At 47.4% G+C, this 143,317-nt stretch overlaps 1 protein-coding gene across 2 annotated transcripts; it reads left to right on the forward strand.

Annotated features, from left to right (window-relative positions):
- The first annotated feature begins 15,314 nt into the window (after nt 1–15,314).
- Nucleotides 15,315–119,143, forward strand: RBM19 (RNA binding motif protein 19). Of its 2 annotated transcripts, XM_080986223.1 has the most exons (25): nt 15,315–15,492; nt 16,780–16,962; nt 18,801–18,932; nt 19,102–19,143; nt 20,318–20,534; nt 24,313–24,611; nt 25,906–25,986; nt 26,502–26,580; nt 27,480–27,551; nt 27,845–28,045; nt 28,562–28,692; nt 29,181–29,302; nt 31,129–31,225; nt 32,161–32,271; nt 34,533–34,733; nt 36,500–36,617; nt 41,387–41,538; nt 41,838–41,898; nt 43,377–43,456; nt 43,936–43,991; nt 45,515–45,631; nt 84,744–84,849; nt 92,866–92,986; nt 106,512–106,627; nt 118,806–119,143. In XM_080986223.1, the coding sequence occupies exons 1-24, from the start codon at nt 15,457–15,459 to the stop codon at nt 106,601–106,603; spliced, it is 2,907 nt and encodes a 968-aa protein (XP_080842349.1). In that variant the 5' UTR covers nt 15,315–15,456; the 3' UTR covers nt 106,604–106,627; nt 118,806–119,143. The 2 variants fall into 2 exon arrangements, 1 of the variants encoding a protein (XP_080842349.1); XR_013980589.1 differs by lacking the exons at nt 45,515–45,631; nt 84,744–84,849; nt 92,866–92,986; nt 106,512–106,627; nt 118,806–119,143 and having other exon boundaries at nt 41,387–41,540; nt 41,839–41,898.
- The last annotated feature ends 24,174 nt before the right edge of the window (nt 119,144–143,317 follow it).

The following is a 143,317-nucleotide window of genomic DNA, read 5'->3' on the forward strand; positions in this document are numbered from 1 at the left end:
GGAGGGAAAAGGCATAGGCATGCACATTCAACTTCCTAAAGGTGTCTGCATCAACCAGGAGATTGCAGCCACAGAGATAAGAAAAGAAGAGTTGTTCTGTTGTCTGAGAAGAAGTCACTTCCTGGTTCGCACAGAGAAGCCAGTTTTCAACGGAGCCCAGCAATGCGTAGATGTATTGAGGGAGCACCGGGTGTGGAATTTTTGTGCCCCTGTGACACCCCTCCCCCCCGTTATGCCACTGAGCGATGGAGCTGTTGGGGCAGAACTTTGGGGTTGATGTCCCAGACTCATCAGGAAGCTGCCTTACACAAAGTCAGACCACTGGTCCATCCAGCCCAGTACTGTCTACACAGACAGGCAGCAGCTCGCTCGGGTTTCAGGCAGGGGTCGTTCCTAATTTACCAGGACAAGTCAGGGATTGAACGTTGAGCTTTCTGCATGCAAAGCTATTGCTCTGTTTCTGAGCTGTAGCCCTTCATTTAATGCAAAGGAACAGAGGGACCTGGGCCTGCCTTATAATGAGTCAGGCCATTGCCTCATCTAGCTCAATATTGTCAACACAGAGAGGCAGCAGCTGTCCGGGATTTCATGCGAAAAATATCCTACCTAGAGATGTTGGGAATTGATCCTGGGACCTTCTGCATGCAAAACAGAAGCTCTGTCACTGAGCTATGGCCCTCCCTGTAAGACATAGGAAATGGTCTTATCATTGGCCCACCTAGCTCAGTATTGTCAACACTGACTGGCAGCAGCTCTCCAAGATATCAGATAAAGCTCTTTCTACAGACTCAGGTTGGAAAGCTGAGAAGGTCATAAAAAAATGGTTGGTGCCGTGGGTTCCACTTTAAAGCATATTTTATACCACTTGAACATAGGCAGTGGCCGTCTACCATGTAAGTCCATTGGTCCATCTAGCTCAGCATTGTCTACACTGACTGGCAGCAACTCTCTGGGGTTTCAGAGAAGGGTCGCTCTTCACCTTACCTGGAAATGCTGGGGACTGAACCTGGGACCTTGTGCCTGTAAAGCAGATACTCTACCGCCAAGCTACAACCCTTTCCCAAGAGTCCTGGCTTTTCACAAAGAATCCTGGGAACTATAGTTGGCCCCACACAGAGCTACAATTCCCAGCACCCTCAACAAAATAACTGTTCCCAGGATTTTATGGTGGAAGCCATGTAAAAAACGTACAGGTGAAGGACCCCTGGGTGGTTAAGTCCAGTCAAAGGTGACTCTGAGGTTGCAGCACTCGTCTCACTTTCAGGCCGATGGAGCTGGCGTTTGTCCGCAGACAGTTTTTCCGGGTCATATGGCCAGCATGACTAAGCTGCTTCTGGTGAACCAGAGCAGCGCACAGAAACGCCGTTTACCTTCCCACCAGAGCGGTACCTATTTATCTACTTGCACTGGCTTGCTTTCAAACTGCTAGGTTGGCAGGAGCAGGGACCAAACAACGGGAGCTCACCCCGTCACGGGGACTCAAACTGCCAGCCTTCCAATCGGCAAGCCCAAGAGGCTCAGTGGTTTAGACCACAGCGCCACCTGCGTCCTGACAGAAGCCATGTACATTCAATGTATGACGTGTATGTGACCTTTATGGTCTCACTGCGGGGCTGTTTAGAGGGAAACTGAATTATGTTACTTACTTCCCATTGTGGTTAGTTAGCCTTTAGGTGTTATTGCTTCCTGCTTCTTCCTGGGGCCCTTGACCTCTGACCTAAAGTCTTGCCCTGATTCCGACACTGTTTTATTGCACCCAACTGCTCACAGATCTACAGTGGCACCTCGGGTTAAGTACTTAATTCGTACCGGAGGTCCGTTCTTAACCTGAAACTGTTCTTAACCTGAAGCACCACTTTAGCTAATGGGGCCTCCTGCTGCTGCCGCCACGCTGCCAGAGCACGATTTCTGTTCTCATCCTGAAGCAAAGTTCTTAACCTGAAGCACTATTTCTGGGTTAGCGGAGTCTGTAACCTGAAGCGTATGTAACCTGAAGTGTATGTAACCTGAGGTACCACTGTATTGGCTCAAGCCAGATCCTTAAAACGGGTTGGGAGTAGTGCCACACCCTCCAACATTTCTCTGATGAAAATAGAGATGCCCTAAATAATAATAATAATAATAATAATAATAATAATAATAATAATATCCCACCCATCTGACTGGGTTGCCCCAGCCACTCTGGGTGGCTTCTAGCATATATAAAAACATAATAAAACATTAAACATTACAAAACTTCCCTATACAGTGGTACCTTGGTTCTCGAACTTAATCCGTTCCGGTAGTCCGTTCGACTCCCGAAACCATTTGAAAACCAAGGCGCGGCTTCCAATTGGCTGCAAGAGCTTCCTGCACTCAAGTGGAAGCTGTGTCGGACGTTCAGCTTCCGAAAAACATTTGCAAGGTTTGCAGCATTCGAGAGCCGGTTTGTTCGGCAACTAAGCCGTTCTGGAACCAAGATTTGACTGTACAGGGCTTCCTTCAGATGTCTTCTAAAGACTGTATAGTTACGTATCTCCTTGAGTCGAAGGTCACATAACTCCAACAATTCTCCAATGGAAATAGGGACGTCCTAAGGAAAAGCGGATGGCGCTGTGGGTTAAATCACAGAGACTTGCCAATCATAAGGTTGGTGGTTCGAATCCCCACGATGGAGTGAGCTCCCGTTGCTCAGTCCCTGCTCCTGCCCACCGAGCAGTTTGAAAGCACGTCAAAGTGCAAGTAGATAAATAGATACCGCTCTGGCGGGAAGGTAAACAGCGTTTCAGTGTGCTGCTCTGGTTTGCCAGAAGAGGCTTAGTCATGCTGGCCACATGACCCGGAAGCTGTACACCAGCTCCCTCGGCCAATAAAGCGAGATGAGCGCCGCAACCCCAGAGTCAGCCACAACTGGACCCAATGGCCAGGGGTCCCTTAACTTTCACCTTTACTAAGGAAAAGTGGAGCATTCCGAGATCAAATCAGAAACCAGGCAGCTTCTGTAAATCCGGGACTGTCCCCGGAAAATAGGAACGTTTAGAGGGTTTGCAGTGCAGAGAAAGCAGAATGCTGCTGCAACATGGCTCAGGTGAAACAATTGTATGAATAACATTTAAGCCCCACGGAGTTTAAAGGAATCTGTTTCCAAATGCCTGAAGTTGTAGCTGAACACTCATCGGGGAAAACCTTTAATTAATGCACCCAGACTCTGGTTCGGAACCCTTTGCTTCATGCCACAGCCTAGTCCTGTTCGCATTTCTCTGCACCATCACTCAGGCTAACTTGAGCCACAATATATAATGCATGGAAGTTTGCCAACTCAGCTATCATTAAAGCTCAGGGCTCTGGCGAGAACATAAACTCCTCAGGCTTCACTCTTGTGGTTTACTGTGATGTCACTAGAAGCCACTCAAGGTATTTATTTAAGGGAAATATATTCTTGGGAACCCCGGACTACAAAGCCATAAATCCATCAGTGTGGTGGTATCCTAACAAATGAGATGAAAATTGGTCCTTGATGTCGTCACACTCCTGAAATACATTTGATGGTCCTAGGCAACAGTTTTCATCGTGTATAATGCCCTCTGGTTTTTGTTTCTTGAAAAACAAGATGCACTTATTCAGTTCATTCTACATTGTCCTGGGTTCGTCCTCTTCTGAAAGTTCAGTTTTTAATCAGGATAAGCAGAGAAGAAAGTTTTGGGTTGTTTTTTTAAAATATATAGAATTTATTAGAGGTGGGGGTTTTTTAAACGTATTAAGCAATACAATCCAAACTTTTATATAAAGATGATAAAAGGCAATGTGTCAAAAGAAAATAAATATATAGAAAAAGAAAATATAAAATGCAATATTCACGATCCTCATAAAACACAGTTATATATCTATGTATAGCTCTCTATATTTTATCTTCATCTTCTTGGGATAAACAGAGAAGAAAGTTTTGGAAGGAAGTGTGATGGCTCCATTTTGTCCCTCTGGAACAACAGAATGGAGCAGATTCAGCTATCCAGTGTGAGAAAGAGGCTGAGTATGAAGAGCCGGCCCTATCATTAGGCAGAGTGAGGTGGTCCATCTGAGCATGTGGGAAGAGGATGGGCATGGAAGGCCAGCTGTATCTATTGATTCCTTTACAAAGAGAGGGAGAGGGAGATCCTGCTCTACAGTGTGCTATGTGGAATTCTTTTATCACTGAACGGAAGCTGACTTTGGAAGAGAAGCCATTCTCCACCCCATTACCCAGAGGCATACACCCTCCATTCATGAAAATCAAGGACACTCCCAGGCAGCTAGTTCCAGAGGGTGGTAAACTTGGGGGCATTTGTCAGGGCCCCAACCCCATCGAAAGCCCTGCTGCTCTGAAACTGCCAGCAACTTTGAACCAAGTCTCTGGAAAGGCCAGATGCGGCCTAAGAGAATTTTCAGTTTGCATTGCATACCCTCCAACGTTTCTCTGATGAAAATAGGGACATCCTATTCCATAATCATCATCATAATTTTATTATTTATACCCCGCCCATCTGACTGGGTTGCCCCAGCCACTCTGGGCAGCTTCCAACATAGATGAAAACATCATAAAACATTAAATATATATTTTTAAACACCTTCCATATGTAGGGCTGCCTTCAGATGTCTTCTAAAGGTTGTATAATTCGTTATCTCCATTTCTCCCATGAAAATAGGGCCTGTCCTCAGGGAAAGCAGGACATTCCAGGATCAATCAGAAACAAGGATGGCTTCTGTAAATCTGGGACTGTCCCTGGAAAATAGAGACACTTGGAGGGTCTGGCGTCGCCCAACACTTCTAGGTTTTTTGTGGGGATGGGACCCCACTGAATTTGTTGTACTGGAGCTCCCACTGAATTCTGGAGCTGGCATGGACATTCCAGGAGGGTCATCAGTATGAATGGAGAGCTCAGTCAGTCAACCTTCAGTCTCTTTGCTTATCCACCCCGCCACTGCCACCCTCAAAAAGAGACTTCATTGCCACAGACGGTTTGCTGATCATCTCTGGACTTCTGGATAGATAGATAGATAGACAGACAGACAGACAGACAGACAGATAGATAGATAGATAAATAACCCACTGGCTGGGGGGCTGGTGGAATGGCTGGTAGCTCACTCACAATGAGCCAGAATGATAAAACACTTCAGGAGGAGATAAGCAACGGTGGTTATAATGCCATCCTCTCCATCCATCTTTAAATAACAAAAACCAGTTTGGGAGGATTAATAACAAAAAACCAAAAACCACAGCAGCATTGAGGTTAGAGGCAAATTCCTCAAAGGCGATGGCTCCGCAGAAGAGAGAAGAGACAGATTGTCTCGCGAGAGATATGGTCACAGCCTGGACCTTTGAACCCGCCTCCCCCCCCCTTTGTGCAGAACTTTGATCAGTGATTGAAAGTGGGTCTCCTTGTTTTGGTCCTCTGGATCAATTTATTAAAGCTACAGGCGAAACACAGGGGCAGGGACTGCGCTGACGGTTCTGGTCTCCAGGCAGCCAAAAGGAAAGCATGGAAACCAACACATTTGATGCAGATGGGCTCTGTTTGCGTAGACCAGGAGCCAGCAAACTTTTTCAGCAGGGGGCTGGTCCACTGTCCCTCAGACCTTGTGGGGAACCAGACTATATTGGTGTGGGGGGGGGGGATGAACGGATTCCTATGCCCCACAAATAACCCAGAGATGCATTTCAAATAAAAGCACACATTCTACTCATGTAAAAACACGCTGATTCCCGGACTGTCCGCGGGCCAGATTTAGAAGGCAATTGGGCCGGATCCGGCCCCCGGGCCTTAGTTTGCCTACCCATGGCGTAGACATTCCCAGTTTGCGCTGCTAGAAGAGATGCTGACAATCGTCACAGCCCTTCACGTGAGATTTCTCCTGCTCAAACTTCCTGTTTGAAAGCTTAGAAAGCTACTGTCAGTCACTGTGTGGGGGAAGCCTGAGGCCTGAGAGCCGAATGTGGCCTTCTGTCCCCCTCCATCTGGCCCTTAGGACTTTCCCCAAGCCAAACCCCCTTTCTGCCACACACCCTCACTCAATCTCCCCTGTGTGTTTTTGCCCAGCTGAAATGTGTCTTTGAATTCTGATCATAGCTGTGGATAAACCATATGTTTAATACTCACCCCCCTCCCTGAACAAATCCTGGGAATTGTAGTGCATTAAGGGTGCTGGGAATTGTCCTTCTGGGGGGGGGGAGGTAAACTACAGTTCCCAGGAATCTTTTAAAGGAGATGTGTGCTTTAAATGTATAGTGTGTATTTAGCCAACAACGGAATGGCAGAGAATGCGAGAGCATATCCAGAAACAAAGGTTAAACACATTTACATGTGTTGAGTTAGCAGGTCTAACAAGTACAGTAGTACCTCAGGTTACATACGCTTCAGGTTACAGACTCCGCTAACCCAGAAATATTACCTCAGGTTAAGAACTTTGCTTCAGGATGAGAACAGAAATCGTGCTCTGGCGGCGTGGCGGCAGCAGGAGGCCCCATTAGCTAAAGTGGTGCTTCAGGTTAAGAACAGTTTCAGGTTAAGAACGGACCTCCGGAACGAATTAAGTTCTTAACCTGAGGTACCACTGTAGTATAAAAGAGAAAGAAGAGCAGGTATTTAAAGAGGCATACCCTCCAACATTTCTCCGATGAAAATAGGGACGTCCCATTCCATAACGATAATTTTACTATTTATTCCCCACACATCTTTCTGGGGGGGCCCAGCCACTCTGGGCAGCTTCCAACATATATAAAAACATAATTAAACATTAAACATTTAAAAAACCCTTCCCTATACAGGATTGCCTTCAGACGGCTCGGGGGTCGGATTACTCCATACCCTCCAACATTTATTCAAATAAAATAGGGACATCTTAAGGAAAAGCGGGACATTCCGGGATAAAATCAGAAACTGGGACAGCTTCTTTAAATCAGGGATGTCCCTGGAAAATAGGGGCACTTGGAGGGTCTGCCCACCACTGGCACGTGGCCCTTGGCAGGTTTCCCAGAAGGGAGTGTGGCCCTCAGGCTGGAGAACACCCAGCATTGTTGGTGTAGACAATCCAGAGTTACGGTGTATGGACCAATGGTCCTGCTTAATATAAGCTTAGTTTTATGTTCCTAGAATGGGTACCAGTCTCCGAGGGAGACCAGCAGCAGAAATTCACTGCTCTCATGTTCTACTTATGGGATTCCCAGTGTGAAAAAAGGGATGCTCAAGGATTTTGTCCCACGGTTTGTGATTTTGTTTTCAATTCAGAAAAGCAGGAATAACAATGAAAAAAGACCCCAACTGAAATCCCCAGCCTGGCTACAATGAGGGTGATTAACATGGGAGAGTAATGTGAATTTCACCTTTGTACCGCCAGCTACCTTTCAGCTGTGCACAAGCCAGACGTTTCTGCGTGTGCAGACACACACACTTTTTACCTAGCAATAGGCAAATTTGTCAATTTTGTTTTCTCCCAATTTCTCTTTTCCCAAACTCAAGTTCAACTTTTCACATTTCTGCATCAGCTTATTTTTTTTTTTAAAAAAAGGTCCTCCAGAAAATTCACCAGCATTGTAGCATTTTCCCTAAGATAGGCATTTTTAAAACATGAAATATTCCATAAAACATTCCTTTTTGTACTGCAGTTTTCCTAACATAATGAATCTTTCTATGCTTTTTTCAGTATTATTATTATTTTGAAAAAATAATGTTCTCGTGAAAATTGATTTGCATTTTAGGGTGAATTTCTCCTAATATCCACAGTTCTCTATGCAATTATGCCTAACATTTTTCTATGTTATTTTCACTCAGAGATGCATTTTGTAGCCAACTTTTATCCTGGGCTTTGCATTCTTTGGTGTACATTCCTTGGCCAGAGAACCACATTGCAAAATGTGGAGAAGTGCAGATTTCAAAGGGTGTTTGTGTGTGTGTGTTGGTTCCCTCATTGTTTTGGAAAAAGAGAATATGGTAAGTTAAAGGCAAATGGGACTGAATTTATCTCCCTTCCGTACCTCTATCCTCCAACTGCAGTCGCAAGAGGCATTATTCAAGGACACTTTCCTTGCAGGCAAAGTCTACTTAATAGTAGGATTGTTTAAGTAAAAATGGGTTTTCTTTGGACATTATTTAGGTCTGCCATACATCTGGAATTTCCCAGACATAGATGGGATATGGCAGTCATCTGGGCGGAAATTGCTGAAATGTCCAGAAAAATCAGGGCGTATGGCAACCCATACTGGAAGTCTAGATTTTGGCAAATTTCCCTAAAAATAGCTCAGACTTATTTTGGGGGGATATTGCCAAAAGAAGCTCAACAACTTTTGTGTCTGGATTTTCACTTTTTGCAATCTGTCAACCCTAGGAAAATCAAGTCCCATTAACTAGCCAAATTCCACCACTCTTTCCTCCCCTTTTAAAATTGACCTGCCAGTTTACCTGTGAGATTGCCTACCCCAATATACCCTCTCCACAGCTTCAAACTGCAGAACTGTCAGAAACCCCAGGTGCTGCACGACATTCATTCTGCATTTGTTAGAAAATACACTTTGGAACTCCCTGCCTATTGACCTCAGACAGGTGCATTTGGTGTACTGTTTCTGACGCCTGCTAAAAACATGCAGGTCTACCCAGATATGAAGTATGTTGACAAGTGTTTTAATCTGCTTTTGGTTCATTGCTGATTTTGATCATTTTTTGAACATTTTAAATAGTGGGTTTAAACTATTTTTGGGATGTGAGTGGTGCTATGGTCTAAACCACCAAGCCTATCATCCTAAGGTTTGAATCCATGCGTCAGATTGAGCTCCTGTTGCTCTGTCCCAGCTCCTGCCATCCTAGCAGTTCAAAAGCATACCAGCGTGAGTAGATAAATAGGTACCGCTGTAGTGGGAAGGTAAACAGCATTTCCATGCGCTCTGGTTTCTGTCATGGTGTCCCATTGCGTCAGAAGCAGTTTAGTACTGCTGGCCACATGACCCGGAAAGCTGTCTGTGGACAAACGCCGGCTCCCTTGGCCTGAAAGTGGAAATGAGCTCCACACCCCAAAGTCAAATTTAACTGGACTTAACCATCCTAGGGTCCTTTACCTTTATGGTTCATTTTGTTGTTTTCTTCTTTTTGGAAACTGCTTTGAGGTTTCAAGCAGTATATACATTTCATGAAATGAATGAATGAATGAATGAATAAATAAATAAATAAATAAATAAAATCCCAGATTACAACAGTGCCGATAATTGATTTAAGGCTCAGGAAGGGAGGGGAAGATATAGATAGATAGATGATAGATAGATTATAGATATGGATATAGATATAGATATAGATATAGATATAGATATAGATATAGATATCAAACAAGGTCCTTCTCAGAGTAGGCCAATTGGAATTAACGCACATGAGTTGGTCATGGGATGCAACCCAATGTCTTTGCAGGCCAATTTGAGGTAAGGAAATAAACTTAACAATTTCCTCATTTCAGCTTTATTATTATTACAGTGGTACCTCGGGTTACATACGCTTCAGGTTACAGACTCCGCTAATCCAGAAATAGTACCTCAGGTTAAGAACTTTGCTTCAGGATGAGAACAGAAATTGTGCTCCGGCAGCGCGGTGGCAGTAGGAGGCCCCATTAGCTAAAGTGGTGCTTCAGGTTAAAAACAGTTTCAGGTTAAGAACGGACCTCCGGAATGAATTAAGTTCTTAACCCGAGGCACCACTGTATTATTATTAGTAGTAGTAGTAGTATTAATTGTATATATATAGAGAGAGAGACTAGCCATGAAAATGCTATACACCTGTTGACTCAGAAAGAAGTCCAAATGCATTCAGTAGCATTTACTCTCAAGTAAACATGCATAGGACGGCAGCCAAAAGGGATTGATAGGAAATGAATGAGAAATGATCATCCCATCACCATTTCCTTAACAATGCTGTCAACAACCACCTCATATCAGGGGGCATTGCTAAGGCTGAAATCCTATGCATGCTTACTTGAGAGTAAATTCTACCAAACTCTGTGGAACTTGGAGTTATGCGCGTGGGATCAGGCTGTTACAAACTCTGCCACAATACTCATATTCCCATTTCAAGGACTTTCACTGGGGCCCGACTCCTCAGCTTCCGAAAACATGATCTTGCCTCTGAATGTTATATATCCTTGGAAGGTCCCTTAAGATGGCTGCATCTCAGACTACACCATTGTTTCGAGAAAGTGGCCTCTGAACTTATGTCCTGACATTGTTTTGATTCCCGCCCCCCGCTTGCCAAAGAGTGGAATTCGCCGTAAAAAAAAAAAAGATGGAACCCAAATCTCAAGCTGGGTTTTGAAAGAGCCAGTTGTTTTGCTTCTCCTGGGCGCCGTGACCTGACCTGCTAATCTCTTTTTCTTCCCTTAAAGTTGTCTTCTAAATCTGAACATTAAAGGTGATTAGATACTGAAGGGACTTCTCATGCCATTAGTTAATGCTTCAAGAGTTTGCCTGGGTTCCAGGAAAGAAGCAGCCTAGTGGCAAGGTCAATACATCACCCTCCTTCGACTACGCCTGCACATTCTCTAGATGATATGAGCCACCGTGGTCTGCCTCGGACCGGCTCGGAGATCGGAGGGGGTCTGGAGACGAGCTTAATTTAAAGATGAGCCGCCCTTGGGCAGCCAAAGGAAATGGCGTGTCAGCTACGTCAAAAATAGATACTGTTGCGCAGATATATGGAGGGAGAGATGGACGCTGCCAGGGTCATTAATTACCCAGATTGCCTTTAAATGTCAGAGCAAATCCTCACCCATTCCTTCTTCAAAACTTAAATCACCGAGAGAGACAAGGTCAGCCCAAGTAGGCTGGAAGCCTGTAAAAAAAAAAAAAGAGCAAAAAAGCAAAAAAAAAAAGCCGTGATGTTGTGTATATGTGCAAATGCCCAGGGCTGAAACAGATTTGAGAACCCAGGAATTTTCCCCTGGGAATTTTGGAGTTTCGATATTCTCCCACTGTTCTCAGAAGAACTGATTAGGGTTATCACCCAAAGGCCTTGCTTGTTTAGGAGATATCCTGGTGGATCTGGGCTGAAGGGGAAGGGCTGTAGTGTACAGTGGTTGGAGCACATGCTTTTGTACGCAAAGGGCCCAGGTTAACTCCTAGGTGGGGCTATTCCTGTCTAAAAATCTGGAGCGCTGATGCCAATCAGAGATTTGGAAGCTGTGGCCCTCTAGATTCTCCTGAACTCAAAACTCCTATCAGCCCCAGTCAAAATGGTCAATGGGCGGAATGATGGGAGCTGCAATCTGACAATAGCCGGAGGGCCAGATCCCCCCCCCCCCAGTTTCTGGTACTGATAATTATGGGCTTGATTGGATCATGGTCAGAAGCTGCCTTATTCTGAGACAAAACACTGATCCTGTTTGTTCTACAGATTGGGGAAAACCATAGCTTTAACTACATGGACCTTTGTTGGCAAGGTGATGTTTCTGCTTTTTACGATGCTGTCTAGGTTTGTCATTGCTTTTCTCCCAAGAAGCAGGCGTCTTTTAATTTCGTGACTGCTGTCACCATCTGCAGTGATCACGGAGCCCAAGAAAGTAAAATCTCTCACTGCCTCCATTTCTTCCCCTTCTATTTGCCAGGAGGTGATGGGACTTACAATCTAAAATTGACAACAGAAGAAAATAGGGGAGGAGAGAAGAATGGGGAAGCGAATTGCTGATCTTAACACTTGGTTACAGTGAAGAATGAGGATTAAGAGGATAAGCAAATAAATTTTAAAACAGACAACATTTTAAATCCTCACCCTGAAAGTGAAACCCTGGAAGATTCAGGACAGACAAAGGAAATCTCTTGTGCTCAGATCCTGCTTGCAGTTGGCCACTCTGAGAACAGGACTGAATGTTTGGGGGCAGGTGTTGCCTGATACCAGCAGGGATCTTATGTTAAATTTCTCGACCATGTGACAGTGAAACTCACAGAGTGGTTTTGCACTACGAGATTAAACTCAGACGAGAACACCAGTAGCTCATACCTAGCAAGGAATAACAGTTGCACTGTTTTGTTTTTTGTTTTTGTTTTAAAAAAACAATCTCCACCTCAAAACCCAATTCAATTATAAGCTTTCTGCTTACATTTTTTAAAAAGTGTTTTCCCTGCGGTGTAAATATTAGTGCAATACAGTGGTACCTTGGTTCACGAATGACTTAGTTGTTGAACAAATTGGCTCCTGAGTGTTCTGGTTTGAGAACTTTTTTGGAAGCCGAAGGTCTTTTTCAGCTATCGGCATTGTTTCCGGAGCCAATCAGAAGCCGTGCCTTGGTTTTCGAATGGTTTCGGGAGTTGAACGGACTTCCGGAACGGATTAAGTTTTAGAACCAAGGTACCACTGTATATCCTGTGACCATGAGTTCCACTGTCAAACACGCCCTCTTTGAAAGAGATTATGCAGGAGGCTGTTGAGAGTTTTACGGTCTTGTGGTTTTGGGTCTTCCATCCTTGCATCCTTCTGAAGCTGTTATCAGAGACTTAGCCACAACCAATGTCCTGCAGCAATCAATTAGTGCCTTTAATCATCAGGGTTTGGGGGGAAGGGGGAAAACAGCTTCTTGTTCAATTTGACTGAATCAACATGTTCACCTTCAAAACTTAGCAGAACATGAGGTTTTAAAACCAGAATACTGCCACCACCTGGAAACTGTGTGGAACAACACCTTGCCAAAAGCACCACAGGTTTATTGCTTCATCAACGATGTCTCCGAAAAATTTTACACATCACTTGGGAAGACAGGCGAACTAATACCAGTGTACTGGAAGAAGCAAAGATCACCAGTGTTGAAGCAATGAATGTTGTGTGGATGCCTGATGATCGTCTTCCAAAGCAACTACTCTATTCCGAACTTAAGAATGGAAAGCGTAATGCTGGTAGTCAACAAAAGAGGTTTAAAGAATGTCTCAAGGCAAATCTGAAAAATGTAGTATAAACACCGACAATTGGGAAACACTGGTCTGGGAGCGCTCCAATTGGAAAACAGCCTTTACCAAAGGTGTCATGGGCTTTGAAGACACTCGAACTCAGGACGCAAGGGAGAAATGTGCTAAGAGGAAGGCGCGCTTGGCAAATCCACACCGTGATCAACTCCAGCCCAGAAACCTATGTCCCCACTGTGGAAGGACGTGTGGATCCAGAATTGGCCTCCACAGTCACTTACAGACTCATTGTTAAAACCGTGTTTATTATAGACAATCTTACTTGGCTACGAGTGATTGCCGAAGAAGAAGAAGGTTGATTTGTTTATTGCTTTCATAACCCACTTTTTTTCTCCAAGGAGATCAAGGTGGCATACATGACTCTCCCCGTCCTCATTTAATCTCCACAACAACTGAGGCAGTGTCAGGCCCAAGGCCACCAAAAAGCTGACTCTGGATTCGAACCTTGGTCTCCCAGGTCCTAGTCTGACGCTCTAACCGCTTGGCAAACAAGATCAGTTAAAATAAATAAATAAAAATAATCTAAATGGCAAACATTTGAGAATAAATTCTCCAGAAATAACAGAAATTGGAAAGTGTGCTTAGGGAGCAGGCTATATCTCTAGAGCCATAAATAGTACACAATTATTACACAATGAAGCTTTTATTGACACAAAATTGCTTCCCTGAAATATGTATATATTTGACTGTTTATTCTCAGGTGGATTACACACATTCCAAAATACGGCAGGTAAGAAATGCCACTGATGGGAAAGGAAGTACAGTATCATATATAATATTTTAATGCCCCCTGGTGGTGGAAATTAGTATTCTCAGCCAATCCCAAAGCACCTTATAGCCATGCCCGTCTCCATCTGTTAATTACAGATAGGTAGCCGTGTTGGTCTGCCATAGTCAAAATAAAAAAAATCCTTCCAGTAGCACCTTTAAGGCCAACTAAGTTAGTTCTTGGTATGAGCTTTCGTGTGCAAGCACACTTCTTCAGATACACTGAAACAGAAGTTGCCAGATCCTTCTATATAGTGAGAAGGTGGGGAGGGGTATTACTCAGAAGGGTGGTGGGAATGGGAGATTGGCAGATAGCTGAGATGAGCCTGCTGACGACTCTTAACGACTGTAATAGGTCTTACAGGAAAAGGCAAGGGGTGAGAAGGTGAGAAATGGCTTAGTCATGTATAATGGGATAAGAATCCAATGTCTTTGTTCAAACCAGGTCTCTCCATGGTTTTAAGTTTGGTAATGAGTTGCAATTCAGCAGCTTCTCTTTCCAGTCTATTTCTGAAATTCCTTTGTAGTAAAACAGCTACTTTGAGATCTTGTATAGAATGTCCTGGGAGATTGAAGTGTTCTCCTACTGGTTTCTCTGTTTTGTGATTCTTGATGTCAGATTTATGTCCATTTATTCTTTGGCGTAAGGTTTGGCCTGTTTGTCCAATATAGAGAGCTGAAGGACACTGTTGGCATTTGATGCCATACACAATGTTAGATGATGAGCAATTGAATAGTCCCGAGATGGTATGTGTGATGTTGTTGGGGCCAGTAATGGTGTTGTCCGGGTGTATGTGGCAGCAAAGTTGGCATCTGGGTTTATTGCAGGCTCTGGTGCCAGTGTCCGTGTTAAGTCTGGTTGTAGTATTATTGTAGTATTATTGTGGGTTAGGAGTTAACATCTGTTAATGTTATGTTGCTATTTATACTATATGGAAATGCATAAATATGCCCTTCACCCACAAGTCTCAAAGATCACTAGATAGCCATAATTTAACAGTACGACAATGCACAGGTGTACAAACATTTAAAGGGGGCTTTCAGTGCAGCACTGGACTCACGCCACTCAGTATGGCTTTTCATTTGCTTACCAATTATTATTCTTATTAATTTATTTATAATGTATCTTTGCTGCCTTTCATCCCTAGATCTCAGGGCGGTTCACCAAAATTTTATATATATATATATATATATATATTCTCGGTATCTTTCTGGTTTTTTTGTTTTTTTATTATGCATTTTGTGTTTTATATATATATATATATATATATATATATATAACAAAATGCATAATAAAAAAACAAAAAAACCAGAAAGATACCATGAATCCCTGCTTGCACAGCACATCCAAAAGGATATCAGTTGTTATATGTCTCTTCGAAAATAGGGAAAAAAACAGGGAAGTCACTCTATATGTCTATGGTCCCCTGGTCCTATTCCCGTGCGAGGATTTCCCCCGCAGAAACTCCACTCAGAACCGGAAGTGGCGACAAGGCATCGTTTTGCTCTGCATCCCCTTTGGGTTACTTCCCAATCTAGCCTCAGCCGCTTTAACAGAGGAGGAGCTTTTCCTCCGCCGAGCATGCGCTTTAGCGGGAGGGTGGAGCCTCTTGTCACGTGACCTCGAGCTACCTCGCAACATGGCGGCGCCCAGGGAGCGGCGTGGCTGCCAGGAGTAATGTTATTTCTCCCTTGAAGCGCTTCTCGTTGGATTCCGGTCCTGAAAGAGGGGGAGAAAACGCAGCTGCTTCAAGATGTCGCGGCTTATCGTGAAGAACCTGCCGAACGGGGTGAGAGGCGGTGTGCAGAAGGCCGTTTGGGCTGGTGTGGACGTGACTCGTGTGGGGTAAAGGGACTCTTGGCCAAGAACATAACAGTCCGCTGGATCACGGCAGCTGTGTGCTACTATCCATAATGGCTATGCTTTATTTCCAGTGATAGAGGCGTTATGCCTCTGGTTCCCAGCTGAGGGGATTCATAGGTGGGGAGAGTTGTTCTTGGGCTCGAATCCTGCTTTCCCACAGCAATCTGGTTGGCCAGGGTGAGCACAGGAAGCCGGACTAGATGGGCCATTGGTCTGACCTAGCGGGGATCTTATGCTTGTATGTGCTTAAGGCACAAATGTGAACACAGCAGCACTCCACACTGCTTGTGATCCCCAGCAACTGGTATCCAGAGGCATACTTCCTCTGGTAGTGGAATTAGCACACAGCCATGGGGCTAGTATTTGTCTAAGCCTCTTATAAAGCCATCTGTGTTGGTGTCGATCACTGTCTGTTGTGGGAGAGAATTCCATAGTTTAACTATGCTGCAGGGATAAATTTCTTTTCTTCTTTTTGAGTGCTTCAGCATTCAGCTTTATTGGATGTCTAGCGTTATGGGAGATGGGGATGTTCTCTACATCATGCATAATCCTATACATCTCTATCGTGCTGCTTCGTCTTCACCTTTTCTCTAAACCAGCCTTTCTCAACCTGTGGGTCCCCAGATGTTGTTGAACTACAACTCCCATCACCCCTAGCTAGCAAGCCCAGAGCTCAGGGATGATGGGAGTTGTAGTCCAACAACATCTGGGGACCCACAGGTTGAGAACTGCTGCAATAGCCCCAGATGTTTGCCACTTCATTATAAAAACAGGCCTGATGGATCAGACCAAAAATCTACCTAGCCCAACTTCCAGCCTCCCACAGTGGCTTGAAGACTCCTCCTGCCCGCAGACTATCTGCTGCAGGGATGGGGAGCCTGTGGTCCTCCAGATGGTTTTGGAATCCCAGCTCCCATCAGCCCCATTGCTAGGGATAAAGGGTCGCAGCTGAGTGGCAGAACATCTGTTTTGCTTCCAGAAGGTCTCAGGTTCAATCCCAGGTAGGGCTTGGAGAGACCCCAGCCTGTAATTCTGAAGAGCCACTACAAGTCAGTGTTGACAGTCCTAAGGTAGGTGGACCAATGGTCAGACTCAGTGTAAGGCAGCTTCCTGTGATGGGAGCTATAGTCCAGCAAGACCTGAAGGGCTTTGGGTTTCCCGTTACCAACATGTTGTGTTCTTAACACTGCTTGAACAAATCTGTTTCCTCTAGATGAAGGAAGAGCGCTTCCGGAACCTCTTTGCTGCATTTGGCACGCTGACCGACTGCAGTTTGAAATTCACCAAGGATGGCAAATTCCGCAAATTTGGGTTTATTGGCTTTAAATCAGAAGAGGAAGCCAATGTGGCCCTTGCCCATTTCAACAAAAGCTTCATAGACACAGCCAGAGTGACGGTGAGGTGTCTTTCAGATGCACTATAATGTCAAGTAATGGTTTCAGGATGTTGAGGTTTTTTGTTTTTTTACCAGGTGGGGAGAAAGAGTCGGGATTGCTGTGCAGTACTCTGAACCTAGCTGCCTATGTAATAGGAATTTTATGGTCTTAGATATATGGTAATGCTCATAAGTGTACCAACCAAGCACATACATAGATCAGCACAGGAAGGCCAACCTGGAACCATTTTGAGTCCTAAACTGACCAAATCTTTTCTCTGCAAGGTCAAAATGGAAAAGCCTCCCCATTGTCTTTTCCTACACAAATCCTGTCTGTGTTTGAATAGGGTGTGAGCCTGTGACTTGGCCCAGGAACTAAGTATTTATCATTAAAAAAGACTGGCCAGGCTACCCAGGAAATCCAATCAAGTAACCTGCCAGACAGGAGATAAACAAGGACAAGAGAAAGACAACATTTAAATTTCTGTGATGTAGGTATGATGTATCTGAGGGGTGGTCTTAGGTTACACCCCTTCTGTTATGTATGTATGATGTTTCTGGGGGTGGTCTTGATCTACAGGGTGGCAATTTCAAAAGTCTTTATAAGGCCTTGCACACCAATTTTCTCCTCCTTTCCTGCATGTGAGGGGAGCACCCTGTTGCAACAGATCAATAAAGATCTAGCTTACTAGCTGCTTTGCTTCTCAATATTCTCTGGTTGGCCTCTGTTATTTTCTCCTACCAATCGGGAACCGATGTAAGGACTCTATATGGGCTCTTGGATACCCCATAAGGGAAAAGGGCAATTTTTGTTTACAACACCTATCAGGAAGACAAAAAAATAAAAATAAAATATGGAGTGGGTTGTATCCAACTAAGACCACATTCACACAGCAACTTATTCCATTTCCCTGTCATTTCCTTGCCTATATCTGCACATGACTTACTTCCAGAAATATAATGTAATATAGCACAAGTTTAGTGTTAATATCTCTGTGATTTGCTTCCATAACCCCCCCCCCCACAGAAATTAGTACTAAACATGCACTATATTCTTGGAAGTAGCCTTTATGTTGTGTGAAAGTTCATATATACCAGATTTACCGTATTTTTCGCACCATAGGACGCACCGGACAATAGGACGCACCTTGTTTTAGAGGGGGGAGAACAAGAAAAAAAATTCTCCCCCTCTCTGCCCAGCGCCCCTTCAATTCTCCCCCTCTTGTTTTCCCGCTCTAAAACAAGGTGCCGTTTAAGGTGCGTTCAGGCGGCTACCTTGGAAGCCTGGAGAGTGAGAGGGGTCGGTGTGCACCGACCCCTCTCGCTCTCCAGGCTTCTGGTTCCTTTTGACCTGCTCTTTGGGGCTGGCGGGGGGAAGGCCACCACCAGCCCCAAAGAGCAGGTCAGGGAGCAGCGGAAAGGCGCAGCTGAGAGGCTGTTGCCATAGCCGCGCGTCACCTCTCCAGCCGGGAGTGGGTCGTGGGGGGCTTCTTTTGCCCCGCGCGTGCTCTCCCGGCTGGAGAGGTGACGCGTGGCTATAGAGGCTCCTGCCATATCCGCGCGTCACCTCTCCAGCTGGGCGAGGGTCGCGGGGGGCTTCTTTTGCCCCGCGCGCTCTCTCCCGGCTGGAGAGGTGACGCACAGCTATAGAGGCTCCTGCCATATCCGCGCGTCACCTCTCCAGCTGGGAGAGGGTTGCGGGGCTATGGCTTCTTCACTCCATAGGACGCATACACATTTCCCCTTCATTTTTGAAGGGGAAAAAGTGCGTCCTATAGAGCGAAAAATACGGTACTTGAGTCTAATGTGCCATCGAATCATAAAGACCTGCACCATAACCATTTTTTATTCTTTTGCAGGTTGAATTTTGTAAGTCTTTTGGGGACCCACAGAAACCCAGAGCCTGGAGCAAACACTCTCTCAAGCCCACAGTGTTAAAGGAAGCTCCTGAAAAGTTTACAAAAAGTTCTGGTAATAAAGAAGCAAAGCAAGTAAGTTTTTTTTAAAAAAATTCACTTTGTCAAAAATATCTTAAGGAAAGACCTCTGGTGTTTGGTTTTCTTGGCTCTGTCTTTTCTTCTCTTGAGAGCTGTCTGCAAATTGGTATTAAATGTGTCCTGTCATTTTAAAGTAACCCTTTTAAAAAATCATATTTTTCAGGAGAAAAAGAAAAAGAAGAATCGACCAGGGGAGTTAAAGGAGGCAAGCATAAGCTATTTATTTATTGGCTGCATTTATGTCCCACCTTTTTCTCAAAGGAGTTTAAGGTTGTGTACGTGGTTCTCCCTCATCTCACTTAATCTCCCCCCCCCCAAAAAAAAAACAAAACCTGGGAGGTTGGTTGTGGGCTAAGAGACGGTGACTGGCAGAAGATCACCCAGTAAACTTCATGGCTGAGTGGAGATTTGAACCCTGGTCTCCCAGGTCCTAGTCTGACCAGATTCACTGCCAACTCCCCATAAAGCATGCTACATATGCAGCAATAACTTGGAAATACCAGGGTGGAATTACCGAAGGATAAGAAAGTACTGTTTATGTATGTGACGACCGTGGCTAGAATACTATTTGCCCAGGGATGGAAAGAAGAAAGAGCCCAGTCGAAAGAAGTATGGATAATGAAGATGATGGACTATGCGGAGATGGCAAGGCTGACTGGGAAGATCAGGCACTACGAGGATAAAAAAATTAATAGAGAATGGCATAACCTTATAGAATATATTAAGGAACATCGTAAAGATTTAAAAACGTTAGCAGGATTGACATAGCACTGTAACTTAAAACGACAAAGGATAAAAGTGAAGTACAGTGTTACCTTGGTTTACGTACTTAATCCGTTCTGGAAGCCCATTCTTAAACTGAAACCGTTCTTAAACCAAGGCGTGCTTTCCCTAATGAGGCCTCCCGTCGCCAGTGCCTTTCCACCGTTCATATTCCGTTCTTAGACCGAGGTAAAGTTTGCAAACCGGGACACTACTTCCCGGAGACACTACTTTGCAGAGTTTGTAAACCGAATCGTTCGTAAACAGGGATGTTCTTAAACCGAGGTACCACTGTATAATAATTTGGATAAAGGTAATTAGATGCAGTTAAAAAAAAAAGATAAATTTTGGAAGCCAAAGGCGGGGTGGGGGGAAGTCTGGGGGTTCAGGGAACCCCATAAAGATACAGATATGAATTATGGTTTAATGTAAACCATGTGTAAAAAACTTGTTTTTGAAATTTTGGAAAAAAAGAGGGCAAAATGCCGGGGTGAAACCAGGGACCTTCTGCACATGAAAGATGGACTCTCCTACAGTGCTGGGAAGTCCCTTCATGCCAGCTTTTGAGGTTCTTTCTTACCTTGGTGACCCCTTTTCCATCTCCCTCTTTTTGACAGCTGGAAGAAGAGGAGACGTTTCAAGACTTCCTGGCAGTGCACCAGAAGCGGTCCAAGGCGGCCACGTGGTCCAACGATGCCAAAGTGGAGGAGCCCAAGAAGAGCAGAGCCAAGCAGACGGACGATTATCTGAACTTTGACTCTGACGGGTCAGAGAGCCTAAGCGAGAGGGAAGCCGAGGATGGAGAGGAGGAACGAGAGGAGGGAATTACCCGAGGTAATTGGACATAGGGCTTGTTTGGGAGACTCTGCGTCTCACAAGTGGCTTTGCTCTGCAAGGACACTCTAGCTCAGTGTTTCTCAGACTTGGGTCTCCAGCTGTTTTTGAACTACAATTCCCATCATCCCTGACCACTGGTCCTGCCAGCTAGGGATGATGGGAGTTGTAGTCCAAAAACAGCTGGAGACCCACGTTTGGGAAACACTGGTCTAGTTAGTATAGCAGAACAGCAGGGCTGTGCATGCATACACACTCACTCCAAGTCTCACAGGGGGGAAGGGGGTTGAGGCCTAAACCGAATTGAGCTGAGGTGTGCCCAGTTTAATTAGGGTTTTACACAGGGGTCGCCAAAGTTTTTGTGGCTTCCCGCAGCCAATGGGAAGCCGGCCAGCATCGCGGAAGGCCGTCCCCGCTCTGCTCTGTGCCAGTTTAGCGTGGCGCACAGGAGCCGACTGAGCAGCAGCGGGGGTCCATGGGCCGGTTAAACGACCCTCATGGGCTGCTTGTGGCCCATGGGCCTTTAGGTTTCCAACCCCTGGTTTAACACCTTAATTACCTGTGTTTTTTGAGGGGGGGAGGGGGAAGAAGGACGAGTTTCATTTCCTTGGTTTTTGCGACGCCACCTCAGTACAGAATTGTCAGTTTGCGTGTCTTAGTACAGAAAGTATTGATCTGACGAGTAGAGATCTTTCTTGTTTTGCTTAATTCAAGAGGGTTCTCGGAAGTTTTCTTTCTATGTGAAAGAAACAGTCAGAAGGCTCTAGTTTGGGTTATTTTTCCTGGGAAGCTGAGTACAGCTGGTTTAAACTGGTTTTGTTATCCTTTCTGCCAAGGTTGTGCTTGTACAGTGGTACCTTGGGTTACATACGTTTCAGGTTACAGACACCGCTAACCCAGAAATAGTGTTTCAGGTTAAGAACTTTTCAGGATGAGAACAGAAATCGTGCTCCAGCGGCGTGGCGGCAGCGGGAGGCCCCATTAGCTAAAGTGGTGCTTCAGTTTAAGAACAGTTTCTGGTTAAGAATGGACCTCCGGAACGAATTAAGTACCTAACCCGAGGTACCACTGTAGTTAGGCCAGGAGGAGCCTGGGTTTCTTACTTTCTCTTTCTACCTCTTTGTTCTAGTGTTCTGTTCTGTATGCTACAGTGTTAAGGTTTAGTCTTATAATAAGTTATTGTAAATTACTTTAAGTTTTAAGTCTGCTGCAACTAAATTTCTTATGGACTGTGCCAGTCCTGAATGTATTGGATTTGTGACCATTATGCTCATTTGCCTTCAGTATAATCCTTTTTCATAGGGCAAGATGCTTTATTTATTTTAGTTCAGTATCTCATTAGTCCTAACCAATATTAGTCCTTCTCAGAGGAAACCCACTGAGATTAATGGACATGACTAAGTTTGGCCCACTGATTTCGATGGATCCACTCTGCTTGTGGATATAGCTTAGGTGGATATAAACTGATATCTTAAAAGGCTGCCCAATAATGCTGATTTCTTGGTGGAGCCCATAAAACAGAAATTAAAATATATAACAGGTTGCATAGCCAACTTAAGATCTACTCAAAGTAGACCTGTTGAAATTAATAGGCCTAAGTTACCCATGTCCATTGTTTTCAATGGGTCTACTCATACTGCTGGATGTAGCCCAATAAATATGTATGCACAATATATATGTATATTTACAAAGCAATAGAAAACGTTTATTTAGTTAACCAATTTTATATCAATTTTTAATTCTTTTTTTTTGTAAACCCGCATACCTCCAACTGTTTTATGCCACAATAATGTAAAATATTAATAAGGATATACCAATAGAGTCAACATACTTTAATTACAAGTAGACACAAAAAAATTATCAAGATAAGAGTCGGCACATTTTTAAACACATTTACGGACGTAATAAAATTACATGTCTAAACAGAAAGGTTTCCAGCAGTTGTTGAACACAATGCAGTGAAGGGGTCTGTGTAATATGAATGCAAAACGAATATTTACAATACAATGCCACTGTTTGCAGCATAAAAGGCTTTCCTAAAAAAAAGGAAGATGAAAACCAGATGATTCAAAAGTACTCATCTCACAAATGGACTAACGGCACTGGAACACAATGAAATTTTATTGAATTACAGTGGTGCCCCGCAAGACGAATGCCTCGCAAGACGGAAAACCCGCTAGACGAAAGGGTTTTCCGTTTTTGAGTTGCTTCGCAGGACGAATTTCCCTATGGGCTTGCTTCGCAAGACGAAAATGTCTTGCAAGTCTTGAGATTTTTTTTCCGCTCCCCCCCCCTTTATCTAATCTGCTAAGCCTTTAATAGCCTTTAATAGCCTTTTAGCAGCTAATCCGCTAAGCCTTTAAGCCTTTAATAGCTGCTAAACCGCTAATAGCGCTAATCCGTTAAGCCGCTAATAGGGTTGCTTCGCAAGACGAAAAAACCGCTAGACGAAGACTCTCGCGGAACGGATTAATTTCGTCTTGCGAGGCACCACTGTACTCCATTGATCCCATAAAAATAAACTATGTTTAAACTCTGCATGGAAGTAAAATATATTTAAATTATGCACTTGTTAAAATTGGTTTGTTTTTGTTTTTTAAAAAAAAGAAGACTGGGATAGTAAAATGTTTCACAGGTTGGGAAAAGACCACAGGAAGGTGCCAGGGTGGCCTCTCTAGGGAGTGCATTTAACAGCCATGGTGCCACCACTGAGAAGTCTCTTTTTCTTTGGAGTGACTTGCTTCTGTTTTCGTTTGTTGGTGGGTCCTGTAGCAGGCTCTGGCACCGTCCACCATGTGCCGAGGCCCCTGACTGCTTCCTCCCAGTGGATTAGCAGACCTTTATAGAAAAAAAAGTTCTCCTCCTGCCACTATAAAAAGGTAAAGGGACCCCTGACCGTTAGGTCCAGTCGTGGCCGACTCTGGGGTTGCGGCGCTTATCTCGCTTTACTGGCCGAGGGAGCCAGCATACAGCTTCCGTTTACCTTCCTGCTGGAGCGGTACCTATTTATCTACTTGCACTTTGAGGTGCTTTCGAACTGCTAGGTTGGCAGGAGCAGGGACCGAGCAACAGGAGCTCACCCCGTCGCGGGGATTTGAAGTGCCAGCCTTCTGATCGGCTAGTCGTAGGCCCTGTGGTTTAACCCACAGCACCACCCGCGTCCCTCCCTGCCACTATAGGTATTTACTAATAGTGAGACTTGCTCCCTCTATGGCAGGCATAGGCAAACTCGGCCCTCCAGATGTTTTGGGACTACAGCTCCCATCATCCCTGGCTAACAGGACCAGTGGTCGGGGATGATGGGAGATGTAGTCCCCAAGCATCTGGAGGGCTGAATTTGCCTATGCCTGCTCTATGGCCACATTAACACCACACATTGGAAGTGCTACTCTACCACTTTAAACAGGCCCAAAGAATTGTTAAAAGTGGTCAGGGGACAGTTCCCTTCAGAGAGCTACAATTCTTAAGAGTTCCCTGGAATACTGGGGCCTTCAGCTCTCAGCACCCTTAACTGTAATTCCTTAAGGGTGATGACACTTGTCCGGAGAGGCTCTCTGTTACCCTCACAGAGCTGCCATTCCCAGAGTGGTTTAACAGTCAGTCCCTCTTCATAGACAACTGGGAATTGTAGCTCTGGGAGGTGAATGGGGGTCTCCCTCTCTCTTTAAATCTGAAGCCATCTTGGTCTGTAAGCAAGTCCTTTGCTTACCAGGTAGACTCCCCAAAAAGCACACAAGGAGGTGACTCTCTGTTCCTTCCCCTTGTCCCCAACTTCCAGGAAAAGAGAAAACCTCTGAGGGCAAGATGGCGGCCAGGCAGGAGCTCTCTGACATGGACTACCTGAGGTCTAAAGTGGTGAAGGGCGATGGGTCCTTGCCTTCGTCTGGGGAGGAGAGTGAGAAAGAGGAGTTAGACAGCAGGGACTTTGATGGAGGAGAAGAGGAGGCAGAGGATGAGAAGCCCCACCAGAAGCAAGCCCCAGGCGCTGTCCTCGCAACGGGACCTGGGCTGGATGAAACGATCAAGGGACAGGGAAGTGTCACGAAGGGGAAGAAGAAACTGAAAGATGCATCCCAGGTAGGTCCCCAACCCAACCCTGGATGGCATTCTACTTATAGTGTAGACCAGTGTTTCCCAAACTTGAGTCTCCAGCTGTATTTGGACTACAATGTCCATCATCCCTGACCACTGGTCTTGCTAGTGAGGGGTGATGGGAGTTGTAGTCCAAAAACACCTGGAGACCCAAGTTTGGGAAACTCTGGTCTAAGGGAAGGGAAGAGTTTTCAAGATGAGGGCCACATTCTGTTCTCAGCAACCTTCTGGAGGCCACATAGCAGCAGTGGTTGGGGCCAGAGTCTAAAGGGGGAGGCAGAGTAATAAATGTAAATTTTATCTTTTGTACAGTAGGCTAGTTTCTGTTTCTTTGTTTATTACATTTGTATCCCACTTTTCCTCCAAGGAACTCAAGGTGGCATACAAAGTTCTCTTCCTCTCCATTTTACCTTCACAACAACCCTGCGAGGCGGGTTAGGCTGAGAGGCAGCAACTGGCCCAAGGTCACCTAGTAAGCTGCATGGCTGAGTTGGGATTTGAACTGTGGCCTCCCAGGTCTTAGTCCACACTCACTGTTGATGTGCAAACCAGGCAGGTGTTAGGTATGTTGAATGCATTGTCTGACCGGATATTAGGCAGTTTGTGTTGTGTTCCAGCATGCCTTGGCCTAGAGAGGTTCTAAAGGAAGCACCACGAAATACCATATTTTTCGCTCTACAGGACGCACTTTTCCCCCTCCAAAAATTAAGGGGAAATGTGTGTGCGTCCTATAGAGCGAATGCAGGCTGCACGGCTAAGCCCGAAGCCAGAACAGGGAGACGGAGCACTGCGCAGCGCTCTGTCTCGCTGTTCTAGCTTGGGGTTAGCTGCGCAAAGCCTCTGCAGGGCAGCAGGGTGAAGGGACCCCGCTGCTCTGCGGAGGCTTCAAAGGCTGCGCTCCGGGGGCTTCAGGCAGGTATCCGCAAGCCTTCGGAGCGCAGCAGGAGTTCCTGCTGCGCTCCAAAGGCTTGCAGATAGCCGCCTGAAGCCTGGAGAGCGAGAGGAGTCGGTGCACACTGATCCTTCTTGCTCTCCAGGCTTCACTTCGCTGGAGAGGTGCTGCACAGTTTTCCCTCTCTGCGCAGCGCCCCTTCAGTGAAGCGGGAGGAGAAATGGAAGGGGCTCTGTTTCTCCTGCCACTTCGCTGAAGGGCCCTGAGCAGAGAGGGGGAGAATTTTTCCCCTCTTCTCCCCCTCCTATGGTCTGGTGCGTCCTATAGAGCGAAAAATACGGTACCTCTTTAGACTTTCGTTGACGACATGTGTCTTTCTTCGCACAGGCAAAAACTTCGGCCGGTGCAAATGAGCCCACCACTCCATACACGGTGAAGCTGCGAGGCGCCCCGTTCAACGTCACAGAGGTAGGTGCCCTTTGCAGGAGCTTATCTAGGGCTCCAATCGCTCCATTCATTTAAAACGCTGTGATATCACTTTAAGCAGCCTTGACTTCTCCCAGAGAATCCTGGGAACTGTAGTTTGCTATATATGGCTTAGGCCTGGGCTATCCGAGGGAATGCATTATCCCATGCAAACCTGCCTGAGCTCTGAGATCTTTGGGGAAGGCCTTCCTACTATGCTTGGTGGGGTTGCAGGAGAAGGGCCTTCTTGGTTCAGATTTTGGAACTCTTCCCCTTAGAGAAGCCAGACCGTTGTTTTAATTTTTGCAAGCTGCTTTGAGTCCCGGCCTGGGAAATACGTGAGATATAAATAACGATGATGAAGTTGGGGGACCCCTACTCCTCTCCCAGAGCTACAGTTCCCCATGTGGCTGAACAGTCAATTATTCTTCACAAGAAACTCTGAGAATTGTAGTGTGGGGAATAGGGGCCGCCTAACAACTCCCCTGTGAACTGACTTGAACTTCTACTCTCCGCAGCAAAACGTCAAGGAGTTTCTTGTGCCTCTCCGGCCAGTGGCGATCAGGATTGCAAGGAACGCCCATGGGAATAAGACAGGTAACATTCATTTCATTTATTAAACTTACTACCGTATTTTTCGCTCTGTAAGACACACTTTTTCCCTCCTAAAAAGTAAGGGGAAATGTGCGTGCATCTTAGGGAGTGAATGCAGGCTGCGCAGCTATCCCAGAAGCCAGAACAGCAAGAGGGAGCGAAGCCGCCTCAAAGCAGGGGGAGCCTTCATCCCGCTGCCCTGAGGAGGCTTCATGCGGCTATCCCAGAAGCCAGAACAGCGAGAGGGATTGCTGCGCAGTGCTCCTTCTCACTGTTCTAGCTTCTGGCTTAGCCCCTCAGTCCCTTCCCCCACCTCCCGGAAAAGCCCCCAAGAGCCGCACTCCCTTTAAAGAGCCGCGTGGAGCGTGTGTGCGGCTCTTGGGGGCTTTTCCGGGAGGAAAGCGCCGTACACACGCTCCACGCGGCTTGTGAAAGGGAGCGCTGAGCAGAGCCTGGGATGCATACAGGCTCTGCTCAGTGCTCCCTTTAAAGAATTTTTTCATTTCTTGCATTCCCCCTCTTAAAAATACGTGTGTCTTATGGAGCAAAAAATATGGTAGTTGCTTGTCACCTGAAGGTCTCCAAGCACCGTAACGAGTGGCCTATGATGTGGAGACTTTTTGCTGCGAAGGCTCATCGCTCAGTGGCAGAGCGTCTGCCTTGCATGCAGAGGGTCCCAGGTTTAATCTCTGGCATCTTCAGTTAGGACTGGGGAAGGACTCCCGTTTGCAACCCTGGAGAGCTGCTGCCAGTCAGTGTAGACAATGCTGAGCTAAATGGACCAATAGCCTGACTCAGTATAAGGCAGCTTCCTGCCCTGCCCCAACGTAAAATCTGCTCTTTGTAAGACCTGAATGAAACGTCATAACGTTCTTCCCTGTGTGTTTCCATCCCTCTCCCAGGTTATGTGTTTGTTGATTTTAACAGCGAGGAAGAGGTGCAGAAAGCATTGAAACGAAATCACGAATACATGGGTATGTATCCACGAGGAGGTTTAATAGTCAATTTAGTTTCTGAATTTCTGGGTTTGCCAAAGATGCTTTTCTTTCCTGATACTCAGATACACGTCTAAAATTATAGTGTGTGAATGTCACAAACACATTACAAACTTGGGTACCATTTGGGTACAATATAATCAGAGCTTTGCAGATGACTTTGAACTTGGACCTAGGCTTCCCTCTTCCCTCTTCCCTCTCATTCTGTTTTCCTTTTGTGCTATGTGTTTTTATATTTATTTCTCCCCTTCGACTGTGCTTTGTTTTCACAGGTGGGCGGTACATCGAGGTGTTTCCCGAAGAGAGCGCTGGGAAGGCAAAACTCCCTTCAAAACACGTGGCCCAGGTCTGGCAAAGGACCAAGAAGGATGATGAAGAGGAGGAAGACCTCTCCGAATCCGGGAGGCTCTTTGTGAGGAACCTTCCCTACTCCAGCACTGAAGAAGACTTGGAGGCAATATTTTCCAAATATGGTAGGCCTTTGGCAGTTTAACAATAAATTGCCTGGGGTTCTAGCTCTGTGAGGGAAATACAATCATACCTCTTGTTATGTTCAGTTCAAGTGACGTCTTTTCAGGTTGCGTCCTGCAGCGACCTGGAAGTACCGGAAACGGTTACTTCCGGGTTTTGCCGCATGTGCAGACGCTCAAAATGACGTCATGTGCAGAAGCAGCGAATCACGACCCACACATGTGCAGACGCGGGTTGCGTTCTGCTCATGTTGTAAACAGGGCTCCAGAACGGATCCTGTTCACAACCAGAGGTACCACGGTAGCAGGAGTCTCCTAGCAACCCTCAGCACCCTTAGCAAACTACAGCCCCAAAATTATTTGGGGAAAGCCACGGTTTTTTAAAAGTGATAACGCAGCACTTTAAATCTATGGTGCGATTGTTGCCTCAGCGCCGCATTGTGTCTTCTTTGACCGCTGCATTCTGCAGCCACATGGGTTTCTTTGTGGAAATGTGTGTTTGTTTCTCGTTTTCTCCAGGGCCCCTCTCTGAGATCCATTTCCCCATTGACAGTCTCACCAAGAAACCCAAAGGTTTTGCTTTCATCACCTACATGATCCCGGAACATGCCGTGAAAGCCTTTGCAGAAGTGGATGGGCAGGTTTTCCAGGTACGACTGATTTGGGACGGGCTGTCACTTTGTGAGGAAATCCACTGGGTTTCCGGGCAGCAGGCTCCCAAGTTCCATCCCAGGTTTCTCTACTTTTCTTTTTTAAGGATCAGGTTGCAAGGAATGGGAAAGACCCAGCCTGGAACCATCTCAGGCTCTGTGGTTGGAAGGGAAGCTCCTTTTGGTTTTGGTTCTGCCGCTGGGTGCTCACCCATGACGGGACCTTCTTGGTGGTGGCTCCCCCTTTATTTTATTTTTTTTAATGTATTTTTATTAAAGGTGGCCCCCCCTTTATGAAACGCCTTCCCTGGTGAAGTACTTCATTCAGTAGTCATTTAAGAACATTCCTGTTCACCCAAGACATTTTATGGCTTGGAAAACACTGCTGAAGTGGGGCCAGAGTTTGAGAAGGGTTTTTTCTTTTTCTTTCTTTACGTTGTCTATCTTCATCTGGCATGGAGTTCCAGAGTTGCTGTCTTTTCTCCTAGGGCCGGATGCTGCACGTTCTGCCCTCCACCATTAAGAAGGAAGAAGGGGAGGACTCAGATGCTGCTGGGGTGTCGTCTTACAAGAAGCAAAAGGCATCCAAGGACAAAGCCAACAGTTCCAGGTTTGTTTGTGTGTGCGTTAAGCCCCAGCGCTGCCTACTTATTGCTAATCTTACTAACTGTGTACAGTGGTACCTCAGGTTACATACGCTTCAAGTTACATACACTTCAGGTTACAGACTCCACTAACCCAGAAATAGTACCTCAGGTTAAGAACTTTGCTTCAGGATGAGAACAGAAATTGTGCTCCAGCGGCGCAGCAGCAGCGGGAGGTCCCGTAATCTAAAGTGGTGCTTCAGGTTAAGAACAGTTTCAGGTTAAGAACAGACCTCCGGAACGAATTAAGTACTTAACCCGAGGTACCACTGTATTTATTTTATTTATGAATCACTTCCCACAAGGCACCCTGAAGAAATTTACAAATGAATCTCTATGAAACATACATATGGGTGCAGGTGGCGCTGTGGACTAAACTAGTGAGCCTCTTGAGCTTGCCAATCAGAAGGTCGGCGGTTCGAATCCCCGTGACTGAGTGAGCTCCCATCACTCTGTCCCCGCTCCTGCCAACCTAGCAATTTGAAAGCACGCCCGTGCAAGTAGATAAATAGGTACCTGCGGCGGGTAGGTAAACGGTGTTTCCGTGCGCTCTGGCTTCCGTCATAGTGTTCTGTTGCACCAGAAGCGGTTTAGTCATGCTGGCCACATGACCTGGAAAGCTGTCTGTGGACAAACGCCAGCTCCTTTGGCCTGAAAGCGAGATGTCCAGGGGTCCTGGACCTTTACCTAAACAATCAAAAGAATTGCATACATAAAAACAATTTTTTAAAAATCAATTAGAAACGTGGCATAAGGACATAACACAAGCCTGCTGGATCAGGCCAATGGCCCATCTAGTCCAGCATCCTGTTCGCACAGTGGCCAATCAGATGCCCCAAAGGAAAGCTCACAAGCTCACCTGTGGTTTCCGGTAACTGCTATTCAGAGGTTACGATGCCTCTGACAGTAGATTCAGACCATAGCCATTAGGGCGGTTCATAAAAATTTTTTTTTGAAAATGCCTGCTCCAAAGGTCTTATCTTACTACACTAGGGATTATATAGCTATATCTGAAATTTCATGCATATCAGTTAATATCTTGACCCTGCTCCACTGAATTGAAATTTCAGCCTTTACGACCTAGGAAAATGGCCATGTAAACAGCTATTTTTGTGGATGAGGGTCAAGATGTTAACTGATAGGCATGAAATTTCAGATACAGTGGTACCTCGGGTTACAGACGCTTCAGGTTACAGACTCCGCTAACCCAGAAATAGTACCTCGGGTTAAGAACTTTGCTTCAGGATGAGAACAGAATCGCGCAGCGGTGGCGCAGCGGCAGCGGGAGGCCCCATTAGCTAAAGTGGTACCTCAGGTTAAGAACAGGTTCAGGTTAAGAACAGACCCGCAGAACAAATTAAATACTTAACCCGAGGTACCACTGTACAGCTATATAATCCCTAGTGTAGTAAGAGAAGACCTTTGGAACAGGCATTTTTTAAAAAAAGTTTTTTATGAACCGCCCTAATAGCCGTCGTGGCTAGTAGCCGTCAATAGCCTTGTCCAGCATGGATTTGTCCAGTCCTCTTTGAAAGCCATCCAAGCTGGTGGCCATTGCTGCCTCCTGTGGCAGGGAGTTCCATAGTTTAACAGTGCATTGCGTGAAGATGGCCTGAATCTTCCAGCATTCAGCTTCACTGGGTGTTCACGAGTGCTAGCTTTGTGAAATGTCATGCATCATTTCATAAGAGGTTTTAAACAGTGCATACGTAAAATCAGTTCAGTTCCAAAACTGACACCGAATGGGATAAATATTTATTTTATTTTTCTCTCCCCCCCCCCCCAAATATAGCTCTCATAACTGGAACACCCTCTTCATGGGAGTGAATGCGGTCGCTGATGCTGTTGCGCAGAAGTACAATGCCACGAAGAGCCAAGTGTTTGATGACGTGAGCCTTCTTTAAATAATCATTTTTTATTGTTTTTTATTTATACTTTTAAAATTTATACATTTCCTCAATTTTACGATCCATTTAACATTTCAAAATTTGACTTTCTTCCCCCTCTTTCTGCAGTTTCTTAAATTTATTTTTTCGTATCTTCCGCATATCCAAATTCGTTTAACTTGCTCATTTAATTATCTACTGTAAATATATACTCATATAAAACTGCAGGTTGTTACAATGACCCTGCTAATGTTTTTATCTGTTTACAATTCAACTATAACTATCCAACAAACCATTCCCATTCTTTTATAAACAGTTTGTTATCTTGATTTCTTATTCTTCCAGTAAGCTTTGCCATTTCTGCATATTCCATAAGTTTTTGTATCCATTCTTCCCTTACTGGGACTTCTGCTACTTTCCACTTTGGGGCAAGTAAAATTCTTGCTGCTGTAGTAGCATACATATATAAATTTCTATACAGTTCTGTCCCCATAATTCCCGAAAGAAAACTTCTGTTTTTGTTTTTTTAAATAATGTTATTTTGAACATCCTTTTCAACTCATTATATAACGTTTTTTAAAACCTCTATCCCGTCTTTCAGCTATGTTAATGGCAATATCCATATCTATTTACGTATCTAAAATTCTCTCTTGCCTGAAGAACAAGGGCAACATGGTGCCTATGTAGAATCACAGAATTGTAGACTTGGAAGGGACCCCAAGGGTCATTTAGTGCAATGCCCTTTGGAACTCCCTGCCTATTGACATCAGGCTGGCGCCATCACTGTGTACTCATTTGGGCACCTGCTGATGCATATTTAGTTTATTTCTGGTTTTTGTCTGTTTGCAGATTGTTTTGAGGTTGTTGTTTTTTTTAAAAAAAATCGGGTGGTGTATATAAATTTTATGAAATAAATAAATGATATTGTCTCTTGGCAGGAAGGCAAGGGGAGCGTGGCCGTGAGAGTGGCTCTGGGGGAAACAGAGCTTGTTCAGAAGGTCCGACAGTTCCTGCTGGACAATGGCGTCAGCCTGGATTCCTTCAGCCAGGTAAACACCATGTGCCCCGGGAGAGGAACATGCAAGTGTGCCTTCTACTGAGTCAGACCATTGGTCCATCTAGCTCAATATTGTGTACACTGACTGGCAGCAGCTGTCCAGGGTTTCAAGCAGGGAGTTCGCCCCAGTCAGAATTGCCCCTCTACTGGGATTTCCCTCCCTGTAAATGTGCATCGGCTTTGCAGTCTTAAATCACTGGTTCATTATTGACCACACTGGCTGGCAGCAGCTCTCCAGCCTTTCCCAGCCCTGGCAGGAGATGTTGGGGATTGAACCTGAGACCTTCTGCATGCAAAGCCAAATTCTCAACCACTGAGCTATGGCTTCTCCCCTTTGAGACATAGGAGCGTAAGAAACTGTTTTATGCTGTCATATCATTGGCCCATCTAGCTCAGTATTGTCAGCACTGAATTGCAGCAGCTCTCTTGGGTTTCAGGCAGGGACATCCCCCCCACCCCGCCCCAGCCCTACCTGGAGATGTTGGGGGTTGACCTGGGACGTTACGTATGCAAAGCAGGCATCCTAACCACTGAGCCTACAGCCCTTCCCTTTAGACAGAGGAAGGTGTCTTATACAGAGGAAGACCACCGGTCAATTTAGGCTAGCGATTGTCTACACGGACTGGCAGCTGCTCTCCAGGGAGTCGCACAAGGGACTCCAGCCCTAACTGGAGATTCTGGGGATCGAACCAGGGACCTAAATGCAAGGCAGATGCTCTCCCACCAAGCCCATGGCCTTCACCCAGTATGTTCCTGTAGAGAGGTACACACCCTGCTTGTCTCACTTGGGAGGAGAGGCGTTCTCTTCCCCCAGAATGTGCTGGATGACTTGGGAGGCCGGGTGGACTGCATTTTGGAGCCCGGTAGGAAATGAATCCTGCGCTTGCTTTCCATTCTAAGAAGAGGCTGCTGGATCAGGCCAATGGCTCATCTAGTCCAGCATCCTGTTCCCAAAATGGCCACAGCTTGTGGGAAACCAGCAAAGCAGGATTTGAGCGTTCCCTCCTGTTCTTTCTAGCAGCTGGGATTCAGAAGCCTTCCTGCCTCCAACTATGAAGGGCAGAGCGTAGCCATCCTGGCTAGTAGCCTTTGATAGACCTCTCCTCTATTAATTTGTCTAATCCTCTTTTAAAACCATTCAGGTTGGTGGCTATCACTGCTTCCTGCAGGGGCAAGTTCCGTAGTTTAACTATGCCATGGGTAGGCAAACTAAGGCCCAGGAGCCCAATCACCTTCTAAATCTGGCCTGCGGACGGTCCAGGAATCAGTGTGTTTTTACATGTCCTTTTATTTAAAATGCACCTCTGGGTTATTTGTGGGGCATAGGAATTCATTCATTTCCCTCCAAAAAATATAGTCCGCCCCCCCACAAGGTCTGAGGCACAGTGGACCAGCCCCCTGCTGAAAAAGTTTGCTGACCCCTGAACTATGCACTGCATAGAGAGGGTCTTTTTACCTGTCACGAATCTTCCAACATTTTTTTAAAAAAGTTTTTATTTTTACCTTTCAAGTTTATACCTTTCATTAATTTTACAATCCATTTAACATTTCAAAATTTGACTTCCTTCCCCCACTTTCTGCGGTCCCTTAAATTTATTTTTTAATGTCTTCTGCATATCCAAATTCATTTAACCTGCTCATTTAAGTGTCTCCTGTAAATATATACTCTTATAAAACTGCAGGTTGTTACAATAACCCTGCTAATGTTTTTATCTGTTTACAACTCAACTGTAAATATCCGATAAATCATTCCCATTCTTTTATAAACAGTTTGTTATCTTGATTTCTTATTCTTCCTGTAAGTTTTGCCATTTCTGCATATTCCATAAGTTTTGTATCCATTCTTTCTTTTCTGGGACTTCTGCTTCTTTCCACTTTGGGTCAAGTAACATTCTTGCTGCTGTAGCAACATAAATAAATTTCTATATAGTTTAGATAGTTCTGTCCCTATAATTCCCAAAAGAAAAGCTTCTGTTTTTTATATAAAAGTTATTTTGAACATCCTTTTCAATTCATTGTATATCATTTCCCAGTAAGCTTTAACCTTACTACATGAATCTTCCAACATTTAGTTTCATAGGACAGCCACGAGCACTGGCTCAATGAGAGAGGGAAGAAAACTTTTGTCTATCTGCTTTTGTAAACTTCTGTTGTGTTGTCTCTTAACTTGCCTTTTCTGCAGCCTAAGGAGTCCCAAGCGTTGCAAAAGCTTCCTTCGTAGGGCAGTCACGATCTTCCCTCTTCTTCCTCCAGGCTGCCGGCGAGCGGAGCAAGACCGTGATTCTGGTGAAGAACCTGCCTGCTGGAACAGAGGCGGCCGAAATAGAGAAGGCCTTTGGGGCCCACGGCAGCCTTGGCCGGGTGCTGCTCCCCGAAGGAGGGGTGACGGCCATTGTGGAGTTCCTGGAGCCCACCGAAGCTAAGCGGGCGTTCACGAAATTGGCTTACTCAAAGGTGAGGATGTGCGGTGTAGTGGTTAGAGTGCTGGCCTAGGCCCTGGGAGAACACAGTTCAGATCCCCTGCTCAGCCATGAAGGCCACGGTGGGTGACCCTTGGACCACAGTCCCCGCCTCTCAGCCTAGCCTACCTCACAGGGCTGTTGTTTGCAGATGAAATGAGGAGGGCCGGGATGTGTGTGTTTTGAGAACCATGCATTTTTGCTCCTTGTAGAAAAAGGTGTGAGTCAATAAATGAATAAATGTGCATAGCTTGGACTCAGCCAAGATGGCTGCCCACCTCCTAAGTAGCCTCATGGAACTCTATGCACCCGCAGGGCTATTTCTGTGGAGCTCTGACTTTTAACTCCTTCCTGACTACATTTAATTTAATTCTGTTTGCTTACTTATTTATATCTGTTATATCCATTAACTGGACAAACCCCTGTGTTGCAAAGAGAACGTCAGCAATGTCTAAGCAACACGATGACCATATACATATGCAATAGACAATCTTTATAGAATTCCTTCAAACCATAACAAGTACAAAATGAAATCTTTAGTCCCAAAGTCTCTGAAAATCTTTAAATGAAGCGAGGTACCAGACTTTGTACGATGAAAGACAAGCTGTGAAGCTTTGTATATTCAGCAAATACGATGTCCAACACTGAACAGTGATTCCGGATATTGACTACTGTTTCGTAGAATTCTTCGTCAGCGTGGTGGGCGGATATAGAATTGCTTCATAAACCCATCTTATATTGAATGAATGTATGTAAATGAAAATATCAAACGCCGTGGAACAGTTCTCATGTAATAATGAGAGACTTTGAGACTAAAGATTTCATTTTGTACTTGTTATGGTTTGAAGGAATTCTATAAAGATTGTCTATTGCGTATGTACATGGTCATCGTGTTCCCTAGACATTGCTGATGATATCCATTAACTGAGCAGGAAGCCCATTGGGGATTGGCTTCTGAGAGCACCTACGTCCTGGAAAACACCCACCATTGTCTGAGAATTCTTAGATGGGAGATGGAGTGGGTTAGATTACACGAAAAATTAACAGTGAAAAAATAATAACCTTTGGGATGAATCTGAGTGCCAGTGAGGTGCAGTAGTTAAGAGTCTTGGACTAGGATCTGGGAGACCAGGGTTCAGACCTCCCACTTGGCCATTAAGCTCACTGGGTGACATTGGGCAGCAGCCACTGCCTCACAGCCTAACCTACCTCACAGGATTGTTGTGAGAGAAATATGGAGAAAAGTGTGCCATGTTGAGCTTTTTGGAGGAAAGGTGGGGTATTCGAAAATAGAAACTGAAATAACAATTTACAAGCCTGGATGCTAGGAAGTTTAAAGCAGCGGCTTCTCTTTTCTGCTGTTTGCACTAATGGCAATTTTTTTGTCATGGCTAAAAATTGGCCGTTGTTTCTTTAATGCTAAAAGAACTAAGTCAGCACGAGTCAGTGGCCTACAATGACTCATGCAACCTTTCACCAAATTGTATCTGTATATATAGAGTGGTCAGTGTTAGTGTTGGGGTGTGGGTTGGTTGGTTGGATGATAGAAAGCTGGTTGCATTTGGTGAGTGTGTAAAAGCTGTTGGTCGTGGTTGGAGAAGAAGACTTTTAAAGAATAAAAGCAGCAATACTCTGCAAGAATACTCTTTCTCAAAGACTCTTTTGTGCCAACTAAGGTCTGAGGACTAGGCAAAGGAGTAAAAAGGAGGTCAGAACCTTTTCTTTTTTACAAACACTGATATTTTTCTCCCCACCACTCAGTTCAAGAATATCCCCCTGTACCTAGAATGGGCACCTATGGGTGTCTTCTCTGGCCCTGCAAAGAGAGAACCTGAGATTCCAGGAGGCAAGAAGGAAGGTGATGGACAGTCTGGAACTGGTATGCACTGTCTGTTTTTAATGTATGTGTGGGTTGTTGTTGGTGGTGGTTTTTTTTAATGGTTTGCATCCAGACCCCCACTTCCCACTTGCTCTGTGGCCAGTCACCTTTTCCCACCTGAAGAAATTGCGGGCTGGAATCCTGCAGCACTCTCCTCCTAGAGAGGGAGAGGGAATTCTAAAAGATGCTTTGCCCAGGCTCCTCAGGGTCCAATCCTGCAGCTTTAAATGAATGTACGTGTAATGCAATCATCATCTGAGGCCCTTCTTCGTGTGGAAGACTGAAAAGGGGCAACACAAGAACGGGCTCCCCAGGGAGACGTGTGTGACGCCTTCATTACATATCATTAGGTGCCAGGCCTAATTACCATATTTCCCCGTCTATAAGACGCCCCCATGTATAAGACGCTCCCTATTTTGGGGGACTCAGATTTAAGAAAATCCACCCTCAGCACTATTCGTGTATAAGGTGCCCAATAATTTTCAACATTAATTTTTAGGGAAAAAACCCTAGTCTTATACACGGAAAAATACGGTATATTCCTCTCCTCACAGGCTTACTTATAGCCTTTTAAATTTGTGGGTTGGGGGGTATCATTTTTGTTTGTTACTATGTTACGTATTTTTGTGTTTTTATGCAGAAACCGCCCTGTAATCCTCAGATGAAGGGCAGTGAAGAAATTTAATCAATGAAATTTAAAAATGCTGCCGATAGGGCCTAACTTAGGCCCATTATTTTCGGTGCGGCTTTGCTGAAAAGAATTTGGTCGGGTACAACCCAGGCTCGTTGATCACCTCCTGGGTGACTCTGCCAGAGAGGGCAGAAAGAGGAGCAAATCTGTGGTTGGCAGGCCCTCTTTGTGTGTTAAAAGTACTTCTTCATGCAGCATGTAATTAAACTGTGGAACTCCCTGCCACAGGATGCTCCAGCTTGGATGGATTGAGAAAGAGGATTAGACAAATTTGTGGAGGAGAGGGCTGCCAGCCATGATGGCGAAGCTCTGCCTCCACAGTCTGAGGCAGCAATGCTTCTGAATACCAGTTGCTAGAATCCACAGGAGTCTTCTCTTGTTCTTGAATCCTGCTTGCAGGTTTTCCCACAGGTCCAGGAACAGGATGCTGGACCAGTTGGGCTACTGGCTTGATCCAGCAAGGATCTCTTCCTTCTTATGTTTTTAATTCCCAGCTCTGCTGCAGATGCCCTGATTTCGACAACATGACCCTCCTCTGTTTTCATTTATCAACTTGCGTTTTGCTCTCCCACCCCCTAATTTTAAAAACATTTTTATAAAACCACATCTCCTGCTTGTATGTGCTCATTCCCAAATGAGAAGGGAGGCATGGAGGCAAAGCCACACGTCCTTTCTGCACGCCAGCCCCGGCAAGCAAATTCCCCTTTTCCCACAGCCAGGACCCTCACCTCTAGATAAAGGGCTTTTAGCACTGCGGCCCTCAGAAATCTGCTCGCGGCCGATAAGGGTCTCCGCTGCCAGCCTCTGGCACCCAGGGGAAAGTGGCAGTAAATTCCTCCGTCTGATTACAAAAGAGCTCTATGAGGCTGACTTCGTTTTATTATTATTGTGGAAACGGTAGATCGGGGGGGTGGGGTGGGGAGAGGGGGGGTGTCTTCATTCCCCATGGCTCTAATCTGGTTTCTTTTCCAGAGAATCAACAAAGTGAATGTCTATGTTTGCTAATTCGCTGCCTCTCTAGGGTCCCCCCTAGGTTCCCCCCCCCCCATTTAGAAAAGCCCTTTAATAGGAATTTTTGCCTGGCTTTAAACAAAGGGGAGGGGGACTCTTTTTTCCCCCAGACTGAGGGCCGCATTGCCTTCTGGGAGACTTCCTGGGGGCCACATTCCATTAGTGGGCGGGGCCAGAGTCAAAAGTAGGTGGTGCAACAAATGAAACCTCACCCCCCCTCGTTTGTGCAGTAGGCTTGTTTCTACTGTTACGGTAAAATCTGGGTGCGAGGCTGCTCTGCCACCCAGCTCGTCGGACTAAGTCCGCGGGTCCCTGCGGAGGAAAATGAGCTCAGCCGGAGACAGGAGCAAGCTGCAGAAGATCCAAGTTTATTGCGCAACAGGTTCAAGGCGAGATTGAACAGCGAGAAAGTGGTGACATGAACTTTTGAAACTTCCCTCCATGTCCCAGAATACAGTGCAAAATACATCCCAGTTACATCATGAATATATTAAGAAGAGGTTGGGTTACACAGATTACATCATGAATACATTAAGAAGAGGTTGGGTTACACAGGATTAACATATGGAGGAGGGAGGGGGGAATATGCAGAGCTGGAGATATGCACAGATAAGCACATCCTGAGTACCGGTGATGAGAAGACAATGGTCCATGTATGCATAGTCTGCCGCCTGGACTTGCCCGGAGGAAAGGCTTGGCAGAGCGATTTGACAGGATTAGGGTCTTGACACCTTGCTTGAGGGATTATGGAGGACAGGGGAGGTGTCATGGAGTCCTAGAGAAATTGAGCAAATTGGCACGTTGATTTTCTATGAATTTTATAGATTTTAGTCCCTTTTGACATTGACAATTGGAAATAAATGGATATATTGTAGCGAAGAAGAAGGTGAAGAAGACATGCCCCCCCCTTCCGTATCACTACATAGTTGCATACCCTTCATCCTTCAAGCATTATCAAAGTTCAGGGACAAATTTCCTGCTGGGATTTGAATAGATTCTAGGAGAGGATATATTTATTAGATATTATCCTTCCTTCCTCACGTTTGTGAGTTCAGAGTGGCATCCCTTTTGCAGCTTAAAAGGAAGCTTAGATAGGCTAGTTTTAGCCTTTTTAGTTTTAAAGGCTAAAACTGGTATTCTCCTGGTATTCCCCCCCCCTTTTCTTCCCCACAAAACAATATTGACATAAACAGTCTTGAAAAAGGTGAAAATAACGTGTACTGACTCAGAATATTTGTTGAAGAATAAGAACTGCTGCTTTGTTCAGGTAGCCTAAAAACAGCAATTCGTTTACAAAAACATGCTTTAGTCTTGTTTGAGATGGAGCCTGAGCTCCAATGCAGATGTTTTCACGTTTCTGGCTTGGTGGAAAGAGACGAGAAAGAGATTGTGCCCAGCCAGGTAGGAAACTACGTATAGCTATGCCCTCCCACTGTCAGGGCATGGTGAGAGTGTCTTTCACAAAGTCTCTCTCTAGCAAATTTTTAGGAAAACTCTGTGAGCTTCAGTTCCTACTGTGTGCCTATCTAGCAAGACATGAATCGTTGGTTTGACTGCATTTTGAAATATCTTGCATGGGGGGGGGGGAGCTGGGTCTGAGGTTCCCCGGTTTGGGGCTAAACCCAGAGAGAAGCGCTCTACAAATGTTCAGCCTGGATGCGTCAGGTCAGAAGTGTGTAGAGGGGGCTTCTTCAGCCTCACGCCCCCAGGCGTTTTCTCCGGCCAGCATAGTCCAGTGGTCAAAGATGCTGGGAAATGTAATTCAGAAATATCTGGAGGACTGAAGGCCAAATATGGCTGGTGTAGAGGAAGAAGGGTTTTGTCGTGTTCCCCTTGCCCCCAGTGTGCTTCTCCACCTCGCTCCAAAACTTATGTGGGGCTTCCCTCGTACTTGATCTGGAAGCTACAGTTAGTGCACAATTGCTGACAGGAGTGAGACACTGTCAGCATATTACAGACCTGCCCTGGTTACCAGTTTGCTACTGGGCCAAGTTCAAGGTGTTACTATTAGTACAGTGGTACCTCGGGTTAAGTACTTAATTCGTTCTGGAGGTCCGTACTTAACCTGAAACTGTTCTTAACCTGAAGCACCACTTTAGCTAATGGGGCCTCCTGCTGCTGCTGCGCCACCGGAGCAAGATTTTTGTTCTTATTCTGAAGCAAAGTTCTTAACCCGAGGTAATATTTCTGGGTTAGCGGAGTATGTTGCCTAAAGCGTATGTAACCTGAAGTGTATGTAACCTGAGGTACCACTGTATATAAAGCCCTTAACAGCTTGGGGGCAGTTTACCTTTGGGATCTTTTCTGTCTGAAGAGCTGGCATTGTACCAGGTGCAACATGACACCCATTCCACAATTGTAAGAAATCAGTATTTCACCTACACTTTGGAACTCCCTGCCTCTTAAAATCAGGCCAGCGCCTTCCCTGTGCTCTTTTTTTGCACCCGCTTGAAATGTTTTTGTTTAGATGAACCCATCCAGACATGTAGTTGCATGTGTTTTCATCCACTTACCTTTGATTTTAATTTTTTTCCAGGTTTTAGATAATTTTAAAAACAACAACTGATAATTTCAATTTTTTCCCTTCCTCTTGCAAACCGCTTTGGGCGTTTTCACAAATCAAGCGGCGTGTGAATTTTATGAAACAAACAAAATAAAATAAATGCTTCCTCCGACAGTGGAGGCAGAACACTGCCACCCCTGTCTAGTAGCACCCTGTCTAGTCTTACCCTCCGCAAATGTGTCTGATCCTCTTTCAAAGCCATCCAAGCTGGTGGCTGACACAACATCACATGGGAACAAATTCCCCAGTTGTGGTATGTGAAGGAAGTACTTTCTTTTGCCTGTCCGAAATCCTCTTTAACATTCAGAAGTGTCAGTGCTCAGTTGTGCCACCTGCCTGTTTTGAGTCCCTGAAAAAGTGGGAAAACTGCAATGCTGACTAACCACCAGGTTGCAAGCTTGTTATAATGTACCCTCTTTTTAGGAGGGGGCGGGGAATCCAAGCTGAATCTGAGTGACTGGCTGCTAGGTGGCGAAGGCTGTGATCCTGCCTGATATTTTGCAGGTGATTGTGGAAGCCAAGGAGCTCAGATGCAGCCAGTGGAAGCTGAAATGGAGGAGGAGGATGAAGAAGAGGAGGAGGAGGAAAGCATTCCTGGGTGCACACTCTTCATAAAGAACCTCAACTTTGCCACCAAAGAGGAGACTCTACAAGAGGTGCGTGTCTAATGGCTGAGTGCATTGTGTTTATTCCCCGGGCCTCTGGCCGAAGGCAGGAACTTCAACTTTTATTTTGCATTCACACAACAGTCTGTTCTGTTTGTCTGCAGTTTTCCTAACTGTTAGTTGTCTGTGTTATATCTGACCTTTTTTTAATGTGAAAGTAAAAGCCGCTTCCAGAAATATACTGGAATGTGGCGCAAGTTTAGCATTTGTTCCTGGGTGGTTTGCAAATTGTTGTTATTTTTCCCCTCCTCCGGGGTTAAACTAAGAAGCGCACAACTTTTTCCTTCCAGGTTTTTTCCAAGGTGGGAGCCGTGAAGAGTTGCGCCATCTCAAAGAAGAAAGATAAAGCTGGTACGTCCTCTTGTCCGATTAATTAGCCCTTGGTATTCTGTCACCCTCTAGGGCAGCCTGTGTCAAACTGGTCTGTGTGCTTTGGACTACAACTCCCATCATCCCCCTAGCAAAGATGTGCTAGGTGGGACTGGTGGGAGTTGTAGTACAAAATGGCTACGTTGGCTGGGACCTAGTGGGAGCTGAGGTACAAAATGGCTGTGTTGAGAGGGGCTGTAGTCCAAGTTGGCAAAAACTGCTCTAGGGTACATTTCCCCCCCCCCCTTTTTGGTGAAAAAAACAGGTGCTGGAACTCATATCTTGTTCAAGGGTTGTTATAGCAGGATGGATGCCATGAGCAGCAGAAAAAGAGTCAACATTATTTGGTACCAGCAAGTACTGCCACAAAAAGCACCAATGTATGTATTCCCCCCCCCCCCCAAAATTAGAAATAAAATATCGTTGTGTCATAAGAATCTTATTACAGCAGTTTGCATCAATATAAAAACATAAAACAACAATACAGTCATTCCTCGGAAGTCGAACGGAATCCGTTCCGGAAGTCCCTTCGACTTTCAAAATGTTCAGAAACCAAGGCACGGCTTTCAGTTGGTTGCAAGAAGCTCCTGCAGCCAATCAGAACCTGCGCCAGATGTTTGGGTTCCAAAGAACGTTCACAAACCGGAACACTCACTTCTGGGTTTGCGGCGTTCAGGAGCTAAAATGTTTGACTCACAAGGACTTCGACTTCCGAAGTATGACTATATAAAAATATAAATGATGATGCTTATTATTAGCAATTCAGTGTGTATATGGCCCTTCATCCTGAAGGAGCCCAGGGCAGCAAACAAACCAAGAATGAAACATTACTTGAGGTAAAATTAAAAATCTAGAAATGGTTAAAAACGTTATAAAGACACTGGTCCACAGGGTTGCCAGGAACAAGAAAATTTTAGCTGTCAAATGCCTTGGTAAACAGGGATGTTTTTGAGATTCTTCCTGAAAATCAACAGTGAGGGAGATGCACCTCGCCAGGGAGGGCATTGCACAAAGGGGGAGACCCTGTCATGGCTCAATGTCAACGCCACCTGACCCCAGTGGCAGAACCACCAACAAAGTTTCAGCTCATTGGGCCAGTGTAGTGGAAGCTGGTCTGTTGGAACGAGTGGGGCACTGCCCCACCTGCCTGCCTTTTTACGCAAAAACCAGCCCATGGGATGGACCCTGCTGTCAACTTCCTCCTCTCTGTTTTGCCGTTGTAGAACTGAGCAAGCAGGAGGATGGGAACAAACCAAGAATTAATTGGCTTAGCCTGCTGTTGCTTCTGGCGCCACCTACTGTTGGCCTCCCTGTTTTCTGCCCTATCAGCAAACACCAGTCATCATGTCACCGTGGTCTCTCACCTAGACAGCTTCCAATATTTCTGTCCCTCTAAAACTGGTGGGTAATGTTTTCTCTCCCCTCCAGTGACCCCAACACCTTTTGCCCTTCTTTTCCAGGAACGCTCCTTTCCATGGGGTTTGGATTTGTGGAATACAAGAAACCAGAGCATGCTCAGAAAGCCCTCAAACAGCTACAGGTAATGGCCGAACGCCTCTTCTCTTCCACATGCAGAGAGTGGGGACTGTAGCTTGTTAAGATTGCATGCTTGGTGTGCTGAAGGTCCTGAGTTCAATTCTTGGCCCCTCCAGTTTAAAAGGGACCAGGCGGCAAGAAAGGACCCTTCTCTGCCTGAGAGAGCTGCTGCCAGTCAGAGTAGGCAGTATTGGAGTAGATGGACAAATGGTCTGACCTGGCGTAAGTCTGCTTCCTAAGTTGGGGAAGGGCCATAGTGCAGTGGTAGATCATCTGCCTTGCATGCAGAAAGTCCCAGGTTCAATCCCTGGCCTCTCCATATAGGGCCCTTGCCTTGAAACCCTGGAGGGCCACTGCCAGTCAGTGTAGACAATACTGAACTAGATGGACCAGTGGTCTGATTCTAGATATAAGGCGGCTTTGGGTGTCTTATACTTGGAGGTCTCTTGCATTCCCCCCTTAGCAGTCTTTGCTTTCTTACAGGGTTGCTCTGTGGACGGTCATCAGCTGGAAGTGAAGATCTCCGAAAGAGCTGTCAAGTAAGTTCCTGACTTGGGAGTTGTACCTAGAATTGTCGAGTTGGAAAAGGGACCACAGGGGTCATCCAGACCAACCCCCTGAAGTGCAGGAATCGAAACCTGCTCCTAGCCTTGCCCAAACTAAAGCTCCTGCTTTAAAAACAAAAACAAACCAACCCACTTTTATTGAAGTAAATTGAACAAATCAATACAATAAACCTAATAGAGGTGCAACCCCCCCCCCCGAAGTGCAGTGTATCTGGGAGAGACTTAATTTCATGATACACTATGGAGAGGGAGTCCTTCTCTGTGTGTGTTTGTTGTATATGAGATAAAACCCCAACAAACAGCATATATTTTTTCCCCAGTTCTCGCAGGCCTTTTATGTTATTTTTTTCAGCTAGTGCTGAACTCGCCAGAGTGGTGCATGCTCTAGTTATCTCCTGCTTGAACTACTGCAGTGTACTCTACGTGGGGCTACCTTTAAGGGTGACCCGGAAACTACAACTAATCCAGAATGCAGCAGCTAGACTGGTGACTGGGAACGACCGCCGAGACCGTAAAACACCAGTCCTGAAAAACCTACATTGGCTCCCAGGACGTTTCTGAGCACAATTCAAAGTGTTGGTGCTGACCTTTAAAGCTGTAAACTGCCTCAGTCCTGTATACCTGAAGGAGCATCTCCACCCCTTTCGTTCAGCCTGGACACTGAGGTCCAGTTCCCTCCCTGTGAGAAGTGAGGTTACAGGCAACCAGGCAGAGGGCCTTCTTGGTAGTGGCACCCTCCCTGTGCTGAAGGCAAACCTGTATATGGAAGTTTTTAATGTTTGATTTTTTATTGTGTTTTTAAAATCTGTTGGGAGCCACCCAGAGTGGCTGGGGAGACCCAGCCAGATGGGCGGGAAAGAAAGAAAGAAAGAAAGAAAGAAAGAAAGAAAGAAAGAAAGAAAGAAAGAAAGAAAGAAAACTATTACTCCACATATTTTTATACCAACTTGAAAGCTGCAAGTCCAGTAAGCTTTTTGCGTTTGGGGGCAGTTGAGCCACCATCCACGTCAGGAGTTCCCAAGAGCCGAAACCTTTCAGTGGATTCTCCTATTTGATAGACATGTGGAGTTGGGCATCTTTTGCCAGCTGGCTTTGGCATTTATGCTGCCGCTTCACTCCAGGGTGGTGATCTTGGCTGGAGCAAAGCTGTACAGTGGTACCTCGGGTTAAGTACTTAATTCGTTCCGGAGGTCCGTTCTTAACCTGAAACTGTTCTTAACCTGAAGCACCACTTTAGCTAATGGGGCCTCCTGCTGCCGCCGCACCACCAGAACACGATTTCTGTTCTCATCCTGAGGTAAAGTTCTTAACTATTTCTGGGTTAGCGGAGTCTGTAACCTGAAGCGTATGTAACCCGAGGTACCACTGTACATCCTTGCACCCCAAGGAAAATTAGCAGTGCCGACATTGACAAAAACTCCTGTTAGTTGGGGAGGAGGCCGATCCTGGGGGTGATGGAGGGATGAGCTCAACCCCTGTCTCTTTTGATCCACCAGGTCAGCTGCGGTCTCGGCCCGGAAGAAGCAAACCGGCAAGAAGCAAAAGAGCTCCAAGATTTTAGTGCGAAATATCCCCTTCCAGGCAACCGTGAAAGAAATCAGAGAGCTTTTCAGGTAAGGAGGTATTTCTTGTAGCCACATTCAATGTCCCATGTCTTGGAAGTGCAACAGTAGGGATTTGTTGGTTCTGTTTGTGTTCAAGTCACCTAGCCCAGAGCGGGGCAAGTGCAGGTGTTGCTTAGCGACCAATCACTGCGGCATGATCCTCACATAGTGTGCTCTGATTGGCTGCATAGTTCTGAGGGAGTTTTGTCTTTATACATTTCGTTGAATGTATGCCTGCTGTGAACAAGGCCCGGAGTGAGGCAGACTTACACCCCTGTCTTCTTATTTTCCCCTCAAGTTATATGCTGTTCTTGTTCAGTTGGCTCAGTACAGTGCTATCATGATCTTCTTTCCTCTCTCTGGACTCCCGTCTGTGTTATTTCACTGGCTTTTGCGGCACCCTGGACTAGCAAAGGGCACGAGCTGTGGCTTTCGTTAGCCAAGTTGAACTGGCTGAAAACAAAGAGGGGTTGCCTTTAACTGGGTGGTGGGGTGGGTGTGATCTACCACTGCCTGTTGTGGAATCAAGTGCTCTCGTTCAGGGTTCCTACCTGCCACGATCCCTTCAATGATACGCCGTTCCACCTCTGCACCCCCTGGTTTTCTGTCTCTCCCTTACAACAGTCTGGAAGAGACCCCATTGTTGGGTTGGAAAAGAGAGACCCCCCTCTCCCTGCCACCCATCTGATGTCCTTGGGAGCTGCTGCCGATGAGTGCCGACAATATTGAGAGAGATGGACCCATTGGCCTAATGTGGGGCATCTTCCTCCCCTCGATTATGCCCTTCTGGAACTGAGCAGAGAGGAGGATGGAGACAAAGCTAACATTAGATGACTCTGCCATCGGCCATTGCTTCTGGGTCCACCTCCCTGCCTCCTGCCCCACTAGTCCTAGTGGGCACCAGCTGCCGCAGGTTGTGATTCCTGCATTGCAAGCGGGGTTTGACTGGATGACCTTTGGAGGCCCCCTCCCTACTCTTAACAAGCCTGCCCCCTTCCCTGGCCAATCCCCTGGCAACGCCTCCCCAGGCAGGATTGGGCGATTGGCTGGGGTAGGCAGAGACCTCCAGGTATCTAGCCTGGGGAGGATGAAGCCAGCCCAAACTACCAGGAGCCACACTGGGATCTGGGGGGCTTCATGTGACCATGCAAAAGGTGCCCCCCATTTGACGTGGGAGCAGTCATTGCGTGGACAGGCAGAGTCCCCCAACCCCAGGCGACCCCCAAGCAGAATAATGACTCAAGACAACATGCTATGGGATTAAAATTGGCCACAACTTTATTAAGTTTCAGATGTAGGGAGACCTTGGCTGGGGACTGGATGTTTATCCTCCCCAGTCCCCAGCTGGGGATCTGGGAGACATCAGGGTTATCCAGAATGTGTGGGGATTGGGCTGGCTCTGGAGAACGTATCTTCAAGCAGAGAGCCAGCCCCCCGTTTCGCCACCGTTGGAGGGGAGAGCAATGACAACCTCTCGGCGTATGGCCAAGACCCCTTTAACGGGGAACCCTGGTATCACCGTGGTTCTATGCTTTTTACACCCCTGTGAATCAAAGGGTTGTGTGGGTACCAACTGTTCTTCCTTTGCCGGACCGCCAGGGGGCACTCTTAGCCTTTGCTGGAGAGGAGAGCTCAAGCTCACCCTGGAAGGCTCTTTGCTAGGCAATGATAGCTGCCGGTGGAGGTTAAAGGCTCTGGTCAGGTGGAGGTGGGAGAAACCAAGGTTCTTGTGTGTGTGGAAGCTGGTGTCTGTTGCCTTAACCTGCATCCTCAGAAATGGTTGAATGGTTGTTGGCCTGGGCCAGGGATGCACCCTCCTGCATTGATGATGGGAATGGCTGGAGAGACATTTCCTCTCCTCTGTGGCCAATCGCTATTTTTTTTCCTTACATTTGAGCTGGAGGAAACGCTCATTTCCCCACCAGGATTTGCAAGCTTACAAATTAGCGGGGGGGGGGGGTGCGAGATGGCAGAGGGAGAGGGAGCACAAAGCACACATAGGATTTCGCTTCCCAGCTCGGAGCGAAAAGGGTGCCCCTCGCCTTTGTACCTTTCTCAGAAGCCACAAGCGTGGCTCAGAGCATCTCGGTGGACCCAAAAAACGCATGTGCCGTTTTCTCATCCTCCAGAGCATTTTAATTTACTTTTTTTTAATTTTGGGTTGTTGTTCCTGTGCTGACAGTGTGTAAAGGCTGAAGACTTAGAATTTACCCAGTGGTTTGGTTTTAATTTTGATTTTGTTCGTGGACCTCTGAGTACATGCCAGAATACAAAGACCAGCACCCCTTGCCCCCTGCCTGTGAAACCCAGGAAAATTCAGGACTGGTGTCAAATCTATCTCTCTCTCTTGTTTTTCCTAGCGGGTGACTATTTCTCTGTCTCTTTTGCAATGACTGCTGCATTTTGAACTAAGTGAGGGCCGAAGGACTGGTGATGGTTGCTTTGCCCTTTGACTGCTCTGCCTGCTCTGAAAGATGGGGAAGAAGGCTCCCAGGCGCAATGAGCCGAGAGGGGCATCAGTGGAGTCCTTCCCTTTTGCATGACAGTGGCATATACCTATCCCTTTTTTTGCTTTGCGTATCTGCTTGTGGACAGGAGTTAGCAGTAATCTTGCAGTGTGTGGGGGGGGGGGAGAGAAACATTGGGATTGGGGAACAAGGGGTTAAAGAGCGCTTGGCCAGTGTCCCATTTTAGAAGAACCAGGGGGTAGGAGCTGCTTCCTTGCTTGCTCCCTCGGCTAACCACCCATTAGTCTGACTAGGTTCCCGGCGTGCAAAAAAAGGCTCCTCTGAGCATGTGCAGAGTGCCTTTCCCTCCCCCATTGAGTAAGGGACAGTCAAAAGCAAGAGAGCAAAGTTGGCAGGAGCAGAAGCTTCATTCAGTCCCCATCCCACTTTTAGAACTGCGATTCTAGTGCAGGTATAGTATGGAGAGAAATGAATGAAGTAGGAAAAGGTAGTCCTTGGGATCAGAGGTTATTTTAGGAGCCAGGGAGGAAAGCCACTAGGGTGGGGGGGGGCGGTCATTGTTCAGTGTCAGAGCACTTTCTCTGCACGTAGACCCCAGTTCAGTTCTTGGCATCTTCAGGGGAAAAGGATCAGGTACCAGGTGACAGGAAAAGACCCTTCTCTGCCTGAAACTCTGGAGAGCCACTGCCAGTCAGAATTATCAATGCCTGGCTTGATTGACAAGTGCTCTGACCTGGTTTAAAGAACAAAGGAGGATCTCCAGGTGCTTTAAATGGTTTATTATAGGCCCAGAGCATTTTTACGTGGGGTGGGGGGAGGGAAATCATTTATCAGCATACAAACAACATAAAGGGAGGGGAAATATAATTGGTTCGAAATACAATAGAGCAAAACTTGGAAAATGCAGAGCGTTGAAGGAGGAAGGTGGAAGAATGGCGCTCTTTCTCGCTTCATCTTTCAGCTCTATGGGCTTTTCAAGGCTCAGGTTAACTCTTCCGGGTGAGGTTCTTGCTCAGATCCATACAAAAGTGAATTGTGTGGGCCCTTTCTCTCTCTTTTCTGTTTCAAGGGGTGGGGTCCGTGTGTGTGTATAGGAGCGAGTGAGAGAAATGACCAGAGTGGGTGGCACCCCCGTGGTACGACCTCAAAAATCCAACTGTGCCCATTGACCTAAAACGTGGATGTCTCCTAGAGCAAGGACTCTAAATGGATGGAGCTGTATGTGATTCTCAGGGACCCTCCTGCATGCCACACCCTCCCCCCTTGAAACTTTGCACATTGAGCTTGTAGGTCTGCAGGACATTGCTACCCATGTTCAGCTCAATGTGCTTGGAAATCGCCCCTTTGATCAGGCACCTGAAAACTTGGGAGAGGATGAAACCTTGGAGCGTCATTTCCCATCATTGTAGACACTGTTAACTTAGATGGATCAATGGTCTGGCTTGGTATAAGGCAACTTCCTATATTCTCATGTGATTTTATGGTGAGAGCATGTGTGAATTTTGTATGGGACCTAGCCACAGCGACCCCGGGAATCTCATTCCCATTATCCTGGGTTTCTGTTGGTATGGGGGTGGGGAACCAGGTTTTCTTTTGCTTGTGCGTGGCTCCAGGTAATATCAACTGGTAATTTATTCTGCTTTTATTTGCTTATTTGGAGTTTTAAGGATTTGGGAAATTTCTGACTCTTGTGAAAACCTCTGCCTTTTACTGTTATTAAGCTCTGCGCATGCAGTCTGTGATTGCTGGCTTTCATGCTGCATTTTGATTCTATGGTCTATGTCTTTTGTTACCTAATTGTGTTCTTAACTTCTGCTGAAGTACACCCAGAGATCTTTTGTCATTGGACAGCATCTAAGTATCTTAAACAAATAATTGCTCAGCTGTGTTTGGCGGTTTAGGTAGCCGTAGCTTAGACTAATATTATTTTGCTTAAAACATCAAAATGTTTATTGTCATTTATTTATTAAAATGCTTGAAGATTGCTGTTCATCAGAAAAGAAATCAAAGTGATTACGACAGAGGTATATATCTATACCATGAAAAACCATGTAAACATTTAAAATCAGATATCGAGTAACTGTTACGTGCAGATGTTTTCTGAATTGCCCGTGCATATAAGCTTGGCGATAGAAAAGCTTTCAGCAGGAGTTTAAAGACTAAAGCAGAAGCACTGTTGGCAGAGTATTCCACAGGACTGCCAATAATCTCAGTGATTGAGTTGACATGTAAGGGTTAAGCCGATCCCTAAGGTACCCTGGACTTAAGTTGTTCAGGCTTTGTAGTAACACAAGACCTTGAACCTGTATTGGTGGTATTGCAGCCCGTGCAAATATTTTGGCAATGGGGTCAGCTATGTGCCCCATCAGCTGTCTGGCCACCACGTTCTGTATCAGCTGGAGCTTCCGAACCAGGCCCAAGGGCAGCCCATTGCAGTAGCAGACCCTCCAAGTGTCCCTATTTTCCAGTAAGATGTGGGGATATAAATAGTAAAATCATCATTATGTAATGGGACGTCCCTATTTTCATCGGAGGAATATTGGAGGGTATGTAGTAGTCCAGCCTCAAGGTTATGTTGACATCTGCAGGTGTGGAAGTCGGTGTGCTGGACTGGCCTAGTTAATGGACTGGATGAGAGCCAATAAAGTGAAGCTCAATCCAGAAAAGGCTGAGGCACTGTTAGTGGGCAGTTCCCTTCACCAGGTGTCTGAGACATTGCCTGCTCTTAATAATAATATTAATAATTTTATTATTCGTATCCTGCCCATCTGATTGGGTTGCCACTCTGGGTGGCTTCCAACGTATATAAAAACATAATACAGTTGTACCTCGGGTTAAGTACTTAATTCGTTCCAGAGGTCCATTCGTAACCTAAAACTGTTCTTAACCTGAAGCACCACTTTAGCTAATGGGGCCTCCTGCTGCTGCCGCGCCGCCGGAGCACAATTTCTGTTCTCATCCTGAAGCAAAGTTCTTAACCTGAAGCACTATTTCTGAGTTAGCAGAGTCTGTAACCTGAAGCATATGTAACCTGAGGTACCACTGTAAAACTTTAAACATTAAAAACTTCCCGATACAGGGCTTCCTTCAGATGTCCTCTAAAGCTTGTATAGTTACTTATCTCCTTGACATCTGATGGATGGATGTTCCACAGGGCGGGTGCCACTACCGAGAAGGCCCTCACTGCCTGGTTCCCTGTAACCTCACTTCTCGCAGTGAGGGAACCTTGGAGCTGGATCTCAGTGTCTGGGCTGCTCTTAATGCGGTTGCACACCCTCTGAAGAGCGGGTCCGTAACTGGGGGCTACTACTGGATCCATCTCTGTCGCTTGAGGCTCAGGTAGCCTCTGTGACCCAGCTGCACCCCTTTCTGGACAGGGATAGCCTAACCTCTGGGTTAGATTGCCGCAATGCGAGATATGTGGGGACAGTTTGGAAACGTCAGCTGGTGCAGAATTCAGCAGCTAGGCTGCTCACAGGGGCAAGGCAGTTTGAGCATATAACGCCAAACCTGGTCTGAGTGCACTGGCTGCCAGCTAGTTTTTTCCCCCTTCTCTTTTTTGTTCCATGCACAGAGGAGCCCAGACCCACAGATAACAGCCTCGCTCCAGAGAACAAGGAGTCTTGCTGTCAGTTGTTTGTGCCGGGCAGCTCCTTCACTCTGGGCTTTAGAGCAAAGATATATATTCCAGAAGAGCATCTAAACAAAACTCAGCAGTGGCTTCGTTTCCCTCCTGCAAAACACACGCACACTGAAATGAACACTTCTCAGAAGTAGTTTTTCTCCTCCTGCGGTGACTGCAATCGAAATGGCAGTGGGCAAAGGATTTTTCTAGCTGGCAGCAGAATTGAAAACTCTCCCTGGTAGTTTTAGGTGCAAATGCAGGTAGACGGTGGCTGAGTTCTTAAAATGCCTAATATATATTTGTGGTTGGTGTGTGTGTGTGTGTGTCTTCAGCCAAGCTCTGAGACAGCTGGCACCAGCTGTTCCCAATCTGGCACAGACAGACCAAAGTCAAAAGAATCAGAGGCAGGTGATGTTGTCAAAGGTAGGCTGGCAATCAGGTTCCAAATCAGCAAGAGAAGGCGAAGGAAGGGCGGTCAAAGAAAGTAAGAAGATGGTTCTGGATTAGGCCAGTGGGCCCATGTAGACCCACACCCTGTTCTCACAGTGGCCAACCAGATATCCATGAGAAACCTGCAAAGCAGGACCTGACACAAGAGCGCTCTTCCCTCCGGCAGTTTGCAGCAACCGGTTTTCAGGTGCATCACTGCTTTCAACCACATAGGCAGAGCACAGCCATCATGGCCACTGATACCCCTTTCCTCCATGAATTTGTCCAATCCTCTTTTAAAGCCATCTAAGTTGGCAGCCGTCGCTGCCTCCTGCAGAAGCGAGTTCCATAGTTTAACTAAAAAAGTCCTTTTTTCTTATCCTCCCTGAATCTTCTGCTTTGCATGCGGCTCCAGGCATCTCCTAGGTTAGCGTTGGGAAGAACTCCTGCCTGAGAGTCCAGGGAGCTGCTGGCAGTCAGTGTAATAATAATAATAATAATAATAATTTATTTATACCCCACCCTTCTGGCTGGGTTTCCCCAGCCACTCAGGGCGGCTCCCAACCGAATGTTAAAAACACAATACATCATTAAACATTAAAAACTTCCCTAAACAGGGCTGCCTTCAGATGTCTTTTAAAAGTCAGATAGTTGTTTATTTCCTTAACATCTGATGGGAGGGCGTTCTACAGGGCGGGCACCACTACCAAGAAGGCCCTCTGTCTGGTTCCCTGTAACCTAACTTCTCACAGTGAGGGAACCACCAGAAGGCCCTCGGAGTTGGACCTCAGAGTCTGGGCAGAACAATGGGGGTGGAGACGCTCCTTCAGATATACTGGACCAAGGCCGTTTAGGGGTTTAAAGGTCAGCACCAACACTTTGAATTGTGCTCGGAAACGTCCTGAGAGCCAATGTAGGTCTTTCATGACCAGTGTAATATGGTCACGACGGCCACTCCCAGTCACCAGTCTGGAGAGCATCGCACAAATCCGCAGATGACATTACTGATCTTCATTGGATGTCTAGGAGTTCTAGTGTCATGAGAAAAGGAGAAAAACTTTTCTCTGTCCACTTTCTCTACGCATTGCACAATTTTATCAACTTCTGTCACATTGCCTCTTGGCTCTCCTTTTCTCTAAACTAAAAACACTACAACATCGTTCATTTGCTCATCGTCTTTTCTCTGCGGAAGGTGGTGCTGGTTGTTCCATAGGCAGTGGGCAGGTGAGCAGGCAGTGGAGATAACAGAAGGAAGAGAGGGTAGGTTCATTCGGAAGGAGAAGAGACCCACAGGTAGAGAGCATCTTGCCCAATGACCCTCATTCTCACACCCAACTCCCAACAACAACCTGGGACCGTCTCCGGTGCTCCCCACAAATTGCCCAAACTGGGCGGTGTTCATGCCGTGGCCCTGCTAGAGAGCTGCAGCAGTGCAAGGGTTAAAAGAGGCGAACGGAGGAAACAAGGTATTTCAGACTCTCATTATTCACTGCCAGCTTTCCCCAAAATGGTATTAATTTTGTGCTGTCACGCAGGACTGCATCGTGTCTGTTCCAGTGGAGCCTAGCAGGGACTGGGTGGGGAAGGTGCACACGGCCTCCCTGCCAAACGGATGCTTTTTTATTTCTTTCTTTTTTTTCTTTATTGAAGGAGCAGCTTTGGCTGTTAAAAAAAAGGGGGGGGGGTTATTTATTTATTTTGCTTCTTCCCCATCCTGAGTACCTTCAATCTGGGAAGCTGGTGGGATTGGGTGCCTTGTGTTGGGCTTCTCCCTTCAAATTTTCCACCACCCCCTCTTAGCTACACAACTGGTGACTCCAAAATTTCATGGCAGGTTGCAGGGAAGGCGTATCCTCTTGAGAAATTAGGTGCTGTTGTGTTTTATTTGCATTTAATCTCCTACACCAAGGTAACACCCAGCTCCATATATTTATCTGAGAGGAGTGAGAAACCTTGTAGGACAGTGGTTCCCAATGGGCTAAAGTGCTGTGGGCCCCCTGTTTTTCAAAATCCAAGCCGTGGACCCCCTACTGTTCAAAAATTTGTGGTAGTTTTTGTTATGTTACGTGAATGGTGCCACGGACCCACTGGGTGATTATACGCAGACCCCCTGTGGTTTGTGGACCAGTACTTGGGAACCAATGCTGTAGGAGATTATAACACCCGCCCTCATAAGCTGCTGTGTATGGTCTTTCTACCCCTTAAAAACTCCAGCCGTTGTAGCCTGCAATTTTACCTATGGTTCCCTGAGGACTAGAACCATGCCTACATGAGCCAGTGTGGTGTAGTGGTTAAGAGCAGTAGTCTTGTAATCTGGGGAACCGGGTTTGCGTCTCTGCTCTTCCATATGCAGCTGCTGGGTGACCTTGGGCCAGTCACACTTCTCTGAAGTCTCTCAGCCCCACTCACCTCACAGAGTGTTTGTTGTGGGGGAGGAAGGGAAAGGAGAATGTTAGCCGCTTTGAGACTCCTGAAGGGGAGTGAAAGGCGGGATATCAAATCCAAACTCTTCTTCTTCTTCTTCTTCTACATGGCTGTACGGAGAATGAGTAGTCAGCATGCTGCTCTCTGGATGTGGGACTGCAACTCTAATCATCCTTGACTGTTGGCCATGCTGGCTGAGGCTGATGGGAACTTGAAGCTGCCATTGTATTGGCTAGCCCTGGTGTAGAGAAAGACCAGTCCGATTTTCCTACCTCTTCATACATTTATTCATGTTCTCGTCCCTAAGCATTTACTGGGTTGTCCTATGTTTTGGCTACAGGTAGGAGATAAAATCTTCTTTCCTTTATGTAAACAAAAACTCCCTGTATGAATAAAACAAGCATATTAAGGAGAAGAAAACAAGCATATCGAGGAGAAGATTAAATCTTTTTCCGTATCTGTGTTTGTATTTTATATATGCTAGCTGACAGTACTTCCTGGCATTGCTCAGGAATTCTTAGAAACCAAAAAACACTGAGATTTATACATGGATAATTATTTGTATAGCTTCTTAATAGGGCTTGGCGATATATCTTACAAAACTGTTTTGAAGTTCGTATCTTGATATCTGTTTCATATTTTTTGACATGGCAATATATTGTGAATCATGATGTGTGCGTGCTATGCAAAAATCACAATGTGGGAGAAACCACGAAGCCAGACAATGCTCTACATAGCTCTATCCTTATTTCAGACATTGTGATCTATTGGTATATCACTATGTTTAGCTGATGATATATTGCAATATAGAAAACCAGATATCGCCCAGCCCTACTTCTTAAGGCCAGGGGGACGATGACACCTATTTGCATTCTAAGGCTGTTGGGTATGGCATACAATCCTGCCAAATTTTGTTAAAAGCATTGGAGTTTTGAAAGGTTCGGGTCTGCCATCTTGCTTCAAAATGGCGTCCAATTTGTAGCCGAACATAGAGGATAACCTGCTCCTCAGTCTCAGGAACCATCACGCCAAATTTTGTTACGCTATCATTATGAGTTGTCTGAATGCATAGGAATTAGATGGACAGACAGACAAAGAAACTTCAAAATCTATGGATGATTATGTAGATGATTGAGGAGGATGTTGTGGATGATAGACATGAATAAGGTCAGCTTTGAATTTGACCCAAAGAAGCTGAATGTTAGAAGATTCACGATAGACGAAAGCAAATTTGTCACACACTGCATAGTTGAACTATGGAACTCACTTCAACAAGAGGTAGTGATGACAGCCATGACAAACCTAGACAGCATCTTAAAAAGCAGAGACATCACCTTGCCGACAAAGGTCCGTATAGTTAAAGCTATGGTTTTCCCGGTAGTGATATATGGAAGTGAGAGCTGGACCATAAAGAAAGCTGATCGCCAAAGAATTGATGCGTTTGAATTCTGGTGCTGGAGGAGACTCTTGAGAGTCCCATGGACTGCAAGAAGATCAAACCTCTCCATTCTGAAGGAAATCAGCCCTGAGTGCTCACTGGAAGAACAGATCCTGAAGCTGAGGCTCCAGTACTTTGGCCACCTCATTAGAAGAGAAGACTCCCTAGAAAAAACCCTGTTGTTGGGAAAGATGGAGGGCACAAGGAGAAGGGGAGGACAGAGAACGAGATGGTTGGACAGTGTTCTCGAAGCTACGAACATGAGTTTGACCAAACTGCAGGAGGCAGTGGAAGACAGGAGTGCCTGGCATGCTCTGGTCCATGGGGTCACGAAGAATCGGACATGACTAAACGACTAAACAACCACCACCACCACCACAATGGCAGTGTTCTACCTTTCCTGACCAAGCCAGTATGCTTCTGAAGACCAGCTGCTGGTCTTCAGCAGAGGGAGAGAACTTTTGCCCCACCCTCACCACCTGCTTGTGGGCTTCCCATTGGGGCACCTGGTTGGCCACTGTGAGAGACCAAGATGCTGGACTAAATAGTTCTTTGGTCTGAGCTAGGAGGTCTGCTCTGGGCTTCTTATGGGCTGGATTTGTCCACAACAAAGCTCAGAATCCAGCCTCATTTGGTAAGCCACTATCTCTCAAAGCTTCGATTCCCCCACCTGCATAATGGAAACAAGGGTTGATCTCTTCTGCAGGGATGTTTGGAGCACCGATGCAATGTCTTCAACTATCTCCCCGTGGCGGCCACCACTCTTCCTCCACCTGGTACCCCTTTGTGTTTGTGTGTGTCCACCTCCACCGATGATTAAGTGTTTATGCCGCATCTTTAACATTTGCTTGGATATTTCCTTTTTATCCCTAAGCTATTCAAATGGGGGGGGGGGTGAGCAGCTACATCCCCACACCTTTCCCCATGCCCCCTTGTTTTGTATCTCATTTTCGCACTATCATCGAGCTCTTCCCCCTCCTTCTCCAGCTCCTGTTTGCAAGTCTGTTTTGACAGCTTCTGTCAGTAAAGTGCAGCTGGCTGCCATCACCTCTTATTGGCTGCAGACACCTCTGGCATCATGCTGAATATGATTAAAATCTGATTAATGGCGGAGGGGAGGAGGCGAAGTAGGTGCTCCCCACCCCAAACAAGCACCTTGCAACACCACCATCTTAAACTGTTTCAAAGGCCACTAGGGCTGTTTGTATTTCTCCAAGTGCTGGGGCCCAGAGAAGAAATAAACAAAAGGATGTGTGCTAATGGCCCCTGGACAGTCTTTTCACATAATTGATTTTGGGGTGGTGGAGTTGAGACTGATAGGTATAGCCAACATGGCGGAATACAAGTCCCAGTGTTCCTAGCCAGCATGGACAGTGAAGCTAAGAAGAGATTTGCTGCTGAATCAGGCTGATGGCCCACCTTGCCAGGCATCCTGTTCTCAGAGTGACCAAAAAGTGGTAAGGCCTCAAAGCAGGAGGTGAACATAGCTGTCATGATGGTGATGATTATTTGTATCCCACACACCTGACTGGGTTGCCCCAGCCGCTGTGGGAGGCTTCCAACATATATAAAAACACCATAAAACATTAAACATTCACAAGTTTCCTTATATAGGACGACCTTCAGATGTCTTCTAAAGGTTATATAGTTACTCATCTCCTTGACACCTGACATTCTAACAGGGCGGGCGCCACTACTGAGAAGGTCCTCTGCCTGGTGCCCTGTAGCTTCACTTCTTGCAGTGAGGGAACCACCGGAAGGCCCTCAGTGCTGGACCTCAGGGTCCGGGCTGAATGATGGGGGTGAAGATGCTCCTTCAGGTATACAGGGCCAAGGCTGTTTAGTGCTTTAAAGGTCAGCACCAACACTTTGAATTGTGCTCAGAAACATACTGGGAGCCAATGTAGGTCTTTCAGGACTGGTGTGGTATGGTCCCAGTGGCTGCTCCCAGTCACCAGTCTAGCTGCTGCATCCTGGATTAGTTGTAGTTTCCGAGTCACCTTCAAATTAGCCCCACATAGAGCGCATGGATTTGTCTAATCCTCCTGGATCAGTCCAAAGGCCCATCTACCCCAGCTCCCTGTTCTCACAGTGGCCAAGCAGTTATCTATTCATTAAAGAAATCAGGGTGGTTTGCAGCAGCCATGCATAAAGCCATACAAATTTTAAGATCAGAAATCAGCTGTTGTGGAAAGAAGTACTCTTAATTGCCTGCATAAATAAGCCTGAAGCCATAGCAAAGTTTTCAGCTGGCTTTTGAAAGTTGAAACAGAAGGCGCCTGCTGAATCTCTGTTGACATAGAGTATTCCACAGGATTGGGCCAATGGCAGTAAAGGCTCGGTTTCTTGTTGCTATCAAATGAGCCTCGCTAACTCAGGGAATGGACAACCATGTTCCTACAGATGATGTCAGTCATTGAACTGGGATATAAGGGTACAGATGGTCCCTACGGTGCCCCAGACCTAAGTTGTTCAGGGCTTTGTAAATTAATGCAGGTTAATTGCAGAAAAGTCAAAACTAATAGCAGTTGCTCCTATACAGGCACAAGGAAAGGCGTGGTCCCTTTTTAGTACCATATTATAAAAACTGTAGAATAATGTAGAGTGCATTTTTTAAAAAAAAAATCTGTCAACTAACAATATGATAGATCATTCTAACATCTGTATTATTCTATAAGTGGTTCCTTTTATTTTATCTGTTAAGAAGGTTACAGTCAATGTACTTGGTGCTGTTTAGGAATTTTGAGAAACCACAGAATCAGTGCCGTTTTGAAGGTTCGATTTGCAATCTTGGTTCAAAATGGCGTCCGGTTGTATTGCAACATAGACGGAAACCTCCTCTTTTCTCCCAGGATTTCGTTATATAATCAGTGGCGTTTTGAAAGTTTAAGTCTGCCATCTTGATTTAAAACGGCACCCAGTTGTATAGAAACATTAGGGGAACAAACCCTGCTCCTTGATCTTAGGAACTGCCACGGCAGATTTGGCTATGATATCTCGAGAGCTGTCCAAATGCAGAGCAAGCAAACAACTTTCCAAAATATGTAGTAGACGTTACTCGGAAAACCCCATTAAGAACAATTGCCTCTGTGGCAGATGAGCTAACGACAGATAATTTTTTCATTTCTCTTCTAAGGTTGTGCCAGATCTTTCTGGCTCCAGTTCAGTTTTCTGTGCCCATTTTCCTGGCTTTGAAGCCCTGAAGGAGAGAGCGAGCAACCTCTTCCTTTTCTTTTGGAGAATTATTTCACATTCCAAGATCTTGCCATTTCTTTAATGGAAATGCGTAATGAGAATCCCCACAACCTTAGTGGATTTGCATTTATTTGATCTTCTGTGCACGTTTTCCCCATTCCCCTCATTAAAATAATTAATCTAGCCAAAGTCGTTTTCTGGAATTATACAAAGTAAAGTTCTTCAAAGTCTACTTAGTTTAAAGAAAAAAGAAAGCATCATTTAATTTTTGATAAGGACACCTCCCTCCTAGATTCATTCTTTTGCAGTTTGGTCACTATTGTGACCCCCATGTGGCCACCTGGCTTCTGTAAAACTCGTCTTCAGTTTCAATGAACAAATCAGGTGTGGATGGGCGTAAGTAACCTGTTGCATTGCATCTGAACAATTACTCACTGCTGAAATTCCCCAGAAACTGCTCCTGTAATATCTAGTACGATGACTCCCAAACTGTATTCCAGGGTGAGTTATTCAATTAAATATGAGCCCCAGTTGCCCATCCAGAGGCGATGAGCCTTTGATAACTGCATTGCAGGACATTGGACTAGATTGCTTCCACCTCTAAAGCTCTTGGATCCTTGTCATGGCAGGGGTGGTCATGGCTCCTACTGGGATCCCAGCATCCCAGCCCACATCCCAGCTACAGGACTAAGTGGTCCCAGCTCAATATCCACAGGCAGCTTCCATGTCTTATAATTATTAATTATTATTATTATTATTATTTATTTATTTATACCTCGCCCATCTGGCTGAGGTATTAAAAACTTCCCTAAACAGGGAAGTCTATGCCACTTTATGCAGCATGGCACAGGCCACCACCAGCCAGGCCAGCCTCCTTGGCCCGGGGGGGGGGGACCTTCTGGCTGGCTCCCCTGCCATGCCACCTTGGGAGCCCTTGCCGACGTGTAGCGCATTGCCATCAATCTTACAGCAGCCCCCTCCCACGATTCCTGAAGACCAGAATTCCCCACCCATGGTGGGGCAGAGACTCATCCCCCTCTGATGATGGTTGATGAAGGAAATGGCAAAGGTGAGGGCGGCGCCACCAGCTGTGTTGATGGTGCCACGACTGACAGTTCAGTTGGTGACATGGAGGGGCCTGTGGCCACGCCCCCTCTTGTCCCCCCTCCCCACCCAATCCGGGTCATGGAAGTAGGGTCCAGTTCAGGTTTGAGTCGCCTTGGCCGCCTGTTTGTAGTCTTAACAATGCCTTCATTTCTCTGGTTATTAATGTGCTGGGCCCGGGGGTAACCCGAGCAACGTGGTCCAGGTCCGGTCCCAAATCCAGGGGTTCCGTGAGGAGTCAGTCTGACAGGGCCAAGGCAGGACATGAGGCAGGAAACCAGGCAAGGTCAGGCACAGGGTCTCAGGCAGGTACTAGCAAACAGCAACGTTGCTCCTGCAACCTGGGGCGGGGTCCGACAGCCCTTTATCTTTGTCGGGGTAACGGCCGGTCCTGATCCCCCGATGACTCACCTCCCTGTTTTGCCCAAAGGCAAGCATTCCTCCTGCGAGTACTCAGGTCTCTCTTTCTCTCAGACCTTAGTCTCTGCAGCTCGGGAGATGTCGGTGGGTTACTAGACCCAGAAGCCGCCTCAGCTTCTCCTGATCCAACTGGTAGTGGAGCAGCTGTAAGTGATTGCCCAGCTGAAGGCAACGAGGTATTCCCCGTATCTGGAGCCAGGGCAGGCTCAGGCCCCTGACTCGGCCCAGCTGGTGCTTGTTGCAAGGGAACGTGTGCAGACTGAGGCTCTTCGGAATCAGGCCCCAGACTTGGCTCAGATACCGCCTGAGGCAGAGGATCTGGTGCGGACTGAGACTCCTCTGGTTCCAAGCCTGAGTCCCAGGCCATCACAATTAAGCACGGAGCCTCCAAAATCTACCCCTTTCCTTAGATATGGGCACAGGGGCGGAGGGAAGAGAGTCTTGTGCTAGCAGGACAACTGAGATCCCTTGGGCAACACCACCCAGCAGCACCCACCCCTACCCATTCGCCCACCTCCTCCTTGGTTAAATTATTCCGTGGGAGCCGCTCTGGAGTGCTAAATTACTGTGACAGTTGTAGCAACGCAGACGTACCTGTCTCTGCCTGTCATTCTCCGCTCCAGCTGCGGCTGAGAAGCTGTCAAGAAGTAATCATTCGGGGAGTGGGCTGTTGGAGAGGGTGGCGGGCAGGCAGGGGCTGGCCAGGAGCTGAGACAATGCAGCACGGATTCCAATTTTGAGAAAATTGGCCCAGGTTATTAAGTCTTAGGAAGCTGCCTTATATTGAATCTGAGCATTGGTCTGCTTATCTCGGCATTGTCTTCATCAAGCGTGGGACACTTTCCGTCCCTCCAGATGTTGCTGTACTACAACTCCCATCATCCCTAACAAGCAACCAGGGATGATGGGAGTTGTTGAGCAGGCAGAGGCAAACTCGGCCCTCCAGATGTTTTGGGACTACAACTCCCATCATCCTTGACTGCTGATCCCGTTAGCTAGGGATGATGGGTGTTCCAAAACATCTGGAGGGCCAAGTTTGCCTATGCCTGTTGTTGAGCAACATCCAGTGGGCCAAAGCTTCCCCATATAGTGGTCCAGGGTTGCCGGGAGGGAGGTGTTGGTGGAAGACCCATCACTATTTCTGCAGCGGAGTCCCTGTATCCAGCATTCCAGAGCCACCCAATCAGCACGAAGGGGAACGTTTCTTAGCCACTGAGAAAGAAGCCTTCTCACCCTTCGTGCTGGTTGGAGCCAATTAGAGTGAAAGGAGGAGAGTCAGCTGCTGAGGGTGGGCTCCTAGGGCCACTCTGGGGGAGGTATGCTCCAAAGCTAAGCCTTAAGGGGCACTGAAAGCACAAGGCGTCCAGTGTCAAGAGAAAGGGGTGCAAGTTCTGTTATGTACAATGGGACTTCAAGGAAAGCACAGCTTAAGTTACTCTGAAAGCAGATATTGGAACACTCTAAATCGTTTCTCCAGGTTCACATTCCTGAAAAGAGTAGATCTAGCTGAAAGGCAACACATGGAGATCTGTACAGGCATCCCATTTGTGTGCAATCGCGTTTATGCGGGTCGCTGCGAAATAAATAAATAAATAGGCTTTCCTTTTCTTGGTGCCTGGAAGTTGCTTGGGAGTGCTGCCCAAGTGAGAGAAGGTGGCACAGGGTGGGAGGTGCCTTTTCCATGTCCACATGCCATTCCTGGCACCCCTCGCTATTAAAGTGTTCCCCACTTTACGCGATTAAGGATGTTCCCCACTTTATGCGATTTCACTTATGTGTGCGGTGGCCCCAGAACGTTGCAATGCATCCTTAAATGCTATTATTCTGTAACCATAAGATTGCCGTATAATGTTAGAAGGGGTGTTGCTGTGACCATCGCAAGTGTACCACTGCATTTCTCTCCCCATGCCTGCTCTGCAGTGATGGGCAGCTGTTCTCTGGGCTTTCAGGCAGGAGGCTTCTAAAGCAACCTGGAGAGGCTGGGGGTTGAACCTAAAGCCTTTGGTGTGCAGTGCAGATGCTGTACCACGTAGCTCCTGCCCTTCCCTAAATAAACACCCAAGCACACAATTCACAATGTGAGCTGCCAATGGATTGCAAGAGGGCTAGCAACCTCAGACCTGATCTAACAATTGCACCCAGCCCAACCCATGCCCTCTAGTTGCCCACATTCCCAGAGCAACATCTACATCTGCCTTTGACTGCTTACCCAGACACCAGATCAGCTGTTGAATCACAGCCCCCTCCCCTCCCCAGGATAACTGTCCCTCTGAAGTATGGATGGTCAGTCCAGCAAAATTCATGACATGTGGGGAGATTTGAACATAGGTTCTCCCCAGTCTCGGTCCGACTGGCTCTCAGCTGATGACTGGCAGCTGCCTATGTGTGAGCTGGCTCCACCAGAGAGATATCACACTTTTCGCTGAGGAGAGGCAGTGTGACAGCTTTGCCAGTGGTGGTGGATCTGCGATTACACATTCACTTATTCATGTCATCACTTGGGGTGTGTGTGTGTGTGTGTGTGTGTGTGTGTTCATGTTCGTGTATTCTTTCTGCAACACCACCTCAGATCTGCGTTCCCATTTCTGTTAACCCCCTTTCCCCATCCATAGGTTCCCTTGCGCGCGCTCTGTCTCTCTCGCTCTCTCTGTAATGCTGCAGAATTAGCTATTGCAGAACTGCAAAAGGGCTGCAGCTCAGAGGTATTTAAGCAGGCTCTCTCCCATTATGAGCGGCCACATATTCTGAAGAACATAAGAAGAGTCCTGCTGGGTCAGGCCAGTGGTCCATCTAGTCCAGCATCCTGTTCTCACAGTGGCCAACCAGATGCCCATGGCAAAGTCTCAAGCAGGACATGAGCGCAAGAGAACTTTCCTCTCTGGTGGCTTCCTGCAGCCGCTATTCATAAGCATGACTGTCTCCCAAACACGGATGCAAAGCACAGCATCCTCATCATGGCTAGTAGCCTTATCCTCCGTGAATTTGTCCAATCCTCCTTGAAAGCCATTGGAGGAAGTCATGCTTCAGAAGAACCAATTGCTAGAAACCACAGTCAGGAAGAATCGCTCTTGTGGGTCGGGTCCTTCTTGTGTGCTTCCCACTGTGGTTGGCCACTGTGAGAACAGGATGCTGGACTAGATTGGCCACTGGCCTGAACCAGCAGATTTTAACCCAGATTCTGACATTTGCTGTGAACAAACACACATACGTGCCCCCCCCCATAATAAGAAGGCAACAAAATCCCTCCTTCATCAGTCCAAAGGCCTATCTAGCTCAGCATTCTGTTCTCATCGCTAGGGCTGGGCGATGTTAGCTTTTCAACATCACGATGTATCACTAGCCAAACATTGCAATACAGTGGTACCTCGGGTTACATATGCTTCAGGTTACATACGCTTCAGGTTACAGACTCCGCTAACCCAGAAATATTACCTCAGGTTAAGAACTTTGCTTCAGGATGAGAACAGAAATCGTGCTCTGGCTGGCGTGGCAGCAGCAGGAGGCCCCATTAGTGGTGCTTCAAGTTAAGAACAGTTTCAGGTTAAGTACGGACCTTCGCCACCCGGCCTCAGTTCCCTCCACCACCAGCGTCCAGCACAGGGAGGAAGGAGGCAGTAGCGAAGGCAGAAAAGCCTCACCCACAATATACCTCTGAGTGAGGGCGCCATTGCTCTCTGGCCCTCAAAACGATCATGGCGATGTATCAAGCCTACTTATCACTGCTGCATGTTCTCTCTCTCTCTCTCTCTCTCTCTCTCTCACACACACACACACACACACACAGCCTACCTCACAGGGTTGTTGTGAAGATAAAACAGGGTGGGGTTTGCTCTTTATTTTGGAGAGAAATATCTAAATGTGATAAATAAGGACAGAATCATTTGGTCTGGGGCTTGAATTGAAGATTAGAGAGTAGCTCCTCTCTCTTTCTCCGATGTCACCTGCTTTCTTAGCAGCACGTTTAAAAAAAAGAAAGAAAGAAAACTTGTCGGCAAAAAGTGTCATTTTTCGTTTCCTGCCACCCCTGGCAACTGGTCCCATTAACTAATCCGACTGATTGTTCATATTCCCGGTAGGTTGAAAAGAGACCCGAATCTACACTTCATTTGCAAGACCCTCTGCTGAGTGTGCCGCTAATGACCGTTCTAATTATGATATCTCACGGTTGCCTTTTTTTTGGTTATTTTATTCAGAGGCTGCCCGATCCTTGCTTGCCTTGTGACACCTCGCCAGTTTCGGGGAACGTGTGTTGCAGGATGAATGAAAAACGGGTCAAAAGTGGGAGGGAGGGAGAGAGGCAGAAACAGAAGGTTCTACTGGAGGGGGATTTTTAAAGGCAGCACTCATGCTAAGCGTGCCACTCTTTCTCTTCCCCCATCACCCCTGTGGTAGCTGTGGCGGTGGTAGGGGCTGTTTATTTCATTCACAGAGCGAGGGATAGAGGGAGAAAAGAGAAAGACTGCTTTACAGTGGTGCCTCGCAAGACGAAATTAATTCGTTCCGCAAGTCTCTTCGTCTTGCGGGTTTTTCGTCTTGCGATGCACGGTTTCCCATAGGAATGCATTGAAAATCAATTAATGCGTTCCTAGGGAAACCGCCTTCAGACCCGGTCCGGGGACAGTCTGTCCCCGGACCTCTTCTGAAGGCTGGGGGGGGGATAAGGGCTTTTCTTCCCACCCCCAGCATTTTAAAAAACCCGGGGACAGCGGAGGACTTCTCCGCTGTCCGGGCAATCTTAAAATGCTGGCGGGCGGCATTTTAAAATCGCCCCGGGACAGCGGAGGACTTCTCCGCTATCCGGGGCGATTTAAAAGCCCCTGGGAAGGCAGGCAGGGGGGACAAAGACTTTTGCCCCCCGCCAGCCTTCAGAAGGTGTTCCCGCCCCCCGCCCCGCTTCGGAGCACCGTTCCGAAGCGGGGCGGTGGGGGAAGGTGTTCCCACCCCCCCGCCCCGCTTCGGAGCAGCGTTCCGAAGCGGGGTGGGGGGAAGGTGTTCCCGCCCCCCGCCCCGCTTCGGAGCACCGGGAGAAGCGATCTCCCCGCAGCCCCTTGCTTCAAAAGAGGTCCGGGGGCAGCGCGAAGCGCTTCCCGCTGTCCCCGGACCTGGGGCTGCGGGGAGAAGATCGCTTCTCCCCGCCGCCCCTTGCTTCAAAAGAGGTCGGGGGCAGCGCGAAGCGCCCGCTGTCCCCGGACCTCTTTTGAAGCAAGGGGCGATGGGGAGAAGCGATCTCCCCGCCGCCCTTTGCTTCAAAAGAGGTCGGGGACAGTGGGAAGCGCTTCCCGCTGTCCGCAGACCTGGGGCTGCGGGGAGAAGATCGCTTCTTCCCCGCTGTCCCCGGACCTCTTTTGAAGCAAGGGGCTGCTGCCCCTTGCTTCAAAAGAGGTCCGGGGACAGCGGGGAAGAAGCGCTGCGCTTCCCACTGTCCCCGACCTCTTTTGAAGCAAGGGGCGGCGGGGAGAAGCGATCTCCCGCAGCCCCTTGCTTCAAAAGAGGTCCGGGAACAGCGGGAAGCGCTTCCCGCTGTCCCCAGACCTGGGGCTGCGGGGAGAAGATCGCTTCTTCCCCGCTGTCCCCGGACCTCATTTGAAGCAAGGGGCTGCTGCCCCTTGCTTCAAAAGAGGTCCGGGGACAGCGGGGAAGAAGCGCTGCGCTTCCCACTGTCCCCGACCTCTTTTGAAGCAAGGGGCGGCGGGGAGAAGCGATCTCCCGCAGCCCCTTGCTTCAAAAGAGGTCCAGGGACAGCGGGAAGCGCTTCCCGCTGCCCCCGGACCTGGGGCTGCGGGGAGAAGATCGCTTCTCCCTGCAGCCCCTTGCTTCAAAAGAGGTCGGGGGCAGCGGGAAGCGCTTCCCGCTGCCCCCGGACCTGGGGCTGCGGGGAGAAGATCGCTTCTCCCTGCAGCCCCTTGCTTCAAAAGAGGTCCGGGGGCAGCGCGAAGCGCTTCCCGCTGTCCCCGGACCTGGGGCTGCGGGGAGAAGATCGCTTCTCCCCGCCGCCCCTTGCTTCAAAAGAGGTCGGGGGCAGCGCGAAGCGCCCGCTGTCCCCGGACCTCTTTTGAAGCAAGGGGCGATGGGGAGAAGCGATCTCCCCGCAGCCCCTTGCTTCAAAAGAGGTCGGGGGCAGCGGGAAGCGCTTCCCGCTGCCCCCGGACCTGGGGCTGCGGGGAGAAGATCGCTTCTCCCCGCCGCCCCTTGCTTCAAAAGAGGTCCGGGGACAGCGGGAAGCGCCCGCTGTCCCCGGACCTCTTTTGAAGCAAGGGGCGATGGGGAGAAGCGATCTCCCCGCAGCCCCTTGCTTCAAAAGAGGTCGGGGGCAGCGGGAAGCGCTTCCCGCTGTCCCCGGACCTGGGGCTGCGGGGAGAAGATCGCTTCTCCCCGCCGCCCCTTGCTTCAAAAGAGAAGACCCGCAGTTCCCGGGGCAAGCTTCGTTTTGCGAAGCAAGCCCATAGGGAAATTCGTCTTGCGAGGCAACTCGAAAACGAAAAAACCTTCCGTTTTGCGAGTTTTTCGTCTCGCGAGGCGTTCGTCTTGCGGGGCACCACTGTATACCATAATGGTCTCTAAAATGGATGAATGAGTCTCTGCCACGATGTGTGCCTGAAAAGTGACTAACAAAAATAAATAAATTGTTTATTAAAGAGTTTCTAAATACAGTAGATATAGGCAGAGATAAAGATATCTCAAAAGAAAGAAAAAACCTACAGTACCAGACGAAGCAATAAAACCTCCAAAAAGCAAAAATGCAGCCACACACTTTGAAAACATCTTAAATATCAGGCGCTTGGCCACCAAGCTTTTGCAAACAGCCCAGTCGAAGACGCGCGATTGCTTATGTTCCCCTTCTGAGTAGAAGCAACGGGGCGTTAGGATGGCGGCTGCAAGGGTCAAGGCCTTCTTAATGGTGGCTCCGTATTTGTGAAACTCCCTCCTCAGAGGTACGCTCGACTCCCTCCTTGTTTTCTTTCAGCTGTGATTTGAAGATTTTCAAGAAGCGAATCTGCTTTTCATTCATTTGTGTTGCTGTATGTCAGGGGTGGGGAACCTCAGCCCTGAGGGCCAAACGGAGCTCTCCGTGTTTCCACGGAGGACTCTCCTCGGGCCACACCCCTTGTCAGAACCTTCTTCATACTCTCCCAGATTTTTTGCCTGGCTGGGACGCATTCTTAAACCCCAGTGGTGTGACTCTCTTGCTTGCTGTTATGGGAGTATAGAAGGCTGTGTATAGAAACTGGCCTGCTGTACGAAGGTCACATTTTCATCCACTGCTCTGGCCACTTTTGCCTCTGGCCACCCCAACCATGTGGCCCTGGAAGTCTTCCTAGGTGGCAATGCGGCCCTTGGGCTGGAAAAGCTTCACCAGCACTCCTGTAAGTTGTTTTTGTTAAGTGTGAGTTAGCGTTTTGTAATTGTGTGTGTGTGTGTGTGTGTGTGTGTGTGTGTGTCTGTGTGGCTGGCTTGTTTTGATTCTGTTTGCTTGTTTTAATGGTGAATTTTTGATGTTTGCCTCAAAATGTTTAAGTACTGATTTCCACACTGGGAAGATGTTTGCACTTTGAAGGTGGCTGAGAAATTCCTTAAACTAATCATGAAAGAGAGGGGAGCATTTTTTGGCAAAGAGTAGAACTGGAGAAGGTTTAGAATTATAGAACGGTAGAGTTGGAAGGGACCCTGAGGATCATCTAGTCCATTGGTTAGCAAACTAAGGCCTGGGGGCCAGATCCTGCCCAATCGCCTTCTAAATCTGGCCCGTGGACGGTCCGGGAATCAGCGTGTTTTTACATGAGTAGAATGTATCCTTTTATTTAAAATGCATCTCTGGGTTATTTGTGGGGCATAAGAATTCGTTCATTCCCCCGCCCCCAAAAATATAGTCTGGCCCCCCACAAGGTCTGAGGGACAGTGGACCGGCCCCCTGCTGAAAAAGTTTGCTGACCCCTGATATTAGTTCAACCCCCTGCAATGCAAGAATATGCCCCTGTCTCTTTTGGGGATCGAACCTGCAACTTTGGCGTTATCAACGCCATGTTTTTACCAACTGACACAGAAGAGCTTCTTACAAGGCAGACAGCTAACTCCCATCTTCCCCAGCCCAACATGGCTCATCAGGGATGATGGGAGTTAGGGTCCGACAACAGATAAAGGGACAAGTGGGTATGAATCGCCTTCTCTGAGGGTGAAAGGTTTAAATAGTTTGCGCCATTTAAAGGAACTGAATTACATTTATTTAAAGCATTGTTAACTCTGAAGCTTCATTAGCAAGGCAGTCCCTCCCCTCAGGTTGGCAGAAGAGGGTTTGGAGGGAAGAGGAAAAAAGTAAGCATGGGCACTAATTCTTAGGTGCAAGGTTCTTGTATAACCAGCTGGAATAGAAACAGTTCAAAGAGAGGAGGAGCCCAGTGTTAGAAACTGAGATGTGAAAGCTAGGAGCTAAATGGCACATTAAACCTAGGTTATGGGTGCAACAACGGAATATCTAGGCACGCTTTTTTAATAACGAGAATACAAAGCTGAAAATGAATGAACTGCAGCTGAAATATTATGTTCATTTTTCACATGGTCTAGTCCTTCCCTTGCCCACGCCCCTGATATTCTTAAGAGGGTCTCTTCTCCAGTCTTCAGAGAGTAGCTGGAAGTGGGGAGGCAGAAAAAGGTCCTCCTTTCTTTCCACTTTGCAGTCTTAATCTGAAATCTTAGGCGCAGTACTGCGCCCAGAGCTCAGAACCTGCACGCGCTGATGAAATTCCCTGTCGCAAAATTCGCCTAGAACAATGGGAGTTTCAAACACTGGAGGAACCAAATGGTGCTGGTTTCTCTGTCTGGCATCTTGTTACTGCCAGCGCTGCAGCTTGGTGGAATGGGGTGGGTGGGAATTCTGAGAGCAGAAAAGCATTAAAGGATTTGCAAAATAACCACATACCTAGAATGCACAGATTTTATTTATTCAATACACTTTCATCCTGGATTCATTGGCAATATGCAATGTGCAAGCTGGGTGGATTTAGATAACTTAAATTCCCCAACTCTTCAGAGTTCTGCTATTTTCTGACACGACGAAACTTTATTCAAATTTTTAAAGGGATATCTTGCAAACCAGTGGGCTTGTTGTTTTTGTTGTTGTTGTTCCATGCCTTTTTCTGAGGCAGTTGTTTGAGAACTGCTTCACAAGGGCTTGCTCCTTCCAGTTTGAGGTTTGTTAAGCAGACTGTACTGATCCGCATTCCAGAATATCTTCCCAGTGATAAGGACTAGCATCTTGGTTTTTTTGTATTTTGTTTTAAATTAAAAGTTGAGATTCTTGAAATGCTATACTCAGTGCATTTTAATAGCACTTCCTCTGGTTCATTCCTGCATCCTGTCTGGCAGAACTGGTAGCATCTGTAACATTTCAAGGGTAGAGGGGATAACATCAGAGTCATCTTACACTCAAACCCACGCCAGGAAAACCCAGCCACAACCACTGTGAAATCCAGCCACTCTCTGAGAAGGGCTGTAGCCCAGTGAAAGGGCATCAGCTTCGCATGCCAAAGGTCCTGGGTTCAATATCCAGCATCTCTATGTAGGACGGAAAGAGTCTCTCCCCTGGAAACCCTGGAGAACTGCTGCAAGTCAGTGTAGACAATACTGAACCACATAGGCCACGGGCCCAACTCAATATAAGTCAGCTTCCTATGTTAGTAGTTGCGGATGGATGAGAGTTGTGTGTTCATCATAAACCACTGTGCATCCATCTGAGAAGGCTTCTGCTGTGGATTTCAGTGGACTTAGATCAGGCATAGGCAAACTCTGCCCTCCAGATGTTTTGGGACTACAACTCCCATCATTCCTAGCTAACATGGGAATTGTAGTCTCAAAACATCTGGAGGGCCAAGTTGGCCTATGCCTGACTTAGGTGGACTATATAACCAGGCATGGCACAGAGAGAGCAGATAGAGAAAGGTTTTTCTCCATCTCTCCCAACACAAGAACTCATGGGCATCCATTGAAGCCAAACGCTGGAAGATTGAAGATGGACTTCTTCACTCTGCGCCTCGTTAAACTGCGGAACTCCCTTCCACAGGAGGCAGTGATGGCTGTCAGCCTGGCTGACTTTAAAAGAGGACGGGAGAAATTCATGAAGGATGAGGCTGTCGACGGCTTCTGGCCGTGATGGGCTATGCTCTGCCTGCACAGTTAGGCAGCAGTCCTTCTGAATCCCAGTTTCTGCTTGAGGTCTCCGTCCAGGCATCTGGCTCTGGCCCCTGTGAGAGCAGGATGCTGGGCTAAGATGGGCCCCTGGCCTGATCCAGCAGCCTCTTCTTCGGTTCTTATGTCTGGCTGTGTCTAAAAGCTTCCGCTCTTTCCTCCTGCAGACGGGGAACAGGCTTGCTGTAGCGTGTCAGGAGGTATATTCCCATCCTTTCCTTTTTGCACATCATTCATTCATTATTCCCCCCCCCCCCCCGAGGTTGCCAAGGAGACGTTATTGATGACCGTGATCATAGTAATATGGGGAAGTTGGGGGGGGGGAGAAATGGTTCAGACCAATTCCCCTTGAATTTGCTGCCCAGATCTCTGCAATAATGAGAGAGGAGGCTGCCTTTTTTTTAGGGGGTTCCCCCTCCCCTCCTTCCTTTCTCCTCCACCTACAGATATTTCCTGCGCCGACGCTGGAGAAAGAGTGTTTAAATTAGCTCTCAATGTCCACCTCTGGCTGCCTGCATCCTTGTAATGATTTCATTAGCTTGAATTATCCACGTTATTTTCTTGTAATGGGATTAGCTGAACTGGAGTCATCTGAAGAGCGAAGGGTGGGATGGCGGGGAGGGGAGGGGGCCTTTTTTGGGGGGGTAGGGATGGGTAGAGAGAGAGCATTTTCTGCCTTGCATGTTTCATTTAACCATCTTACGCCAAGGGGCTGGTACTGACCGTGGATGGGAACCTTGGCAGAGAAAAAAAGCTCGCCCTATTGGACAGAACACTCACTCCTTCCTTCTGAGAAGAAAGGGATGAGATAGGATGGAGAAAAGCAGCTATTATCCCTCTCTAATCGTCCAATTGGTGCAAAGCAGAGATGTTTAAAGATAGTTTGCAGAGGGGCGGGTGGTGCTGTTTTGCAGTGGTTAAAAAACGAGAGAGATTTTGTGGCAATGGGATGCATTTTGCAGAGATGAAGCCCATCTTCACCCCCACGCCAGGGACAGGGAGTGGGTGGGGCTGCAGGATTGCGATTCGCGGCTCATACAGGCCCACAAAGCCTCTGCCAGCCGTAGAACTGAAACTTGCTTTTTCCCTGGGCTTTGTTTGAAATAAAGGAGTGTTTTCTCTCTTTTTTTGTTTTGTTTTTTTAAAGCCAGTACAGTGGTACTTCGGGTTAAGAACTTACAGTGGTACCTCGGGTTAAGTACTTAATTCATTCCGGAGGTCCGTTCTTAACCTGAAACTGTTCTTAACCTGAAGCACCACTTTAGCTAAAGGGGCCTCCCACTGCCGCCGTGCCACCAGAGCACGATTTCTGTTCTCATCCTGAAGCAAAGTTCTTAACCTGAAGCACTATTTCTGGGTTAGCGGAGTCTGTAACCTGAAGTGTATGTAACCTGAAGCGTATGTAACCTGAAGTACCACTGTAATTTGTTCCGGAGGTCTTTTCTTAACCTGAAACTGTTCTTAACCTGAAGCACCACTTTAGCTAATGGGGCCTCCCGCTGCCGCCGTGCCGCCAGAGCACGATTTCTGTTCTCATCCTGAAGCAAAGTTCTTAACCCGAGGTACTATTTCTGGGTTAGTGGAGTATGTAACCTGAAGCATCTGTAACCTGAAGCTTATGTAACCTGAGGTACCACTGTATTTAATTCTCAGCATCGCCACAATATCTTTATTTTTCTCCCTTCTTGAAAACTAACATTAACACTGAATTCTGTTCTAATCCCTCCGATCTCATAGGCCTCTCAAACCGAGACTTAGTGTGGTCTCAGGGTCTCGCTGCCCGGGCTACTTCTAAACAAATTTCATGTAGACATCAGCTCCATGTGAATCACCTATGGGATGTGCAGGGGGCTTATATTAACTTGAGCTTACAATGCATGTACCAAGAATATTGGTACCTGTAATATAAATGGGTGGTGAGTTTGGGGGCGGGGGTTGGTCACTATTAGTATTATTCATTTATTATTAATAATAATTTTTATTTCCATGTCTTATTTTGTTAAATCTGCAAACAAATGAACAAATGGTAGAGTTGGAAGGGATCCCAAGGGTCATCTCGTCCAACCCTCTGCAATGCAGGAATCTTTGGCCCAATATGGGGCTCAAACCCACGACCCTTAGACGAAGAGTCTCATGCCCTGCCGGCAGAGCTATCCCTGCAGGAATGAATGAATGAGTGAATAAGTACCGTATTTTTTGCTCTATAAGACTTTTTCCCTCCTAAAAAGTAAGGGGAAATGTGTGTGCGTCTTATGGAGTGAATGCAGGCGGCGCAGCTATCACAGAAGCCAGAACAGCAAGAGGGATTGCTGCTTTCACTGCGCATCAATCCCTCTTATTGTTCTGGCTTCTGAAATTCAGAATATATTTTTTTCTTGTTTTCCTCCTCCAAAAACGAGGTTCGTCTTATGGTCTGGTGCTTATAGAGCGAAAAATACTGCAAGTAAATAGAATACGGCTGCTGGTGCCAGGCCAGTTGGACTGCAATAAAGCTGTGTGGTTGGATATATCCATCGAGGAAGAGGCCATAACAGCTACTAGTCCTGATGCCCTTTCTCTTCCTTCACAGCTGGGGGCTGTGAATGCCTCTGAATTACCAGTTCCTGCAAACTGCAGGGTGGGTGATAATGTTCTGGAACTCGGGTCCCATTTGTGTGTTTCCCATTGGGGCATCTAGTTGGCCACTGTAAGAACAAGCCAACTGGCTTGGCACCAGCAGCCGTTTTCTATTTTTTTAAGTGGTTTGTAAATGCTTTTGTTTGTTTGTTTGTTGCATTTATATCCCACCTTTTCCACCAAAGAGCTTGATGTGGTGTACATGCTTATCCCCCCCACCCCCAGTTCGTCCTCACAACAACCCTGTGAGGTAGGTTATGCTGAGAGGAAATAACTGGCCCAATTTCACCTACCCGGTGAGCTTCATGGCTGAGTTGGTAGTCAAACCCTGGTTCCCCAGGTGCTAGTCCAGCACTCTGACCACTTTGCCACACTGGATTTTAAAGTGGCAACTTGCAGCTGCCCTGCCACTGCCTTCAGGGAAGGCCATGGCTGGTTTGGGAGGGTGTGACTGAGGAGGGAGACTATTTAAGACCCTTCCCAAGGCAGCTCCCACCATTACGGTTAAGGGGTGATATGATAGCCATGTTCAAATATATAAAAGGATGTCACATAGAGGAGGGAGAAAGGTTGTTTTCTGCTGCTCCAGACAAGCGGACACGGAGCAATGGATCCAAACTACAAGAAAGAAGATTCCACCTAAACATTAGGAAGATCTTCCTGACAGTAAGAGCTGTTCGACAGTGGAATTTGCTGCCAAGGAGTGTGGTGGAGCCTCCTTCTTTGGAGGTCTTTAAGCAGAGGCTTGACAACCATATGTCAGGAGTGCTCTGATGGTGTTTCCTGCTTGGCAGGGGGTTGGACTCAATGGCCCTTGTGGTCTCTTCCAACTCTATGATTCTATGATTCTATGATCCTTTGCTGAGCTTGAAGACACACACACACACACACACACACACACACACACACACACTGAATGGGCTGCTTCTTCCCATTGTGGAAAAAACCAGCTTGTTCTTCTGTGCCACATCGGAAGAGAATGCTTTGCAGATAATCAGGTTAATAATAAAGATTTATGGAGGGGAGCGCTCGGTGTCGTCGGAATGTGTTTGTTCTTTTCATTTCTGCTTTTTTCTGTTGTTTTTTTTTACTTGTGAAGTCCCATGCACGCTGTTCCGAACACAAAATGTGCCACGGAGACTGGGGGGGGGGGGGAGGTGGGCAGGTTGGGGAAGTGGAATTGCTGAGCAAATCTGTTTCCAATGGCTCGTTTGCCATCTGTGACTCCTGGATTGCCTTTTAAATCCTCCAGAGCTGGCTGGAAACTTTCTTTCCCCCTCCCTGGCTCCATCCTGTTGTTCTTGCTTTGGATTGTCTTTTTGGAAGATGGCAGATGCAGGAGAAGGGAGATTGGAGAACAAGGCGCAGCCACGGCAGCCGTGGGTTGTTGGGCCATCCAATAAAACTGTGGGGTATGTGTGTGTGTGTGTGAGAGAGAGAGAGAGAGAGAGAGAGGGAGAAGATTAAGGACAGCAAAAATAAAAGTATTTCTTCATGCCAGGACATAATTTAAACTCTGCCACTCTCACAGGAGGCAGTGATGGCCACCGACTTGGGTGGTTTTAAGAGAAGGTTGGACATATATATCCATGTATTTGGGGTTTATGGACTGCAATAAAGCTGTGTGGTTGGATATACAGTGGTACCTTGGGTCAAGTACTTAATTCATTCCGGAGGTCTGTTCTTAACCTGAAACTGTTCTTAACCTGAAGCACCACTTTAGCTAATGGGGCCTCCTGCTGCCGCCGCGCCGCCAGAGCACAATTTCTGTTCTCATCCTGAAGCAAAGTTCTTAACCCGAGGTACTATTTCTGGGTTAGCGGAGGCTGTAACCTGAAGCGTATGTAACCTGAAGTGTATGTAACCCGGGGTAACACTGTATCCCTAGAGGAAGAGGCCATTACAGCTACTAGTCCTGATGCCCTTTCTCTTCCTTCACAGCTGGTGGCTGTGAATGCCTCTGAATTACCAGTTCCAGCAAACTGCTGGGTGGGTGATAGTGTTCTGGAACTCAGGTCCCATTTGTGTGTTTCCCATTGGGGCTTCTAGTTGGCCACTGTAAGAACAGGATGCTGGACTAGATGGGTCATTGGCCTGATCCAGCAGTTCTTCCTATGTTTGTATGTTGACCCGTTGTCGTTTTTTTTAAAAAAAAGGTGAGTTTGTGTGCGCGCTCTTGTAAATCTCTCTTGAGGCTTTATTGCAGTCAAGTGCAATTTTCTTAAATAAATGCATGCATTTGCAAGACTGGGTGAGCAACTCACCTTGCAGATTTCATTTTGTTTCGCTTCTGATTTGCACACCCTTTTTCTATATTCTATATTCTATACTATACACAAGGCGGCTTAGAAGCTGAAGAAACAACAAAATTGACAGCAAAAGATCACATACCCAATAACGATCTGATCCAATGCAAAAAAAAAAAAAAGGTCGCAATAAAAACGTAACTTTAAAACCAACAACTTATATCAAATAAACAGCTTACATAAAATAAATAAATAAAACGGCTTTGTTCAAATCAACAACTTATACCAAATAAACAACTCATATCAAATAAAGAAACATTCAACAATCCATTAGAATATAAAAGCAAACAGTAAAATTAAATATCAACAAATAATAGTAATTAAAGAGTTTACACCTAACAGTTAGAATAAAGAATTACTCAACTATAATCCATAAAATAATGGCAAGTCACAATGCATAAAATACCACAAAGCATACAAAACCATGTAAAAGGGTCAGCTTGAGAAACAGGGACGCACAGCTTTTAAAATTATTTTTTTTAAGATAACCCCTGTACTCCTCTCTTCCCAGCTGTTCCTGATTTTCTCAAAGTCATGGTGTAGGAAAGGCTCTTAGGGCTAAGGCAAGTGGAAGAAGTCTAAGTCGCATACAGGTAGCCCGCGCCTTTAAAAAACAAATTATTTGCACATTTTATTTACAGTGGTACCTCAGGTTAAGTACTTAATTCGTTTTGGTGGTCCGTTCTTAACCTGAAACTGTTCTTAACCTGAAGCACCACTTTAGCTAATGGGGCCTCCTGCTGCTGCCGCGCTGCTGGAGTACGATTTCTGTTCTCATCCTGAAGCAAAGTTCTTAACCTGAGGTACTATTTCTGGGTTAGCAGAGTCTGTAACCTGAAGCATATGTAACCCGAGGTACCACTGTATTTGCTTATTGCATTCATATCCCACAAGACAGCTCAAGACAGCGTACATGGCTCCCTCTCCTCCATTCCCCACGACAACCCTGCGAGGTAGGTTTGGCTGAGTGGCAGGGACTGGCCCAAGGTCTCACCCAGCGAGCTTCAGTGCTGGGGATTCGAACCTTGGTTCTAGTCCGACGTTCTTGCCACTGCATCACACTGCATCTCTGCTGTGCCAGGGTTGTTGTGGTGCATGCCGTTGAATGCATTGAGTTGCATGTGCAGTGCTAGGACCCTTTAACAGATTACTGTCCAGCCTTGCACACACACACACACACACACACACACACACACACACTGTATCCAAGCGCACCCCCTCCCCGTTGCCACCTCCACGCATCTGCATACAAACAGGGGCTTGTGCACATTTTAGCTGCCAGAGCTCAAGAGGCCCATAATTATTCCTGGGTTCCATGGGGGGGGGGGAAGGCTCCCCACCCACCCCCGGTGCACACCCTTTCTACTCATGTGCGCGCAGACCCCCAACCCCATCCCATGCTACAAAACAAATTAGGAACGTGAGAACTCTTCTTGTTGATCAAAACATAAATTATTCTTCACAGGCAGGGCACATTGTGCTCTGGAGAGGGTAATTGGTGCCTTCTCCCACTCCTCAAAAGGTGAACATCGTAATTGGAAAAGAGAGGTGTTAGCGGCTTGCTTGGGCTTGGAGAGGAAGGGGGGCATTAAAGCATTCCCCCCCTCCCCTCCGTTTTTTTCGCAGCTTGGGGATGTCAATGGCCATGTTATGGATTCTAATTATCAACACAGTGGGGGAGGGAGGGGGGTGTCCCTGGACAAGGAGTCCTTGGTTACCCCATTGTTCCCCCTGGCTCGGTGGGTAAGGAAGCCTGCTGGAATCTTCTCTCCTTCCTGTGGCTCCCTAGAAAACAGTTGATTCCCAAAAACCTCCCCCCTCCCCCCCCCTCTCTCATATACAACCCTCGCTCCCCCCATATATACTTTTGGGTTATAACTGCAGCCTTATTCTCACTGAGGTCATCAACTTGGGTCAGGACTGTACTGCTTCAAATTGCAAGCAGGAGCTGTCATAATTTGAACACTCTTCCATTGAAAGAAGGAAAAATCCCTTGCATCTAGAAGAGTAGAATCTTGGGGAAGAGGAAGCTGTTTTTAACTAACCCAAACCAGAGGTTAGTTTTAGAACTATGATTTAGGGCAATGTTGCTCAAACTTACAGGAATTGTGTACTCCTTTTGAGAGTTTATAGTCTTACCGGTGTACTCCTTTCTCAGGTGAAGACAATTTGGGCATAGTTTTATAGCACTATCTTATCTTTGTATTGTTTTTGCCAGCTTAAAAAAACCACCCCAAAACCTAGGATGAAGTAAAATAAAACAAATTCTGCCATGTGCCCATTAAATCCCTTCTGTGGACCCCGGGAGAAATGAGCCAGCGTTGTTAACCATCGTTTAGAAGTTGTCTTTGTTTCACTAACCTAAATTATAAGTTTAAGGCTGACCACAGTTTACATCTGGGTTCGGGTGTCACCAAACACTGGTTACTTCAAGTCGGAAGTGAAAGCTTACAATCTTGTGGCTGCAGCAGAGGAGAATTGACAGCACGTCAGGATGAGGCCTCTCTGTTTTGCTACTAGAGATTAGCGTGGCTACATTCTTGGATGAGACCCGAAAGGGCTTGATTCAGACAAACAGTGGCGTGCTTAGGAGTTGGCAAAACTGGCCGGTGCAGACCCGTGTGTTTGTGCGCACACAAAAATAATCTGTCAGACTGTGGGATGTATGACATATATGCTTGTGGTGATGCGCTGCCGCTATCTCTGCGAGATCAAAGGCAGGAGAAGCTTCCTGTCATTCTCACACTGCGGCACAAATGCATGCAGTAAAGTGGATTTTTTTGGGGGGGGGGTCCCCCAAATGCAGCTACTTGCCCAAGGGTCTAAGGGACCCCAGGTCCTTTCTCTGCAGGCAAAGTTTAGCGAGAGCAGTCAGCGTTTGGGTCCAGGCTCTTAACCTCAGCAGCTTCATTGTAGAGTGGTTCAGACAAGCGACAACAGCCCTTCCTTGTAAGGAGGGGTGGGGGACCGCAGAAAGCAGTGCTGGCTACCCCCTCCATTGTGGCTCACAGCATCTATACTCTCCTCCACAATGTTTAGCTGACGTATGAAGAAGCTTTGCTTCTGCATCACTGCATACGTGGGGTCATTTCACACCCTGGTCAAATACTCCACGAGTGACTTAGGAGCCCTTGATACGGGGCAGAAAAAGGGAATCGGTTCTTTATATGATGCAGAATTAGCTTTTGGAACTCACCGCCCCAAGATGGGGTGATGACTGCCAGCTTAAATGTATTTGTTTCTGTGTTACTTATTTAACAAAATTTATATACTGCTTCATTGTATTAAAACCTCAAAGCCGTTTACAAAAAAAAAGGTGTTAAATTTTATTTTTATTTTACTTATTTATTTCGTGAATTATAGAATGGTAGAGTTGGAAGGGACCCCGAGGATCATCTAGTCCAACCCCCTGCAATGCAGGAATGCATCTGCCCCATATGGGAATCAAGCCTGCAACCTTGGTGTTATCGGCACCAAGCTCTAACCAACTGAGCCATCCATATATATATCCTAGCTTTTCTTCCTCCAGGAAGTCCAGGTGGCATACATGGTCCTCCTTGCTCCCTCATCAGTTATTCTCCACAACAGCCCTGTGAGGGAGTAGATTAGGCTGAGAGACAGTGAATGGCCCAAGGTCACCCGATGAGCTTCATGGGCAGAGTACAGATTTGAACCCTGGTCTCCCAGGTCCTAGTCCAAAATGCTTAAGCACTAGTTGTACCTTCACTTTCAAATTTAATCCATTCTGGGAGTCCGTTCGACTCCCGAAACAGTTTGAAAACCAAGGCGCGGCTTCCGATTGGCTGCAGGAGTGTCCTGTAACTAATCGGAAGCCACGCGAGACATTCGGCTTCTGAAAATCACTTCCGGTTTTCGATCGCTAGGGAGCCGAAACGTTCAAGTTCCAAGGCGTTCGGCTTCCGAAGTTCCACTGTATACTGTACTGGCCCTTATCAGTAAAAAACAGTTAAATACAGATACAGTGGTACCTCGGGTTACAGACATTTCAGGTTACAGACGCTTCACGTTACAGACTCCGTTAACCCAGAAATAGTACCTCGGGTTAAGAACTTTGCTTCAGGATGAGAACAGAAATCGTGCGGCAGCGGGAGGCCCCATTAGCTAAAGTGGTGCTTCAGGTTAAGAACGGACCTCCGGAACGAATTAAGTTCTTAACCCGAGGTATCACAGTACGTAAAAAACATTCAAAGGATAATGAAAATAATCCATAAGCTAAAGAGAGAGAGATTAAAACATATGTAAACATTATCCGTGACTGGTAGACTGGTAAGAAAAATGTTTTAAACGGGTGCCAAAAAGGAGTGTATGCCAAGTGTCAACAGGCGGGGAGTTCCAACGGGTTGGTGCTGCCACACTCGAAGATGGCTTCAGAGGCAGATCATATGAAACTGCGGGTGAGAGATCTATCAAGGGCTCCGAAGTCAATCATGCACTGTCCTTCCATGCCGGCAGAACGCCCGAAGGGGTGTTGTAGGAGTCTCAACTTTGCAACCGACAATGACCCGCTTAACAACAAAGGCCCTCGGCTTCTTGTTTACTTCCTTCCTTCCCTGACTCCTGGAAGATTACGTGCTGCTTTAGCCTCCCGACAGCGCTGCTGATTCTCTGAGGCCGCCGCTCCCTCTCCCTTGTTTTAGTTTGTTTTGTGTTTTCGTTAATGCTGCTTTCAAAGAAAAAGAGGGAGGGAGGCAGGGAGAGGGGGGAGGCTCGGAGGAGGAGGGAGACGTGCAGATTCATTTTGAGGCTTCATAATGCCCTACTTACACACGGCGCATCCCGAGGAAATTCGGCAGATGGATGCCTGGTCATGCTGGCAGTGCAGCAGGTTAACTCCCCGGATTTAGCTTCTATCATTTCACGAGAGCGTTTACGGCACTTTACCGCGTTTATTCCCAGCCGGTGCACTGGCCCAGCCAACTGCCGCCCCCCCAACCCCGCCCCGCTAGCGTGGAGATTGCTGGAGAAAAATATCCCCCCTCCCTTCTTATTCTGGAGCCCATGCATTAAATATTCATTGTTCCCAATTTGTGCATAGGTGTTGATAAGCAGACCTGGCGAAGAAGCGACTAGTTCTAGGCAGTGGGGGGAAAACATCACAGTGGAATTTCAAGGTGGAGCAGGGGGGCAGTTAAAATCTATGGGACAGGTAGGCTGCTGCCCCCACCCTGGTACCACATGCACACACTGGATCGTAAAGCGAGGCGTATATAATTCATTGGGCTCTATTTATGCATTTATACCCTGCCTTTCTCCCAAGTTGGGACTCAAGGCGGCACCCACCATTTACAAACCACATTACAAAATGCAAAGCAATAAAAACAAACCAGTTGAAAACAATAGTTTTGGGCCCAAACCGTATAGGGCAAAGGTTTTCTTTTTAAAAAAAATAATAATATTTATTGCTTTTAAAAGTTACAAAAAAGTAGAAGAAAGAGAGAAGAGACAAAAAAAGAAAAAAGAAAAAGAAAGACAAGAAGAAAGAAAAAGAAAAACAATGCAATATATAAACAATACAAACCCACCCTAAACCCATTAAACTAAACACATAAACAAAGCAAGACAAAAACAATTTGAAAACATCCCTCCTTTTCCATACTCTCTCCTTCATTCCCTTGTTTCCTCGACTTCCTCACACCTCCCTTCTTGTATCCCACTTCTAGTACTTGTTTCAGCAAATCCTTTCCATCTTTCTCTATTTTCTGTCATATTATAAATAACATGTTCTTTAACCTTATTTCTCATTAAAGGTAAATTACTTATATACTCCCAACTTCTTATAGCATTTCTGCTAAATCCATAAAATATCATTCCACCATTTTTCTAACAGTCATTACTTTAACAAAATTTCTAAATAAACACTTTAAATTTTCCAGTAATCTTCCACTATCTCCTCTCCCTGGCTTCGGATTCTGCCAGTCCTTTCCGTCAGTTCCATATAATCCATCAACCCGGTGTTCTTATATCTGAGGCTCTTAAATCTCTTCCAAGTCCCTTCTGCAGGTCTTCTTCATATTCTTTGATGCTCAGGAGCAAATCTCGGGAAAACTCCAGCCTAGCAATACTTTTGTTCCTTCTGGACAGTTCAGCCAAATTTCCAAAGTTAAAAATAAAGTCCATAGAGTGATTCAGAACGTATTTCAATATTCCTCCAATTCTAGCGACCCCCAAAACTTCAAGCTCCTCCAAACCCAGGTCCATGTCCCAAAAGTCAGTCAATCCCTGGATAGAGGGTTCTTTCCAACTTTCCTTCTTCAATCCAAGCCGGGATCCTAGCCTCAAAATTTGTTAAAGAAGGACAGAACTTTCTTTATGTATGCTACAACAGCAGCAAGAATACTTATTGCAAAGCACTGGAAGACACAAGACCTACCCACACTGGAAGAATGGCAGATGAAAATGATGGACTACATGGAATTGGCGGAAATGACTGGTAGAATCCGAGACCAGGGAGAAGAGTCGGTGGAAGAAGATTGGAAGAAATTTAAAGACTATTTACAGAAATATTGCAAAATTAATGAATGTTAGAATGATGTTGGATTGAAGTTAAGTGGTTTCTAGCTGTAATGGTAAAAGAATATGGAAAAATTGGATTTTCAATAGGTCAAAACTTAATGCTATAATATATTAAGATTAAAGATTAGGATAAAATAAGGAGGGAAAGGAATTGCTGAACTAATAAATTGAACTGGAATACAAAAAAGGGAGGCATGAGGATGTCCGGGAAACGAGTAAATGAAAGATAAGGAATGAAAAGATGGAATTGTTTTTAATTGGTGTTTTTTTTTTTGCATTTTGTATTTTTCTTTTCTCTATTTTTCTTTTTCTTATCAATGTAATCTTTTTTTGAAACTTTAATAAATATCATTAAAAAAAAAATTGACTTTTGCTAGATTCTGTCATGAAAGACCTCAATTTATAATCCTCAATTTGCTTCTGAGAAATTAAGGATCCCGCTTGTACTACTTTTGGTTTCACATCATCAGCTTTCTCCTTTTTCTCCACCATTTTCACATCATCCTGAATTGTTTCTGTATTGACACTCACTTTTTGACTCAAATTAATCACGTTCTGTTCCAAGGGTAAGGGTTTTCAAACAGTGTGCTGTGGCACCCTGGGGTGTCGTGAATGATGGTCAGGGGTGCCTTGGGCAACACTGGCCTCTGTCTCTCTTTCCTTCCCTCCCTCCTCTGATGCCCTCTCAAGTCTCTGCCTCCCAAAGGCTTGCACAGCTGTTTGTTGCAGCAGCCCTGGCTACAAGCTCCGCAGGCGAATGGTGCGTCTGGGGCTGGCCAGGGGGTGATGGTTGCCAGGAGCTGAGGCAGCATCAGAGTTAGCAAAGAAGCGGGTGAGGGAGCCCAGTCAGTCCACCAGTCTTTGCTTTGGGGAATGGATGGGCAAGTGGGAGGCCGGGCACTGGCATTTCTTGTGCTTGCTGTGTGCAAGGTCTGAGTGGGAGTTGAGTGCCTGGTGCTGAAGGTGAGCCTTTCCGCCATGCAGGCCTGGTAGCGGTCGCTGCTGCCACAGCTGCCTCCCAACGTAAGGTGTTGGCCACATGTTCACCTTTGGCCAGTCTCCGTTGGGCCACTAAAGCTAGGAGCATCCTCTTCCAAGGCCCCTGTGGGGCAATATGAGGAGGCACCTCTCTTTGGGGCAGAAGGGGGCACCTCAGAGACCAGGGGCAGCAGCAGCTGCTGCCCAGAGGACTCCCAAGGAGAGGGAAGAAGAGAGGAGGCTGAGGGAACGTTCCACAAGGGAGGGTGTTCGAAAACGGGCCAGATTCTGCCAGCTCCGCAGGCAAGGGCGACATACCTGGGCTCCTGAGCCCCACAGGGGTGTCACAGAAAGAATGTAGATGGTCAAGGGGGCCGTGGATTAAAAAAGCTTGAGATAGGGCTTTATAGGTCTACAAAGAAAGAACTCACTTCCCTACAAAGTGGGGCTGGGGGGGGTGTCTTTTTTCATTCTGTGGGTCACATATCCAACATTCTTTGTCCACTGTAAGGAAGGCACTTGCTCAAGCAGATAGGTGGGTTGTCCATGCAGGAGTTTGCAACCTAAGGCCCAGGGCTGAATCCAGCCCAATCACCTTCTAAATCCAGCGTGTGGCCAGTCCGGGAATCAGTGTGTTTTTACATGAGTAGAATGTGTCCTTTTATTTAAAATGCATCTCTGGGTTATTTGTGGGGCATAGGAATTGGTTCATATTTTTTTTCAAAATATAGTCCAGCCCACCACATGGTCTGAGGGACGGTGGACCAGCCCACGGCCAAAAAAGGTTGCTGACCCCTTCATTAGAATCATAGAATTGTAGAGTTGGAAGTGACCTCAGGAGTCTACGAGTCCAACTACCTACGATGAAGGAATAACAGCCAAGGAATCACATACAGACGGCCATCCAATCCATGTTTAGAAACCCCCAATGAAGGAGAGACCCCCAACTTCCGAGGAAGTCAGTTCCGCTGTCTAACCACTCTTACCATTAGAAAGTCCTTCCTAACGTTTCATGGGAATCTCTGGATGTCAGGACGGCAGCGACTGCAGAAAGCAAAACGTCACTTAGAGAAGGATCTGAAATATTTTCCTTCAAGCTTGAATTTGTTTTGTTCTGAATGGTTTTATTTGATGTTTCAGTGTGTTGTAAACTGCTTTGAGATTTGTTCTTTGAAATACGAAGCGGTATAGAAATGAAAATAACAACAAAAAAAGGCTCCTGGACACCTAGGTTTAAGGTGCTATTTGGCGATTAGATTATATATCTTGAGTTTCTAACGCTGCCTGTGAGCATGTGTTGAAAGGGAGGTAACCCCCCCCCCCTTTTATGCTCTTGATTATTTATTGCTTTTGATTTATTTATTGTTCTTGTTCTCTCCCTTGCTCCCCAATCCCCTGCCTTTAGTACCTTTGGAGAACTGAAAACCGTTCGCCTGCCGAAGAAAATGGCTGGAACAGGAACACATCGTGGTTTCGGTTTCGTGGACTTCCTCACAAAGCAGGACGCTAAGGTGAGCAGTGAGAGGCGCTTCGGGTCTGTGGCTGATCTTGGGGTGAGATTCAGTCGTGTGCCGGCAAATCCTACCTGTGCATTTAAAGCCGATATGGCGCTCTTGCGTGACAATTAAGGAAGGTAACGGGGAAATTCCCTAGAAAGTGTGGGGGTCACACTTGTTTCGGCGCAGCATCGCCTAACCTCCCCTGCAAACAAATCAGGCTGAAAGCCAGAGTCGCCTAATCCACCTCCCAACGAATCAGAGCGAATTAATTTCTATAAGCAGTTTGTTACAGAGGATCAGACTATCAGTGGCTAGCCATGATGCCTTTGTTCTCTCTCCATTGATGGAGGCAGCATGCCTCTGAGTACCAGTGCTGGGAGTCAAAAGCGGGGAGAGGTTCTCCTGCACACAGGTGCTCCTTTGGGGCATCCCGTTGGGGTATCTCATGGGTCGGCAAACTAAGGTCCGTGGGCCAGATGAGGCCCAATTGCCTTCTGGATCCGGTCTGCGGACAGTCCAGGAATCACCGTGTGGATCACCAGCGCGCGTGTTCTTTCCCTCTGCCTCCCTCTCCCTCACATGGCGGCGCTGGCGGTGCCTCCTCCCTCCCTCCTCCTGGCTTCTCCCCGTCCTGCCTAGAGGAGGAAGGGGGCTGAGCAGCAGCAGCACTCAAGCGGCTGCATTATAAACAGCCCCTCTCCGGAGCCCTTTTGTACACCACTCATTGTCCTGCCGCTGCGGGTAAGCAGGTAAACGGGTAAGCAGCCACCAGGGCTTGTGTTGCTCCTTCATCATTCCCGCCCCCCCTCCAAAAAATAGTCCAGCCCCCCACAAGGTCTGAGGGACAGTGGACCGGCCCCCTGCTAAAAAACTTTGCTGACGCCTGATCTGGTTTGAGCTGCTTTGAGAACAGAGTGCTGGACTTGATAGGCCATTGGCCTGATAGCCAGCGTGGTCGTCTTCTGTACATACGTTCTTAACCCTATAACACCAGGGTAGCCAATTTGGTGCCTTCTGGATCAGTACCTCCCAAATGATCTTTTTAGGCCACTGCCTCCTTGGCTCTATAAACTCACCCCCAGAATTCCCTACCCCATAAAAAGCATTATTTGGAAGAGTGGTTTGCAAGAGCCTCTAAGGAAGGTAGCAACACAGTAAACATTCAAAACAGGAACAATTATTTGCACATCTATTCAGAATCCTATAAAAACTACTCAGTTTAATTAATTCAACAAAACAGATGAACATGAGCCAGCGATACCCGCCTTTTAAAAGTCTGATAGTCATTTTCACCTCTAGGCTCCCCCTGCTGCCCCCTTGCCTCTTTTTTTTAAAAAAAGAAATTAATATTTTATTAAAAGATTTTAAGGTATAGAAAATAAAGTGATGAAATAAAAATAAATAAGAGAAGAAAGTTTAAAAAAAAACTTTAAGAAAGAAAGATATAGTATAATACACCAAATAGAATCAGTTACATTTCCATACATTGTTATATAGAAATATGAATACAGTCGTACCTCGGCTCCCGAATGCCTTGGGAGTTGAACGTTCCGGCTCCTGAATGATCAAAAACCGGAAGTGAGTGTTCCGGTTTTTGAAAGTTCTTTTGGAAGCCGAACATCTCACGGGGCTTCTGTGGCTTCCGATTGGCTCCAGGAGCTTCTTGCAGCCAATCAGAAGCTGTGCTTTGGAAGTCGAATGTTTCGGAAGTCAAACGGACTTCCGGAATGGATTCTGTTCAACTTCCGAGGTATGAGTGTAATATTATTGTCCTAATATGTGGCACTGTGGGTTAAACCATAGAGCCTAGGGCTTGCCGATCGGAAGGTTGGCGGTTCGAATCCCTGCAATGGGGTGAGCGCCTGTTGCTCGGTCCCTGCTCCTGCCAACCTAGCAGTTCAAAAGCATGTCAAAGTGCAAGTAGATAAATAGGTACCGCTCCGGCGGGAAGGTAAATGGCGTTTCCGTGTGCTGCTCTGGTTTGCCAGAAGCAGCTTAGTCATGCTGGCCACATGACCCGGAAGCTATACGCCGGCTCCCTCGGCCAATAAAGTGAGATGAGCGCCGCAACCCCAGAGTCGGTCATGACTGGACCTAATGGTCAGGGGTCCCTTTACCTTTACCTAGTATGTGTATGGTTGATAATAACCTACTATATTCTGTATAAACTTGTTCCAAATGTCTGAACAAAGTGTACATCTATATGCAACCTGTTCATATGTTGTGCTTCCCTCATGCCTCTTGGCTTCCTGCCTGGGTAATGCCATTGCCCCCCCCCCCCCCCCCGATAATGGTTCCTTCCACTTTGAGACACCACTGATCTAAAAGTTTTGGACTACAACCTCAGCCTCAGACTACATGGTTCATGGTCCAGGAGGATGGTAAAGGTAAAGATAAAGGTACCCCTGCCCGTACGGGCCAGTCTTGACAGACTCTAGGGTTGTGCGCTCATCTCACTCTAGAGGCCGGGAGCCAGCGCTGTCCGCAGACACTTCCGGGTCACATGGCCAGTGTGATGAAGCTGCTCCGGCGAACCGGCACCAGAGCAGCACACAGAAACGCCGTTTACCTTCCCGCTATACAGTGGTACCTATTTATCTACTTGCACTTAAGGGTGCTTTCGAACTGCTAGGTGGGCAGGAGCTGGGACCGAACGACGGGAGCTCACCCCACCGCGGGGATTTGAACCGCCGACCATGTGATCGGCAAGTCCTAGGCGCTGAGGTTTTACCCACAGCGCCACCCGCGTCCCTAGGAGGATGGTAGTTATAATCTAAAACAGATGTTCAACCGGGCGGCCGTCGTCGACAGGTAGACCCCCTGGTTTTCCTGGTCGATTGCGGAATCCTTATCCTCCCCCCTGGCTCAGTCCCTCCATTGCGTAAAGTGGTCGCTGTTTGTCGGTTTTTGGAGTTTGATGTGAGCGATGTATGTCATTTCCCCTTAAAAATAGCTATTCAACTCTTTTTAGGTAAAGGTAAAGGGACCCCTGGCCATTAGGTCCATTCGTGACTGACTCTGGGGTTGCGGCGCTCATCTCGCTTTATTGGCCGAGGGAGCCGGCGTACAGTTTCCGGGTCATGTGGTCAGCATGACTAAGCTGCTTCTGGCGAACCAGAGCAGTGCACGGAAACACCGTTTCCCTTCCCGCCGGAGCGGTACCTATTTATCTACTTGCACTTTGACGTGCTTTCAAACTGCTAGGTGGGCAGGAGCAGGGACCGAGCAATGGGAGCTCACCCCGTCATGGGGATTCGAACCACCGACCTTCTAATCGGCAAGCCCTAGGCTCTGTGGTTTAACCCACAGCGCCACCCACGTCCCGCAACTCTTTTTAATCCTCCCCAAGAAAAGCTCAACAACTCTGATCTCCCCCCAGACAGCTCAGCAACTCTGGTCAATCCTCATTGACAATGGGTAGAACACTGCCAGTTTTTTTTATACTGGGAGTAGATCTCATTCTCTTGGGAGTTGGACGGGCCTGATCTAAGACATCTGGAGGGCACTACTTTGGCTACCCCAGGAAAAGATATCAATATGGGATCTGTTTCGGCATCATCTTTGCAAAGCGTTCCTCTTTTCCCCAGCTCTAGTCTGTGTGGCTGTCCAGAGCGGAGGCTTGGCGCTGGCAGTATTAAAAATTCAGCTGCTCCTTCGGACCAAGAAACGGCCCATTTAGGAGTGAGGCACAGACCTCTCACAGTAGCAGCAGCAGCAGGAGGAGCTCAGCTGGCACTGCAGGGAACGTCCTCCACCCGAGCGCTGATGAGCCTTTGTTTTTTAGGAAGAATGGGAAATCTATCAACAGCCTAATGTTGTCTGCCTTTTGTGTCCTGCTAATGGTCTTTGCCTCCAGGCTCTTTGGGCCGAGCATTTAATAGGGCAATGGGGAGCTGAGAGGCAGAGTGGCCCTGTCCCCCAAATTAAGAGCATTTAGATCTGGTGAGCTGTTGTCCCCCTGGGAGGTGAACTCGGGTGGCCTGCTTCCTTGATCTATGGCAGCTCTGGAACCCAGACAGTTGCCTCCCTCCCTCCCTCCTTGCATCTGTGAGCTATATGTACAGTCATGCCAACAAGACTCCCAAGGTGTGTGGGATTTAAGCCCCAATACAGACAGAATACAGACAGAGGGACACGGGTGGCACTGTGGGTTAAACCACAGAGCCTAGGGCTTGCCGATCAGAAGGTCGGCAGTTTGAATCCCCGCGATGGGGTGAGCTCCCGTTGCTCGGTCTCTGCTCCTGCCAACCTAGCAGTTCGAAAGCACGTCAAAGTGCAAGTAGATAAATAGGTACTGCTCTGGTGGGAAGGTAAACGGCGTTTCCGTGCGCTGCTCTGGTTCGCCAGAAGCGGCTTAGTCATGCTGGCCACATGACCCGGAAGCTGTATGCTGGCTCCCTCGGCCAATAAAGTGAGATGAGCGCCGCAACCCCAGTGTTGGTCACGACTGGACCTAATGGTCAGGGGTCCCTTTACCTTTACCTTACAGACAGAACAGGCTGACAGGTGGAGATTTGCTTGTACACCCATGCTTACAGATGCTTCATATATTGCATTTTTAGAAATAAAACATGTGCAGCACCAACAGTAAGCCAGATATTTGAAGCTGGGCACTGCATGTAGATTGACACCCGATACCTGTGCATATTAAGGAAAGGACTTTAAAAAAACCCCTCAGGAATGGAAATTCATTTTTTAATAATAATTTATTCAGGGTTTTTTTTTACACAAAATTTGACATTATTTAATTCCCTTTCAATATAATAATTTCCAACATTTTGGCTTCCCCCTCTGTGACATAGCTGTCAACATTTCCCCTTTTTAAGGGAAATTCCCTTATTCCGAATAGGATTCCTCGCAAATAAAGGAAAAAGTTGACAGCTATGCTCTGTGATGTTCCTGTTGCATTCCTTTATCTGCTGCCACAACAGCCATTTATTTTCTATTGTATTATTTGTTGTTGTTTAGTCGTGTCCGACTCTTCGTGACCCCATAGACCAGAGCACGCCAGGCACGTCTTCCACTGCCTCCCGCAGTTTGGTCAAACTCATGCTGGTAGCTTCGAGAACACTGTCCAGCCATCTTGTCCTCTGTCGTCCCCTTCTCCTTGTTCCCTCCATCTTTCCCAACATCAGGGTCTTTTCCAGGGAGTCTTCTCTTCTCATGAGGTGGCCAAAGTACTGGAGCCTCAGCTTCAGGATCTGTTCTTCCAGTGAGCACTCAGGGCTGATTTCCTTCAGAATGGAGAGGTTTGATCTTCTTGCAGTCCATGGGACTCTCAAGAGTCTCCTCCAGCACCATAATTCAAAAGCATCACTTCTTTGGCGATCAGCCTTCTTTATGGTCCAGCTCTCACTTCCGTACATCACTACTGGGAAAACCATATCTTTAACTATACATATTATAGCTTGTATTAAAATCATTTATTTATTCTCCTTCCCTTGCCTATTATTCAAATATCCTGCTCGCGATTTCATTTCATTTCTGTAGTTCTTTTCTCAAATACAGTGGTACCTCAGGTTAAGAATTTAATTTGTTCTGGAGGTCCGTTCTTAACCTGAAACTGTTCTTAACCTGAGGTACCGCTTTAGCCAATGGGTCCTCCTGCTGCCGGAGCACGATTTCTGTTCTCATCCTGAAGCAAAGTTCTTAACCCGAGGTACTATTTCTGGGTTAGCGGAGTCTGTAACCTGAAGCGTCTGTAACCCGAGGTACCACTGTAGTCTGAAAAGAACCTCCACTCTTCAACAAAGTTCTCATTCTCTTGGTCTCTTATTTTTGCTGTCAACTTCACCATCTCCGCCCAGTTCATTAACTTTAAAATCCATTCTTCTTTCATTGATACTTCCTTCCACTTCTGCACATACAGAATACTGGCTACGGTAGGAGCATACTTAAACATCTTTTGGAATCTCTGCCCCTATAATCCCCAGAAGAAATGCTTCAGGCCTCTTGGGAATGGCTATTTTAAACATCTTTTTAAAATTCATCATGTATCATTTCCCAGAAGTCTGTCGCCTTTCTGCAAGCAGGGGTGGAAATTCAGAGGCATCACGAAGCTCCGTTTAGCTTTCGCTCTCGCTAAATATGGAGTCGCACATATTATTAGTTCACCCAGTGAGCTTCGTGGCTGAGTGGGGATTTGAACCCTGCTCCCACAGGTCCTAGTCCAACATGCTAACCATTACACCACCACTGGTGCAATATGGTTCCAAGAGCATTCCTACCACCTGTCCTTAAGGCTGTGCAAAGCTGAATGGAAACTGGTAGGGCTTTGGAACTGACATGACACTCCGCCTGGGTGAGACCTCAAGAATCTGGTGGCGCCCAGCTGTCGAGGCTTCATGTGCATGCAGGTTTGCGCAACACAACCTTGCGTGCTCTCCCTCTCGCACGCGGCGCTGGGAAGTGTGAAATTAAAAAGTACAGATTAGTAGACGAGAGCCTACAATTAGAGCCACAGTTGCTTGCCAGGGCCGGGACGACGACGGTTTCTGCCAACATAAACAGCTATTGCAACTCCCTGCAGCTGGCTCCTCCTCTCCTCTCCTCTCCTCTCCCTCCACCCCACAGTGGTGTTTATTTAAGCCAACACATTGCGCTGCTAATTGGGTAACATTTCGGTGTGAAAATAGGCATTTAGAAACACACACACAACAGCAGCAGCAAATAAAAACAACCGTAAGCTTGCGGCATTGCAAGGAATGTCAACCGCAGGAGAAGGTAACCTTAAGCAAATAAAAAAAAGTATTTTCATTCTCAGGAAGAGGACACAGCTAGTGTCAAGGAAAGGCACCCTTTCCAGTGCCCAGGGAAGGTCTTCTCTACAGTTCCCATTTCCAGGAAAGGCCTCTTCCCTTGAGCCCCAGCTGGCTCCTTTTCTGCCCACCTACAGTCATGTTGTCTGCAAGAAATGACCCAAATCACCCCATCACTTCTGTGATAAACTCCACCATCTTCCTGATGACACAATGTGAGACCTGGCCACCTCTGAGATGGATGTTCCAGTGGCAGCTCTCCCATCAAAGACTCTTCCACCCTTGGGCTTGGGAGAACTTCCAGCAGAAAAACAGGAGTCCTCTCTGCCCAAGGGAAGGACCAGGGCCGTAGCTCAGTGGTAGAGCACCTGCCTTTGTTCCAGAAGACCCAGGTGGCATCTCCAGGTAGGGCCGGGAATGTCCCCAGTCTGAAACACTGGAGAGCTGCTGCCAGTCAGTGTAGACACTACTAAGCTGGGTGGTCCAAGGCACTTCCTTATGTTGTCCACCAGGATGAGGTGTATCCTGGTGAGAGGGCCATAGCTCAGTGGTTAGAACAGGCAGAGGCAAACTCGGCCCTCCAGATGTTTTGGGACTACAACTTCCATCATCCCTGGCCACTGGTCCTGTTAGCTAGGGGTGATGGGAGTTGTAGTCCCAAAACATCTGGAGGGCCGAGTTTGCCTATGCCTGGGTTGGAACATCTGTTTGCATGCAGAAGGTCCCAGGTTCAGTCCAAGGCATTGCCAGGTAGGGCTGAGAGAGACCCCTGTCTGAAACCCCAGAGAGCCACTGTCACTCAGTGCAGACATCTAGCTCAGACATCTCAGACATCAATATAGATATCTATTGTATTGACAGTGGGTGCATTTCTGTTGTATCTTGAGCAGCTAGCTTTCCCTTGTGTCTCAAGCAGCAAGCTTTATATTGTGCATTGAGCAGCTAGCTTTCCAGCCCCTCTCCCTATCTTCCAACCACGTACATATACTTTTGGGGGAAGGTGCTACCAGAAAATGCCCTTTTAGGAAAAAATGCACCCCCTTTCCCCCTTTATCTTTCACATGGCTCAATTTGTGATGGATCTCGTCTCTCCAAAAATGCTCCTTTACCAGGAAGCTCAATTCGGTTCCCCTACTTAGGGAATTCGGTGCACACCGGGGCTCCATCGACCTCTGCATTTGTGGGGAGGGCAGAACGAGAGAGGTGCAGCGGTGACAACTTTTCTTTAAAACCAGCTGAACAGCATCCTTCCTGCTTCCTTTTTCCACAGAGAGCCTTCAACGCCCTCTGCCACAGCACTCATTTGTACGGCAGGAGGCTGGTCTTGGAATGGGCTGACTCGGAGGAAACAGTGGAGGCCCTCAGGCGGAAAACGGCGGAGCATTTTCACGGTACTGTAGCACATATGTACTATTTCAGTTGTCATTTCTGTTGATTTTGTTTCCACTGATTATTGCTATTATTATTTAGTGGAATTTGTATGCCGCTTTTTTTGTAACATGCAAGCCATTGTCTGTCAGGGCTAAGCTGTGGCAGTACAGTGGTACCTCAGGTTAAGGACTTAATTTGTTCCGGAGGTCCTTTCTTAACCTGAAACTGTTCTTAACCTGAGGTACCACTTTAGCTAATGGGGCCTCCCGCTGCCGCCGCGCCTCTGCCGCACGATTTCTGTTCTCATCCTGAAGCAAAGTTCTTAACCCGAGGTACTATTTCTGGTCTGTAACCTGAAGCATCTGTAACCTGAAGTGTATGTAACCTGAAGCGTCTGTAACCCGAGGTACCACTGTAGAATGTTGCACCTAGAATAATGAAATCACAGAGTTGTAGAATTTGAAGGAAACCCATGGGGTTCATCTGGTCCAGCCCTCTTCAATGCAGGGATCACAGCTAAGGAATCCCTGGCAGAAGACCACCCCACCTCAGTTTGAAAACCTCCACTGACAGAGAGTCCTACCACCTTCTGAGGCTGCCTGTCCCACTGATGAACAGTTCTTACTGTCAGACAGTTCTCCCTAGTGTATCGTCAAAATTGCCTTTCTTGTAACTTGATTTGGGCCCTACCTCCTGGAGCAGCAGAAAACAAGCTTGCTGCATCTCCCGAGGGATAGACCTTCAGATATTTGAAAGCTGCTTATCATATCACCTCTCAGTCTTCTCTTCTCCAGGCTAAATATACCCAGCTCCCTCGACTGTTCTTCATAAGGAATGGTTCTTCTCTCAGCTTGTTCAAGCTTTGCCCCTACCCTATTGCCCTTTTGCCGTAGCTCAAATTAGGCTGTGCACGTGGATATTCGGGGGGGGTGGTGGTGGTGGCTGCAGCTTAGTGGTCCTAAATTCAATCCCCAGCATCTTCATTTCGGGAGTGACCCCTGAAACCAGACAGGCAGAGCTACTGCCGGTCAGTGCAGACTATAGTGAGCTAGATGGACCAAGCGTATGACTCAGTATAACCCCGGAGAGTTGCTGCTAGTCAGTGTGGGCCATTGACCAAGATGGCCTGATTCAGTATAAGGCAGCCTCCTGCATTCCTGTGCCAGGCTTCTAGTACAGTCGTACCTTCGATCCCGAACGCCCTGGAACTCGGACGTTTTGGCTCCCAAATGCCGCAAACCCGGAAGTGATTGTTCCAGTTTGTGAACGTTCTTTTGGAAGCCGAACGTCGGGCGGGGCTTATGGGGCTTCTGATTGGCTATAGGAGCTTCCTGCAGCCAACCAGAATCCGCGATTTGGTTTTTGAACGTTTTGGAAGTTGAACGGACTTCCGGAATGGATTCTGTTCGACTTCCAAGGTAGGACTGTATTTGTAGCAGATGGGTCCCATTCACTGGCCCCATTTTGCCTGCCAACAGCTGCAGTTGTACTCTCCCATCTAATCATCTCATCTCAAGGCTTCTCCCCCATCTCATCCCATCCTCACAACCCTGTGAGGTAGGTTATGCTGAGAGAGGCAGGGACTGGGCCAAGGTCGCACCCAGCCAGCTTCTTGGCCGAGTGGGGATATGAACCCTTGGCTCTCCCAGATCCTAGTCCAACACTCCAACCCAGGGGTCAGCAAACTTTTTCAGCAGGGGGCCGGTCCACTGTCCCTCAGACCTTGTGGGGGGGCTGGACTATATTTTGAGAAAATAATAATGAATGAATTCCTATGCCCCACAAATAACCCAGAGATGCATTTTAAATAAAAGGACACATTCTACTCATGTAAAAACACGCTGATTCCTGGACTGTCCACGGGCCGGATTTAGAAGGCGATTGGGCCAGATCTGGCCCCCGGGCCTTAGTTTGCCTACCCATGCTCTGACCACTACACCACCAATTTCACCCTTCGCTTCCTAAAGAGGGCCCTGAAACCTGGATTCACAAAGCCCCTCATAGCTCCCTCCAGTTAGCCACTGCTTCTGCTGTGCTGCCTCTGTTGACAGGGATGTGCCATCCTACTGAAAGGGAGAAGGCTCCTCTGAGGAGCAGTGGATTAGTCTCTTTGGATCAGAGTCCCAGCATTGACAGGGCCAGAGACGGAAACTGCTGTCCGACGCAGCTATCGACAAGCATTGACAGGTGCAAATGTACTGGTTGGCAAATATTAGTGTAAGGCTCTCGTCCCCCGTCCCCCCCGACCTAGCACAGGGAATAAGACGTAGATCAATGGTCTTCCTTTGGCTCAATCTCCCCCTGCCCACCTTGCACTTCTCAGAAAAGAGCTGATGTCAAGTCCCTTGCTTGTCTGGAGGGAGGATGCAGAGACGCCTGCGCTGAAACCGCAAAGATAACATTTTGTGTTTCTTGCTCCACCCACTTTTGCCTCTGGCCCTGCCCACCACTGACACACAGCCCTTGGGAGTTTGCCCAAAGGGGAATTTGGCCATCAGGCTGAAAAAGGGATCCACACATGTTGTTGTAAACATTGGGACCCCACCACTGCAGACTTGAGGTTGAGAGAATCCGCACAAGATCAAGTAAGGTGTTGAAACGGAATCAGGATCTTGTGTGGATGAGGCCTGGGGGGGGGGGGGTCAACTCGGAATCAATTTGTCCAATGCCAGGGGTTGAGAACCTCTGCCCTGCGGGTCAGATTTGGCTCACCACGCCTCTCTATATGGCCCACAAAGCCTTTTCCCCCAAAACCACACATCGCATATACAATCCCTGCAGAAAGCAGGCTGGAACTCCCTGTTCACAAGATGGCGGGTGTAGAATTCAGTCCTGTTTGTTTCAGGCACACGAGCAAGTTCCCTGCAGCAAACTCGCTAGCGCACTTGCACCTTGCAGAAAGCAGGATTGAACTATCTGCACATCAGTTGATGGCAGAAAGCTCAATCCTGCTTAGTCGCTATCTTCCTTCCACCCTGCTATCCCTACAGGCTGACTTTGACAGGTAGGTTGGACAATCCTTTCAAACACCTGACATCATTACGATTGGGCAGCATCCTCCACCATACCTGAAGACAGCAGACCGGCTTAGGGCGGACAGGCCAACCCATGCATGGTGCCCAGAGCTCTGTTCTCTGACACTGCACCACCACTCCCTTCCCACCCAGACCCCCAGCATATCGTACCTGAGGCAGCCACCTCACTTTTCCTAACGCAGGAGTGGGAAGCCTTTGGTCCTCCGTATGAATGGCCATTTCTGTCGGCTCTACCAAGCATGGCCAGTGGCCAGCAATGTTGGACATTGTAGTTCAGCAACATTTGATGGGCCAAATGTCCCCCACTAATGTTCCCCCAATGGTAGGGCCGGCCTTGAGGTATGCATAGAGCAACGGAAGCAAACCCCCGCAGACTATGGAGTGCTAAATGCATTTCTGAAACCAGTGCTTTTGATTTTGAAAGGCAGGAAACAACTCACTCCCTTTCCTGATGAGGTTTTACACATTTGCAAACAACCAATTGTATGCATCGCCTTTTTCCCCTCTGCCAAAGCCTAGACTACTATTTATTTTTATTTCTTGTGTCTGTCCCTCACTTCTCCAAGCCAGCAAAGAGGGAACATGCTTCTGGGGGTGTGTTTGGGTTTTTTTTGGGGGGGGGAGGAGAGAAAGATGCTGGCAGAAAAGCCAAGTGCAAGCGGGGGCAGAGAGCGAACGCTGCTAGCTGTGTGCTATTCATCCAGAGGGCATTTCAAACAGCAGGCCCGCAGCAGAGAGAGGCTTTCAGCCCCCATTTCCCGGCTGCAGTACCTAGAAACCCGTTGGACAGAGCATAATGGTGCCGGAGGTATCTGCTCGAAAAATCTTTGTTTGCTGTTCTCTCGGGTCGGAGGAAATGGGTTTTAGTATTTGGCTACATGCTCCTCTCTGCCTTTCCTCTCCGGCCCCCTCCTTCCATCGCTGGTCCCTTTTGTTGCTGGCAGACCACTCCATGCAGAAGGTCAGTGCACTTATCCACTCACCTTGGACGCTGCGACCTCTGCAGCTGGCAGCGTGCCACTTGTCCCTGAAGGGCTGGCTTCCGTGGGCAAAAAGGGAGCCAGCCCCGATCTGCTTTCCTTGAGGCTGAGGTTTGTCTTTTACTGGGGCAGGCAGCACATAGGCAGGGTCTCTGGAACCATAGCTCTTTCCCCAGGGTTTATCTGGAGTGAGGGATTTCCGCCCCCAGCCCAAGGGCCGTGTTTTCTCACAGGTGGCTTTCTGGGGTCCGCGTGCCAGCAGTGGCTGTGGCAAAAGCAGACGTGACCCATTTCCACCCCAGGACGCAAGAGGCACCACCACAGTTCAATAATAATAATAATAATAATAATAATAATAGTTATACCCCGCCCATCTGGCTGGGTTTCCCCAGCCACTCTGTAAGGCTTCCAACAAAAGATTAAAAATACATTAAAACTTCAGTCATTAAAAACTTCCCTAAACAGGGCTGCCTTCAGATGTCTTCTAAACATCAGATAGTTGTTTATTTCCTTGACATCTGATGGGAGGGCGTATCACAGGGCGGGCACCACTACCGAGAAGGCCCTCTGCCTGGTTCCCTGTAACTTCGCTTCTTGCAGTGAGGGAACCGCCAGAAGGCCATCGGAGCTGGACCTCAGTGTCCGGGCTGAGCGATGGGGCTGGAGACGCTCCTTCAGGTATACTGGGCCAAGGCCATTTAGGGCTTTAAAGTTCAGCACCAACACTTTGAATTGTGCTTGGAAACATACTGGGAGCCAATGTAGGTCTTTCAGGACTGGTGTTATATGGTCTCGGTGGCCACTCCCAATCACCAGTGTAGCTGACGCATTCTGGATTAGTTTCAGTTTTCCGTGTCACCTTCAAAGGTAGCCCCACATAGAGCGCATTGCAGTAGTCCAAGTGGGAGATAACCAGAGCATGCACCACTCTAGCAAGACATTCCGCAGGCAGGTAGGGTCTCAGCCTGCGTACCAGATGGAGCTGGTAGACAACTGCCCTGGACACAGAATTGACTTGTGCCTCCAAGGACAGCTGTGAGTCCAAAATGACTCCCAGGCTGCGCACCTGGTCCTTCAGGGGCACAGTTGCCCCATTCAGGACCAGGGAGTCTTCCACCCCCACCCACCCCCTGTCCCCCCAAAACAGTACTTCTGTCTTGTCAGGATTCAACCTCAATCTGTTAGCCGCTATCCATCCTCCAACCTCCTCCAGACACTCACACAGGACAGGACAAGGAGTCATTCCAACCAGTTAAAAGCATCAGAGTGCAAAGCAGGGACAATGATGGGGTGTAGACTCAGGAGGATGTGTGGCCTGGGTACCATTCCAAAGGCTGGCCAGAACCCAGGCCAGAGGTTCTCCACCTCTGATGCAGATAAGCCATGAACTGTCCACATCACGACAACCCTAATTTGTGGGAATCCACTTTGCAGCTTTTGTATTTCTTTTGGGTGTTGACGAAGGTGGCAGTGAATGGGGTGGGGGATGCTCAGAGGATGTAGACCCTCAAGAGAAGAATTGTGCCCCTGTGGACCTCCTTGGCAACCTCAGCTTCAGAACAGCCATTGTCGTTTTCCTCTGTTTTTCCAGCGAACTTGATACATATCCCGACTGTGTTATTTGAATATGTGGTTATCCTGTAAAAACTTGACTCCTTTTCCCTGGCTGACTTTCCCAGTGCCTTTGGAGCTCTCTCCATTCTGCCATATAAGATTCACCCTCTATTAATTTGCTTTGGATTGTCTTTTAAATACTTATTTATTTGCCCAGGCTTTCCCCTGCCCCCAAGGTGCTGAATCTGGTCATTGAAGCTGGGCTCCCATGCTCAGCAGTTTTGTGTTTTATCCGCTGCTATAATGATGTGGCAATCAATATTTTTGCACTGCTGATTTTATGCACCGAGTTTTGTACGCCACTTAAGTGTTTTTCTTTAATACTAAAGCGGGGGATATATTCTTAAACAAAATACTGGCAAATCCTTACACGCATGACTTTTCTCGACGGCGAAGGCTACTGGTGAGAGACACACCTCCAGATTCTGTCCTCCTGAGCCGTACCTGTCTGTTGTTGAAGTCAGTGTCAAGTTCCTATCATTGTGTTGCAGGCACTGGCTTCAATGGCTCTTAATCTTGCCTTGGAGCACCTTGTGTCCGCCGCCCCCCCCCCCCCGCTTTCTAAAAGTGACATCCCCAAGTACCTTTCGTTGGCCTTGCTGGCGTAACCTGACATTGGCATTGCAGGACCTCGGTTTGCTGCGTCTCCTCGGCCTCACGCATGGGAACGTTGCTTTCTTCATCTATTTATTTATTGCATTTATAACCCACCTTTTCTCCAAGGAGCTCAAGGTGGTGTGTGTGGTCCCCCCCCCCCGCCGCCCATTTAATCACCACAACAACCCTCTGAGGCAGGTTGCGCTGAGAGCCAATGGCTGGTGGCAGTGGTCACCCAGTGAGCTTCAGAACCTGAGCAACACAATTGCAATTCCCAGTACAGTGGTACCTCAGGTTACATACGCTTCAGGTTACATATGCTTCAGGTTACATACGCTTCAGGTTACAGACTCCGTTAACCCAGAAATAGTGCTTCAGGTTAAGAACTTTGCTTCAGGATGAGAGCAGAAATCGTGCTCCGGCGGCGCGGCAGCAGCAGGAGGCCCCATTAGCTAAAGTGGTGCTTCAGGTTAAGAACAGTTTCAGGTTAAGAACAGACCTCTGGAACGAATTAAGTACTTAACCCGAGGTACCACTGTACAGTCATACCTCTTGTTACGTTCGGTTCAGGTTACGTCTTTTCAGGTTGCGTCCCGCGGCGAACCGGAAAAAACGGAGCGGGTTACTTCCTGGTTTTGCCGCATGCGCAGACGCTCAGAATGATGTCACCCGCATGTGCAGAAGCAGTGAATCACGACCCACGCACGCGCAGACGCGGGTTGCATTCTGCTCATGATGCGAACAGGGCTCCAGAACGGATCCCGTTCGCAACCAGAGGTACCACTGTAGCTGGTATTTGGAGACATCTTACCTCTGACACAGGAGGGAGAACGTAGCCATTGTACCTAGTGATCCCAGACAGCCTTACCGTCTGTATTCCGGATTGCAAGGCCTCTCAAGAGCACCGCTGTCCCTTCCAGAACCCAGCAAGGCTTCCTCCAAATCCTGGGCCTCGCCCATTCCTTCTGCTCCCAAGCTGAGCAACCAGCTTCCTTCGTGACTGCCTGAATTTCTCTCCCTCTGCTTGCAAGCTCCGTGATGGGTTTGCGAGACATTTTAGTGCCGAGCACGGCAGCCGCCAGCTCCTGCGGCCCCCCGCCCTTCCTCCCCACCCCCTTTAATCGGAGGCTTGTTTTGGAAATATTTCCGAGTGAGTCAGTAATAATCCTGTGCACACTTCCCCCCTCTCGGGAGCCGCGGTTCGTGCGGAGGAGGTGCCCGCTCCCAATCCCGCTAAATTACTATTGACTTGTGTTCCGTGCGCTCCACAAACATTTCACTCAGCCGTCACCAGCAGGGCCGGCGGTCTCCTGCCAGGGGTAACTTGGGAGGCCAGCTGCGCGAGGCCAAGCATCCTGCTCTTCCCCATCGATCAAAGAATTAAACTGACAGGAGGGGAAATTTTCAGGCCCGGCTGAGGCTTGGGATGGAGGGTGGGGGGGAAGCGAGCACGCCTTGGACGGAGGGGGGCGGGACGAGACGCAAATGGAAAGCTTGGGAGGTCGTGGGGGTCCAGGATGTGGGGAGGCGGGGGTGTCTCTGTTTCATATGTCAGGCGCTGAAATGATGAGAGCAGATTTAACCAGAAGTGCTTCATCCAAGCCTAGTTGTGTTGTTGTTTCTTTTCTCTCCCCCCTCCCAATTTTTATTAAATTCTTTCAACATATAGCAACATCATACAGATAAACATTGCTTTTTCTGGAAAAAAGGTGGGGGAACTAACCAAAAAGGAAGTAAGTTTATTGTGGGCCCAGTCACGGTGCCGCAGCCCCCCACCAGGCAGTGGTTAAATGTAAGATGTGATTAATAAACTTAAGCAGACAATGATCTAGAGTAGCAACGGCCACAACTTTATTGAATACAGATATAGGTGGATTTTTGGTTGAGGCATTGGGTGTATATCCGTTCCAGCACACCCAGACAAAAAAATAATTATTATTTTATTTTTTAAAAAGTAAGGGAACTCAGCTAAAAAACAAACAAACCCACCCTTCAGATAAATAACCGTAACCCAGGAGCCGGTGTTTAGGCAATGCATGCAAAATAACAATCAAATAGCACAAGTTCTTAACCTGGATCATGGGTATAGAAAGGTGATAGATGGTTATCCAGAAAGTTTTGTAACTTGCGGTGAGTCCCCTGTTTTCATTTTTCGCTGTGTAATTAATGAAGCTGTTGCAAAAGGGTCTTTGTGCAGAACGACACACACCCCTCCTCTGAAATCTTTGCACAAAGAGTGGTTAAGAAACTTCTTTTTTAAAAGTTATTGATTTGTTAACAACAGCAAAAAGTGCAAAACGAGAGGAAGAAAGCAAACAATCAAAAAATTAAGCCATAAAGCAGTGGTTTTCAACCTGTGTGCCATGCCCCCCTGGGGTGCCGTGAATGATGGTCAGGGGTGCCGCGGGCAACACTGGCCTCTGTCCCTCTTTCCTTCCCTCCCTCCTCTGATGCCCTCTTCTGTCTCTCCCTCCCAAGGGCTTACACAGCTGTTTGTTGCAGCAGCCCTGGCTACAAGCTCAGCAGGTGAATGGTGCCTTTGGGGCTGGCCAGGGAGGGTTTCCCAGGCCCTTGTGGGCAGTGTGAGGAGGTACCTCTCTTTGGGGTGGAAGGGGGCAGCTCAGAGACCAGGGGCAGCATCTGCCCAGATGACTCTCAAGGAGAGGTGAGAGGAGGCTGAGGGAACACTCCACAAGGAAGGGTGTTTAAAAAAGGGTGAGAGTCTGCCAGCTTTGTAGGCAAGGTGTGACATAACTGGGCTCCTAAGCGCTTGGGACTTTCTAGTTTAGAGACAAGGCAAGTAAAAAGATGCGTGTGAAGTTTATAAATTGATGCATGGCACAGAGAGTGGGTAGACAAAAGTTTTTTCTCATAATGCTAGAAATCATGGATGTCCCATGAAGCTGAATGTTGGAAGAATCAGGACAGATAGAACAAAAGGACTTCTTCATGCAGCTCATGGTTAAGCTATGGAAACGTAACTCCCACAAGAGGCGTGATGGCTACCAACTTGGATGGCTTAGGAATAGACAAATGCATTGAGGACAAGGCTATGAGCCACAATAGGGACGCAGGTGGCGCTGTGGGTTAAACCACAGAGCCTAGGACTTGCCGATCAGAAGGTCAGCGGTTCGAATCCCTGTGATGGGGTGAGCTCCCGTTGCTCGGTCCCTGCTCCTGCCAATCTAGCAGTTCGAAAGCACATCAAAGTGGAAGTAGAGAAATAGGTACCGCTCTGGCGGGAAAGTAAACAGCATTTCTGTGCGCTGTTCTGGTTTGCCAGAAGTGGCTTAGTCATGCTGGCCACATGACCCGGAAGCTATACGCTGGCTCCCTCGGCCAATAAAGCAATAAAGTGAGATGAGCGCCGCAACCCCAGAGTTGGTCACGACTGGACCTAATGGTCAGGGGTCCCTTTACCTTTACGAGCCACAATGGCTATGTTCTGCCTCCACTGTCAGAGGCGCTAGGCGGAGAATCTCAGATGGGCAGAGTGCTATTGGGCTCATATCCCGCTTGCAGGTTCTCTACGAGCATCTTATGGTTGGCCACCGTGAGAACAGGATGCTGGCAAAGATCACCAGTGTCGAAGCAATGATTCTTCAACGTCAACTTCGTTGGACTGGTCGTGTTGCCTGATGATCGTCTTCCAAAGCAGCTACTCTATTCTGCACTTAAAAATGGAAAGCGCAATGCTGGTGGTCAACAAAAGAGCTTTAAAGACTGTCTCAAGGCAAATCTTTAAAAATGTAGTATAAACACCAACAACTGGGAAACACTGGCCTGTGAGCGCTCCAGTTGGAGAACAGCCTTTACCAAAGGTGTTATGGGCTTTGAAGACACTCCAACTCAAGACGCAAGGGAGAAACGTGCTAGGAGGAAGGAGAATCGGCATCCAATTGACTCATTGTTAAAACTGTGTTTATGGAAGACAATCTTACTCAGGTACGAGTGATCACCGAAGAAGAAAGAAGGACTAGATAGGCCACTGGCCTGATCCAGCATACTCGTCTTAGGTTCTTTTGTTAAAATGAAAATCCACCCGCCTACCTCCATTAAAAATAAATAAATGCATTCAGCCAAATCGTAATCTTGTCCCAGCCTCGAAACAGTTGTGGGCACCTGTCTCCAAATGACGCCTTCCCTGGCTCTCAGCTCTGACGCTTGGACAAAGCTACGTCAAGTCGTTGGTGGGATAGGAAGGGCTCCTGTCACTCTCCCCCCCCCCCCGCCTATTCCATCTCCCGCAACGTTCGTAAAAAGTACAAGAGCAGAAGTACAACTTGGTCCTGGCATTCTGTCAAGGAATTAATTGGAAAAATAAAATAAAAAATCATTAGATGGGGGGACTCCAGAAATGCAAAATTGTTTGGTCGAGGACGGAGCAGGGGAAAGCACGGCTTTTGTCAAGTTAATTTCTCCCGTATTGATGTTTTGTGACATTTACTTGTTGTTTATCTTCGGAAGCAGCTGTAATGCTAAAAGAAAATGCAGCAGCTTGTCCTATGTGTTTATTTTACACCCTCTCCCGAGTCCTGCAAGTACATTTTATTTGTTTGTTTGAGATGGGTGTTTTGATGGCTGAGATCGGGCTTTGAACAGCTGTTCCCCACATGGAGAGCTGCTTTCTAAAATTGCGGAGGAAGTCAGAAGGGGGGGCGTGTTTTGCAAGGAATGTTCACAGTGAGCCTCTGCTGTTCACTTGATCCTTCACTGAGTTTGGGAAATAGTAAAGGAGATATCTGTATAATATATATATATATGGCTTTGTGTTTTCCCCTTTATTCTTCTGCCAACTTCTTAGTTTTTCTTCCTTTCCCTAGGCTCCCCCAACAAAGCCTGTTTGCCACCTCTTGCATTCTCTTTCCACATTCCATGACTGACACTTGCCCTGCAGAAGTTAAATCAAACTTAGTTTGGTGAAGGAGTGGGGAGACTTCATTTCCCCCTATTCTGCCCACCAGCACCCAGGATTGGTTGAAATAGTGTGAGGTCACGGAATGCTGACGAACAGTCTCCAGGGGAAGGGCCAGTCATGGAATGTGGGCAAAGCATGCAATAAACGATGGGCAGGGAGGGGACGGCTCTCAGAGTCTAGAGGCAGGAAGAAGCTCTAAGGTGTTGGTAGAGAACAAGGGTAAAGAAAAATCTGCTGAGAAACAAAAGGAAATGGAGACGGAGTGAGCAGAGGAAAGTACGGCGGGGGTAAAAGGCAAGAAAACCAGGCTTCACAGTGAGGCAAGAGATGCTAAGAGGAGGAGGAGGAGGAGGAGGAGGAGGAGGAGGAGGAGGAGGAGAATAATAATAATAATAATAATAATAATAATAATAATAATAATTTATTTCTACCCTGCCCATATGGCTGGGTTTCCCCAGCCACTCTGGGAGGCTTCCAACCAAAGATTAAAAATACATTAAAACATCAGTCATTAAAAACTTCCCTAAACAGGGCTGCCTTCAGATGTCTTCTAAACGTCAGATAGTTGCTTATTCCCTTGACATCTCATGGAAGGGCGTTCCACAGGGCGGGCACCACTACCGAGAAGGCCCTCTGCCTGGTTCCTTGTAACTTCACTTCTTGCAGCGAGGGAACCACCAGAAGGCCCTCCTTTGGGCGTTAATTATACTTAGTGGGGCTCTACATTGCTATTCTGCAATGTGGTTGTGGTACTAATGGCTGTTGGTCAGGTGTAGGGGGCAGGAATACGTCTCCTCTTCTTTTCCGCTTTACGACCCAGCTGGTTCGTTAGCTCCTTCCTCAGTTTCCCCTCCGGCAAGTGGGGATTTTGAGAGGTCATGTCCACCCCTTTGGGAAAAGTATACACGGTGCCAGCGAAATATTTCAAGTTCATAGCAGTGAGCAGTCAGAGCGGGGAGCAATTCTTTCCTCCTGCATCTCAAATGCTCCTCATGGGCTGCTCTGAGGCAGTTGGCAAAGCCACCTAAAGATGAAGGCAGGACCGCGAGGCCACAGCCAGGGAAATCCGGGTGCGGCGCTGCAGTGGAATTGCACGAGCCTGTTGCATCCTACCAGTGGCCCATCTTGTTCAGCATCCTGTTCTCACAGTGGCCAACCAGATGCCTGTAGCAAGCCGCCAAGCAGGACCCCCAAGCTCAAGAGCCCTCTCCCCTCCTGCGGTCTCCAGCAGCTGGTATTCAGAAGCATTTGCTGCCTCCAACAGGGCGTAGCCGTCGGAGTCAGGAAAAAGCAGAGTGCAGCTCTGAACGCCACCGTCTCTGCAGGATAAGCTCTTTGCCCTTGTGGCCTGTTTGCAAGCTCCCGCGTGGCACTTGGTGGGCAGGGCGCCAGCTAGGTGGGCCTCTGGCCTGACCCCACAGGGACCTTCCTTATATCCTTGGCTGCAGCCACCATGCCTTGCCCTTCCGCAGCCCCAGAGGTGGCCACGTTTGGGCTGCAGTGGCAGCATCTGTTACTGCCTGGAGGGTCTTTTCTGGTTGCTGGTTGGAGCAGCCTTGCGGAGAGAGCCACGGCAGGAGGGGACCGGCCTTGGTGACCCTTCTGCCTCAGTTCCTGCCATGTTACCGACACCACCCCCACCTGAATCCGGGGGGGGGGATGGGGAGCTGCTTCCTCTCCCGCATCTAGAGCGGCAGCCTGGCTCGCTTGCCCGGGGGATTTCCCTTCATCTACACACCAGCTCCCCATTCTTCCCACCACTGCCATCAGCTGCCGCCACCGCGCTCTCATTACGCCGCGGCAGGTTTGGTTTCTGGCGGTCTTTGTGCAGTGGCATCGCCTTGCTGCCCTTGCGGAGGAGAAGCAATTGCCAAGAGTTTCATTGGGAGAACACTCTGGTCAGCGACCGAAATAAATTGATTCATTTGTTCACACTGGGGGAGGGAAAGACAGAGAAAGCAACCATGTGTGCTCTTCTGGAGATTCTTGCTAGAAAATCCATAGAATATAAAACACAGAAAAGGTTGGGGTTGGGCTTAGGACCAGTTAGCACATCATGACCTCCTCAATGAATAAAAAGTTCCAGAGGTCATGTTACATACGTCACAGTTGCCAAACATCCATAACAGAGGTGGGGATCTTCACAGGAGAATATTCTGGTGGGTTGTGCCCCATTGGGAAGAGCCACAGCTCGTTGGCAGAGCATACAGAAAGGAAGCTGTCTTCTACTGAGCCAAACAATTGACCCACCGAACTTTGTGTTGCCAGAGAACAAGGTTTCAGGTGGGACACATTCTCAGTGAAATGTCTTCATGCCGATTGGCCGCTGGGAGCACGAAGTGACAGCTGCCTGCTTCCCCCTCAACACAACCTCAACTTTTTCTCGCTTGGCCCTTTGCAGATTCCCCGACCGCAAAGAAAACAAAGCGATCAGCTGCTCTGGAAGAAATCCTGGAGAAGCTGGAGGATGAAGGGGGTGAGGAAAGCAGCTAATGCCACTGGCCCCAGAACGATGAGGTAAGGGGAGGTATCTCTCTCTTTCTTCCTCTCTACTGTTAACTTGATAACAGGAAAGGTTATTTGAAAGAAGACGTAAGAGAGGATCCTCCATCCAGTTGTAAACCTCTTTTGTTCCTATTCCACTAAGGCTGGGTGGGTGAAGTAAGGTGTAGTTGTCATAGTGCTGGACTAGGACCTTGGGAGACTAGCGTTCAAGTCCCCGCTCATCCGTGAAGCACGCTGGGTGACCTGGAGGCCACAGTCTCAGCCCCTCAGCCTAACCTACCTCATAGGGTCATTGTGAAATATAAAGATGCAGGGGAGAGGAATCTTGAACGTCAGATTAAGCTCCTGGAGGGAAGGTGGCAGATAATGTTGCTAATAGGTCAACAGTCTTTTTGAAGCCCAAGGGCTGCGTCCCCCTGTGGGCAACCTTTGGGGAGGCGGACAGGACCAGGGGCGAAAGTGGATTTGGGCAAGTACAAAGGATGGCAGAGGAGAGAGTCCTGAGAGCCAGCCATTTTTGGAAGGATGCCTTTGACCTGGAGCAACAGGGCTTCAGCTTAAAGTAGGGCACCTCAGACTTACAGGCAGTGGCGGATGATTCCGATTGGGCAGAAGGGAGGAAGGCCACCAGTAGGTGGGGCTAGAGCCAACAATAGCCAGAGCGGGTCCTAGTTTAGTCCCCATATCCTTCTCCCTGTTGAATTAAAAAAGGAGAATACGGAGATTAAGGAGGAGGAAGCTAACAGCCTTGACACCTCCGAAACCGCCGAGACCTCCAGGTATAGGGTGGTATATAAATTCAAGAAATAATAAGCCTGCCCCCAGGACTGGTAGCAGTTAAGAAGGCAGGCAAGTGGGGGCTGGTTGAGGACAGTCTGAATGTGGTGAGGCATTGTCCAATTTCCCCCTAGTGGGCCAAGCTCCTCTGATCGACAACAATTGAAGAAAGCAGAAGAAACCGTTCCTTCTCTCTAAAACGAAGGACCTGGATTCTGGAAGTCATGCTTGCTGTTTTCCCTCATTCCCCCACCCCACCCTAAGGGGGGCTGCAAAGTTTGGGGAGCGCTGTCCTCCTCTACCATATTTAGATGTCTTAAGTTATAACGTCTTAGCTGTTTCAGGTTGCTTTTGCTTTTGAATTGTGTGCCTGTTTGCCTCCTTGTGGCGGAAGGGCAGGGTGTAAATTCAATAAATATCGAACATAGGAAGAACTTTCTGGATCAGGCCAGCGGCCCATCAAGTCCTGCATCCTGTTCTCACAATGGCCAACCAGATGCCTTTTCTGGGAAACCAGCAAGCAGGATCTGAGCACAAGAGCCCCTCCCCTCCTGTGGTTTCCAACATCTGGCATTCAGAAGCATCGCTGCCTCCGACGGTGGAGGCAGAGAGAGCCCTGCAAAGTGTTGGTTGTCACTGCCTCCTGTGGGAGTGAGTTCCACAGTTTAACTGTGCAGTGCATGAAGAAATTCCTGCTTTTGCCTGTCCCAAATCTTGCCATTTCATCCTGGACTGCTGCAGAACCATGACTTGTGAGCAAGCATGGGCATAGCCAGGATATATGATAGGGGAGGGCAGGACTTTGGTGTGGGGGGCAGAACCGAGCTATCTGCGACTCGGTTGGTCAGTTAGTTAAGTATTTTTATTGATTTACAGTGATACCTTGGGTTAAGAACTTAATTCGTTCTGGAGGTCCATTCTTAACCTGAAACTGTTCTTAAGCTGAGGTACCACTTTAGCTAATGGGGCCTCCCGCTGCCACTGCCGCGTGATTTCTGTTCTCATCCTGAAGCAAAGTTCTTAACCTGAGGTACTATTCCTGGGTTAGCAGAGTCTGTAACCTGAAGCGTCTGTAACCTGAAGCATCTGTAACCTGAGGTACCACTGTACTTGATTTGGAGAGGGGGCAGCTCTACCCCCCTGGCTACGCCCATGTGGGCAAGCCTCACAATCTGGGCCACTGATTGGGCACATGGTGAAAGACATGCCTTCATTCACTGAAGCCTCCTCACAGGCCAGAAGGCAGTGTTTTGCTCTCGGATCTTTGGCCATCCCGGACGTTCCCCAAGCCTTCCCTCTGGCTGCTACTGCTGTTGCTGGCATTGAGCGCTGGCCCTCATCGAGATTGGCTGCTGCCCGCCCTCCCCTCTCTTCCCACCCCCCCTCCCCGAATCCAAGCTGTGCTCTCCAGAGGAAGATGTCAGAGTCAGAGGCATCCAGAGGCACCCTGAAATTAAGAGCTCTTCCAGAGGCCCTGTGCTTATTCCAGAAGCGCAGTGGGAAGGTGGCTGCGACTTAACCTGGCGGGGATTAGCCGGCAGCTTCTCTTTCATCACGAGAGCCCCCCGATGCCTCCCACCAAGGAGGCAGGTGTATTTGAGAGGCAATTGTTGGCCAGATGGAGCCCTGAGCTGCCACTTGAGAGGCTTCCCCGCCGCCGAGGGGTCTCCAAAAAAAAAAGCCCAGTAATCTGCCGGGGGGTGGGGAGTGAGTTGTGGCCGCCCCACTGCTTGGCCCGTCAGCAAGAGTGCTGCGCAGCAATAGGCCAGGAGCAGGAGGGAGGGAGAGCACATCGTCTCGGGTAATTTGGGTGCTGGCTGGGGGGCTCCTCGCACCATTGCAGGTTATCTGTGACCGTCTTCCATGCAGATCAGTGATGGCACCTCTGCGGCTCAAAAGGGGAGAGGTGGGGAAACTCTGAACCATCGCAGAGGGAGAGATACCTTGACAGCAGCCAGAGAATGCAGGAGTCGGAAGCAGTGATGCTTCTGAACGCAACTTGCTGGAAACCACAGGAGGGGAGAGGGCTCTTGTGCTCAAATCCTGCAACAAGCGTCTGGTTGGCCACTGTGAGAAGAGGATGCCAGACTAGATGGGCCATTGGCCTGATCCAGCAGAGCTCTGCTTATGTATTTATGGATGGGGTGACCCAGGCTGATCCAACATTCCCCTAAAGGTAAAGGTACGCCTGACCGTTAGGTCCAGTTGCAGACGACTCTGGGGTTGCGGTGCTCATTTCGCTTTATTGGCCGAGGGAGCCGGCGTACAGCTTCCGGGTCATGTGGCCAGCAGGACTAAGCTGCTTCTGGCGAACCAGAGCAGCGCATGGAAACGCCTTTTACCTTCCCGCTGGAACGGTACCTATTTATCTACTTGCACTTTGACGTGCTTTCGAACTGCTAGGTTGGCAGGAGCTGGGACCGAGCAACGGGAGCTCACTCTGTCATGGGGATTCGAACCGCCGACCTTCTGATCGGCAAGTCCTAGGCTCTGTGGTTTAGACCACAGCACCACCCGTGTCCCCTAAACATTCACCTACAGACTGGGTCTAAAACCGTTTCTGCACCAACATGCATTATGAACCTTAACCTTCTTGTTTCTTAAGGACAGAGTTTGCTCGCTTCTCAGCGAAGCCTGCTTTGTTTGCCAAGTGTATGTAAAATATCTTTTCCTCCCCCAAACAGCTGGGATAATTATTTCCACTTCTGGGGACAAAATGTTTCCTTGGTTTAGATCAGGGACATCCAACTCCCAAGAGACTGCCTGCCTTCTTACTTGCAAGCAGTCCAGGAGGTGTATAATTCAGCAGGGAGGGGAGGAGGAGGAGGATGGGGACAAAACTAGAATTTCATTCCCTGTGCCTGTCATTGGCTTTGGCGCCACCTACTGTTGACCTCCCTCCCTCTGGGTTTACACCAGGAGCAGCCAACATGGTGCCTTCCAAGTGTCATTTGACTCTAGCTCCCATCAGCCCTAATGGTCAAGGATGATAGGAGTTGGAGTCATCCGGGGGGGACCACGGTGGCCAACTCTGGTCAACACACTATGTAACGTAGATCAATCTTCAGCTGGTGTTGGTGGCAATTCTTCACTGAGAATCATGTACTGAAATGAATGCACCCCTTAGGGCTGGGCGATGTTATCAATAGATAGTTCAAAAAAAGTTTCAAGTCCATATTGTGATACTGGTTTCATAATTTTTGACCTGGCAGTATATTGCGAATCGTGGTGTGTGTGTGTGTGTTTGATGCAAAAACCATGAAGCCAGCCACTGCCTCTACATAGCTCCATCCTTATTTCAGACATCGTGATATATCAGTATATCGCAATGTTCAGCTGGTGATATATCACGATGTTGAAAACCAGATATCGCCTAGCCCTGGCTCCCATATAAATGACAAGAGTGGAGAGTGGTCTATTAGTGCCTCAGAGAGCATTTGAATCCCCTCTTGGCCATGAAGCTCTCTTAGGGGACCTTGGGGAGGGGGCCAGTCCCTGCCTGCCTCTCAGCCTAGCCTACCCCACAGGCTTGTTGTGGGGATTAAATGAGGAGGGGGAGAGAGAACCATGTACGCTACCTTGGAGATACAAATGTAGGCAACCCATCTAGGATTGATTTGGCTCTGCCTGTCATTGGCTCTGGCGCCACCTACTGTTGGCCTCCCGGCCTCCTACTCCAGCACTCCCAGCTGCAAGTGACGCTCATGGATAATAACGAGCGAGACGGACACCCCTAACAAGCATGCAGCAAAAGTGTTCAGCCACAGGCAGCATGTACCTCCCCTCCTCATACCGTCTTCCATAGCAGGGTGGATTCCTCGCCCCCCCCAGCTGCCTCCCCTGCAGTACCAAGGCAAAGGATTAGTGCAGGCAGAGCAGGTAGGCTTTCGCGTACAGAGGCGAGCTTGGTTTCAACATCTAATTCAATTTGTTCTGCTGAGATTGAAATATGAAATGCTTGCCAGTCAGATGTTCAAAGGCACCAGAGGTTGGGATGGGGGGGGGTGAGGAGGGAGGGGTTGAAGAGAACAGAGAGCGCTTTCTGAAGTTTGCATTTTTATGAAAATCAATTTAACCATTTCCCCCCCCTCCCCACCCGCAGCACGCGATTGGGTTTGGTTTTTTTTCCACACGCACACCCCCTTTCCAGCCTTGATGAAGACTTTTAATATCTCAAACCACACAACACCCCCCCCCAATAATGATGTTTATCTCCTTTCACCAGGGGTTTGTTTGGAGCTTTTTTAAAAAAGTGTTTTGTTTTGTCCTAATAATGTTACGAGTATAAAAGGAATCTCTTCTGATGGACAATTGCACACACAGCTGCAAGGACCACTTGTTGGCAGTTTCTCCGTCAAAAGGAGACTCTGGCCTCCGTGATGAGTTTTGGGGGCGGTGTGCGGGGGGGGGGGCAGGGCGGGTTTAAATAAATAAATAAATGCTGCTCCTGCTCCTCCTCCTCTGAAATATTCTAATCACACTGAATTTAGTGGTGGGGGAGGGAATTGCAAGTTAATTCATTAATTACACCAGAGTGGGTGAAACTTCAATCTTAATTAAGAGTTTTAAGTAGTAGAGCAGTGGCTGGTTGGCTGTTTTTCTTCTTGTATTGAAGATTACACTGTGGCAGTGCAGGTTGTTGTTGTTATTATTATTAAAATAATAATAATAATAATAATAATAATAATTCACTTTTATATATCTGGAAGGCTGGATCCTGCCCCTTCACATTTTACACTCCAGTTGGGTTGTTTGTTTCAATGATTGTTGTGTTATTAATTACTCAAAAGAAAAGGGTTATTGCTACGTTTGGAAGAGATATCTGGAGAACTAAAGGTTCCCCACACCTGCTTGAGGCAATCCAGAATAAAGGAGCTTTTTAGACTTATATCTGCCTGTTGTTAACGGACCTCTGGAGTTATTAAAAATCCTCCCTCCTGTTTTCAGTGAGACGAGCAGGAAGATAAAACACAACGGAAGATTAATAATAATAATAATAATAATAATTTCATTATTTATACACCGCCCATCTTACTGGGTTGCCCCAGCCACTCTGGGAGGCTTCCAGCAAAACATAAAAGCACCGCGAAACATCAGGCATTAAAAACTTTCCTCCACAGGGCTGCCTTCTGATGTCTGGGTTCCGGAGGTGGGAAAGATGTGGTGGAGGTCGAGGAGTTAACTTTTTTTGTTCATCAGCCAGGGAAGGACTCGTGATTATCGGATGATGGCAGTTGTTCGTTAGGGGCTATATCATTGCAGTCCAAGCATGTCCAGTGAGCAACTGGGCTGCCAAAATTTGCTGAAGTTTCTGAACCATCTTCAGGTGGTCTTTAATCCCGTGGTGCCTGGTGCAGAGAAGGTGGGATAGGGCAAAGCTTTCCTCCCTCTTGCATAACATTAGGACTCATGGACAATGAAACTCCCAGGGGAGACAGTGATGGCCATCAACTTGAGTGGCTTTAAAACAGGATTAGACAAATTCATGGAGGAGGAGGCTATCTATGATGACTACTAGCCCCATCTACTATGTTCTGCATCCACCGAGAGAGGCTGCATGCCTCTGAGCAGCGGTTGCTGGGGATCGCAAGTGGGGAGAGCGCTGTTGCTCCCGGGTCCTGCTCAAGGGTTTCCCCAAGGGCATCTGGTTGGGCACGGTGAGAAGAGGATGCTGGAACCAGATGAGCCTTGGGCCTGATCCTGCAGGGCTCGTCTTAAGCCTGACTGTCTGTGGCTCTCCAGAGCCTCAGGCGGAGAGAGATCTTTTCCCACCTACTTGCTGCTTGGTCAATGGAGGAGGCAGTTGGGGATCAGTGGGGAAGGTCAGTAGCTCAAGTAAGCGGCAAGGCGCCTGCATTGGTGGGCATAAAGGTAAAGGGACCCCTGACCATTAGGTCCAGTCGTGGCCGACTCTGGGGTTGCGGCGCTCATCTCGCTTTACTGGCCGAGGGAGCCGGCGTACAGCTTCTGGGTCATGTGGCCAGCATGACTAAGCCGCTTCTGGCGAACCAGAGCAGCACACAGAAACGCCATTTACCTTCCCACCAGAGCAGTACCTATTTATCTACTTGCACTTTGACATGCTTTCGAACTGCTAGGTTGGCAGGAGCAGGGACCGAGCAACAGGAGCTCACCCTGTCATGGGGATTCGAACTACTGACCTTCTGATCGGCAAGCCCTAGGCTCTGTGGTTTAACCCACAGCGCCACCCGCGTCCCTTATTGGTGGGCATAGCCATAGGCAAAAGTGTGCAAAGCAAATAATGCGCTTGTTGCCCCCTTTGTACAGTTGACTGGCTTCTGTACACATTCCTCTGTCTCTCTCTCTCTCTCTCTCTCTCTCTCTCTCTCCATTCTCCATCCAGCTAAGCCAGGACACAACCCAGCAAGGTTTGAAAAAGTGGTAGAGAAAAAGTTTTTCTCTCCCTCTCTCATAACAGTAGAACTCGTGGATGTTTGATTAAGCTGAGTGTCGGAAGGTTCAGGACAGATAAAAGAAAGGACTGCTTCATTCATAGTTAATCTGCGGAACTCACTCCTACAGGAGTACCCACTTAGATGGTTTTAAAGAGGATTGGACAAATTCATAGAGAGCAAGGCTATCCGTGGTGACCGGCCATGATGGCTGTGCTTGGCCTTCATGGCCAGAGGTTTATGAACACCTGTTGCTGGAAACCACAGGAAGGGGAGGATGCTCTTGTGCTTGGGTCTTGCTTGTGGGCCCCCAAAGGCATTTTCTGGGCCCACTGAGAGAGCAGGATGCTGGACTTGCTGAGCCATTGGCCTCATCCAGCAGGCTCTTCTTACCTTCTTACTAACAGGGGATAGAAAGCAAAGCTGGGAAAATGTATGGGGTCTGGGGAGATGGGGTATGTCCTGGGGAGAGTTCCAATGGCCAGTTAGAGAGGCCTGGAGGGCTGTATCCCGCCACCCTCACAGGCAGGCTCATGGTTTCTGCAGGACAGGGCCTTCACGGTGACTGCTCGCAGATTGTGGAACTCCCTCTCTAGGGAAGTCAGACTGGCTCCCTCTTTGTCCTTCTGCTGCCAGGTGAAGACTTTTTTTATTGCAGCAGGCTTTGGAGAACTTGCTCTTCTAAGGAAAGGGCTGGTGCTGTGTTGTTTTTATTGTAATTATCTATGTTTTAATAAATCAGAAAGAGAGAGAGTTCTGACTTCATTAATGTTTAGGTTTTTTAAAATGTTTGCTTCTCCCCCCCCCCCCCAGTGTTTTAGCTGTTCCTGTTTTACCTGTTAGCTGTCTTGAGTCCTGTTCAGGCATAACAGGAGCAGCAGCAGAAACAAGCCTGAGGATAATACAGTCATACCTTGGAAGTCAAATCCATTCCGGAAGTCCGTTCCGACTTCCAAAACGTTCAGAAACAAAAGTGCGGCTTCTGATTGGCTGCCAGAAGCTCCTGCAGCCAATCGGAAGCTATGGAACCCGCATTGGACGTTAGGGTTCCAAAGAACGTTTGCAAACTGGAACACTCACTTCCGGGTTTGCGGCATTTGGGAGCCAAAACGTTCAACTTGCAAAGTGTTCGGGATCCAAGGTATGACTGTAATAGGCCTGAGGATCCCCTTCCTGGTATTTGGAAAGTTAACACCAACACCTTGACTCGAAAAATCAGAGGGCAGGCTCAGCACGCATCACACACACAACCTCTGCGATGGGAGTCCGAGGCGCCTCAGGTGGTCCTTTTGAGGATGGCCATGTCTTAGGTTGTCCTTTCAAAAAACATAAAGGCGGGGGAGAGAAGCGGGAAGTTTAAACAAGGGGCTGTGTTAATTGGATTACAGGCCAGCTGCCTGTGCTTCCTGCAGGGAGGCATCAGGTGCGCAGAGACAGTACCTTCATTTCCAAACCTCGGGTTATATATCCAGGAAGCTCCTTTGCCCTTGCTGCCAAGTTAGGAGCAAACATGCATTTTGCCATGCCGCTTCCCTTTACATTTAGGGGTGGGGGTTAAAAATCCACGTGTTTCTCAGTGGGGGGGGGGCATCGGATCCCATATGGTTTAATGCCCCCCCCCCCCCATTTGGGGATGCAGGGAAGAAGCCATCCTCCTCCCTTGCGCCCCGGAGAACGAGCGGCACTTCTGCCTCCCTGTTTTTCCCCTCCAAGCGTATTCATTCAGGAGAGGGAGAAATGGCGTAGCAGGGAGCTGAGATTTCAGATTTATCCATTCATGAATAATAATCAGGCTGAGCAATTCACAGTAAATGGGTATCCAAATTGGCTAATAAGGAAGGCTTTCACCTCAAACTGGAGCTGGGCGAGAGACCGAGAATATCAACAGACGTTGGCTGTGGCATGTGTGTGTACGGCGATGTGACCTGAATCAGTGAAATATGCAAACCAGGGCCAGGGTGCCAGCAAAATAATAGGCATCTCTGTTAGCAGACGGAGGAGAGAGCAAGGCTGGCAGGCTGACAGCTTAGCAGCCTTGGCGGGGGCTTCCCATTTGGCGCCTGGGGCCCTGGTTAACTTCTTCCTGGCTCTCGCCGCTGCCTGCTCAGCTGAGTCACAGCAACGTCCGCTCTCACAGAATCACAGAACTGTAGAGGTGGAAGGTATCTCCAAGGCTCATCTTGTCCAACCCCCTGTGGTAGTAGGAATGGCAACTGAAAAATCCCCAACCAATGGCCATCCAACCTCAGTTTAAAAGCCTCTGGTGAAGGAGAGCCTGCCACCTTCTGAGGTGCAGGTAATACTGACCTGGATAGGCCAATGGCCTGACTCAGTATAAGGTGGTGGTTGTTGTTGTTTAGTCGTGTCCGACTCTTCGTGACCCCATGGACCAGAGCACGCCAGGCACTCCTGTCTTCCACTGCCTCCCACAGTTTGGTCAAACTCATGCTGGTAGCTTCAAGAACACTATCCAGCCATCTCATCCTCTGTCATCCCCTTCTCCTTGTGCCCTCCATCTTTCCCAACATCAGGGTCTTTTCCAGGGAGTCTTCTCTTCTCGTGAGGTGGTCAAAGTATTGGAGCCTCAGCTTCAGGATCTGTCCTTCCAGTGAGCACTCAGGGCTGATTTCCTTAAGAATGGATAGGTTTGATCTTTTTGCAGTCCATGGGACTCTCAAGAGTCTCCTCCAGCACCATAATTCAAAAGCATCAATGCTTCGGCGATCAGCCTTCTTTATGGTCCAGCTCTCACTTCCATACATCACTACTGGGAAGACCCCAGTGTTCCCTATCCCCCTGACTTAAGGCAAGGATAAGGAACCTGTGGCTCTCTAGGTGTTGGTGGATCCCAACTCCCATCAACTCCAGCCAGCATGTCCAGCAATCTCAGACAGTGGGAAGAGTCCCAGACCAGAGGAAGAGTCAAGCATAGGTGCCACACCTTGGCATTAAGTGGGAAACTTGGCATTAACTGAGAATGCACTCCTCATGGCAATCTTCAGAGTACCATGCAAGCTACTCTCAATTTATTTTGGCTGTACTTTTTTTAAAAAAAGAAGAAAAGCTCAAAGATTTAGCTTTTATCCCCAGATATGTTGCAGAACTACATCTTCCATCATCCATGGCCACTGGCAGTTTCAAAAACAGTCTTCAAAGCCAGCCCCACACAGAGCACATTGCAGTAGTCTAGTCTGGGTGCCTAAGAATGTAAGACTGGGTTGTGGAACCAGTGATGCTGTTAGATCACAGCTCCCACCATCTCTGGCAGTTGGTCATGCTGGCTGGGGCTGATGGGAGTTGGGAGTCCAACAATGTCTGGAGGGTCAGAGATTTCCCAATCCCTGCCAACAGCCCATCTCATCCGGCATCCTGTTCTCACTGTGGACAACCAGGTGCCCCTATGGGAAGCTTTTTGTTATTGGTTTATTGCATTTGGAGCCAAACTGCCTCGCGACAGCTGGGGCAAAAGACAGCCATCCTGGCCGGCAGCCATTGGTAGCCCTACCCCCCATGAACCTGTGCTAATCCTCTCCCAAGTTGGTGGCCCTCTTGCGGGAGCAAATCCCCGCAGAATATGCGTGCGCGCATCGTTGGTATATGTAGACAGGGAATTTGCACTCTCTCCTTCTGGAGGCGCTGGGTATAAATAAATGAATTAAGTCTGAGAGGGGAAGGAGAAGCCTCTGCATTTGCATGCAGGCCTCTGAGATTATTCGGGGAGGAGGCAGAGTGGAGGGGAGAGGGTGACTAAAGGGCTGGGAGCCTTGGACTTAGTTGGAATTCAGCCGCCAGAGCTTTGCCTCTCCCTCTGATGGCTGAGCGTGATTGACACTTACAAATTACCCAGCCAAAAGTGTCGAGTCTTTGACCCCTCAGTAACATCTTCGGCAAGCTTGAGATTTGCCAGCATTTTGTCATCTAATTACTACAAATCCCTTGAAAATTCACTGGCTGGTGAATTTTTAATGCGGGGCGCCGTTTTCAGCGTGATGCATTGCCCAGATGGGATTGCGTTCCCCTCTTTCCTTCTTTACTTTCTTCTCTCCCCAAGCTCTTCAATTCTTGCTGGGTGGGGAGGGGGGGAGAATTGTGGGGCGGTGGGCTCTGCCGGATGCCATTGCAGAGCCAATGGCCCTCAAACCAATTATTTCACATTTATAGTTTGCAGGCACCTAGATCTGCATCTGCGGAACTGCTTTCTCTGTCTGTCCGAACCTTCTCGGCTGCAGTGTGCTTCAGAGGCGACAGGTGCCTGTCGAGTCCAGTGGGGCGGAACATGGGGAGCCCACGCCGTAGGCGGAGCCTGAGCCATTGAGAGGCGGCGCCAACAAATTCCAGCTTCGTCTCCATCCTCCTCCTTGCAAGGGGCAGCACTAAAGCCACATTCGTGCCATACGATTGGGGAAACAGGGCGTTGTCAAGGATACTGAGTTGTTGAGAGACCCCTATTCCTCTCCTACAGCTACAGTTCCCAAAGTTCCCTGGGAAGAGGGATAGAGGCTTAAGGGTGCTTGTTACGTGACCCCTTAACAGTCTGGCTGCACCTTCATTCCCTGTTCCCAGAGAATTCTGGAAAGCGTAGCTCTGGAAGGGGAATGGTGATGGGGAGGTCCCCTAGCAACTTTCAGCACCCTGGATAGCTCCCAAGATTCTATGGAGGGAGCCATGGCTGTTCAAAGTGGTATCTCACTGCTTTAAACATTTGGTGTGAATGAGGCCTAAGACGGAAGAGCAGGAGGCAAGCAGTGCCACCCCTTGGAAGAGCTGTAAATAAGAAGGCAGGCAAGGTGGGGTGGGCTGGGGGCAGCGTGAAATTGGAGGGGCAGCGCCCCCATTTGCCAGAATGAACCAGCCTCCTCTGCGGTATTGGCTCAGTATGTCCTAATTACGTGATCTTCCTCAGGTCCTTCCCTGGTGCTCAAGTTCTGCTGGGCAGAATGCTCCCTTCCAAGGATCAAGCCACCCACGTAACACTCTGTATCTTTTCTCTCCCCCGCCAGCCCCAGTTCAGAACTGAGTCATGGCCGAGAGAACAACAAGGGGGTTCTGGTCCCTCCTCGAAGCCAAGTGGATCTGTCCCGTGAACCCCGAAGAGGAGAGTCCTTTGAACAAGCAGCTTCGAAGCGATGGCACTCATCACTTTTATTCGTCTGCCGATTCCTGGCTAGGAAAAGCAACAACTCGGCGTGATGAATCAACAAAAGGAAGAAAAAGCTATCAGCAGTTCAGTTTTTGCCCTTCCTTAATAACTTGTATAGTTTTGAAAGAGAGAAAATGTGTACATAACTTATTTCTAAGGAACACGTCCTAATATAAAACAACCTATTCTTTGTTCCCACTGCCTGGTTTCTCTGTCTTACTCCCATCTAGTGTTCACTATTCCATTATTTTGCTCTCCCTCCAGTTTCCCAGCATTTGCAGCCAGGGATGTAAGAGCAAAAATAGGAATCCTGGTAGGGTTGGAAGCACCAGAGTTGTGCAGGGCACCAGAATAGATTAAAACATTAAGAAGAACCTGCTGGATCAGGCCAATGGCCCATCTAGTCCAGCATCCTGTTCTCTCGTGGGGTCCAACCAGATGCCTTTGGTAACCCACAAGCAGGACCTGAGCTCAAAAGCCCTCTCCCCTCTGGTGGTTTCCAGCAAGTGGTGTTCAGAAGCATTTTACTATCTCCAGCTATGGAGGCAGAGCATAGCCATCCGGGCTAGTAGTCATCAACAGCCTTCTCCTCCATGAACCTGTCCAGTCCTCTCTTAAAGCCATCTCCCGGTGACCATCACTGTATCCTGTGGGAGGGAGTTCCACAGTTTAGCTATGTGCTGTGAGAAGAAATTGCTCCAACGTTCTTCCAACATTCATCTTCATGGGTTATCTATGAGTTCTAGCATTAGGAGAGAAAGAAAGGAAACTGTTCTCCACCCACTTTTTCCATAGTATGCATAATTTTATTACTGTCTAACCAGGTCACCTCTCCCTTGCTTTTCCTCTGAACTCAAAAGTCCCAAATGCTGCAACCTTCCATCACGGAAAGTCTCCCTGCAGAAGAGTCCAAAATGGGAGATGGGTTCAGCTGGAGAAATTCACCCAAAGATAGGCAAGGCAAGCTGTCCTGGATGAAGCCGGTGGCTCACTCAGTCCAGTATCCTGTTTCTGCATTTCGCAACCGGCCGCCTTTGGAAAGCACACACACAATATTAGAGTGATTTGACAGTCCGCCCCTCTTGCCAGGGAACTCTGGAAATGGTGCCTCTTGTTAGGGGAATATGGGTCTCCTAACAGCTCTCAAGAATCCCTCACAAACTACATCTCCCAGGATTCTCTGTGGGAATCTGTGACTATGGGATAAGAGAGCTGTAAATGTCTGGCGCTGATGCAGGTGTGGAGAACAGTTGGTTCTGGATGTTGTGGAACTACAACTCCCAGAAACCCCTTAGCAAGCTTGGTGCGCCAAAGGTTCCACAACGTCCGGAGTGCAAAACATTCCCACCACCACCACCTGCATTAACAGGAGCCCATGGCGTGTAGTGGTTAGAGCAGGCTTCCTCAACCTCAGCCCTCCAGATGTTTTGAGACTACAGTTCCTGTCATCCCTGACCACTGGTCCTGCTAGCTAGGGATCAAGGGAGTTGTAGGCCAAAAACATCTGGAGGGCTGAGGTTGAGGAAGCCTGGGTTAGAGTGCTGGACTAGGACTTGGGAGACCAGGGTTCAAACCCCAATTGGGCATGAAGCTCAGTGGGTGTCCTTGGGCCAGTCGCCTTCTCTCAGCCTAACCTACCTCACAGGGTTGTGGTGAGGATAAAATGAGGAGAAGAATTGTGTGTACCACCTTGGGATATAATAATAATAATAATAATAATAATAATAATAATAATAATCTGATAGGAACAAAAACAGCTTAGCTCATCTCTCCAGGAAGCTGGCTGTGGCTTCTTGGCTGTGGTCCAGCTGCAATGGGTGCCCTTCACTCCTTGCGGTGTGGGGAGGAGAGGCTGCTCCCCATTTGATAACGCTCTTTGAGCCACTGAGGGGCTGGGAGAGGAGAGGCGTTTGAGCATCCGCTTGGCCGTCTTTCGAATCCAGTTACTGCATCCAGAAGCGTGAAATCGGCAGCTCTCACTGGGCCCCACCAGAGACAGCTGCATCTCATTCCCACCTCTGCCTTGTGGAGCCAGTGGGGGATTTTCTCCTTGAAAGATTCGCTCCCTCCCCTCCTTTTTTTTAAAAAAAAAAAGGAAGAAGAAGCGGGGGATGGTTTGCCACCACTCTCTCTTGCACAGGCTTGTCCAGGCAGCTCTTGCGGCCCTGAGAATTAAGCGAGGAGGAGATAATTTCCTCGGGAGGTGTGAATTTTCATTGTCGGCTTCCTGGCTGGGGAAAGGAGGAGCCGGAGGAGGGAGGCATCTTACAAGGAGTGAAGAGGGAGATCCAGCCAGGACGGTCATCGGGAGTTCTTCTGCAGCCTGCTTTGAAAAGGGCAGAGATGTTCAGCACCAAGAATGGAATTGGCATAGGTCCCAAACAATTCAAAGTGTTGGTGCTCACCTTTAAAGCCCTAAACAGCCTCGGTCCAGTATATCTGAAGGAGCATCTCCACCCTCATCGTTCTGCCTGGACACTGAGGTCCACCTCCAAGGGCCTTCTGGCGGTTCCCTCACTGCGAGAAGCCAAGTTACAGGGAACCAGGCAGGGGGCCTTCTCGGTAGTGGCACCCGCCCTGTGGAACGCCCTCCCACCAGATGTCAAAGAGAACAACAATTACCAGACTTTGAGAAGACATCTGAAGGCAGCCCTGTTTAGGGAAGCTTTTAATGTTTGATGCATTACTGTATTTTAATATTTTGTTGGAAGCCGCCCAGAGTGGCTAGGGAGGCCTGGCCAGATGGGTGGGGTATAAGTAACAAATTATTATTGTAGGAGAAAAGTGGGGGAGCTTCTGGCTTTCCAGATGTTGCGGAACTACAAACCCCATCAGTCCTAGCATGCATGGCCAGGAGCCAAAGCTGACGGGAGTTGTAATTAAACATGAGAACATAAGAGGAGCCTGGTCCATCAAGCCCATTCAGCTGTCCTCCTGAGCAGGCCGCTGAAGCTGGTGAGGCTTCCTTGTTGGTGGACCGCTGACTCACCCTGATGCCTTTGATCAGTGGCTACTAATCATGATGGCTTTGTTCTACCTCCACTGCCAGAATCCCTAATACTTCTGAATGTGGAAACCTCAGAGGAGGGGAGAGAAGCTCTTGCACTCGGGTCCTACTTGCGGGGCTTCCCATTGTGGCATCTCATAGAATCATAGAATCAAAGAGTTGGAAGAGACCACAAGGGCCATCGAGTCCAACCCCCTGCCAAGCAGGAAACACCATCAGAGCACTCCTGACATATGGTTGTCAAGCCTCTGCTTAAAGACCTCCAAAGAAGGAGACTCTCATTGGCCACTGGGAGAACAGGATCTTTTTCTTTTTCAAAATTTTTATTGATTTTCCAAATTTATAACAAACATAAAAAAAACAAAGAAACAAGCATAAATCCTAACTATAATAATTCCACTTTTGTTAACATTGTTAGGTGACTTCCTCAAATCCCCCTGGCTGAGTTTCTATGTATATCATTGTAACAGTTTTCCAAAACTAATTTCTCATAAAATTTACTTAATCCATTAACATCTTTACTTCTTTTCATTTTAACTTTAGATATATTATTCTATAACTTCACATATTTAAATCCTAAGCCAGTCTGGTACTTGCAAGTGTTTCTATTTAAACTATCAGCATATTTAGCTAAATAGCCTTTAAATTTCATCGATTCCTCCTGGTACTCCTCCTTCTGCTCGCAGACTCTTCTGGTCAGGTTGGCTAGCTCCCTAAAGTCAATCATCTTCATCTGCCATTCCTCCACTGTTGGTACTTCTTGTGATTTCCAATTTTTGACCAACAAAATTCTAGCTGCAGTTGTGGCATACAAAAAGGGAAAACAGTGTCTTGGACTAGATGGGCTATTGGCTTGATCCAGCTGCCAGGTCATAGAATCATAGAATTCAAGAGTTGGAAGGGGCTGTGAGCATCATCTAGTCCAACCCCCTGCAATACAGAAATCTTTCACCCAAGGTGAAAGGGACCCCTGACCATTAGGTCCAGTCATGACCGACTCTGGGGTTGTGGCGCTCATCTCGCTTTACTGGCCAAGGGAGCCGGTGTACAGCTTCCGGGTCATGTGGCCAGCATGACTAAGCCGCTTCTGGCGAACCAGAGCAGCGCACGGAAACGCCGTTCCCCTTCCCACTGGAGCGATACCTATTTATCTACTTGCACTTTGACGTGCTTTCGAACTGCTAGGTTGGCAGGAGCAGGGACCGAGCAACGGGAGCTCACCCCGTCGCGGGGATTCGAACCGCCGACCTTCTGATCGGCAAGTCCTAGGCTCTGTGGTTTAACCCACAGCGCCACCCGCATTTGAGCCGGGCTCAAAACCATGACCCTTGGTTCAGCAGGGCCCTCTCTACCCTCCATCAGAGTTCAATGGCACATTCCACCCAGGCAAAAGAAGGGATGTTGAAGAGTGTGATCTGAGAGGATTCCCAAGGGCCAAAGAGATCTGAAACGCCACATTGCTCCCCAGCTCTGAGGCTCGCCATCCCTGCCCTAGTGATTTCATTCTTTTATTCCTCCCCAGGCCCCAACTTGAGATGTGTTTTTATTGCATTGTATTTATCACATCTATGTACCGCCTTCTTGCCCAGGGAACTCGAGGTGACGTACATGGTTCTCTGCCCCATTTCACAGAATCATAGAATTGTAGAGCTGGAAGGGGGATCCCCAAAGGTCTTCTAGTCCAACCCCCTGCAATGCAGGGATCTCAGCTAAAGCATCCATGACAGGTGGCTCCTCCAACCTCTGCTTAAAAACCTCCGAGGAAGGAGAGCCCACAGCCTCCTGTGGGAGACCGTTCCCCTCTGACTTACTGCCAGAGCTGTTTGTCCTCATAACAACCCTGTGAAGTTGGTTGGGCTGAGAGGAGGGGACTGGGGCAAGGTCACCCAGTGGGGATTTGAAGCCTGGTCTCCCAGGTCATAGTCCAACCCTCTAACCACTACTCCTCACTGCCTCTGGGCTGATCTAAGTATTGATAGCACAAGAGGTGTCGGATCGGGGTGCATGTGGATCTCGCCAGTTCCACACCAAGCGGCAGGTAGGTCTTTGCCACAGCTGTCTCCGGCACTCCATAAAAAGCCTTGAGCTTGCTGCCGCTGCAGTGAGACGCAGAAGTAATTAGTGCTGCTTTCTACAGTGAGTAAAACCCAAATGTCAAACAATGCCAGAGCTATTAAGTCCTCTTTTTTACAAAAAAAGAAAGAAAAAGTAAGCGGCATATATGAGGTGGAATGGTTGTGTCCGCTGCCTTCTTATTGGAGTTCCCTGTGGCAACAGGAAGAGGTGATAATTTAGAGTTGGCTGAGCAATGGGACATTAACCGGAGAATATGGAGCCACCACTTCCTAAGAAGGTCTAGCAGTATTCTCTCTCGCCACCAGAGGGTGCCGTTTCTGTTCCTCTTCCTTACCTAGAGATTGGGGGGGGGCATGTGGAGGGGGTTGTTCCCCTTGCAGTTCTTCCCAGTGATTTGGAGTACCTTTGGGGGGGTCAGGTTTACTCCAGCAGCTGGAATAGATTCTGCTTGGGGGTTTTTTGTCCATCAGGCATGAGCCTTCAGGCACGGGGGAGCCAGGAGCTGTGGCACAGAGAATCAGAGCCAAGAGGCAAAGGAACGAGCAGTGCTTTATTTCGGGGGGGGGGGGACGCAGACCCCTAAACATTTCCTGAATCTAAGTTTGGCCTCATTGAGGGGCAGTATTTCAATATGAGTAGGAAAATGAGAGTACCCCTAAACATTTTTATTTAGAAAAAAAGCATTTGGTACGAGCACCATCCTAAAATCCCACTAAAACACAACAGAGAAAAAATAAATAAATCAGGAAGCTCAGGATGGTGTCTTGACCGAAGGGAAACCACTGAAGCAAAAATCGCCAGTGCTCATAATCTGTGGATCATGAGTTTACACAGGAAGCTGTTCTCTACTGAGTCAGTCCATTGAGGATGCCTTGGGTTCACAACGAGGGAGTGAGAATGCAGAATAAATCTATGGAATGAAAGGCAAAGATCTCTCCCCCCTCCCTTCTGCTCTCTGGCGAGGCAACCTTTCACAAGGTTCAGGCTGAATACTAACAGAGGGCAAGTTTCAGCAACAATCACACACTCGGAGCAATCCCCAGGTAAATTGTATTCCAGTAGCAAGCTCTGCCTTCCCTGAAAGGTGCCTCTCCAACAGTCTACTACGGAACAGGGAAGACTGGTCACACTGAAGATCCTGAAAATCTGAGTCATAGGGTAGTAGTATGCATATAATGGATGCTTTAGTTGAGACTGGGATGCGGGTGGCGCTGTGGGTTAAACCACAGAGCCTAGGACTTGCTGATCACAAAGCTGGTGGTTTGAATCCCCATGATGGGGTGAGCTTCCATTGCTTGGTCCCTGCTCCTGCCAACCTAGCAGTTCGAAAGCACATCAAAGTGCAAGTAGATAAATAGGTACCACTCTGGTGGGAAGATAAATGGTGTTTCCGTGCGCTGCGCTGATTCGCCAGAAGCGGCTTAGTCATGCTGGCCACATGACCCGGAAGCTGTACGTCGGCTCCCTCGGCCAGTAAAGCGAGATGAGCGCCGCAACCCCAGAGTCGGTCACGACTGGACCTAATGGTCAGGGGTCCCTTTCCCTTTCCCTTTCCCTTAGTTGAGATTCCTGCGTTGCAGAGGGCTGGACTAGATGGCCTGTGGGGTCCCTTTACAATTCTATGATTCTATGAGCTGCCATCTATACTGACTGAGCAGCAGTACTCTGGGGTTTCAGATAGAGAAGTTTCCCTGCACTACCAGGAGATTGCAGGGATTGAATCTGGGACCTTCTGTATTCTTATGATTATTACATTTATACCCCAGCTTTCCTCCAAGGTCCTCAAGTTTGTGCACACAATTCTCCTCCTCATTTTATCCTCACAACAACCCTGCGAGGTAGGTTAGGCTCTGAGAGACAGCGACTGGACTGGGCCATGCCCCTCCGGTTGTTGCAAATCGACTGGAGGATGGTTTGAAACGTGATCAGTCCTATAGCAGACAGAGGGCTGTAGCCTAAGTTCTATTCAGAAGTTGGTGTTGTAGGTGTCCATCTGCCTCAAGAGACAATGGAGTGCACCTCCAGGGGTGAAGCCAAACCGCTGCATTAGCAGCCCTAAAGTGACCTCTCCAGGGCGCAAGCCTGGGCAGTGTGTATGGAGGTCCTGGCCTGCCCCAATGACAATGCTCCCTCTGTCGGCCTCACGGATTTGGTCCAAAGGAAAGCAGAGCAAGACATTTGGCACCAGCTTGGCTGCAGGAGTTGCTGGAAGGAGACACACAAGGCATCATCCAGTTTTGGACGATTGATTGAAATCAATGGGCCAAAATTAATCCTCTCCGTAGATTTCAGTGGGTCTGCTTCAGGGGCAGCCTGTGGTTAACACTTTCAGTTTCACTTTTCTCTGCAAATGAGACGACCTGAGCTTCCACGAATCCACCATTACCCCAAAGGTTATTCATTTTACTGCTTTAGGTTGATGAACCTTTTGACCAACAAATCACTTTTGTTTCTGGGCAGTGGAGATACCCAGGCCTACCTGGAGTTGCTGAGGATTGAACCTGGAACTTTTTGCATGCAGGGCAGATGCTCTGGCATTGAGCCAGGGCTCGTCCCACAATTTGAGATTTGAATTGATCTTAGTACATAAAAACCAAGCCAAAGGGTTGGATTGGTCTTTGGAAACAGCATTGGCAGAAGGGAGGGAGGGAGGGAGGGAGGGAGGGAGGGAGGGAAGGAAGGAAGGAAGGAAGGAAGGAAGGAAGGAAGGAAGGAAGGAAGGGATGATAACAGCCCAGTTTTGGTGGCCACATATGAAGAGAAAGAAATAAGAAAATGGATGAGGAAGAGGAGGGGGGAAGCGAAGACAATTGATTCCTGGCAGAAAAGAGAGCTGCAATCTAACAATGCCCCTGCTTCCCAGATCCAAGGCCAGTGTTCAGTCTGTTGCACAATCCATGCGTGCACCTGGACACCCCAAAGATGCTCAGGGATGGCATGTGCCTTCCATCAAAAGGGCCCAGACAGCCTTCAATATTTCCTCGCTGCGCTCTCCCCCCCATCCCTTTCTTTTTTGCTTTTCTTCCCTCTTTTCTTTCCTGGCAGGAAGGGCCGAGGCTGCCTCCTCCTCCAGGCCCACCGGCTCCGAGGAGGGCGATTTACAGCTGCCGTATCCCGGCTTTATGGAGAGAGCCTTGGGGCACATCCTTGCGCCATCACTCATGCCTGCCTCCGCCAAGCCACAGCTGCTGCCATGGCAACGGGGCGAGTGGCTGGACCCCTCGGATGATGAGTTGCCTCTCTCTCCCCCCCCTTCTCTCTTTTTTCTCAGCTCAGGTAGCTGCGAACCACCACAGATGAGCAGTGTGTGAGGAGGGGGCCACGGAGGGGGTGTGTGTGTGTATGTGTGTGTGTGTAACCGTCTCGCATCTAAGCTCCAATGTCACTCCACACACACACAGCTGCAGCAAGACCAGCCACCTTAGCTGAGCCAGAGGCAACTTACAGTCACCTCCATCACATCGGCTGCCCAAGAGGAAACCTCAGAAGCTGCTTTTTACTGAGCCTAGCCCTTGGTCCATCTAGACTAGCAGTGTCTACACTGACAGGTAGTGGTTTCAGGCAGGGAGTCTCTCACAGCCCTACCTGAGGACTGAACCTGGGACTTTCTGCACACAAAGCTCTGATACGGATATGCAAAATCTGCGAAAATAATGCAAGATTCCAGCCCTCATTGCTCCGAACAAAAGGTTGATTGAAAACGGAGCAGAAAGAAGCTGGTGTATCCCAAGTAAGACCCCTAGTCCATCGAGGTCAATATTGCCTACACTGATTGGCAGATGCTCTCCAGGGTTTCAGGCAGGAGTCCCTCCCAGCCCTACCTGGACATGCTGGGGATTTGAACCTGGGACCTTCTGCACATAGAAGAGAGGCTCTCCAGTCCTTCTTTTAAGACATAGGAAGCTAAGCTTATACCATGTACCAGTGGTTCCCAGTTGGTGGTCCATGGCACCATTCACATAACAAAAACTACCATAGAAATGTCAATAGTTTCAAAAGCCTTGGCTTTTGGCTTGGCTTTTGAAGAACTTTGCTCATTCGGAACCACTGCATTGTGCAATTCCTAGAGTGGTTTAACAGTCAATCCATCTTCCCAGGGAACTCTGGGAATTGTAGCTCTCTGAGAGGAATAAAAATGCTCAGCACCCTTAGCAAACCACAGCACCCCGAGTTCTTTGGGGGAAGCTGAGACTGAAGTGGTATCACAGCGCTTTCAATGCATGTCGTGAATGTGGCCTTAAAGTTTCCTACCTGCGTGGAGGGAATGGCTGCTGGCCATCACTATTTCATCCTCACCTGGATTTGTATCCAATGTTAGTCCCGCTCAGAGCATATCCATAAAAAATAACGGATGTGATGAGCTGAGGTTCCTTCAGATTTACTCTGAGTAGCAGAGTTGTGCGTAGGGGTTAGTGAAACCGGCCCCTGCTGCGGGTGCACGCCAAAGGGAGGGACTTCAAAATCACCTATGGAGTGTATGACGCAGGACTGTGCAACAAAACAACCCTGCTGTCTCAGCGGGATCAGACCCATGTGGACTCAGCTATAGAGTTGCAAATAAAATGTTTATAGAGTGTTTTTAGTGCAATATACAATGTGGCACTAGATGGCGATGGTGAGCCTTATGGAAAATTCAATGTATTTTTAAAAACGTTTTTTAAAAAAGCTTTTTCAGAACACTTTTTATATTCATGTAGATTCCACCGCAAAAGAAGCTTCATGTCCTTCTTGTACTGTGACACAAAGGTGTGTGAATTTTTCCCGCCCTTCCTCCTCCGCTCCCCTTGGGTTGTGTAAAATGTAGGAATTTCTAATGCATCTATTCAAGTAAAGTGATTTGGGGGGGGGGGTGCGGATACACCTCCTTGCCAAAGGGTGCAAGGGACCCTAGGTAAAAGGTAAAAGACCCCATGACAGTTAAGTCCAGTCAAAGGTGACGACAGGGTTGCGGCGCTTATCTCATTTCAGGCTGAGGGAGCCAGTGTTTGCTTACAGACAGCTTTCTGGGTCATGTGGCCAGCATGACCAAACCACTTCTGGCGCAACAGAACACTGTGATGGAAACCAGAGTGCACAGAAACGCCGTTTACCTTCCCGCCACAGTGGTACCTATTTATCTACTTGCACTGGTGTGCTTTCAAACTGCTAGGTTGGCAGGAGCTGGGACCGAACAACGGGAGCTCACCCTGTCACGGGGATTTGAACTGCCGACCTTCGGATTGGCAAGCCCAAGGGGCTTAGTGGTTTAGACAACAGTGCTATCCGCGTCCTAGGTACACTTCTGCTAAGTAGAACTTAGTTGTGTATCTGTCTAGCCATCCAACCAATCCATCCTCTGTGCTACCAGTTCTGTTATTCCTAAAACAGCTGGGGGCAATTAATCCTCATCAAGCCATTTGAACTTGACATGGGTTTCCTTTTCACATCTGGAGGGCACTGTCCGCTTTGAAATGATTCATGCGGCGAAGGGGTTTGTCCTAGTCTCCCCAGGGCACACAATAGGAAGGACCTGAGCACAATCACAAGGCAGCTTACTGTATGTGACTATTTGGGTGGTTTCAATGGGTGCCTCATAATTTGCAGGGTGGTCAGCAATTTATTTTATATCATAAAAGGAATACACCGCTTGACTGCAGAAAACAAACCTCAAAGTGGTTTACACACACACACACACACACACACACACACACACACACACACAGAGTCATACCTTGGAAGAAGAACGGAATCTGTTCCGACTTCCAAAACATTCAAAAACCAAAGCGTGGCTTCTGATTGGCTGCAGGAAGCTCCTGCACGGAAGCCCTGTCAGATGTTTGGCTTCCAAAAATAGTTTGCAAACCAGAACACTCACTTCCGGGGTTGCAGCGTTCGGGAGCCGAAATGTTAGAGACCTAAGCTGTTTGAAAACCAAAGTATGACTGTACCTAAGAAAAATGAGCAATAATGAATAGTTAAAATGGCAATAGACTAAAAACAGAATAAAACTCGCATCAGTTTTGTAAACATTTGGGTAGTCTTGTCTAAACAAGAATGCTTTGCGTGGGCACCAAAAAGAATATGGTGAAGGTGTCTGCCTGGCGTCAACAAGCAAGGAGTTCCAAAGTTGTAAGTGTTGCCATACCAAAAGTTGGTGTTATGTGGGACCTGTAACCTGATTGAAGTGGGCAAGGTGATCTTGCTGGTAAACTGGTCTCACGATGTTGAGAGCTTTACATACTAATAGTAACACCTTGAGCTCATAGCAAAACGATGACCAGTGCAGTTGTCTGAGCTCAGGTGTAATAGCTGACAAGTTAATGGGGAGACATTTAAGCATATGTCACACGGACAGCCCTAATCTCGCCAGTGTCTCTCAGGTGCAGCGGGGGATCCTGACCCAGTTACAGTGTCAAGTAAGATGCAGCTGCCAAACTGGTTGGCTTTTGCACATGGAAACAGGAGAGAGGGGATATATTGACCTTTGCCTCAGGCAGCAAAATGTGTTGGGCTGGTCCTGGTCATTTGACTAAGAGATACTTCTGAGATCCAAAATTAGTTGCTTTGCAAGTCAAACTTAGTATGGCCGCACCTCTGGAAAATGAGTCCTCACTTTGACCCAACAAAATTTATTGTTTGCAGAATTCAAACCAAGATTGATCCTAAGTTCATTAGTTTGTTTTTTATTCACAACAAACTCAGAAATTTGTTAGCCTCCATCATGGCTAGCCTTAGCCTCCAAGAAATTGCCTAATCCTCTTTTAAAGCCATCCAAGTTGGTGGCCATCACAGCCCCATGTGGAAGGGAGTTCCATAGTTTAACTATAGGCTGTGTGTATAAATACATTGGGGGAAGCCTCCTGCCCAAAACCCTGGAGAGTTGCTGCCAGTCTGTGTGAGCTGAACTGGGTGGACTGATACTCTTTACTCAGTATAAAGTAACCAGCTGTATTTTTAGAATAGCACATGGCTTGTGCATTTCTGCGTGCAATTTTTGTTCGGTGTTGCAGAGCTAAGGCACACACACATTTCTTTTTTCTTTACTGATGTAGTACAAGGAGAAATGAGACCACGGGCAAATTGTTGCAGTATGAATTCCTGTCCAGGGTTCAAGCCATCACAACTTTTGCCAGCATGCTCACATCTATTCCTCAGGGCAGGGCCGGATTTAGGTTTGATGAGGCCCTAAGCTACTGAAGGTAATGGGGCCTTTTATATGTCCAGCTGTCCTTTGTCAACAACAAATTGTCACTGTTTTTTGTGTTGAATATATGCTGTATGGTCATTGATGGACCTAATAGGTATCGAAAGCCATTTGCACATGTTGCTATGCAACTAGTCCATGCAGAATGTAGGCACCCTATATATAGAAATGAACAAACCGGTGATATTTGAGGGTGCAGGCGGGGCCCATTACTTACATCAAAGGAGCCTACAAAACACAGTTGCTGTACTGTATGTAGGTTTTATTTTATTTGTTTTTTATCTTATATTTTGGAAATGTACATCCAGTTTTCTTTTCCTTTAATTTTTTTGGGCCCTAAGCTGTAGCTTGTTTAGCTTATACGTAAATCCGGCACTGCCTCAGGGTTTCCATGGTTTGAGGCAGGGGATATTGCAACCCACCCCTGGAGATGCTTGGGGGTTGAACCTGGGACCTTCTGCATGCAAAGCAGATGTACTACTACTGAGGAAAGAGAGATTTTGTGCTGGCTGTCAAGGAATGGTTTATTCCAGCTGCCTTGCCCCACCCTCCAGCCCAAGGAGCCTCTCCCAGACGATGACTTTAAGAACAGCAGAAGCAGCTGGGAAGAGAGAGAGGAGGAGTTCAGGGTTTGAAAAAAAAACATTAATTTTGCAAGTTATGTCTCTTTCTCAATTTCATCCTTTAACGTGGTTTGCCTGTATTGTGGTTTTATTTATTGCATTATTTTAATTGCTGTTATTTACATTGCATATCATTTAGTAATTAATTGTTGTAATTGTTAAGAGGGATTTTATTTCTAATTATTATTTGCTGATATTTGTTTTTTGTGTACTACAGTGGTACCTCGGTTTTCAAATGTCTCCGAAGTTGAACGTTTCAGTTTTCGAATGCCGGAAACCTAGAAGTAACTGCTTCGGTTTATGAATGCTTTTCGGAAGTCGAAGATGCCACGCGGCTTCCGTATTGAGTTTTCCGTAAGTAAATGCTTCCAGAAGAAAACGCTTCAGTTTTTGAACATTTCGGAAGCCGAACGGTCTTCTGGAACGGATTACGTTCGGAAACCAAGGTACCACTGAATTATATCCTAATGGATTACTGAATATTACTTTGATATAAGTTGTTAAAGTTATGTTGTTGTTGTTGTCATTATTATTATTATTATTTGCATTGGATCATGTTGTTGTAAGGTGTGTGATGGTTGTATATTTTGTCGTTTCTTCAGCTTGTAAACCACATGACCCAGAAAGCTGTCTGTAGACAAATGCTGGCTCCCTTGGCCTGAAAGCGAGATGAGCACTGCAACCTCATAGTCACCTTGAATGGACTTAACTATCCAGGGGTCCTTTACCCTTTTTTAGTAATATAGAAAGGTTGTATACAAATTAAAAGTGAAATGAAATGAGTTGCAGCCCTTCCTCTAAAGGGAAAAAAATGAGGTTCTAGTCCTCAGTGTTATAAACGAAGTGCTGAATTAAATAGGAACATAGAAGGCTCTCATATATCAGTCTGAACATTGGTCCATTCAGGCCAGTATCGTCTGCACTGACTGGCAGCTGCTGTCCGGGATTTTAGGCAGGTGATATTCCCAGCCCCACCTGCAGATGTAGGGGATTGAACCTGTGAACCTTCTGCCTGCAAAGGAGATTCTCCAAGCACCAAGCTAAGGCCCTTCCCCACTAAAATACGAAACCCTCCTTCTTTCAGAAACTGCCCCCCTGTGCCCGGCCCACCTGGAAGACATCCCTGTAAGCAGCCAGGCCTCTGGAGTGTGACAGGGACCAAGCAGCCCTTCTTGTTGGACTTTTAACAAGCAGACGAGAAAAGGAGACCAATCAATCATATTTAAACAAAAGCCTCTCCGGCCCAAGGGTCTTTTTAAAAGCTGCTTATTTAATTAAAAGTCCCATTTTCCATATTTATGGCTCTTGATTCAGTTAAATATTAACCGCCTGGGCCAGGGCGGGTTTATTCTTCGCAGAGAAGGTTCATTACAGGCGCACACATTCATCAGAGAGAGCCCACCCACTCTGACTTGGCAGTGCCAGTTTGCGAGTGGACGTGTTCCCTTCTAATGTGCCCAGGCGCACACAGGTGCCAGGCAGGAACCAAAAGCATTGGGGGATTTTAAGGGGGCATATGTTGTATTAGTGGCATTAAAAAAATAATAACAATGCCCCACACCCCTTTGCCAAAAAGATTCTCAGGGAGCCAGTGTGGTGTAGTGGTTAAGAGCGGTAGACTCGTAATCTGGTGAACCGGGTTCGCTTCTCCGCTCCTCCACATGCAGCTGCTGGGTGACCTTGGGCTAGTCACACTGCTCTGAAGTCTCTCAGCCTCACTCACCTCACAGAGTGTTTATTGTGGGGGAGGAAGGGAAAGGAGATTGTTAGCCGCTTTGAGACTCCTTCGGGTAGTGATAAAGCAGTATATCAAATCCAAACTCATCTTAACACACACACACACACAGTGTGTAAATAAGGGTCCGGCCCTTTGGGCCAACATTTAAAAGCACATGACACACAAGGTAAAGGAAAGAGGAGGGAGGAGGAAAGGGTTGCCAATGAAGGAGCTGGATATCAAGGGCAACCAAAGAACAGCGGGGTTGCCCAAAATCCAGGCATCCTATTTACTACCGTATTTTTCGCTCTATAAGATGCACCAGACCACAAGACGCACCTAGTTTTTGGAGGAGGAAAACAAGAGAAAAAAAGTTCTGAATCTCAGAAGCCAGAACAGCAAGAGGGATCGCTGCGCAGTGAATGCAGCAATCCCTCTTGCTGTTCTGGCTTCTGGGATAGCTGTGCAGCCTGCATTCGCTCCATAAGACGCACACACATTTCCCCTTACTTTTTAGGAGGGAAAAAGTGAGTCTTGTAGAGCAAAAAATATGGTAAGTTTCCTTCAGCAGCTCATTTTCCCACACTTAAGCTCACTTCACCACATTTCCAAAGCAGTTTGCAATTTTTAAAATATATAAAAACAGTCCTTTTGAAAAATCATCAGCATTGTAGCATTCACTATGCTGAAAATAGGCCTTTTTTGTTTGTGGTTTCTGCCTAATGCACACTTTGCAAAATTGCAAAGCAGTTTTCCCAATGCAATGAATTTTTGCATTTCGTTTCTCACAAACGCACGCCTTTTTACTCACACTTTTGAACCCATGCAGCTTCGCACACATTACTTAGCAGGAGGAACTTCCTTGCAGAATTTGGAGAAAGACAAATTTTGAAGGTGGGCTGCGGTTTCCCTTTGCTCTGGAATGTGCAAATCAGGCAGGCTTGCCTTTGAATGCAAACCGGATCTAATTTCTGCCCCCATCCCTAACCAAGGACAATCCCTGTTTCCTGGTCCCTGCCCCTGATGAAACAGTGTCTTTATTTTGTCCCTGGGGAAGATATATATGGGATGCCCTTTAAACAGGTTGGCCGCTGATGCCTCACTAAGTAAAAGGAGACCAGTTTGCACACAAGCTGCACAAAATCTAATGTATATGTGTTGTAGAAAAATTGGGGGGATGGCTTTTGCTGCCCAACTCACCAAGGGACTCTGAGTCCCCTAAGTCCATGATTGGTCAGAGAAGAATAAATGGAGGCAGGATCCAGAAAAAGCAAGGCAGGTCTTTATTTTTCTGTTGCAAAACAGAGTTCCCACCCTCCACCCCCACCTTGCAAGTCTCTTTAAAAACTTTAGACATTGCCCAACCCCTTAACCAAAGACCACCCTAAAAGCATCATACATACACCACAGAAATAGGCAGTCTATCACAGAAATTTGAGAGTGTAGCTTCTCTCCTGTCTGCCAAGATCCCTGATAATGTTTTACTGATTGCATTACCTGGGCAGCCTGGCCATTCTTTTGAGATGGCAAATACATTGGTTCTTGAATCCAGGTCACACGCATACCCTATTCACACACAAAATATGCCCTTAAGACAGAATTTGTAGGGTTTGTAAGGGAAAGAACTATTGGGAAAGGGGTCTCCAAGATATCTCCTTCTGTAGAGGAAATATTTAGAGTAACTAAGAGAGGTCACAAATGGGATCATTCTATGTGCTAAAACAATGTGTAATTTTCTCAGGGAACATTTCCTAAATTTTGAAGGGTGAAGGATTGGTTTTCTGTGGAATGTGCTATGTGGGTGTGCCCAAAAGTTTTAGAGTGTAAGTATAGATGCAAATTTAGAAATAATGGCTGGGGCAGGCAATAAAAACATGGAATATCTCCCCATCGTGGAGAAGATGATGACCTGTGTGCCTGATCTCCCTGCTATAAAGGTGCTACCTGTGGGTGGGCAACTTCAAACCCTGCCTGCTCCCGTTTCTAATGGCATTTTATAAATCTTTCTTCTTCTTCTTTGGTGATCACTCGTAGCTGAGTAAGATTGTCTTCCATAAACAGGGTTTAACAGTGAGTCCATAAGTGTCTGTGGAGGCCAATTCTGGATCCACATATCCTTCCCAGTGGGGCATAGGTTTCCGGGTGGGAGTTGATCACGGTGTGGATTTGCCAAGCGTGCCTTCCTCTTAGCACGTTTCTCCCTTGTGTCCTGAGTTTGAGTGTCTTCAAAGCCCATGACACCTTTGGTAAAGGCTGTTCTCCAATTGGAGCGCTTGCAGGCCAGTGTTTCCCAATTGTTGGTGTTTATAGATTTTGTTAGATTTGCCTTGAGACAGCCTTTAAACCTCTTTTGTTGACCACCAGCATTACGCTTTCCATTTTAAAGTTCGGAACAGAGTAGTTGCTTTGAAAGACAATAATCAGGCAACTGAACAACATGACCACTCCAACAAGTTGATCTTTAATGCCCCAATCCCACAATGCATCCAAAGCAGTAGCGTGACACTTTAAACATGGCTTCTCCCAGAACAGCCTGGGAACTGTAGTTTGGCAAGGGTGCTGAGAATTGTGAGGAGCCCCCTGTTCCCCTCACAGAGCTACAATTCCCAGAGTGGTTTAACAATCAATCCCTCTTCCCAGGGAACTATGGGAATTTTACCTCTGTGATTGGAATGGGGGGGTGCCTGCTAACAACTGTCAGCACCCTTAATGAACTAAATCTCCCAGAATCCTTTGGGGGAAGCCATGACTGTTAAAGTGATATCATAGCACTTTAAATGCAAGCTGAGAATGGGGCCATAGACCTCCTGGTCAAAGGATTAATATGATTATTTTGCAGGTGTAGCCTGAAACATGTCATTGGTGCAATAAGAGTGCCTCAGTGTGAATTTATGCCAGGCTTGCTGCACGTTCTTCTGCCATGCTTCTCCAGCGTTACCACATTCTTGCTGTCTGGAGTGACACCCTGGTGCCCCAGTGCAACAAGAGAAGGGCAGTGTTGCATAGTGGTTAAGAGCGTCAGGCTAGGACCTAGGAGACAAGGGGTCAAATCCCTGCTCAGCCACAAAACTCACTGTGTGGCCTTAGCCTAGTCATAGTCTCTCAGTCTAAGCTTACCTCTCAGGTTCGTCATAAGGATTTAAAAGGGGAGGAAGAGGAGAGCTCCCTGAGCAACGCTCCTTGAGCAACTTGGAGGAATGGCAGGATATCAATTGTCATCAATAATAACTGGAACATTTGTGGTATTAAAAAGTTACTGGATTTCAGCAAGAAGCAATGGGATGTGCAAACTTTTGCGGGCACCAACGGTGTTGAAAGCAGGTCCGTGTGTGAGCGGCAAGAGTATTGTTGGCTCAGAAATGGAAGCAAGAAGAAATACTGACGAAAGAAGAATGGCAGACCAAATTAATGGACTATGCAGAATTGGATAAAATGACAGGAAGGATTCGAAACCTGCGGGACCAGAGATTTACAGAAGATGGGAAGAAATATATGAATTATTTGAAGAGCAACTGTAATCAACAAATTACGCTAGTAGGACTTCAAGAAGTTTTGTAAGGAGAAATATATGAAATATTGCAAAGAGGAGAAAGAAGAGAGATATTAGTTATGAGATTTAATTGTAATAGTGAAAATAAGAAATGAAAATTAAGAGAATAGATTGGAAAGTTTTCAGATGTGATTGATGGAAGTAAAAAAAATTGTATAAGATGTAAAAGTACGTTTATTGTTGAAAATGATATGTTGAAAAATTAATTTAAAAATTATATAGAAAAGAAAAGAAAGCAGGTTCGTGTGTGACTGCCGCAAGCACAAATCATCACAAATGAAGGACATCTGGAGGGACCCACAACCTTCCTCAGTACAGTGAGTTGAACTGTATTTCTATTTAAATTTGGGGGAGTTTTTTTCCTAAATTTGCATCTAGAGGAAAAAATTAGCACATGCAAGTCTGTGCATCCTTCTTTGGTGAGGCATAACTGGGTACCCACTGCTGGTTCACTGATGTAAGAGGCGTTCTGCAGAAGGCATTTTGCTCTGGGCTCCCTCAAACCAAAGGCATGAGCATGCAGAGAAACTTATGAAGTTGCAGAACCAGAGTGGTGGCCGCATCTTCTTGCAGGACATCAAAAAACCAGATCGTGATGACTGGGAGAGTGGATTGACAGCAATGGAGTGTGCGTTGCACTTGGAAAAGAATGCAATGAGGTGTCAGACTAAATCAAAGTGAGGGACTGACTGGTCTTTCTCCTAGACGAGACTGCTCTTTTGCTCTGAGGTCTTTCTCCTATACAGAGACTACTCTTTTGCAAATTTAAAGCACATTCCACACACACATACACCCCCAAAAAACCATGGGAACTATAGTTTACCCCTCACGGAGCAGCAATTGCCAGCACCTTTAACAAAACTACAGTTCCCTTGAGTCCTTGAAATGTGTGTGTTTTATGACTTGGTGTACAAGGAACAGCCCTGTTCCTTGCTGAAAATATGTTTTCCCTTTTGAAACAGATCTTTAAAAGCCACGTGAGAGGCCTGTGGCACACACCTTGCTCCTATAGCCCCAGATTTCTCCCGGGTCTCATAGCCATGGGTGACAGGAACTAGGTCTAGAACCTGTAGCCTCCTGACCTCCCCCCCCCCAAAAAAAAACCCCAGCCCGATTCCAGGGAGATTCGCAGGAACAACTGTGCTTGTGCTATCATCGCTGGTGCATGCACACACAAAATCCATGTCTCATTTTCATATCTAGTGAAATGAAATGACACCAGACCACACAGTCAAGCCCCAAAGGGGAGAAGTGTGTGTGTGTGTGTGTGTGTGTGTGTGTGTGTGTAAGAGGAGGGGTGATGATGGAGGCTAGAGCAGGTAATGAAATAGAGCTGGTAATTTTCTCCTGGGATGCAGGGGTTTGCAAAGGGGGGGGCGGCGGATTGGTGCGGGGAGGAGTTGAAGGGGGGGGAGACAGTGAAAACCACAGGGATGGTGGAGAGGAGGAGAGAGACACCAGGTTATCAGAGAAGTGTGAAGACAATAATGCAATCTGACATTTCTGAAATGAGACCCCCTGGTTGCCCTGGCAACAGCTCACGTGGGAGCCGTTCCCAGGAGACGGCTGCGAGATGTACTATAAATGATGTTTGATTAGAATTTAAATCATTTAGGTGGAGAGAAGATAGGCCTTTTGTCAGCAAGGGGGCCTTTGGGGGGGAGAAGGGGGGGTCAGCTGCTCAAGCAGCTGGACTCAAGTGTATTAGCCCGGGCATGTGTAACGCCGAGGAAGGGGTGAAGGGTCGCCCGGCAGGTTGATTACTTCTGGCCTGCCTTGCCTGCCATTTCCAGCGACCTCTCCATTCCGGGCGATGGTTCCATCTGGGGCTATGGCGGGGGAGAGGCTGTGAATATCTTGGGGTGAAGGACCGCAAGCCCATACATGGGAATGCATGAGCGCACACGAAGGGCCTGCGAGATCAGGCCAACAGCCCATATGTCCCAGCGTCCAGCTTTCGTGGTGAAGAAGAAGAAGAGTTTGGATTTGATATCCCGCTTTATCACTACCCTAAGGAGTCTCAAAGCGGCTAACAGTCTCCTTTCCCTTCCTCCCCCACAACAAACACTCTGTGAGGTGAGTGGGGCTGAGAGACTTCAGAGAAGTGTGACTGGCCCAAGGTCACCCATGTGCATGTGGAGGAGCGGAGACGCGAACCCGGTTCCCCAGATTATGAGACTACCACTCTTAACCACTACACCACACTGGCTCTGGCCAGCCCCATGCACCCTAGAGCGAGACTTTGTGGGTTGCCCTGCCTTCACCCTCCTAGAATGTCTCTACATGAGAAGATTCCTCCTGGATCCAGCCAATGGTCCATCTATTCCAGCATCCTGTTCTCACAGTGGACAAACTGATTCTGAAGAGCCCTCTCCCTGGTTTCCTCCTGAATACCAGTATTGCTGCCTCCAACTGTGGCTACTATGTTTTTATATGTGTTGGGCAACTTCCAACACATATAAAAACATAATAGAGTGGTACCTCTTATGAACTTAATTCATTCCGGAGGTCCGTTCTTAACCTGAGGTGCCACTTTAGCTAATGCCGGCGCCGCACAATTTCTGTTCTCATCCTGAGGTAAAGTTCTTAACCCAAGGTACTACTTCCGGGTTAGCGGAGTCTGTAACCCGGTGTTTGTAACCTGAGGTACCACTGTAAAACACAAAACGTTAAAATAAACTTCCCTGTACAGGGCTGCCTTCAGATGTCTTCTAAAAGTTGTATAGTTACCGGTACTTATCTCCTCGGAGGAGAGAGTTACTAAAGGTTGTATAGTCACATAACTCCATACCCTCCAACTTTTCTTGGATGAAAATAGGGACATCCAGTGCTTTTTTGTCTTAAAAAAAAATGTTAAGGGGTACTCTCATTTTGACTCAAGAAAATCACCACTTTATAGTTCAAATCAGGAAAAATAAATACAGTAAATGGACAAAAGTACAAAGATTCACAAAATGTTGGGGTATGTGTATGCCTGCATCTAATTAGAAACTGGGACAGCTTCTGTAAATCAAGGACTGTCCCTGGAAAATAGGGACACTTGGAGGATCTGCATACTGGACAACAAAGGTGTTGTCCAGCTGTGGATTTTGGAGTTTAAACCTCGGGGGGGGGGGGGGAATCAAACCCTGATCCAGATTCAAAGGTAGTCTAAACCATTAGACTTGAACCATTTCAGACCAAGGACCTGCCTTAAACCCAGTTATGTATTTGGGAACTCATTCCTTATTCTTTCCCCCTATACAGTGGAGCCTTGGTTGTTGAACGTAATCCATTCTGGATGACCATTTGGCTTCCGAAACATTTGACAACCGAGGCGCAATGGTCGGTTGGCAAAGTCCATTGAGAAAATGGAGAAATGTGCCCCTGAAGCTGTTTGACTTCTGAGGCGCGTTTGAAAATGGAAGCATTCACTTCCGAGTTTTCAGCATTTGGGTTCCAAATCGTTTGGCTTCTGAGACGCTCAAAAACCGAGGTTCCACTGTATCTGCTTGGTGGTAGTGCTCCTGTTGTGACCCACCTTGGATCAGGCTGTGACCCAGGAGAGGATTCTGACCTACTAGTTGAAGACCAGTGGTCTCAACTAGCAAACTTCCACTGGAGCCTCTTTCACTGATCTACCAGGACACACAATCCAAACAGTGAAACCGAGAGCCGAACACTGGAGGTTTATTATTTGCTAGCCAAGAACCCAGTTTCTTGATTATGTGAACCAACAAACAAACCCAAAAATCTGAACTTCAGGGACATATATTTACCCACAGCACCAAAAGCAGGTTGAGAAATGAGCTGAAACAAGACGAGAAGTTTGTCGAAATGGTCTGATTCATGTTTGATTTTTTGAATGAAGTTTTGCATCAGCAGAAACAGTGCGTAAGGTTTCTCCACATGGTCAGTTTCAGTTCTCCTACAAGTGGTGTGTGTGTGTGTGTGTGTGTGTGTGTGTGTGTGTCTTTCAAAATATGAAATATGAAATTTGAAATGCCTCTCAAAATATTTCCTTATCCCTCATCCGGATTTTTTTAAATTAACTACCTAAACTTTAGAGTTTTTTAAACAGAGGTTACCAGGGATTATTTAGCTGTGATTCCTGCATTGAAGGGAATTAGACTAGATGGCTCTTAGGGGTTCCCTTCCAACTTTATGACTCTTCCAAATTTTGCTCTTGTAATTTATCTTGGCGAGGTTAGGTGGTGAGATTTAAGGCAACAATATTTAACATATTCAGTTGCACAAGATTCAGTTCTTTTCCTAAAACTGTTAAACCCAATGATACCTATAATAGGAATATCAAAAACTTTCAGAGAAAGAATGTGTTATATACAGCATCAATTTTTATGCAAACGCATTCAAATAAGATTTTTCGTTTGAGATTTTTGTCATTCAGATGTATTCGAGGTATAAAAGCAGCCTTCAGGCAAAAACGGATCTGCAAAATTTCCCCCCACAGAAATGAAAAATATTCTGATCCTTCTTACCTGTCACCTTCCTCTCTGGTTTCCTTTACTGTATACATTTGGATTGTAAGCTCCTCAGAGCAAAAACCCACACTTTCTGTTGTTAGTGATGTTACATATATATAATGAAATCAAGCTTTTAGGGTGGCAGCACCCACACTTGACTCACTCCCTGCCTAATGACGTCAGGCAGATGCCTTCACTTTACTCTTTTTGGCACCTGGTGGGGAGGAATGTTGTAACAGTTAGTCATTAGCTTGTGTTCATGAAAGGGTTAACCTGAGCCTTGAGCTCAAGTAGCCAGTGGGTGAGACTTAGCAGGCTTCCAGCAGGCTTTGCTTCCTCCCTTTCTCTCTCTCTGAGCTTCATCAAAGAAGCTGGAGCTGCAGCATGGCTACCAGCTGTAGAGAAAAAACAAGTGAATGAAACTCTCTAAAATGATATTTCTACTGCCTGCATTTGCAACAACCACATGATTATTTTTTTTGTAAAGAAACTAAATCCTTTGTTTTTAAGTCACTTGGAGCCCCTTTTCTTATTTTACAGCCAATGGATGGAAATTTGGTTGCTGTAGCTTCTGAGACTTTTGGAAGTGAAAAAGTTCACCTGTTTACAAAGCTAAATGCCTGTGATTTATTCTAACCTAAATGTTTTGGTGTGGAATGTTTGTTTAAAGGTAGATGAGGGCAGATGAAAATCTAACCAATTTTTTTATGTGCTTGGAGTAATTGCCATTGGGCTAACTCTGCTATGAGCAAGTAAGAATCTCTTCCAAACCTCTCTCTCTCTGCCCAACAGAAAGCACTTCTTCAAACCGCAGATAGTTAAACTATTGAATTGCCGTAGGAGGAAGTGATGGTCACCAACTTGGATGACTTTAAAAGAATATTGGACAAATTCATGGAGGAGAAGACCATGAGTTGATGGCTATGCTCCATCCTCCACAGTTGGAGGCAACAATGCTTCTGAATACCAATTGCTGGAAACCACAGAGGGGAGAGTGCTCTTATGCTCGAATTCTGCTTGTTGTTGTTTAGTCGTTTAGTTGTGTCTGACTCTTCGTGATCCCATGGACCAGAGCACGCCAGGCACTTCTGTCTTCCACTGCCTCCCGCTGTTTGGTCAAACTCATGCTGGTAGCTTCGTGAACACTGTCCAACCATCTCGTCCTCTGTCGTCCCCTTCTCCTTGTGCCCTCCATCAGGGTCTTTTCCAGGGAGTCTTCTCTTCTCATGAGGTGGCCAAAGTATTGGAGCCTCAGCTTCACAATCTGTCCTTCCAGTGAGCACTCAGGGCTGATTTCCTTAAGAATGGAGAGGTTTGATCTTCTTGCAGTCCATGGGACTCTCAAGAGTCTCCTCCAGCACCATAATTCAAAAGCATCAATTCTTCGGCGATCAGCCTTCTTTATGGTCCAGCTTTCACTTCCATACATCACTACTGGGAAAACCATAGCTTTTACTATACGTATTCTGCTTACTGGTTTCCTACTAAGGGTAGCTGGTTGCCCACTGTGAGAACAGGATGCTGGTCTAAGTGGATCATTGGCCTGATCTAGGAGGCTGTTCTTCTGTTCTTATTTTTGTTTAGGCAAGCCTCTCCAAATATTTTAATCTGAATTTCAGTTTATTCATTTAAAAATTGGATGTTTTAAAAAATTGTTTTTCACTGTTTTTACTGATAATTTCGTTGTTTTACAATCAAGCAGCATATAAAATTCAGGAAATAAATAAAATAAATATTTCACATATGGAACACA

Source organism: Podarcis pityusensis (genome assembly GCF_964106645.2).
Source record: "Podarcis pityusensis genome assembly, chromosome: 16".
NCBI classification, from domain to species: Eukaryota; Metazoa; Chordata; class Lepidosauria; order Squamata; family Lacertidae; genus Podarcis; species Podarcis pityusensis.

Bases quoted from the DNA above. Each gene is read 5' to 3' on its own strand.
- RBM19 (XM_080986223.1), top strand. From the start codon at position 15,457: ATGTCGCGGCTTATCGTGAAGAACCTGCCGAACGGG. The intron at 15,493-16,779 runs GTGAGAGGCGGT...TGTTTCCTCTAG, and splicing joins TGAAGAACCTGCCGAACGGG to ATGAAGGAAGAGCGCTTCCG. The intron at 24,612-25,905 runs GTAGGTCCCCAA...TTCTTCGCACAG, and splicing joins AACTGAAAGATGCATCCCAG to GCAAAAACTTCGGCCGGTGC.